This window comes from Balaenoptera musculus, chromosome 14, assembly GCF_009873245.2.
Source record: "Balaenoptera musculus isolate JJ_BM4_2016_0621 chromosome 14, mBalMus1.pri.v3, whole genome shotgun sequence".
Taxonomy (NCBI): Eukaryota; Metazoa; Chordata; class Mammalia; order Artiodactyla; family Balaenopteridae; genus Balaenoptera; species Balaenoptera musculus.
Window position 1 is genome coordinate 87,428,977 of NC_045798.1, and position 144,179 is coordinate 87,573,155.

A 144,179-nucleotide genomic window follows, 5' to 3' on the forward strand; every position below is an offset into this window, starting at 1 on the left:
AAGAACTGCTTCCCTAAATGAAAAGCTTTCAGCCTACTGAGCGGGTCCAGATGCACTCTTCTTTCTATGACCCCAGCAAGGATTGGCCATCCTGCTTGCAGGGTGTTGCCTCAGAGCCTGTGGCAATATCAGGCCTTCTTCAGGGAGGAGCTGGGACCTAGGTTAGCCTTGAAAATGGGAAAATTGTGTAGAGAGGAGAGGAAAAGTCGTCCAGGTCAGAAAATCTAACATCTTTTAGGCATGTTCAAAAATAAGGGCATAGATACTCTGGCTACAGTAGAGGGTGCATGAGAGCAAAAATTAGCTAGGTTATGTAATCCGTGCATCCCAGACTCCTGCACGTCCGGGATTTATATTTCCTTTTACGTTATAAATAACAATGATTAAATCACCATACCTGATACCAAGGTAAGGCAGACTTTCTAGGCTTGTTCTTCTGGTGCCTCTGGGAACCCACTGCAGTGTTTCTGTATTCTGTGAATCGTGCTCACGGGCTACACTGTCCATCCCCCTAGACCTCTGAGATTCTTCTGGACTTTGGAAGAACTGGTGCAGCCTCTAGGATAAGAACCAGCAGAAACACAACTCCATCCGTCATAAAAACAGCATAATACAATATCATATCAAGCAGTATAATTCCTTGAGTTTTTTCAAACTCCTTTACTTAAAAAGCAGAAACTTTATGTAACCAAAAGACTCCCTAAAATATTTTCACCAAAACAAAGATGTAGAAACAGAAATGCTATCAGCAGTATTTACTTAGCCAGCTTTTTTTTTTTAACTATTAGACATCAGGGCTTAAAAAATATTAGAGCTCACTGTCAATTCAGGTAATATTGGGCTGAAGTCAGTATAAGTCAGGGCAAAACGTAACCCTTGAATTCTAAGCAAAGAGCTTTGAACGTTATCTCACAAGCAAGAGAGAACCTTTGAAAACTTAATAAGGGCATGATACGATGAAGGCATTAAATGAAGATTAATCTGGCCACGGTATGTAGAATGCACTGAGAATCTGTAACTATGGGCCTGATTGCAGATAGTGGTGGTGGATTTAATGTTTGAGACACTGATAAAGAAGAATTAGTGTGAATTGAAGTTATTTACCTGTTGGGAGAAAGAGAGAAGGGGATGCTAAGATTAATTCAAGGTGTTGAACAAGGGCGATGGGTAAAGAAGGATGTATCCAACACACTTGAGGTCTGGGCAAGTCGTAAGGCCCGGCCACGAGGAAGGAAGAAACAAGGAGTCAGCCTTTCCATGGGTTGAATTTTTGGGTGACTCAGATCACTGTGAAAATGTCCGATGCGTAGTTATAGGGGGTGGTCAACACATGGGCTTCCATATAATTCGGGATGTGGTGACACACTCCAAGCCTTGCTTGCCATAGGCGCTCAATACATGTTTTGGGGTGAAAGACTGAGATGAATTATCTCTGGTGGAAAGACATGAAGATAAATACATTAAACATCACACGTGGCGAGGCAATGTCCACTGTTCTTCAAACGGCCTCATATCCACTCAGTCCGTAATGCACCCCCAAAAAGCTCAAGAGCTCTGCTCAAGAACATCAGTGGTACACAAACTGGGAAAGAGGAAATAATGACCCTCCTTCCTTTGGTACACAGTTAGAAATGTGTCATCAAAGGGCACAAATAAACAAAGATTCAGGGGAAAAAATGTCCTGGTAAAAGGACTTAAAATAGGAAAGCTAAATTCAGACAAGTCCCCGCAAGATTGATTCTCGATAGTCGCTTATGTGATAGTCTGAAGGCTTAAATATCTGTGTTCTCAATTTCTCTTCTGATCCCACCGGCTGGGCTGGAAGCATTTTTAAATACTACATGAGTAGAAACATCCTTGAGTAAGAATTAATTTAGACTTGAATTAATAGGTAGGTGAAGATTCAAAATAATGTTGATCTGTGGGCAGAATCTCAAGATGTTAAAATGTATTAAACGCTCACGTGGTCATTTGAAATCAACCTTCAGTCACACAAAGGGCTCCAGAAAACCTTCTCACGCAGGCTTTTATCCCAGCCAGCACTCTTATTTTTCTCATACAAGTATTTATTCATCCATCTCTTCTTTCACGCAATCAGTAAGCAATTCTTAAACAACTATGTTAGGAAAAGTCCTGAGATGCCAACAGGGAAAGAAAAAGACGGCCTGGCGTGCAGTCTCAGTGGACCACCTAGAAGACCTAGCACAGTCCTACATGGCTAAGTCCACTCCCTTTCTTCATGGAAACAGAAGCAGATGATAATCTCCTAAAATTATTTCATCAAAATGCAGTTTCTAACAGAGTTGGATTAAACTGTTGGGAAATGTTCTATCGAAGTACAGTCCAAACTTCTTGTGCCATAAATTGACGCAAAGGATGTTTAATTATCTATTTATTATACTCAGCTCCCGAAAGTTAGAGAGAGAATGAAAGTGAGGGAGTGTCTTAAGAGAAACATATACAGATCAACCAACAATATTCTAGAGGTGATGTGTTTAAAGAGCTGTTAGGTCTGTATTTTAAAAAAAAGAAAGAAAAATAAATCCATCCCTGCAACAACTCCAGGCTGCCCAGTTTCTATACCAGAAGGGCCCTCACGTGCTCCTCAAGCTGTGTGCTGGGGAAACGGGCAGAAGCTGAGTTGCCCTGAGGCCAATGGCTCCTTGGAGAGCAAATTCTGTCCATTTCATCTGGTCACTTTGGATGTCAGTGAGTTGTGATGATATATACATAACCACGTGCTGTCCTTAACCAGGTATCATTCTACCCCTATTGCTCAAATAAATCTAAATGGTGCCTTAAAGGCAGGGCGACACGGCTGCCGTAACACTGACCGAGGACCCGGCTATTAAGCTGTCCAAGACTCTAGAATCTGTGAAAAGTTTGACAGCACAGGGACAAACACGTATTAGCAACCCTACTTAATCCACGTTTCAAGGGAAGAATTTGAAACCACACTTTCACAACAGGCAGGCTGGGTTCACTGGAAGGATACTGTCGTACAGAACCACCAAGCCATACCCCGAGGTGTGCCCCTGCCCTTTGTCGGTTCACAAAGCTCCCTCAGGCAAAGCGTATCTTGTAAGACAGAAGGTACACAGCTCTGAGATGAAGAAAAGAAAAAGTAACAAAAATAATAAAGCACTTTTTCAAAGGAGTGATCAGATTAAGCCCCTTGGTCTTCATTCCTGGTGAAGCTCCATTTCCTGGGAAAACTCGTTGATCTCAGACTATGGAAATGTCTGCTTATGCCTGAAGGTCCAAGGCAGTCAGTAGGCAGGGTCTGCACCCCGGCACGTCTGTGACCTATGCACACACGCTCTCGCCTCTGTTCACACACAGGCTGTGCTGCTCCTGCACCAAAAGTACAAAGAAAGAAAGATGCAAGATGTAGTCTTTGTGCAGCCTAAACTCCAAGGACATGATGAGTCTTCGTAAAGATGTAAAGCGTCAAGTCATCAATAGCGTATGATATCTTCCTTTAACTTACTTCTTTTTGCCTCCAAGCCAACATTTTACAGCCCTGGCTTTTTTCAAGTTTCTCTTTGGCACAAAGTTTGGCATAACCTATTCCTAATGGGCGTTTCCAAAAGGACGGGCAGGGTCTCTCCAGTTGGTAACACAGACTATATTTCTCCGTTTCCTGGATGCAGTTCTGCCCCCAGATTTGGGCAAACCATCTTGAAGGTGATGCTTCAGTGGAGTTTTTCAATGTTTCCATGTAGGACGAGAGCAGAGGAAACCCAGCCCAATGAGCTGCTCTCTTGGGAGACCGGGTACCGCCACACAGATCTGTATTTCTGTTTCAGTACATCAATTAGAAATTTCACTTTCTCATCCCCTAATCTTTTGGCAAACAGGCAGACTGACACATTGGTAATGAACTGTTGTTCAAAGTCAGAGTTCAAAGGGGTATTGAGAAGATTCTGTCTGCAGAGCGAGATGGGAAATGTTGACAAGCGTCTTAACACGTGGATGTCAGGCTAAGGAACTGGAGCTTTGACAGAGTCATGTATCGGGGATGAGATCTGGTCTGCAACGTATCTGCATATTTGCTTAGGGTTTAAATATTCCCCCATACCTGCAATTTCAGTTCACTTTGGTTCCAAAATCATCCACTGAGCACCTCCTAGATACCGGGCATGGAAGCCCTGAACCAGAGGACATAGAAAGAGGAGGGAGACACAGCTGCTTCCCAGGCAGAGGGGTGGCAGACACAGGCAAGGGTTTGTGAGGTGGTAAGAGATCCAGATGACCTGCCAAGAGAACTCGCTGGTTGAGTCCAACATCTCGACTCACAGCCACGTGAGATGTGGCGGAGGCAGGGGTCCCGTTCACCCTGAAGGTCCAGCCTCCAGCAGCTGGAGATGTGGAAGAGGAAGGAGGGTGTCCCCAGCTCTTCCTTGTCATCCCGCTGCTGTTAGAGTGATGCCTGCAGGGAAAACCTTTCACGAAATTTGTCCCCAGAGCGTGTGGTTCTGGGTCTTTAGGCACACAAAATTTCCTTGGTCAAAATGACTTAGCAGCATTAGAAAAGTGAGAATCTAATAATAAATTAAAAACGTGTGTTTTCTTTTTCTTCCTCCCCTCCCCACCTTCTTCCCTTCTCCCTCCTCCTTCTCTCCCTCCCCCATCCATCACCCCCCAGCCTGCTGCTGATCTACAGGTGGGCTGAGAATTTCGCAGGGAAACCAGTGGGCGCCCATCTTGGCTCTGGGTGCCGCCAGCCATCCTAAGTTGCCCGGCTGCCAAGCGCACCCGCGTCCCTCTAGCCCCTGGCACCTGGGACCGAGCAGCTCTGAGAGCCTGGTTCCCAGCAGCGGGCTGCCCGTGGCTGATAGTGGTGAGCGATGATGGCAGAGCATCCGAGCCGGCTGCAGCCAAGGCCAGCGGCCGGGCCAGGCCATGATGCTGCCATGCAAGAAACCGCGCTGACAGGTGACTGATGGCTTCTGATCCTGCAGCCAGCAGCTGGACCCCGGCGGCAAGATGCAGGATGCAGGACGGGCCTCTCCATCCTGCCTGCTCTGCTGACAGCTGGCAAGGCTTCCCCTGGCAGCCAGCACCGTGGCAGAAACAGCGAGAGAAGATGAGGAGGAGGACTCCTACAGCATCCCGGGCTGCGGTAGGGAGAGGCCTGCACGAGCGGACCTGGGGCGGGTCTCATAAAGCTCTTTCCCCTCCCCGTAACTCGGTCATCTTCAGCAAGATTCAGTGAAGAAGCTATTGATCTGTGAGACGTAACCTGCTTTCACAAGGAAAGCTCTCCGGATGCCGTATCCACTTGGGGGTCCCACAGCAAACTTCGGTCAGCATCGCCGCTGCTTTTCCAGCACCTCGGCCATCTCCACAACACTCCCAGAGTCTAGGGGTAGATGTGCTCCCCCAGGAACAGAGAAAGGACACAAAGGGACAAGGGACACAGGCCTGGGAACCATGGGGTCTTTGGGAGGCGTCATCAAGGAGCAGTCGCAGCTGCCCCGTGGAGCCCCCCATCAACATCATCCTTTCCCTCGGCTGTGTTTGAAGCTCTTTAGGGGGTCCTTGGAGCAATGGCGTCAGCCCTGGAGGAGGGCTCAGCACGTGCATCTCATGCCACTTTCACAGTTGTTTCACTGGTCTTGTCGCGCGCACACTGGCCGCCACACCTTTGCCTCTGGACTAACCACACTCCTCTCTTCGTGACCAAGGTAAGGCGTGGCCGAGGAGCAGCAACAGCAAATGAGGCCTCACCAAAGGTCACCGAGAAGAGCAGGGGAATTGCAGGTACCTGGGGGGGCGCCGAGCGGTCACCCACCTGCTGGTGAGGGCCCGGGTCTCCCGTGCAGGTTGCACAACATGGAATAAAAGGTGTTAGAACACTGGGGACAGAAGTGACTCCTGAACGTTGCCGTGATTTCTGACACATATTAAGGAGGAAAGGCTGCCCTTGGCCCTAGCTTCCTCCCCCGCTATTTGCAGGTACACTTGAGAGAAACTCTCGCAGAAACTCTTACCTTTGGGAAGGTAAGACCAAGTCTGCTCGGAAGCCAAGAGATGAAGAAAATGACCTCTACAGGTCCTTCCGGTGTATGTTTCTAGGAAACGAACAGAATTTGTTGTTTAGTATTTGTTAAAGATTGCAGACAAGTATCACTTGAGATACAATTCAATTAATACAAACTAAGCTGACTGCACTTCATTTCCAAAGATCCTTGATTTCATAAAGATCGTTTAAACCCTAGAAATTGAAAGGCTCTATTCAGGAGGCCCCTATCTTGATCTCAAGAAGCTAAGACCTAGAAAGACCCTGTATCAATAATCAAAATGTCACCATTTCTTAAAAAGGTGACCAGTGGCTCCTCTGACCTGGGATTAGCACTGAAATCTCTGTACGTGAGCAGGACGTTTTCATGACTCTGCATAGACTCATCGGTGCTTTGTAGCTCTTAGGTGTGCCTAAACGGATCTTTTATTTCTTATCTAGATTCAAAATAAGGAATTGCTTAAACAAACAAAAAACTCAAACAAAAACAAGGAATCGGCGTGTTTTGTTAGAGATGGTTAAAAAAAAAAGTTCCCTGAACTTTGTGGGAGCCTTTGAACACACACAGAACAGAGCCAGGAAGGGAACTCGAGTTGGCCTATGCAGGTCTCTGCTGGCATCAGGTCTAGAGTCTGCGGTCAGCCTGTTAACGAACATCTGTTTTTCCAGCGGACTGGACAAGATTTTCTCCAGCACATTCCTCTCCATAGAATATCATGGTGGGCCCCATTTTTGTCATGCAGGTGAAGCACATATACTATTTCTAGAAATTGCAAATTAAGTAAAATCATATTTCCATCATAACTCTGCTAACTCCATTACTGATGAACAGGTTACAAATGTTTTATCATCAACTCAGTAATTCTTGTCAAGAGCAATAGTATCCTTTGGTCAGCTCACAGCTAGCCTATAGTCAAGTGCTTGGCTCACTGGAAGAATCATGCATCCAGCCATCATTTACGTTACTATTTTTCCTATCAGTACTCTGTTGAGCTTGGCTTGCTAATAAGCCACCCAAGAAGTAGGAGGGAAGAGAGGAAACTGGGGTTAAGGGGTGTTGAATAAGAAAGGAGTCATATTATTCTTTCCTCCATGGGTTTAATTATGTTAACTAACACAGAAAACCTGGTGAATCCACAGAGGCTTTATTTTCCTTCACGGCAAGACTGTCAATATTTCCATGAGGTCTTAACTCTACAGTTTTCACCATTTTTCATAACCCAACCATCAATATACTTGTAACTGAGAAAACAAAATCCAGTCTTACACTGGCTTCCGTTGGTCCAAATGACATCTCAAGTTTATCTAACTCTCTGCATCTCTGTGACTGCAGCCCTGATGGCCTCTGAGCTGGAATCTTCCTCTCCTGTTCCCTCCAATCCATCCTACACACAAGCTGAAACAGCCTAACGCAAGTTACAGACATCAGTTTCAGGCGGGCATGAAATATTAGATATTAATTTTGTTTCTATCTCAGTTCAGTTTCTTTTCTTCCATAAGACCCCATCATCTTGGTCACCCCACTCTATTGTAATTCTCTGAATAATACTGATTCATTGTCTGTGTTCCCAAACTGAATAAATTAAGAAGTTTTCTACTGAACACCTCACAAGTTAGTGAAGGATGAAGATACATAAATAAAAGTTCAGCCAAGGTAGACTATGATAAGTGATACTATGGAAGGAAAAACTAAATCCTATGAAATATATTCAAGAAGGAGAGAACAACTTGGACAGGAATTTGTCATCTAATTTGTCATCACTATTTAACTTCCGACTCTGGGTCAACCTGAAAAGTTAATAAATATGAATTCATGTCTCATTCAGGTCAGTGGCAAAACACTGAGAGGACAGAGAGAGAAGCAAACATGTTCACGAGAAGAACTCATTAATCAACCCTCTTTAAGTAAAATAATTTAATTATTTATGTTTTTTTTAAATATTAGAAAGTGCTAATGATAGTTTAGGGCAATATCAAGGAGTTTTATGTGGGTTTTCTCAAGTATCCTGACAACAACCCTATGAGTTAGGTGCAATCAGACTTCATTTTTTTTTTTTTTTAATAAATTTATTTATTTTATTTATTTATTTTTGGCTGTGTTGGGTCTTCGTTGCTGTGTGCGGGCTTTCTCTAGTTGCGGCGAGCGGGGGCTACTCTTCATTGCGGTGCGCAGGCTTCTCATTGTGGTGGCTTCTCTTGTTGTGGAGCACGGGCTCTAGGCACATGGGCTTCAGTAGTTGTGGCACTTGGGCTCAGTAGTTGTGGCTCACGGGCTCTAGAGCGCAGGCTCAGTAGCTGTGGCGCACGAGCTTAGTTGCTCTGCGGCATGTGGGATCTTCCCGGACCAGGGCTCGAACCCGTGTACCCTGCATTGGCAGGCGGATTCTTAACCACTGCGCCACCAGGGAAGCCCCAGACTTCATTTACATGCAAAGAAGCAGGCTCAAGTAGTTAAATACCATATAAGTGTTGGTGTCAGAATGTGAACTTGAGAATTCTAACTCTAGTGCTCACATCTTCAACCAATGTGCTCTGGAAGTTTACTGTGAGATTTAAATTGGGAAGGATGCAGAAGCATGGAAATCCAAGGTATATGATATGAGAATATAAAACCACCCATTCACTTAACAAGATGCCCCCCCATACTTTATGAGATTTTCCCCACCTCGATCCCAAAGATCTAAAACCCGAGGCTTTGCTAATTTAAGTAAAAAGCCATACCTACATCATAACTAGAAGACAGATAATGCACAAATGTCAAACTACACAAAGGTAGAAAAATACCCCCGCCCAGTGCACTATCTCACACTCCACTGCATGTTTTTGTGGCAAACAAAGGAAGTACAAGAAAAACGTCATGGGAGAGAAAAGAGGGCAGCTAGCTGCGGGCCAGAGATGGTCCCCAAATACCACAAGACAGAGAAAATCCATGACATGCGCAAGATAAAAGGGGTCCTGAAAGATCAGAAGCTACAAAAAGGGACCAATGAATGCAATCCATTCGAGGCGGTGGTCTTTGGAAGACATTGCTTCTGTGGAAAGAAAGGAATGGGGGGCACTCTGTGAATAGTGGGTGTAAAAGGGAAAGTGAACAAAATGGGTAAATTATGGCCCTGTGACAATACCTCCACTGATGAAAATTCTCCTAAAGAAACAACCACAGTGCAAAAGAAAGCTATAGCACAACACTCCAAACTGACTAATATCCTTGCAAGCATTTGGGGAAATGAAAGACCATCTTGCGTCAGAATATCACCATTTGACAACCATCATAGTAATGATTCTACCACCAGTGATGTGTACCCAATGGATGCTAAAACCTGGGGGTGAAAGTTTAATGAGGAACAGGATAATTACACGGTCACAAAATATCTCCCTATAAGCACTGACTAATTATAAAAGGTACCTTGAAATTAGTTTTGCTGTAGAAAGCAGTGACTTCACGGTGGAGAAACTGCAGAGACCACATTAACCGGATAATCAAATGGCCCTTTCAACATCATAGTCTTCCGATATCACATATTGTGAAAAACACATCATTCTTGTGATAGTGAAAAAAATACAGAGTCAGAATCTAGTGATAAGAACCATCAGACAAATCCAAATCAAGGTTCATTCTATAAATAAATGACTTGTGCACAGTAAAAATATCAAGATCATGAAAGACAAGGAAAAACTAATGGACACTCCAGATTAGAAGACGCTAGGAGCCAAGATAAGGGAATACAACTTTTGGTCCCAGATTTTTTTTCTGATAAAGGACATTATCAGGAAAATTGGTGTTTTGAATAAGAGCTGTAGATTAGCTAATAGTACAATAACATTATTAAATTTCTTAATTTTTATATTTGTACCAAAACAGAATGTCTTTGCTTTTAGTAAGTGACCATTGAAGTATTTAAGGGTAAAAGGGAATAATATCTGTCGTTTACTCTCAAATGGTTTAGAAAAAGAAGTAAATACAGATATAGATAAAGATACAGAGAAAAAAAATGATAAAGCAAATGTGACAAAATGTTAACATTTGAGGAATCTGGGTTGGGGGAAGGTCTACAGGTATTCTTTGAATCATTTGTACAACTTTTCTGCACGTCTAAAATTATGCCAAAATTATAAGTAAAAAACATATAAATTAGAACTTGTCACTTCCATGATAAAATAGTCCAGTCCAGTGACTTCCCATTGATTTTCCATTGAAATAAATTTCCCATTAAAATAAAGTCTGTGAGATTATTTCAAAAGTATGCACAGGGCACACTCTAAAATATATACCATTGTTGTATAAAATCACACATATTAAAAGGTTATTTCATTGCCAGTTTTAGACCAATACCAAAGTTGCTGCTGTTCCATGTTTGTTCTTCCTCTGTATTTCCATTTCTAAAATTTCCTCAATTTCCCTAACAAACAAGTTTGATTTTTGCTGTTGTTTTTTTTTGTTTTTATTATTTTCTATAATCATTTCCAACTACTTTAAAGCCAGCTGAACGCTTACCAGTCTTTATTCAGATCAGTAATATCTCTTAATTAAGTACCATCTGTAAACTTCATGAATTTGTTGTTTTATCTTCTTCTATTGGATCATAAATTAAGAGATAAATTAAAGCGAGTCCAAACAGCAAATCTAGAGGTACACCAGGAACCCGCCTCGCTACTGAATACAAGAAAACTTATGATTGTCCCATGTTTATAGCCTTTCTGAGCTGTTATTCTAATTATTTACGCAAGACCATTTGTGTCAATATGGGATGTGTTTGCATCTTCCATAAAAAGGTGTTTGGTACTTCCCTAAAGTACTGCATGTAGCATCACACCAAATCCCTTAATATCCTTGTTTTACAGTATCATGCAAAAACAAAAAAAAAGAAAGAAAAGAAGACATTTATTGGCACTTCATAATTGGCTTTTATATTAATTAAACTGCTCATCAACTCTCTTTTTCTGGAAATGTGATTACAAGTTCTATCTCTACAACATCCTCTCCAACTATTTTATTCATCACAAAGGTTTGTGAAGTACCTACCATGTTCAAGACATCTTGTTTGGTACAAGAACTGAATGAAAACTGTGTAAGACATCATTCCTGCCCTCATGAAACATTCTTTGGCTCCATATGCTGGATGTACCTCTTTCACTGCATTTATCACATTCCTTTATGAGAGTTTATTTCCATTCCTGACTTTCCCATTTGATGGAAGTGTGCAGATTTTGGTCTTTTATCTCTGTATCAGTCAATGTCTCATTCTAGCATTAGAAATCTTAGTTAAAAATTAAATGAAATAGAGTGAAGTAAGTCAGAAAGAAAAACACAAATACTGTAGATTACCGCATATATATGGAATCTAGAAAAATGGTACTGATGAACCTAGTGGCAGGGCAGAAATAGAGACGCAGACATAGAGAATGGACTTGTGGACACGGGGGGAAAGGGGAGGGTGGGACAAACAGAGAAAATAGCATTGACATATATACACTACCATATGTAAAATAGTAAGCTAGTGGGAAGCTGCTGTATAGCACAGGGAGATCAGCTCGGTGCTCTGTGATGACCTAGATGGGTGGGAAGGAGATCCAACAGGGAGGGGATATATGTATACATATAGCTGATTCACTTTGTTGTATAGCAGAAGCTAACACAACATTGTAAAGCAATTATAATCTAATAAAGATGTAAAATAAATAAATAAAAAGTAAGACTCAAAAAAAATTGAAATGCATGAGGGTTCTTCTTGGCTGGGCAGAAGGTAAGAGATCAAAAGGGCTGATGCAAAGAGTCTGCTTGCATGAAAGTGAAGAGCCTACGAGGGCACGAGTGTTTGTGGAACAGGAGAAGCAGAGACAGCACAATTCCTCTGACGCAGCCCCGTCCGCCCAACCCCTCCAGCAGCAATCAGAGAGGGGCCTCTGCAGGGTGTGTAGGGCAAACACACCTCTGGAGAGGAAGACGTGGTGCCCAAGACACACAACAATTAAGGGTCTGGTCTCAAAAGTTTAGTACCTCTGGTCTGGACTGGTGTGGGGTGAGGAGTGGATGGGGGGGGTGTTGTGTGGGGAGGGGACCAGGCAGCAAAAAGCACAACTTCTCCTTCTTCTTCAGAACCTCCTCCCACCCTCCACCACCACCTCTTAGAATAAAGCTGAAGAGGCAGAGCTCCCCTAACAGAAATGCAAGTCTAAAGAAGATGGATAGAGCCATGTTTTACGTTCTGTTTTAAAGGAATGGTGTAGATAGTGTGTAGGGATGGCTGGTCAGAGAATGAGAAGGTCCCGGACATGGAAAATATTTCTCAAGTGCTTACTTCACTCAGAGTTTCTGGGGAAAAGGACTGAATCCTATATCATCAGCAGTGAAATCTCATCAGGCCACTTGGGTCTCCACTGTGACAAACTGAAATCCAGACTCCTCACTTATATCTGGTAAAAATATAAATAAGTTTCAAAATCAATAGGCCTCCTTTCCCATTAAGACATCCTGGTACATTTGATTTTTTAAATAAGCAAATCACATATGTGATTATATCCCATGTTTCATGGGAAAGTCCTAGAAACTATGGATAAGTATGTCCCAAATCTATAACAAAATTTAAATCTATTAATTGATTTATTTATTCAATGAGTATTTATTAAGTGTTCATTATGTACAAGGCAGTCTGTTTGCAACTAGGAAAACAGAAATGAATAAGAGCATATAATTAAATTTAAACCTCTCCTATTTTCTTATATTTTGAAGGAGAAGAGGAAGGTTATGGAAATGACAATGTATGGGAGACTGGATTAAATAATTCCAGCTATATTCTGCTTATATGAGATATACTTAATATAGGATACTGCAAGTTTGAAAATAAAGGTATTATAAAAACATACCAGGAAAATAGCAAAGTCAGTATAGTTTTATTAATATTAGACAAGATAGATGACAACACACACACAAAAATCACTAGATATTTCAATTTACTGGGTAGATAAAAAATATTTCTAAATTCATATGCCTCTAATAACATTGCTTTAAAATTTTTAAGGCAAAGTTGTTTAACAGCACTACAAGAAGAGATTTACAAATCTACCATCATAATGGCAGTTTTAATATATCTCTCTTAGTATACCATCAGGCAACAATTTCAGCACAGCAAAATTAACAAGTCTAATCTAATGAATATATGTCAAATACCACAGCCATCATCAGAAGACTTGATATTATTTTCAGCGATGCATCAAACATTTAGAAAAATTAACTATGTATTAATTTATAAGACTTGGAATACAAGGGAACTTTATTAACCTTGACAAAGCGTTTATGAAAACCACTACTAAGCACCACTTAAACCATAAAATGTATTAGAAGAATTTCCTTTAAATAAAGAATAAGACAGAGATGCCTGCTAATGCATCTTCTATTAAACATTATTTTGGAGATCCTAGCCTGCCCAATAAGTTCAGAAAGAGAAAGTAAACATATAAGGAAAGAAAACTTATTGTTCTTAGATTATATTATTTCCTCCATAGAATACTACTGAAATCTACAGATTAATTTTTTGAATTGACGGGACGATTTAGTAAAACTGCTGGACAAAAAAAAAAAAAAAGCTTACAAAAATAACTTGCATTTCTACACATGAGCAAAGTTCCAGACATTAGAAAGAGATGTCACCACAATGTCAATAAGAATATAAGAATTCTAGAAACAAATCAAAAAAAAGTATTCAAGATTTGATGGAGAAGATTATTAAAGGTAGGACAATTACCTAAATAAATAGACATACCATATTTATGAGCAGGAAAACTGAACACAGGCCATCCTCACTTTTAATGTTTCTCATACGCACACATTTTTTATGACTACAGTTTAGTTCAAAAGCACCCATCCACCAACCTCACAGTTCAAATGACTGTTTCCACCGTCTATTTTCTGAGAGTAACTGAATAGATACAAACTTTGCTACTAGGTCTTCAGTCCACACATCATGACATAAATAACAGATGCGCATCATGGTTAGTGACCAATCACATAGTTTCTTCCAAAGTCTGTTAGCGATTAGTCACTGCACATCTGTCACTCAGTTCACGCACAGAGAGCAGAGCTCGGGTTTGTCTACTTGGCTCCCAGTAATAAACCCACATGTCATTTTACAAAAATGGATAATTGAAGGAGGAAATTGTCCAACAAAGATAAAAGTGCAGTATATTCATTTCCTGTTGCTGCTGCAACAAATTGCCACAAATTCTGTGGCTTAAAACTACACGAATTTATCCTCTTATGGTTCTGGAGGTCAGAGGTCTGCAATGAATCTTACAGGGCTGACATCAAGAAGGAAGCAGAGCTGGTTCCTTCAGGAAGCTGCAGGGGAGCATCTATTCCTGCCTCTTCCAGCTTCTAGAGGCTGCCTTGCTACCCCCTGGCTCACAGCCACATCGCTTCAACCTCTTCTGTCTTCACATCACCTTCTCTCTCTGATCTCCTGTCTCCTGTGATTCCATCAGGTCCACCTGGATAATGCAGAATAATCTCCCCCCCTCAGGATCCTTAACTTAATCTCATCTGCAGAAGCCCTTTTGCCATAGAAGGTAGTATTCACAAACTCTGGGGATTAGGACATGGGTAGCCAGCCTGCCGTGCAGCAAAGAAACAAACGTGATAACGGGAAACTGGATGTGATTAGAAGACAGCTGACCATGGGAATGTTGACACTGCCACTTTCTGAGAGGTTTTAGATAGGCAGCCAGAGGAACTTAGTGGAGGTAAGATATCAACATAAATGAGGAATATGGTTGTGACACGGTCCCAGGAGAAGTGAAAGACCTCTCAGAAGTGTTCCACAACAATGAGAGTGTGTAGAGCAAAATGTTGGACACCTATCCAGACTTAGAAAGGAGGATGAAAATCCTTCAAGGCATGGATGAGATACTTCCTCCAAATCATAAGTTCTATGATGAGAAGTAAGCATACACAGTTCCAACTATTACGTTTTTTAGGAGAAAAACAAAACAAAACACGTTACTTCTCAATGTTTCTCGTGTTTCTAATTACCATGTACTAAGTAAACATTAATTTTACAATTTTCTGACTTTCTATATATTTACAATTGGCAATAAAAGAAGTTTTAATGTTTTGACAGAAAGTTTTAAAGGTCACAGAACCGTCATGATTATCAAGATGGCTTTGCACGTTTCAGCTGACACCCCCAACATTTTACATCCTCCAAAGCCCTGCAAAGTCAGTCCTGCCCAAAGTGTAAATGCCAACCTGGGGAGAGGCTGGCACCACTCATAATCAATCTTAGTTTAAGGTAAACAAGATGGCATTTTTTTGGCAGACAGATGACTACAGGTCTCGAACAGACCACACAGGTATGGGAGTTGATATTGCATATTTCCTAGGAAAGGAGAAATTACTCCAGATGGAAAAATAACTAGACTTGAAAGGCAAATCTAAAACTTTCAGAAAAAATGTATAAAAGAAATCATTATAACAAAGATAAGAAATGGTTTCTTCATAAAGCCCTAAGGGAAAACATTGATATACTGGACTTAATTAAAATTAAAAATTTCTGTTAATCGAAAATCACAATAAGGAGAGTGAAAAGACAAGCTACAAAATGAATCTATACGCAGCAGAAGCAACTTAAAAAGTCTTATTACCCAGAATATATAAAGAACTTCTATAAAACAGAGAAAGAATATCCACTCAAAAGAAAATTGTACAAAAGGCCCTAACAGACAGTTCACAGAAAAAGAAAACTAAACAGACAATAAACATATGCAATCAAGAATATATGCCTTAATACCACACCATCAAGAGTGGCAAAAATTGTAAGTTCTAACAACAGCTGACAAGGAGCTAAAGCAATGAGAACCCTCACGTACTGCTGATGACAGTGTAAATATATAAAAGAACTTTGGGGAAAATTTGACATTACTTTAAAATTTTATTATCTGCCTACTTCATGATCTAGCAATTACATTCGCGGCCACACACCCTAGAGAATGTCACCCAAAGGTGCACCGGGGGACAAACAGAATAAACAGAGATCCCTGCTGGTATTCAGAAAGAGAGGCAGAAGCAAGTGTCCACGCAGAGGGATGGACAAAATAGACACAGATGCACCCACGCAAAGGGCCAGTGACGGGAAAGGATGGAGTCGTGGCTACAGGTGCCCTTTGGGACAAATAGGGAAACAAAGATGGAAAGGGCAAGACAAAGAGAATACCTATGTGATTCCATTATATAAGGTCCCCAAATAGGCAACACTAAAGTGTATGTTGCTTAAAAACTCATACACACACACACACACACGCACACACAGTAAAACTCAAACAAAAGAAAAACAAACATAAAATTTACTGTGGTGGCCCCTGGATGGACTGTAAGAGTGAAAGAATTCAGAAGAGGTGCACAGTGGGTTCAGAGGTATTGGTGATGTTCTATTTCTTAAGTTTAGTGGTGGGCACATAGAGGTTCTTTTATGTAATAGATATATGTGCATTTTTATATATAGCATAAATATATGCATATATATGGATAGACTATATATATACTTTTTTTAAATTTTTTTTCTTTTTCTCTTTGCCTACCTTTTTTTTTTAATTTATTTATTCATATATTTTTTTGGCTGTGTTGGGTCTTCGTTTCTATGCGAGGGTTTTCTCCAGTTGCGGCAAGCGGGGGCCACTCTTCATCGCGGTGTGCGGGCCTCTCACCATCGTGGCCTCTCTTGTTGTGGAGCACAGGCTCCAGATGCGCAGGCTCAGTAGTTGTGGCTCACGGGTCTAGTTGCTCCGCGGCATGTGGGATCTTCCCAGACCAGGGCTCGAACCTGTGTCCCCTGAATTGGCAGGCAGATTCTCAACCACTGCACCACCAGGGAAGCCCCTATATACTTTTATATATGAACTTTTTCAAACCAAAAAAAAGTTTTAAAATTTTGACTGCTTAATAAATCATTCTGCTTAGAAAGCTCCCTAAATATAATAATAATAATTAATAATAAGCACAGGGTTTTGTGGAGACTAAAACACCGTGTCATTGCAAAGGTTCTTTTCATTTTTTCTAGACTGTCCTAAAGGCCTTTGTAGATTGTTCTGTCATTGGCTAACAGCCAGTAGTTACAGATCTCTTTCATTAGAGAAAAGACAGTTCTAGAGAGACAGTCCCTACAAAAAAATTCTGGGTTGTTGTTTTTGTGTTTGTTTGTTTGTTTGTTTTTGAAGCATAATTATATTAAAAACGATCTTGCTCAGTTCATCGTCATTTGTGGTAAATCTCACCCATTCAAATTATAAAGTCCTAAGGAGCCAACTTGAAGATGCTCCCAAGCCAGATCTGGGACAACTGAGTGACGGGACAAACGACGGCAACGTATTACAACCCACAGGATAAAATGAAGATCCACGCATTCACAGTGACCTAAATAAGTGAGTAACTAAATAAATGGAGGAGAAGGAACAGACCTCCCTTAGAGTAAAATTCCAATTAATTAATAAGAGAGGAACAAGGCAAGTAGAAAATCACCACTAGGCAAACACCACGCGGCAGGCACTCTGGATGCTACAATTACGGGGTGAGAGTATAATGAGAAATAGGGTAGCGGTCTAGTCCCAAAATACCTCCTCATGAGCTATGTATTAATACTAACTTTACAGTGGAGACACCTGGCAAAGATCAGAATTCATGTCATCAGGGTAGGAGGAATCAACTCTCGTGCTCTGGATACCCCAAGAAGGATGCAGCACCTCCCCGACGTCCTCCCCAGAAGAGCCTCAGTCTCGTCTTGAGAAACATCTGGCAAACCCAAATGGGGGACATTCTACCAAAAAAAACAACTGGCCAGTGCCGTGCAAGTGTCAAAGAGTGAGCCAAAGCGGCACTGAGTGTCACTCATGGGGCACAGCAGACAGGGAGATGTGAGGACCAAATAAAAAGGAGGCTCCTGGATTAGATCCTGGACCAGAAAAAGGAAATTGATGGGAAAATGCAAAATTCCCGTAAGGTCTGAAGATAGTATTTCATCAGTGTTAAATCACTGGCTTGAATAATTGTACATTTTCCCCATATAAGATGTTTACATGAAGCAAGCCTGGGTGGAGAATATACCAGAACTCAGTATGTTTACAAATTTCATGTAATTCTAAAATTATTTTAAAATAAAAAAAAAAAAACAACCTCTTAACGTGATACAAAAGATTCCGGAAAAGGCAAAACTACAGTAACAGAAAGAGAGGCTGGATCACGTCTGGCCCTTTAAGCCTTGGGAAGAACTCTGGACTTTACCCTGACGATAAACAGGAAGCACAAGAAACTTACAGTGGTCAGAGGACCACGGACACGCTCGGAGGTCCATTTTGTAAAACTTCTAACTCCAGGGTAGAAATTGGATGGGGGAGTAGGGCCGAGGGAAGGCAGGGAGAGAAGTCCCTTGGAATCCAGGCAGGAAAGGAGGGAGGTGTGATCTCAAGGTCCTCGGGGGTGGAGGGGAAGAGCGGACAGGAGTGACCCTCAGAGGGTAGCAATGCAGGACCAGGTGACCCACTGGACTCAGGCGGAAGATGGGGCAGGAGAAAGTCAGCCAAGTCCAAGAAGACACCGAGTTTCTTACTTGAGCTCCTGGGTAAATGTTATGCAGGAAACCTAAGAGGAGGAGCAAAGATCAGAGAGAAAATTTCAGAACAGAATTTGGGCACGATGGGCGTCCACAGAGACAATGACTTTGCCTGTCGTGCTTTTGCTGATGTCAAAGAAACACACTCCATACTTTGCATAGGAAGTCCAGGTCCTTGAGAATTAAGTTGGCAACAACTGGGTAGAACACTGAGTTGAGCCGGGCCACCAGGAACATCCATCCCTCTGCCATCTCAGGAGATGGTTCTTGCCTGTGACGTTGCCCTCCCGGGTGGGAGCCAACCTGGAGCAGCTCTGCCTTTGGATCCTTTCCCTTCTGGAACAGAGGGTTGTGCTCTCCATAATTTAGAAGGCTCTGATGTTGCATGTTTGGCTGTTTTTGTAGCCCAACAGATGCAGCTATCTCAAACATCCACATTCCCCAGAGTATGTTAATCCACTTAGAAAATGTATAATTGATATTTTGGTGAAATATGCAACAGACCCTGCCTGGTTTCAAACCAAGTGTTGTGCATTCATGATCACACAGGTTGGACCTTAACTAGCCTGATTCTTTCAGTCCAAGTCTCACACTTAGACCACTTAAAGGTGAGTTTGAAGTTCTGTTTTGATCGGCCACTTGGAATGATCATGTCTTGACCATGGAACCACCAGCTGTCCCAGGAGGTCAGGTGAGATGAGACCACATAAAATCATGGCTGGTCCTTTGAGTGAAACTCCCACACATTTCCAGGAGCTACTAAGTAGGTATGTATGCATAGATCTGTTCAAGGCTTTGTGAAAAAAGTATTTTTTGCTGAATGAAATGATTTGACTTCCATGTGGAAATTTTACTCAAAACACAGATGCTGAGTCTGGAATCCATTTGAGTGAACACTGTGGATGAAGCCCCTTGAAGATGGCATTGGCCTCCTCCTTTATGTCAAACCATTTCTCTGCTACCTTTTAAAACTTAGCAACTACAGTGGGCACCATCTCCTAGCTCTCAACTCTACTGCCTCTACCATGGTAACTGGACACTGCATGGCACAATCTTATACGTATACTATTGTTCCTAAGAGCCCCCATATTTGTGAGACTGTCTCCCCGATAGGACTGAAAATCGTGGAATGTAAATCAAGCTAAAGGATAGTGGCTCCCAGTAAAAGAACTTTTACGATTAAAATGCACATGCCCTTCTGAACGCCCTGCACTATAAAGCGTGTGGAATCTCTGAATTAATCCGCATGACCTAATTCACAGAGGTGGAGTGGGTGAGGGGTGATAAACTCAGCCCCACTGAACAAACTCTCCTGCAGCACAGTCAAGGCTTAAGACCACAGGTCGGAGAGTCAGTGACCTCAGCCACTCAGACTGGCTTGTCATTTTTACTTCTCTACCCAAGTCGTTTCATTTTCCTCCACCTACGTTTCCTCATCTCTAGAGTGGAGATGATCAGGCCTATGTCACAACATCAAGTGAAATATTTATGTGTGCATGCATGTGTTCATACGTGTGTGTACATGTGTTTGCATGTGTGTGTGTGCACGTGCATGTGTGTGTGCATGTATGTGTGCACAGTTGTGTGTGTGTTAGGGGTGGCTGTTGTTGCTTTCTGTTGTTACCTACTCTGCTCCTTTGAACTTCATGCAGATGCCAAAGCAATCTGAAAATTCATGTTTGGGACAAAGCCTCTGGATAAATGCTTTTATTTAATATATTCTTGACTGTTTCTCAGAGCCTAGCACAATGTTTGACAGACAAGAGTCCCTCGATGAATGTGTTTGAAAGGATGTCTTTACATGTATAGAAAACACACACAGACACACAAAGTTCCATCATTCCAGAGATTCGATAAATAAAAGATGTTATTCAAGAAAGTGGCAGAATGAATTGCATGGAACAATTAAATTCCCCATCAACAGACCTGGAAATGCTACTGACACACTCTTTCACACCCTTGTTGACATATACGGATTTCCATAGCATTTTGTATTTCAAAATTATGACACCTGGGGGGACCTTTAAGATGGCGGAGGAGTAAGATGTGGAGATCACCTTCCTCCCCACAAATACATCAGAAATACATCTACGTATGGAACAACTCCTACAGAACACCTACTGAATGTTGGCAGAAGACCTCAGACTTCCCAAAAAGCAAGAAACCCCCCACGTACCTGGGTAGGGCAAAAGAAAAAGGGAAAAACAGAGACAAAAGAATAGGGACGGGACCTGCACCAGTGGGAGGGAGCTGTGAAGGAGGAAAAGTTTCCACACACTAGGAAGCCCATTCACTGGCGGAGATGGGGGGGTGGCAGGGGGGGAAGCTTCAGAGCCATGGAGGAGAGCAAAGCAACAGGGGTGCAGAGGGCAAAGCGGAGAGATTCCCGCAAGGGGATCCGTGCCGACCAGAACCCACCAGGCTGAGAGGCTTGTCTGCTCACGCGCCAGGGTGGGCAGGGGCTGGGAGCTGAGGCTCAGGCTTCGGAGGTCAGACCCCAGGGAGAGGACTGGGGTTGGCTGCGTGAACACAGCCTGAAGGGGGCTAGTGCGCCACAGCTAGCCAGGGGGAGTACGGGAAAATGTCTGGACCTGCCAAAGAGGCAAAAGACCATTGTTTCCGGGTGCACAAGGAGAGGGGATTCAGAGCACCACCTAAACGAGCTCCAGAGCCGGGCGCGAGCCACAGCTATCAGTGCAGACACCAGAGATGGGCATGAGATGCTAAGGCTGCTGCTGCCGCCACCAAGAAGCCTGTGTGCAAGCACAGGTCACTCTCCACACCGCCCCTCCCGGGAGCCTGTGCAGCCCGCCACGGCCAGGCTCCTGTGATCCGGGGACAACTTCCCCGGGAGAACACACAGCCCACCTCAGGCTGGTGCAACGTCATGCCGGCCTCAGCTGCCGCAGGGTCGCCCCACATTCCGTACCCCTCCCTCCCCCCGGCCTGAGTGAGCCAGAGCCACCTAATCAACCACTACTTTAACCCCGTCCTGTCTGGGGGAAGAACAGATGCCCTCAGGGGACCTACACGCAGAGGTGGGGCCAATCCAAAGCTGAACCCCAGGAGCTGTGCGAACAAAGGAGAGAAAGGGAACTCTCTCCCAGCAGCCTCAGGGGCAGCGGATTAAATCTCCACAATCAATCTGATGTATCCTGCATTTGTGGAATACCTGAATAGACAACGAATCATCCCAAAATTGAGGCAGTGGAATTTGGGAACAACTGTAGATTTGGGGTTTGCTTTCTAAATCTAATTTCTTTCTGGTTTTATGTTTATCTTAGTTTAGTATTTAGAGCTTATTATCATTGGTAGATTTATTGATTTGGTTGCTCTCTTCCTATTTTTTTTAATATATATGTATTTTTTCCTTTATTGAGTGTGTATGTGTATGCTTCTTTGTGTGATTTTTGTCTGTATAGCTTTGCTTTTACCATTTGTCCTGGTTTCTGTCTGTCTTTTTTTTTTTTTTGTATAGTTTTTAGAGCTTGTTATCATTGGTGGATGTGTTTTTTGGTTTGGTTGCTCTCTTCTTTCTTTCTTTTTTTTAATTACTTTTTTATTTTTAATAGTATTTTCTTATTTTTTATTTTCATAATTTTATTTATTTTATTTTTTCTTTCTTTCTTTCTTTCTTTCTTTTTCTCCCTTTTCTTCTGAGCCGTGTGGCTGACAGGGTCTTGCTGCTCCAGCCGGGTGCCAGAACTGAGCCTCTGAGGTGGGAGAGCCGAGTTCAGGACATTGGTCCACCAGAGACCTCCCGGCCCAACGTAATATCAAACAGCGAAAATCTCCCAGAGATCTCCATCTCAACGCTAAGACCCAACTCCACTCAACAACCAGCATGCTACAGTGCTGGACACCCTATGCCAAACAACTAGCAAGACAGTAATGCAACCCCACCCATTAGCAGAGAGGCTGCGTAAAATCGTATTAAGTTCACAGACACGCCAAAAGACACCACCAGACTCAGTCCTGCCACCTGAAAGACAAGATCCAGCCTCATCCATCAGAACACAGGCACCAGTCCCCTCCACCAGGAAGCCTACACAACCCACTGAACCAACCTTACCAACTGAGGGCAGGCACCAAAAACAACGGGAACTACGAACCTGCAGCCTGTGAAAAGAAGACCCTACACAGTAAGTTAAGCAAAATGAGAAGACAGACAACTACACAACAGATGAAGGAGGAAGGTAAAAACCCACCACACGAAAAAAATGACAAGGAAATAGGCAGTCTACCTGGAAAAGAATTCAGAGAAATGATAGTAAAGATGATCCAAAATCTTGGAAATAGAATGGAGAAAATACAAGAAACGTTTAACAAGGAACTAGAAGAACTAAAGAGCAAACAAACAATGATGAACAACACAATAAGTGAAATTTAAAATTCTCTAGAAGGAATCAATAGCACAATAACTGAGGCAGAAGAACAGATAAATGACCTGGAAGATAAAATAGTGGAAATAACTACCGCAGAGCTGAATAAAGAAAAAAGAATGAAAAGAATTGAAGACAGTCTCAGAGACCTCTAGGACAACATTAAATGCACCAACATTCGAATTATAGGGGTCCCAGAAGAAGAAGACAAAAAGAAAGCGACTGAGAAAATATTTGATGAGATTATAGTTGAAAATTTCCCTAATATGGGAAAGGAAATAGTCAAGTCCAGGAAGCGCAGAGAGTCCCATACAGGATAAATCCAAGGAGAAACAGGCCAAGACACACATTAATCAAACTATCAAAAATTAAATACAAAGAAAAAATGTTAAAAGCAGCAAGGGCAAAGCAACAAATAACATACAAGGGAAAACCCATAAGGTTAACAGCTGATCTTTCAGCAGAAACTCTGCAAGCCAGAAGGGAGTGGCAGGACATATTTAAAGTAATGAAAGGGAAAAACCTACAACCAGGATTACTCTACCCAGCAAGGATCTCATTCGGATTCGACAGAGAAATTAAAACCTTTACAGACAAGCAAAAACTAAGAGAATTCAGCACCACCAAACAAGTTTTACAACAAATGCTAAAGGAACTTCTCTAGGCAGGAAACACAAGAGAAGGAAAAGACCTACAATAACAAACCCAAAACAGTAAAGAAAATGGTAACAGGAGCATACATATTGATAACTACATTAAATGTAAATGGATTAAATGCTCCAACCAAAAGACACAGACTGGCTGAATGGATACAAAAACAAGACCCGTAGATATGTTGTCTACAAGAGACCCACTTCAGACCTAGGGACATACAGACTGAAATTGAGGCGATGAAAAAAGATATTCCATGCAAATGGAAATCAAAAGAAATCTGGAGTAGCAACTCTCATATCAGACAAAATAGACTTTAAAATAAAGACTATTAAAAGAGACAAAGAAGGACACTACATAATGATCAAGGGATCAACCCAAGAAGAAGATATGACAATTGTAAATATTTATGCACCCAACATAAGAGCACCTCAATACATAAGGCAAATGCTAACAGCCATAAAAGGGGAAATCGACAGTAACACTATCATAGTAGGGGCCTTTAACACCCCACTTTAACCAATGGACAGATCATCCAAAGTGAAAATAAATAAGGAAACACAAGCTTTAAATGATACATTAAACAAGATGGACTTAATTGATATTTATAGGACATTCCATCCAAAAACAACAGAATACACTTTCTTCTCAAGTGCTCATGCAACATTCTCCAGGATAGATCATATCTTGGGTCACAAATCAATCCTTGGTAAATTTAAGAAAATTGAAATCGTATCAAGTATATTTTCAAACCACAATGCTATGAGACTAGATATCAATTACAGGAAAAAGTCTGTAAAAAATACAAACACATGGAGGATAAACAATACACTACTAAATAACCAACAAATCACTGAAGAAATCAAAGAAGAAATCAAAAAATACCTAGAAATAAATGACAATGAAAACACGACGACCGAAAACCTATGGGATGCAGCAAAAGCAGTTCTAAGAGGGAAGTTTATAGCAATACAATCCTACCTCAAGAAACAAGAAACATCTCAAATAAACAACCTAACCTTACACCTAAAGCAACTGGAGAAAGAAGAACAAAAAAAACCCCAAAGTTAGTTGAAGGAAAGAAATCATAAAGATCATATCAGAGATAAATGAAAAAGAAATGAAGGAAACTGTAGCAACGATCAATAAAACTAAAAGCTGGTTCTTTGAGAAGATAAAAAAAATTGATAAACCATTAGCCAGACTCATCAAGAAAAAAAGAAGATTCAAATCAACAGAATTAGAAATGAAAAAGGAGAAGTAACAACTGACACTGCAGAAATACAAAGGATCATGAGAGATTACTACAAGCAACTCTATGCCAATAAAATGGACAACCTGGAAGATATGGACACATTCTTAGAAAAGCACAACCTTCCGAGACTGAACCAGGAAGAAATAGAAAATATAAGCAGACCAATAACAAGCACTGAAATTGAAACTGTGATTAAAAATCTTCCAACAAACAAAAGCCCAGGACCAGATGGCTTCACAGGTGAATTCTATCAAACATTTAGAGAAGAACTAACACCTATCCTTCTCAAACTCTTCCAAAATATAGCAGAGGGAGGAACACTCCCAAATTCATTCTATGAGGCCACCATCACCCTGATACCAAAACCAGACAAAAATGTCACCAAAAAAGAAAACTACAGGCCAAAATCACTGATGAACATAGATGCAAAAATCCTCAACATAATACTAGCAAACAGAATGCAACAGCACATTAAAAGGATCATACACCTTGATCACGTGGGATTTATCCCAGGAATGCAAGTATTCTTCAATATATGCAAATCAATCAATGTGATAAATCATATTAACAAATTGAAGGAGAAAAACCATATGATAATCTCAATAGATGCAGAAAAAGTTTAGACAAAATTCAACACCCATTTATAATAAAAACACTCCAGAAAGTAGGCACAGAGGGAACTTACCTCAACATAATAAAGGCCACATATGACAAACCCACAGCCAACATCATCCTCAATGGTGAAAAACTGAAACCATTTCCACTAAGATCCGGAAGAAGACAAGGTTGTCCACTCTCACCACTATTATTCAACATAGTTTTGGAAGTTTTAGCCACAGCAATCAGAGAAGAAAAAGAAATAAAAGGAATCCGAATTGGAAAAGAAGAAGTAAAGCTGTCACTGTTTGCAGATGACATGATACTATACATAGAGAATCCTAAAGATGTTACCAGAAAACTACTAGATCTAATCAATGAACTTGGTAAAGTAGCAGGATACAAAATTAATGCACGGAAATCTCTTGCATTCCTATACACTAATGATGAAAAAGCTGAAAGAGAAATTAAGGAAACACTCCCATTTACCACTGCAACAAAAAGAATAAAATACTTAGGAATAAACCTACCCAAGGAGACAAAAGACCTGTATGCAGAAAACTATAAGACACTGATAAAAGAAGCAATCTACAGATTCAACGCAATCCCTATCAAACTACCAAGGCATGTTTCACAGAAGTGGAACAAAAAATTTCACAATTTGTATGGAAACACAAAAGATCCTGAATAGCCAAAGCAATCATGAGAAAGAAAAACGGAGCTGGAGGAATCAGGCTCCTGGACTTCAGACTATACTACAAAGCTACAGTAATCAAGACAGTATGGTACTGGCACAGAAACAGAACTATAGATCAGTGGAACAGGATAGAAAGCCCAGAGATAAACCCACACACATATGGTCACCTTATCTTTCACAGAGGAGGCAAGAATATACAATAGAGAAAAGACAGCCTCTTCAATAAGTAGTGCTGGGAAAACTGGACAGCTTCATGTAAAAGAATGAAATTAGAACAATCCCTAAACACCATACACAAAAATAAACTCAAAATGGATTAAAGACCCAAATGTAAGGCCAGACACTATAAAACTCTTAGAGGAAAACATAGGCAGAACACTCTATAACATAAATGAAGATCCTTTTTGACCCACCTCCTAGAGAAATGGAAATAAAAACAAAAATAAACAAATGGGACCTAATGAAACTTAAAAGCTTTTGTACAGCAAAGGAAACCATAAACAAGACAAAAAGAAAACCCTCAGAATAGGAGAAAATATTTGCAAATGAATCAATGGACAAAGGATTAATCTCCAAAATATACAAGCAGCTCGTGCAGCTCAATATCAAAAAAACAAAGAACCCAATCCAAAAATGGGCAGTAGACCTAAATAGACATTTCTCCACAGAAGATATACAGATTTCCAACTAACACATGAAAGGATGCTCAACATCACTAATCATTAGAGAAATGCAAATCAAAATTACAATGAGGTATCACCTCACACTGGTCAGAATGGCCATCATCAAAAAATCTACAACCAATAAATGCTGGAGAGGGTGTGGAGAAAGGGGAACCCTCTTGCACTGCTGGTGGGAATGTAAATTGATACAGCCACTATGGAGAACAGTATGGAGGTTCCTTAAGAAACTAAAAATAGAACTACCATACGACCCAGCAATCCCACTACTGGGCATATACCCTGAGAAAGCCATAATTCAAAAAGAGTCATGTACCACAATGTTCACTGCAGCACTATTTACAATAGCCAGGACATGGAAGCAACCTAAGTGTCCATCATCGGATGAATGGATAAAGAAGACGTGGCACATATATGCAATGGAATATTACTCAGCCATAAAAAGAAACAAAATTGAGTTATTTGTAGTGAGGTGGATGGACCTAGAGACTGTCATACAGAGTGAAGTAAGTCAGAAAGAGAAAAACAAATACCGTATGCTAACACATATATATGGAATCTAAAAAAAAAAGGTTCTGAAGAACCTAGGGGCAGGACAGGAATAAAGCCACATATGTAGAGAATGGATTTGAGGACACGGGGAGTGGGAAGGGTAAGCTGGGACGAAGTGAGAGCGTGGCATGGACATATATACACTACTAAATGTAAAATAGATAGCTAGTGGGAAGCAGCCACATAGCACAGGGAGATCAGCTCGGAGCTTTGTGACCACCTAGAGGAGTGGGATAGGGAGGGTGGGAGGGAGACGCAAGAGGGAGTGGATATGGGGATATAGGTATACATAGAGCTGATTCACTTTGTTATACAGCAGCAACTAACACAACAATGTAAAGCAACTGTACTCCAATAAAGATGTTAAAAAAAAATTATGACACCAATCAGAAAAAAATAATCGGTTCTTGGTTCTGAGCATCACGAGTTTTCTTCTACTGTTCAGGAGATATTCTATGCCTTACCTTTTCATTTTCCCAATCTGTCTCATGTATCAAATATTTGTTTGGGTTGGCAAGCACATAGAGCACCCTCTTCTTCTTGGTTTCCTTCCCTCCCTTACACCTTTATGCTGCTTTTTAATTAAAAGAAAAGTTTAAGATGTACTTCAATGTGTCAGAAAAAGAAAAAAGGAGAAAAGATCCGTGAGATGGAAAAAGAAAATCTCATATTTGCAGATTTCTAATGAAGAGGTTTTTAAAATATTTTCTTACACACACAAAGTTAATGCTTCGGTAGGTGAGTTGTAAATGCTTCTTTTCGTTCCATAATTATAAGTGAAATGTTCTTTAATGTGCAATAATAATGTTCAAGCTGTGCTATTTTGCAGCTAATAATTATACACAACAGCGTGGGGTATTATGGTGAACAGAAAGTTTTCCTTCTCAGTGTAATGCCCTCATCTCTGCTCTCCCTGGTCCTGCCTTATTTGCAGTGACTACGCTTTTTAATCCACTCTTTATTCTAGGAATAGAAGCACTAGTTAGTTACTTTCTTAAGGAAAGAATGTGAGGCAAGACTGCTGACGGGGGAAAATCGCTCCCATACAAAGTGAAGTCTATAATAGGCTTGCTTTAAAGAAAAGGAAGAAAGAAAGAAATACACAGTCAAACTCCAGCTAAGCTTAAAATGTGCGTGCTTGAATCCTCAGTATTAAAAGGTCAGAAGTTTGCTGTATGGTTTAACACAGTGTTACTGAAACAAGACTTGAAGTTGGCAGTGGAAGCCGAGGTCATCAAGCCCTGGCCCAGATATCAATTTCTTCGCAGATGGAGAAATAAATTTATCACTGCACACCCACATTTGTTCTTGTGGACATGCACCATTTCCGAGATATCTTGAGGTTAGCCAGCTGTGTATCCCAGTCAGCTTCTCCATTAGCTTCTCAACCACGTTTCCTTGAAATTGCTGAATATATTATGTAATTTTCTTTGAAAAAAATGAAAGAAAGAAGATGCCACATGTATGAAGAAGCGCCATACCAGATAAAGTGAGATTTGGTGGGAGACATTTGAGGACACCAACTTACCTCAAATTGAGTGTTCTAAAGAGCTTAGATGAATTAATTTCTGCATAAATTTGAAGAACCATAAAAGGAATGTAACCCGGATATAGGAATTGATTCGGCGGAAGTAGGCATTCCTGACTTTCAGTATAACCAGTGCTCATTTGGACAGCTGCCTGGACTTCTTCAGCTAACATTTAGCTCATTTCCAGCTGCTCTAAACATACCTCCTTCTTAATGGTTCACAATAAACTGACCATATGGGTTAATACTGAGTCCATGCTTTATTTTCCCTTGGTCTTATGAACTATGAAAGAGGATTCTTTGGCATAAACTGGTGGATATGATCAGCCATAATCCGAACAGATTATTGGAAAACGTATAAATTTTACTCAGTATTTCTGGGCAATTAGGAACGCAGGTGAGAAGGCCATACAGAATCTAGAAATTACCCCTGTTTCTTATTGGTAGATATAGCCTGGGTTTTCCAGAAGCTTCCACAGGTTTAGAGCACAGTTGAACTACTTCACAACTAGTTCAACTGTGCTATACTAGAATAATATAACGTTATAATAATATAATATAAAGTTATTTATATTACTCAACTGTGAAATACTAGAATAATATAAAGTTAAAACTTGATGGGAGGGCTTCCCTGGTGGCGCGGTGGTTGAGAATCTGCCTGCCAATGCAGGGGACACGGGTTCGAGCCCTGGTCTGGGAAGATCCCACATGCCGCGGAGCAACTAAGCCCGTGAGCCACAATTACTGAGCCTGTGTGTCTGGAGCCTGTGCTCCGCAACAAGAGAGGCCGCGACAGTGAGAGGCCCGCGCACCGCGATGAAGAGTGGCCCCCGCTTGCCGCAACTGGAGAAAGCCCTCGCACAGAAACGAAGACCCAACACAGCCATAAATAAATAAATAAAATTTAAAAAAAAAAAAAAAAAAAAAAAAAAACTTGATGGGAACTTAGATATCAGGACTCTCTCCCCTCATTTCAAAGATGAAGAACACTATGCTTCAGAGGATATTTTGCCCAAGGCTGATACAAGGTTGATTTGATTGTGACATTTGTCACCCCAAGAATCACTAAAATAAACTCCAATGGCTAGACAAAGTCTCGATTATTCTCAATTATTTCTCTATGTGCGTGCTTAGCTTGGTGAGTGCTTTGCTGAAGGGCAAGAGTTGGATTCCCCTTCAAGTGGATTATCTGGATCAACCCGCACACAACAGAACACAAAATGGTAGACAATTTGTATAAGCATCAAAGAGTTGACAAAGCAAGGAAGACGGACACCTTGGAGGTAACAGGAATACGGGTCTATTTTTGCTTTGGGAGCGCATGCTAAACCTGAAGGCACATGTGAGGGTCTGAGCTGAGTTTCTGGTGCCTACGTAGCCCTCCGGGAACAAATCTTAGAGTCTGGGGCACACCATGGGTAAGGACCTTGATATACTTACCCCCGCCTTGGTCTAGAACTCAAAAAAACTGCTCCCTGAGAGTCAGAATATACCAGAAGTAAACCATCCCATTCATTCACAGACTGCAGAGCAGATTTAAACCATCTGGATGGCCCAAAGTACTTAAAGTAATCCCAGATAGTTAAAAGTTGCCGGAAGTAAAAAAAAAAAAAAAAAGTGTCCAGAGGAAGATAATGTTATCCTATGCCTCATATTATTTCTATCAATAATTTCTAAACAAATGTGTAGCCTAAACTCAGAGATAACTCAGCACATGGGGAGATAAGCCATCATGAGAAAGAGCTGTTGGAAACCATGGGCAACAGAGACAGACCTCTGAGGGCTGCAGATACTGGAATCATCAAAGACTCTGAAATCACCGTGCGTACTCTGTTCAAGAAGATAAGATCTAAATTGAAAATTTGGAATACAAAACTGGAAACTATAAAAAATAACATCAGAGTTTTAAATGAACTGGCTATAAATTTTAGAAATGAAATATAAAATAATTGAAATTAAGAAACTAGACGAATTTAACTGCAGATGAGAGAGAGCTGAAAAATGTTTGAAGATAAAATGTCTGTGATAACAACGGAATAGAAAAACTAGAAAAAGAGAAGCCTCAACCAAGAAAACAGAAATCACTCAAGTATTTTTTTTTAAGGAATTTTATGTAGGGAATTGGTTACACAGTGAGGAAAAGCTGAGAGTCCAAGCAGGAAATGTGAGATAACTCAGAGATTAGCAATAGAGAAAATCCAGTAATCTTCCCCCAAGCCAGACGATCAAAGGAAAGATGTGGGTTGCTGGACCCCGACCCTGGGTGGAAGAACAGCACGCCTTCCCAGCAGGAGCCAGAGTCAAAGAGCAAGTGCAGTCGTGGCCAGAGACATGCCCGAAGGAAGGTGGGAATGACCTACATGCATCATCCCCATGCTTTCACACTCGTTTGCCAAAACCAGCCCAACTTACCCAGAAGTTAACTGTCCCGGGAATCTGGGATCTGAACCTCACAGTGGTCAGTGACTTCATGAGATAGAACAGAGCAAGGAAAGACCAAGGAATGAATCCAAAGGGTCCAAGAACTGGTGGAGGAAAAATGAGTCACAGAAGATTGGAATGGGGGGGTGGGGTAGGCAGGTCTAATCTATTTAACTGGCCAACAGAAGAAGAGAGAAAATGTGGTAGAGGCAATATATTAAGGATAAGGACTGACAGTCAAAATCTGATGCAAAACTCAATCCACAAATTCAACAAATGCAACTAAAATCTTGAAGGAGAAAAAAGGACATTACTTTTAGTGATGTGACAGCTCGCTAACATGTGACATCCCTCTAATCAAAATAAAGTATAGGACTTTCCAAGACTCTTTAGCCTTTATGTGTATTAGTGTCCCACTCTGGTCAATGCAGTGCTGGGTTTCGAGAGCTGTGATTCTCAGCCTTGGCTACATGTTAGCATCTACTGAGAAGCTTTTAAAAAAAAAAAATCAAGCCCATACACATGCCAGTTACAACAGGATCTCTGGGAAAAGGCCCATGCGTTAGTTTTTGTGATATTTATGGCTGTTTTAAATCTCTGCAGCTGATTACAATGTGAAAATTAAGCCTGAGAAGCACTGTTATAGAGGCATTCTGATGTAGATCTAGGAAAGAGTGAGGCCCAGTATAAATGAAGACATTGATGTAAAGGAATTAAGAGCACCATAGATTCTCCATTTATTTCTGCATCAAATTCTTTTGTGTTGGCTACACTGATTTACAACAGTGTAGAGCCATGGTGCTCATTATCTCCTGAGTGGGCCCCATCCAATCAACAGAAGGCCTAAGAACAAAACTGAGGTTTCCCTAAGAAGAAGAAATTCCAATTGTGGACTGAAGTGTCAGCTCCTGCCTGAGAGTCTTCCATCTGCTGGCCTGCTCTAGAGATTTCAGACTTGCATAGCCAGCCCCTATAATTGTGTAAGCCAGTTTCAGGAGATAAATCTCCCTCTCTCTCTGTCTGTCTGTCCCTGTCTGTCTATCTATCTATCTATCTCTATCCTACTGGTTCTGGTAGACCACTGACTACTGAAGTAGCCTCATCAGTAGAATCATCTCTTTGCATAGGACAGCAAAGGCAGACAGAGATTTTAGGATTACACTGTTAAAATGCTTACAGATAATCTGTAATGTAAGTAACATCTTTAGGAAATCTTGACTGCTCCAAAAAGGATTTGGGTATTAGATAATTAAGATGTAACCTATTTAGGAGGAGATGGGTTACAGATAGAAATATTTTGGTAGGAAGTGCAGTTGGTCAGCACAGGAACAAGCTATAGAAAATACAATAGGAAATGGAATATGAAAGGCAGATGCAAACAGAAATACCCCAAGGTGGACCTGAGCTACAGCAGGCACTGAGGTCTAAATCCTACACCATGGGGTACCAAGGAGTACCAAGAGATATGCCTTAGGAAAATGGGGGATAGAGGCAAATTCAAATCTGGACCACTTTGGTACATAGCATTTGTTCATAATCTCTCATCCTTCCCCACTCCTGACAGGTCTTCCCTATCCCATTAACTTTGGATTTGGTGATATGACATGCTTTGAACTATGGGGTGTGAGCAAATATGTTCCAAGGCTGAGCAGAAGCTTTAAACTTGATTGCATTTTATGACTATGACTCTCTTGTTCCTACACTCTATCATGAGAAGACAAGATATAAGAGTTGCAGGATCTCATTCCATCTGCTTCTTAGTATAAAAGCCAACCCATAATAACCCATAGCCTGGAACAGAGCTACAGAAGCACAGACCACAGACTAAGAATTAGCTGCCATCAGATACGTAACCTGGGCAACAAACAAACCTTATTGTTATAAGGCGTTAAGATTTGGGGGAGGGGTGTGTTTCTTATGCAGCATTACCACAGCAAAAACTTACTGATACATCTTCTTCACTATTTGTCTTAGGATTCTCCGTTCCCAATTTTACTCCTCATAAGTGTTCGAATAAAGTCATCTTGAAAGTTGTATGTGTTTCCACAAATGTAGTATTAACATTTTTATGATCTTTTAGCCTTAAGAGAGTCTTAAGTTTGAAGAAACAAGACAGTTCCTCATTTCAGAACAGCTGTGTTAAATATATTGTCCAAATTCTACTCAAGGAATAATGATAAATGTAGCATTAATATTTCAAATTGGTCCCGCTGAAAGGTTAGTCTTCTAACACCCTTCCAGCTTCCCAATATCCTGCAGGGAAATTAAAGGAAGGTTGGACTAAGCAGGACTTGGATGGAACGAAATATCTTTAAAATACTTTTTAAAAGATGTGACAGACAACATGCAGCTGAGCAGTTAAAGCAATACTGCAGCCATAAAACAATAAAGGGCTGGAAAGCGAAACTCTTACAAAAAAGGTTTCGTGGCAAGGACTTTATGATTAAAGAAGTCATTTAATCCTCTCCTCATGGTTTTGAATAGCCCCAGTTTGATTTTTGAAACTAAAAGCTCAAATTCAACCCCATTTGTACTGTCGAGATGAGTAAGTGAAAGAGCAGGTGTGTCTGGGAGGCAGTGAACGTGCGTGCTCATCGCTGACCTGGTGGAAAGAACGAGAAGGCTCACGCAGAAAGAAATGCTTAAGGATGTTGAAATAACAATAAGGGAGTTGAATAGTTTTATTAAGTTTCAGCTGTATTTTGATATAATTTCAAATTCACAGAATAGTTTCGGGAATAATAAAAGGAACTCCTACATATTCTTTAGCCTGAAACAATTGATTTACCATCCTCTCTCTCCCTCTCTCTCTCTCTCTCTGCCTCATATATATATATATATTTTCCTGTACCAACTAAGAGTAAATTTGAGACATGTTGCTTCTTTACCTTTAAATATTTCAGCCTGTATTTTCTAAGAACAAAGACTTTTTTACATAAACACAGTAAAATTATTGAAAGGATGAAATTTAATCTTAATAGAATACTATCATCTAATGCACAATCCATATTGAAATTTTGATAATCACCCCAATTGCATCTTTTATAGCAATTATTTTTCCAGTACAGGACCATGCAGTGCATTTTGTTGTCATATCTCTTTAGTCCCCTTCAAACTGGAACAGTTTCTCAGCCTTTATTTATCTTTCTTGACCTTGATATTTTTGAAGATGACAGGCTGGTTATTTTGTACAAGTCCTTCAATCTAAACTGGATATTTCCTCATGATGAAATTCAGAGTATGCACTCTTAGCAGGAACAGTACAGAAGGAAGGTTGTGTCCCTCTAAGTGTATCACGTCAGACATCATGATCTTGCTTTGTCTCAGTATAAATGACGTCAGTTTGGTCACTTGCTTTCTGCCGGGTTTTAGCACTATAACGTTGGTTTTCTTCCCTTTGTACTTTGTAAGTAATTTGTGGAGAGTTTCACTGTTATTGTGTGCATATTCTGTTTCTCATCAAACTTTCACCCACTAGTATTAGCATCCACTGATAACTGCCTAAACTCCCTTATTCCTTCTACATTTTCTTAGATTGTATTCCACTAGAAGGAAGAGATTTGCCTTCTCTTCTATTTATGTACATACATACATATATATGTACGACAGCATGTATGTATCACAGTATATATGCATGTGTGTGTGTATATATATATATGTGTATGTATATCAGTGTAGTCTTACAGAGCATTAAGAAACAAAATTAGACTGTTTTCATAAATGAAAATGACCAAAAAGTTATGGAATAATATTGAGATGTGTCACAGGAACCAGCCAGTTGGAACCATCGATTCAAGATGCCTCTCTGAGTAGCAGGCATTGAAAATAAATAAATAAAAGGGTATCATAGCTTTACCTCTCTGGTTGGGACTGCCCCTAAACCGGCTAGAATTACAAATATCCTAACAGAAAATTCTCCCTGAAAACCAGAAGCCCTATCATGCTTCCATAATCATCTTACCATGAGCAAAAGATGTGATGGAAATAGCCCAGCCAAGCCAATGACTTAATGAAGACTCAGAAATCCGTCATCTCAAAATACTGCAGGTGCCACTTGGACCAAGTGTTCCAGTCAACTCGACATTCATAAACACTGTCTGGTCTCACCGTGTTTCCCCCCGAGTTGCTCTGGCGATGTGAAATCCACCGCAATGTCAAGGGAGACTTAGGTCTTGGTCAGTGGTTGAAGTGTGGAGAAATTTTGCTTCCAACATCCAGTGGACTTTTACTCTCCTGTACCCTTAGTCGCTCGAACTCACTATCAGTGAGTGAACTTGAAGGCTGCTGCTGCTTCAAGTTCAAGGAGCAAAATGACATGTCTTTAAAGAAGGATGTTTGCTTCCTTTAAATACCAACGACTCTTGAATACGTTCTTTAAATATTTGAATAGAGTTGTGTTTTGTGACATCTTAATGTGTTTCTGCATAGTGAATAATCTCTCCCATTCCATTCCTAACTCATCAACTTGGAAGGCACAGGACAAGAGTCAGACCCCCGTATGATTTGATGTCCTGAAGTTTCAGCTCTGCAAGCTGAGAATAAAATGTAAAAGATGCTGAAGAGTAAAATCACTGTTGACAACACATTTTACCTGGCCGTCCAACACTGTTTATCAGCATAATAAAATGTGCCAATACTTATCACCACTCTAAAATATGCACTAATAATAAACAGAGATAGAGGGCATAATATGGTCGATGATGAGATATGAATTTATGGCTCCTGGGGAAAGAAAATGATGGGCTACCTCACAAAGGGCAGAGTTGGCTCTGGATAAAACTGAGGACTTTTCTCCTTTCACAAGCATCAGATGAAAATAGCATTCATTTTCTTTCTTTTTTTTTTTTTTTTTTGCTGTTGTTATAAAATAATTTTGTAAGACCAAGAAACAAAAAATATCCAGGATATGCTTTTTGGCTCTGTATCTCCCACCTTCATTTTTTGCACATCGTGTTGATGGTTAAAAACAAATGGTTTTATCTGGAGGACAGAGCCACGTGTTGTACATGCTGATCATTAATCTGACAAGTCATCAACTACAACGCTGTCTTTCCTCCATTCTTTAAGGCAAAGGGAAAGAAAAACATCCAAAGTCACTTCTCCACTGTGGTTTTCTGTAATACCTGGATTCTCTGCATTTTCCGCAACTAAACATTCACTCTTATCTGAAAAGACCACGATTTAAAGGTTGCTCATCAGCTATTGAGGACAAGGCCACAGTCCCAATTTCCCTTTCCATGTACAATGGCAGGTTGGAGCCGCTACGTGAAAATAAATAGATGACCTGACCACTCTGACTTGTGTGTAAGCGCTTCAGTGTGATATTAAGCTTTTTTCACAGCCTCAGTTGGAACTCAATACTTAAATATTACTGTTCCATCTTCCTTTCCTCTTAACAACCTTTTAACTCAATTTTGAACTTTTGGAATACTGTGGCCTCTAGCTCTTTCTCTAAACCACATAAGCAGCATGATCATTTCACATTTGATATTTTGTCTGTTTTCCTGTTACAGGTGAGTCAACTGGCACCTGTATCCGCTGAACTTTATCATGTTAAGTTTTTAGTTGGTCTTCCCTGTAAATGTCATTTTGGAATTCATTATTTTTTATGTCCCCTGATCCTAATACGGTACATATGTTAGACAGGTAGATACATTTATTAGCCCATCTGCCATCTTTGTACCTCGGGTAGTTTCCGCACCTAAACGTACAAGCATTGGTAAAGAGGTAAAATTGTTCCAAAACCACCAACAACCAGGATAGAACTAACTAATGCAACTATATTCATCGCCTTATCTTTATTCCTCCCAGAACTAAAATGATGCCTTTTACCATGACAAGTCATAGCAAACAAGAGTAATAGCTAGTTTGGGCTGCGCTCTGAGTCTGCATCAGGTACCCTGCTAAGCCCTGGATGCGTTCTCCTCTTTAATTCTCACAGTCAACCTAGGCAATAAACACTCAACACATTCTTGCTCAATTAGATTGTGCGGTGACAACCTGTCGGTCCCAAAGATGCTCGCAGGACACCAAGGTGCAGGCTTTTCTAATTAAATGACGATCCTACTCTCAGAAGGATGCTGCGGTGGGTCCTCAAAGACAAAGCCTCAAATATTGACGGAGAGAGGTCCCCCAAAGCGTTTAAGAACAGGAGAACAGAGAGGGGCCAGAAAACCGCCCTAAAGACCCGCCCAAAGAGCACGCGTGAACGCCCTTGAAGGGTTCGGAGGGGCTCTCTCTGACCCTAGGTGATCCTCTTGTCACAGAGCTCCCATTCAGAGAGATGTGACAGGCTCCCCTGGAAGGAATAAAGGTGGTCTCCCCTCCCTAGAACGGGCCATATTTTCTGTAGAAAAGGCGTGAACTCAGGTACTGTGTTTGAGAAGTTCGCTAGCAAAGCAAATGGCTGACCCCTGGCGATGGGTCTGGGGGGTAAGGGGGCTCCACCGTGCGGCCTCTCCTCTCCTCGTTGGCTTGGGCCTGGCAGTGTCCTGGAGTATGGCTGTGAGTGACAACAAAGATGCTGGGCCCCGGGGTTGGCAACGCGGGGGCCCGGGCACGGGGCTGAGCGGAGCTCTGAGGACAGTCCTCCGGGGTCAAAGGTGAGAGGCATTTTTGCAGCTGGCACGAGCCTCAGCTCGCAGTGGGAGGGCTGCCAACCACCAGGGGTACTTTGGGGCAGGAAAAAGAACCCAGGGTCCTAGTTCTCTCTCTGTGCAGGTATTGAGGGCAGGGTCGCCACCTTTGGACTAGTTCCCTGAGGATTTGGAATATGATGGCTCTCCCCGCTAACATGCATGTGAGGTCCTTGGGCGACCATTTGGAATAAGAGCAGTTGACTCTGTTCGCACTCCGGGTGTGTGCAAGGGTTTACACAAGCTTCACTTAGTATCACAAAAGCCTGCGGAATCTCACCCCATGACTAAGAAAGCTGGCGGACGAGAATCAAAGAAGTCTTCTTTGGATTGGGTTGTTTGTTTATTTGATATGGAGCTGCATGAGCTGTTTGTATATTTGGAGATTAATCCTTTGTCAGTTGCTTTGTTTGCAAATATTTTCTCTTACTCTGAGGGTTGTCTTTGTATTTGTAGTGAGGTGGATGGACCTAGAGTCTGTCATACAGAGTGAAGTAAGTCAGAAAGAGAAAAACAAATACTGTATGCTAACACATATACATGGAATCTAAAAATGCGGTACTGATGAACCTAGTGGCGGGGCAAGAATAAAGATGCAGACATAGAGAATGGACTTGAGGACACGGCGAGGGGGAAGGGTAAGCTGGAACGAAGTGAGAGAGTGGCATGGACATATATACACTACCAAGTGTAAAATAGATAGCTAGTGGGAAGCAGCCGCATAGCACAGGGAGATCAGCTCGATGCTTTGTGACCACCTAGAGGGGTGGGATTGGGAGGGTGAGAGGGAGACGCAAGAGGGAGGGGATATGGGGATATATGTATACATATAGCTGATTCAAATTGTTGTACAGCAGAACAAACAATGTAAAACAATTATACTCCAATAAAGATGTGAAAAAAAAGAAGTCTTCTTCAGGGGAACAAACACTAAGAGTGAGGCTCGTGCCCCGGTACCAGAACTAGAGAGGCGCGTAGACATCAGTGCACCCACTCGTCTTTCGTGAAGGCCCCGTGAGAGGCAACAGGACTCAGTCAAGGTGACAACACACAAACCAGGACGATAACTCAGGTGTTTTGACTTCCCCACTCCGTAAGCAAGATGGGCTCATTCTAAACCATTAAGAAGACATAAGCTATCCTATTAATAGCATCTAACCCTAGGATAAGTATTGCTTCTTCTGAAAGCGCTAATCCCTTGCTCCAGTGTTGGAAAATTCCCATAGTCCGATTGTATTTAAACTTCAAAAAAGATGTGCACTTTGTTCAACAGAGTCCGAGGCCTTCGGGAGGAATCCTGAAGGAAACCTTGGGCAACATGACTTTCCTCAGGACGATCCCCATTCAAAACAACAGAGCAGCGGATTGGAGGGTCTCTGTCACTTATTTTATCCCAAGAGAATTGTCACCATAGGAAAGAGTCACACCACAAATAAGGGGCCCTTTTCCAAGGGCCCGTGGACTCCAGAAAGCCCCCAGCCCCACTAAATTAAATGCCAAATTCTAGGTGTCTGTGAATGTGCCCTCTGTGAGGATCAGATCTGCAGCTCTCATCAGATATTTTAGAGGAGCTTGTAACCAAAAGAAAAAAATAGTTTTCAGTCACCACCCAAATTTATACACTCACCATGCTTGCTTCTATTTATTTATTAAAGTGTCTCACTTTTCAATCCCCACTGTTTATTCTATTATATCAAGTTTTTTTTTAACATCTTTACTGGAGTATAATTGCTTTACAATGGTGTGTTAGTTTCTGCTTTATAACAAAGTGGATCAGCTACACATATACATATATCCCCATATCTCCTCCCTCTTGCGTCTCCCTCCTACCCTCCCTATCCCACCCCTCTAGGTGGTCACAAAGCACCGAGCTGATCTCCCTGTGCTATGCGGCTGCTTCCCACTAGCTACCTATTTTACATTTGGTAGTATATAAAGTCCATGTCGCTCTCTCACTTCATCCCAGCTTACCCTTCCCCCTCCCCGTGTCCTCAAGTCCATTCTCTACGTCTGCGTCTTTATTCCTGTCCTGCCCCTAGGTTCATCAGAACCATTTTTCTTTTTTTTTTAAGATTCCATATATATGTGTTAGCATACGGTATTTGTTTTTCTCTTTCTGACTTACTTCACTCTGTATGACAGATTCTAGGTCCATCCACCTCACTACAAATAACTCAATTTCATTTCTTTTTATGGCTCAGTAATATTCCATTGTATATACGTGCCACATCTTCTTTATCCATTCATCTGTTGATGGACACTTAGGTTGCTTCCATGTCCTGGCTATTGTAAATAGAGCTGCAATGAACATTGTGGTACATGACTCTTTTTGAATTATGGTTTTCTCAGGGTATATGCCCAGTAGTGGGATTGCTGGGTCATATGGCAGTTCTATTTTTAGTTTTTTAAGGAACCTCCATACTGTTCTCCATAGTGGCTGCATCGATTTACATTCCCACCAGCAGTGCAGGAGGGTTCCCTTTTCTCCACACCCTCTCCAGCACTTATTGTTTGTAGATTTTTTGACGATGGCCATTCTGACCGGTGTGAGGTGATACCTCATTGTAATTGATTTGCATTTCTCTAATGATTAGTGATGTTGAGCATCCTTTCATGTGTTTGTTGGCAATCTGTATATCTTCTGTGGAGAAATGTCTATTTAGGTCTTCTGCCCATTTTTGGATTGGGTTGTTTGGTTTTTTTTTTTTTTGATATTGAGCTGCATGAGCTGCTTGTATATTTTGGAGATTAATCCTTTGTCAGTCGCTTCATTTGCAAATATTTTCTCCCATTCTGAGGGTTGTCTTTTTGTCTTGTTTATGGTTTCCTTTGCTGTGCAAAAGCTTTTAAGTTTCATTAGGTCCCATTTGTTTGTTTTTGTTTTTATTTCCATTTCTCTAAGAGGTGGGTCAAAAAGGATCTTGTTGTGATGTATGTCATAGAGTGTTCTGCCTGTGTTTTCCTCTAAGAGTTTTATAGTGTCTGGCCTTACATTTAGGTCTTTACTCCATTTTGACTTTATTTTTGTGTATGGTGTTAGGGAGTGTTCTAATTTCATTCTTTTACATGTAGCTGTGCAGTTTTCCCAGCACCACTTATTGAAGAGGCTGTCTTTTCTCCATTGTATAATCTTGCCTCCTTTATCAAAGATAAAGGAGGCAAAAATGTATGTTAAGTTTTTAAAGATCAATTACAACTAAAGGTTTGGAAAAGACAATTTTTATTATAAAACTTAAGGCTATTCCTAAGGCTATGAGAAGGTGCCAGTTTAAAAAACAAAAGATTAGGAAATCATAACTAAAGATGTATACGTTATCACTTCAGGTAAAAATACCATAAAGAATAGAATCGTTGTCTCTGGTTATTGGATGTGAAAGAGGTAAGTGTCCCCAGCCTGGTGCGACCGAGGGCCAGTAACACTTTCCCACTGACTGAATACAGACTCAAACATGAGTTAAGAGTCATCGGGTCATCTAAGCGGAGGATTATTCCCCACGCAGGCCCCCAGGTCAGTGTAAATTATTAAAGTTATCTCAGGGGCCCCCGGAGCCCAGCTGTCGTTGTGTTTGCTCTTTAACTTGCAGTCTTGTTCGCATGAGCTCAGCAAAAGGTCAGAGACGACAGGGGAAAAAAACAACGAGGATCTGAAAGTCCTACCTGGGCGTTTAGGGTTAGTGACTGAGTCATAAGGAATCCGCCTAGACTGTGTCGAGGGCAATTTCCTGCTGAACAGCTTTACTGATGCTTTTTTATTTTTATTTTGACAGTGACACACTGAGGTAACTATTGGTGCCCACGGGCCGTTGGTCCACAGGCAAGGAGGAGAGGTGAGGCATGGTTCTTCGTGGGAGGCTTCCCACATCCAAGGAGGTCGGCGCCACCCTGTTTCAGGGTCTGATGGGTCTGCACTATTCTGCTTTCCTGTGTCCCTTGACTGGACGCTTTCCAACTTAAATTCCTGTGCACGAGTGAAGCCACGCTCCCTGGACAAACAGCCTCCCACAGTCCAGAGAGCTCTGACCCAGCCCAGAGCTGTACAGGACCAAGCCTGGGACAGACATACCACCCGTCCTAACCTAACCCACAACAGGCTTTTATTTCTGACACACCAGGTGGCTAGTGGCAGAATCAGGGGTCCTGTAGCCTCTCAGAATCCCAGGGAAGTTGAGAGAGAAAAAAACCTTAAGAAACTGTACTGACTTCATGGCATTCAGGAAAGTACAGGGAAATACCAGGCCCTGTCATTATTCTCCTTGAAGAAGAAAATGTTCTTAAAGATTCTGGAAATCCTAAGACTATGCTGTTCTTTCTCTCCCCCAAGGAAACTCACCCACTCCTGTGGATGTAAGCGTCATCTCTACAGCACCTCTGCCAAAATTCTGTCTTCAGCCCAAACCTCTCAGATCTGCAGATCCCACGGCACACTCGACACTCCATCTCGAAGCCGCCCCGTGTCCCTGACTAACCAGACTGACACAGTCTCTTCAACTCTCACCCCAGGTCTGCTCCAGGACCTTGGTTCCATGCATCACAACCCCACCATCTGCACAAAGGCCCCGAAGTCATCCTGGAAGGTTCCCTCACCCTCTGTAGTGGGTTGAATAGTGTCCCCCCAAATTCACATCCACCCAGAACCTCAGAATGCGGTTTTATTTGGAAACAGGGTTTTTCCAGATGTGGTTTGTTCAGGATGGAGATGAGGTCCCACTGGATTAGGATGAGCCCTGTATCCAGTGACTCATGTCCTTATAAGAAGAGGAAACACCTGGTAGGAGGCCGTGGGGAGATGAAGGCAGAGGCTGGAGTGATGCTGCCACAAACCAAGCGACACCAGGAGCCACGAGAAGCCAGGAGACAGATAAGGAAGAGTCCTCCCCTAGAGCTGGCACAAGGATCCAACACTGGTTTTGGACTTCCAACCTCCTGAATAATGGGATTCAATTTCTGTTGGGTTTTTTTTTTTTTATTTATTATATTTTTGGCTGTGTTGGGTCTTCGCTGCTGCACGCGGGCTTTCTCTAGTTGCAACAAGCGGGGGCTACTCTTCGTTGTGGAGCGCAGGCTTCTTATTGCAGTGGCTTCTCTTGTTGCAGAGCACAGGCTCCAGGCGCATGGGCTTCAGTAGTTGTGGTGCGCAGGCTTCAGCAGTCGTGGCTCATGGGCTCTAGAGCGCAGGCTCAGTAGTTGTGGCGCACGGGCTTAGTTGCTCCGCAGCACGTGGGATCTTCCCGGACCAGGGCTCGAACCCGTGTCCCCTGCATTGGCAGGTGGATTCTTAACCACGACGCCATCAGGGAAGCCCTCTGTTGTTTTTAGAAAGTTCATGGTACCAGTCTGTGGCATTTTCATATGGCAGGACCCTAGTACACTCTCACACTCACATCAAATCCATATGCAAGTTCTATCCTTTCTACCCTAAAGTGTATTTTAGATACATGTTTTAGAACTGGTGCCTCTCCGTTGCCATGGCCACTGTGACCAGCAAGCCTTGGGCAATTCCTCCCAGCAGGTCCTCCTGCCGCTGCCCAGGGATCCCACATCCACCCTTGACTCTACCCCATCTGATTTCTGCAGACCAGATGTGTGATAGTGGGAACCACAGATTGGACTGTGTCGATTTCCTGTTTGAATCACTTGGCAGCGTTGTGTTGCTCTAACAATAAAATTCAAGATTCTTAGCACAGTTTCAAGGCTCCAAATGTTGCGGGCCTTCCTCCCCATCCTCATTACCCTCCCTTCATGAAGCTACAACCCCAGTCACCTTCTTCCCATTTCTGATCCGACCAGGAAGTCTTTGTCTCCACTCTTGCCTCTGATGGAGACGCCTGCCCCGTTCCTCATCTGATCAATTTCTACATCCTTAAGTCTCAGGATAACTACTGGCCTTACTTACCTCTCCACGCAGACAAACATGATATCCCTGTTACACTTTCTTAGTCCTCTGTAGTTCTTCTTTTCATACTTTTTCAGAATTATGGTCATACATTTATCTCGACAGTGACTTGGTTGGTATCTCCACCCTCTACCAGGCTACAGGCTCCAGGATGGCAGGGACCTCATGCTGTGTGTCCAGTCCGTAGCACAGTGCCAGGAATGCATGTAGTGTTTGCTCCGTAGACTTTGTTGAATGGATGTTCATTGAAAACTTAAGTCCTCCCTCAATTCCATCCATTTTCCACCATATAACCCACCTCTATCAAAAGCAGCAGAAAGGGAAATGTTTGCTACCATCTTTCTCAACTCCTACTTTCTTTCTAATATCTGAAGTCTGCAGCATCAGTGGGGACTTCCGCCTACAGCTCCACGGTTGTGCACACCCCCCGGACTCCTGTAGCTTATACTCCAGGCACAGACAAGGTGGTCCGACCACCACTGACGTCCTGGGCCCCAACCATGCTAGACATCTGGTGCTCCTCTGCTTAATTCATGTAGGACATGTCTTTTGAAAATCTCAAGTTACCTAAATCAAATCTGGGAGACCATGAATCTCAAGTGCCAGAGGAGACAAATCTGTATATGTAGAACTGATATTCTAAGCAATTAACTAGAATCAAAGAACTGCCATTGTGTAAATGCCAGGCACCTTAGCCTATCCTACTCTGAAAATATAATATTGTATCTTTGATTTGAAGGTTTCAAAAGTGTCAAAGGAGAGACATTTTATCATTTTCTGGCACCGAGCACTAATGAGGGCAAGGTGGTGACTACAAGGTCTCCATAATCAACATTCCTAATAAAACTACACACTTAATAAAATTGTATAATTGTATAATTAAACAATTCTAAGCTATATTCACTCATTCACAAATATAACTTGTTTTGTTTCTTAATTTGGGGAGTATTTTTCTGTCTTTAATTTACAAATATTTCTTGAATACCACTATGAACCAGGCATGTAACTGGCATCTGGATATGTAAAAGAGAAGGAGTGAAAGAAATGATGAACTATTGACTAAATTTGGTAGTGCCAAGCGTGCTATTTTGTAAAGGATATTCACGGCAGTCATGTCGGAAAAGGTGATGATTGATCTGAGACCTGAAGCAAGAGCAAGAACTACCAGCAAGACCATCTGGTGATGTGATCTCAGACAGAGGGAAGAGCCAGGCCCTGGGGCAGAAGCAGATTTGTCGCCAGGAAGAACAGGAGGCCCGTGTGCCCAAGAAACAGGAAGGAAGGAGCAGAGTCACGGGAGTGAGATAGGAGGAGCCTCTGGGAACGTATCACTAGGGCTCCTTGAGCTGTGATGAGAGCCTTGGATTATTAACATGAGTGGGGACAAGCAACAGGAAGGAATGATAGACACGACTTAGTTTTTAAAGGATCTCTGAGTTGCTGCACGGGACAGGCTACAGGGAGCAGCTAGTCAGGAAGCTAGTGCAATAGCCCAGGTCAAACGATGCACTTGGGTAGCAGCAGCAGATTATGAGAAGTGATTTGATTTTCATTCTTTCAGTGTATTTGTAATTCTGATTTAAAGTCTTTGTCTAATAAGTCCAACATCTGGGCCCCCTCGGGGCACTTTTCTATGGTTGCTTTTTTTTTTTCCCTGTGTACGAGCCATGCTTTTCTGTTTCCCTGTGTCTCATCAAATTTTGGTGAAGACTAGACATGTTAGATAATAGAATGCAGCAACTCCAGAAATCTGATTGTGTCCCCTCCCCAGGGCTTGTTGGTACAGCTGTTTGTTTGTTTAACTATAATATCTGAATTTCCTGACATGGATGACTACTGAAGTCTCGGCTTGGTTAGCTCAGTAGTAAGATAAAAATTGGTCAGAGATTTCCTGAAATGCCTGAGCCAGTGAGTCTTCCAGGAGCCATTTAGTATCCTGTGTGTGTCGGGAACACCTTCAATGCTCAGGCCATTTACAAGTCTTCCTTAGCCTCCACTGCCTGCTTCTGCAGCATCAAAGTCAACCAGGGGTGGGTCACTGGGGACCTCTTCAGGTCTTTCCCTAGTGTGTGCACAGCCCACACATATATGGCTTCCTAAACCCCCAGGAACATGCCAGAGCTTTCCAAAACCCGCTATGGACATCTCATTCCCCAGATATTTCTTTTAAATTTTGTTTAAATTTTTGTTTTCCCCAACCGGTATTGTAACTTTAGGCAGGTATGATGTTAAAAAATTTGCAGCTAATTATTTCTGACAAATGCCCTGGAGAGAGGATTTCTCCCATGGAGTTCGGAGTCGGGTCAATAGGACAACGCCTTGTGAGTGGGGCTTTTCCGGGGACCTCTGAGACGGATGGATTAGTGACAAATGCTTTGTGGTCGGACCATTCTGAGGAGCTCAAACCTACTCTGCTCCCTCCAGCTACAGTTTTTCATGGATGCTCTGATGGGAAGGATGCTGGTTTTCAAGGCTACTGTGAACTGAAGAGAGGGAGTGCTTGGGGGCCAAGTTAAAACACCACAACCCAGCTGTTCCTACCAAAGGTCAGTAGTTTTTCTTGAATAAATGCTCTTCAGGCTGTTGTAAGCCTTCCACTAATTTCTAGAGTTCTGAAAAAGGATGCTGTTGAAAATTTTACCAGTATTGTCTTTACTTTCATGGAGGAGGGGATTTATGGAAGTCCTCATGCCGCCATTTTGAAAGCTCCACCTCTGAGAAGAGACTAGATTTTAAAGGTGTACTTGAAACTGAGTCAGAAGGATTTCCCATAGATTTGGATGTGGGGTATGAGAGAAAGAAAGGAGTTAGTTAGGATAATTTCAAGGTTTATGTCCTAAGAAACTAGAAAAATGGAGTTGCTACCTACTATGATGGATAAAAATGGGACGAAAGCCGATTGTTTGAGGGAGATCAAGAGTTCAGTTTTGGACATATTCAATTTTAAGTGCAAATTAGTCATTCAAATAGAGAGGTCAAGTGGGCTTTTGGGTATACAACTCTGGAACAGAGATAGTAGCGTGGAAGAGATCACCATAAATGATGTTTACAGCAATGGAATGGAATGTTAACCTAAACAAGATAGTTTCTACGCAGACGTCCTACATCCAGGAGTCAGGAAAACAAGGAGCATCCAGCAGAGAGAAGTCAGGAGCGAAGCAGAAAGAGAACCAAGAGGGAGTGATGCCAGAACAGTTTCAGTGGAGCCGAGGGAACAGATCTCCAGATGGATTCAAGGGAGACTTGGAGGGGGAGGAAATGGAGGCAGCTTTTCAAGGGATTATTCTGCCCAGGGTGGGGCGGGCAGAGAGGTGGGTGGCGTCCATACGGCGTTGCTCTTTGAGACGGCTGAAGCGGACCCTGGGCCACCGTGGCCAACACAGGGCAGAATGGTTTCACTCAGGGAGCCTCACGGATTCTGTGGGGCTTGATCCGCACTTAAACTCCCAGCAGAAAGCAACTCTTCCTACATACGGGGGTAGAATATAATGCCCATGCCACCCATCTTGACAGCAAGCATCTGTGCAGGGTGAAGGTCTTCAGTAAGAAAGAGGGACAGGCAAACAGAGCAATAATCGAGGCTGTGGACAGTACTCTGCTGTAGGGAAGGATACAAGCTCCACAGAAACCAATCGCTAGAGCGGAAACCCAGAGTGATCTTTGGGTGAACGTGGAGCAATGCAAAACTAGTAACCAGGCTCCAACGGAAGAATATTTCACTATCAGGGCAGGAGACCCAGGACAGGTCTGGTAAGAGGGGCAGAACGGGGGCAGCGGTAAATGAGGTTTGGAAACGGACTCAGGCTGAACCAGAAGAGAAAGAGCCTTCAACAAACCTTTCCAATCTCCCATGAAGGTTTCTGAGGGGGTTTTGGTGGATCCTGTTTGTTGTCTAATTTTACACATTTATGGATTCTATACTCATTTATTTGGCGGGGGGGGGGTCCAGTTCCTTAGTGAAAAGGAACTGAAATTTATATCAGAGCCCATGGCTCCTTCTTCAGCATGGCATGCGTTTGTGGTTAAGTTCGTAAATAATGATCTAAAGATAATCAGCATTAGAGAGGTGTGCACGGTCCCTCCTGCCAAATACTGAGGTCACGCCAAAAAAAACTCTGAACTTCAAACATCCTCCCGCTGCACCAGGCACGCTGAGTATGAACACCAGGACAGGTCCACCCTACAATTACAGTCAAATGCTCGCTCCTAAATCATGCAAACCAGGAGAACGGTCAGCCCTCGGGTCACTGTCTTCGCCCTCTTCCCTCTGGACATCCACACCTTACAAGCCCCTCCCCCAGGCAATCTCCCTGAAAGTACATTGTAAGTGTTTGCAATGTACATCCCCCCAAATGTGTTTGATATAATGAACTTTAAGATTTTTTAAACCGCAAATATTCTTACGGATATTTTTACTTCTCTCATCTCGGAAGCTGCCTCTCTAATCTCGCTGCCCAAGTTTCAGGTCGCCTTTCCTCTGCTGTAGACAGAACCAAAGCTTGTAAGCACGGGTGCCGCATTCCAGGTTTCTAATCCCCAAACACACCTCATTTACTGCCCAGTCAAACCCAGTGGTTACGGCAGTTACCTAGGCAGGCCCAACCCTGGAGTTTAAAATTCCCCTTCTACAATATATATAGTTAGTCTTAATATATAAATGACTTGGACCATGCATTATATATCACTCAAATCCACGAGGACACAAATTATGTATAATACATCGGCTGTGTAATTTATTTATTAAGCAAAACGTGAATTTTCCATGCTTGTGTTTGGAGGCACAGTTTGTCACACACAGCTAAATGATGTATTCTTATTAGTCCCACTCAATTACCAAGTCATCCCTCTGTGTGCGGTGTATTTGTTAATGATAGTGCCACAACGCTGCGTCTACAATACCTGTGATTTTAGTGATTCATAACCGCTCACTAAAACTGTGAAAATGATAAATTGACTGCTGTTGATTAAATGCCGCCAACAGTATGTTTCATATGTGTTTGTCGCAGTTAGGAGTTAAAGAAACAGCATTGCTCAAAATCATTTAAATATCTAATTAAGCCCAAGCCCTCAGTCGATATAAAGAACTCATCAGAATACAAGAATGAAAAATAAAAGAAAGCTCGCCAGGGGACAGGGGAGGAAATACAACCCTCACCATCACAGCCTCATTGATTATAAGGAAATTGTCATCATCACAATTGGAAAGGGACAATAGCCACATCCAAAAAGGCCTGGATGTTAGTCTCTCTGCTCAGTGGCGCGGCTGTCTGATGCCCTTGTCTTGTCTTTGGGATTCATCTTGGACAGAAGTGGATTTCAATCAGATATAAGGAAGCTCTGGGTGATGGCCTTTGAAATGGGAACAAATTCATAGATGTTGGGAGAAGGGGGTTTAGGGGTAGAGAAGGGGAGGGGGATTCTCAGGCAGTTTCAAACAGCATCGCTTTGGCTTTCACTGCAGTGAAGGGGCTTTTTAATGCTTCCGCATGACAAATGGCAGCAGAAAGGAAAATATCATTTCAAACAAAGATTAATTATCTTTATGGCTTCAGCTAACTTTTTCTCCCCTTAGATGAATCCATTTAGAGGTCTTACAGCTAATATTCAAGGCAGGGTAGAAGGAGCCCAAGCACAGGGGACGTTCCCGTGCCAAGGCTCAGCTCCTGATTCAGGTTGCCAAAGCGAGTAGACAGGATCATAAAAACAGATACCCGGTGAAGCTTGGTAATCTTATTAAGACCAGCCAGGAGGTGTTTACTTTCTTCTTTTGCAATTTTGAAAACAACTGAGAAATGTAAACGGAAAGCACATGATTTCTCTTGGAAATCAATCTTCCTAAATTAGACCATGTCTCCTGAATGTTTGAAGCAGAGAGTCAAACAAAAGGAAAAAATTAAGTGGACGATTTTGAATTTCAGAATTTGCGTGTCTTGCATTTGTGCTGAAGACCCTTCTTTGTTGTCTTTTTTTTTTTTAATAATTTTATTGGCGTATAGTTGATTTACAAGGCTGTGTTAGTTTCAGATGTACAGCAAAGTGAATCAGTTATACATATACCTGTATCTATTCTTTTTTAGATTCTTTTCCCATATAGGCCATTACAGAGTATTGAGTACAGTTCCCTGTGCTATGCAGTAGGTCCTTGTTGTTTATCTGTTTTATATATAGCAGTGTGTATATGTCAGTCCCAATCTCCCAATTTATCCCTCCCCCGCCCTGCTAACCATAAGTTTGTTTTCTACATCTGTGACTCTATTTCTGTTTTGTAAATAAGTTCATTTATAAAAATAAAACTCTGGGCAATGTCCCGGTGGTAACTTTGCCTTAAAGTGTTATTTTAAAATTAAGGTGGAACATTGATCATTAGCCACAGAATCTATAATGGACCATGAAGAAAGCACCATGTTTTCTATTGCCTTTGCAAAAGCCAATTTCACTCTTAAAACCTGAAACTCATCAGAGGGTGAGATGCTGAAATCTTAGAACTTTGAAGGGCTCACGATGACGTTCATGGTGTAAACTTTTATAGGCATAGCCGAGGTCACTTGCAAATTCTAGACCAGAACCCAGAGCCTAACACATATGTATCAATTTAAACACACTTCATCTAGGAAGTTGGGATGATTTCCTTGATGTCAAAAATCCCTAGGGTACTTTTAATGGCATTTAAAAATTTTATTCCCACATCTGAAAGCCATTCCACGGTGTCCTGGCAACCAGGATCTCAAGAATCTGTGTGCACCCGCACTAGTTCCTCGATCCTTGGATGGAATATGTAAGTCAGCCACTCACCTGTTTATAGGGTTGTGTTTGGTTGTGTTTTGTTTGCTCGATTTTTACTTGCACTCAACCACAAAGTAAGATTATGAATTTGTTATCTGAGAAAAGAAACGCATGGGCACGCAAGTTCACAGGATGGTAGGAGGGCACCCAGGTGTAGAAGAGCTTCTCCAAAGGGACATTCCCTCTAAGTTTCTCTGCAGCGAGACGTGGAGAAACCAATGTCCTCACATGTCTTCCTAACTAGCTGCATGGCTTTGGGTACCAGTATGAGATTTCAAAAATGACAAAATCGGGCTTGGAGACAGTCCTGGTTTCCATCCTTATCTAACCTTTAGGGTCCAGACCACTACGCTGCCTTATAGCAGCACCAAGACCCCCAGTGGGCCCATCAGCATCCTTGGAGCAGCTCCCCGTGCCACAGCCACCCCCAGTTCTCATGTGTCAGTGTGGGGAGGGGGGCAACTTAGGTGGCATCTCAAGCTAGGAATCATTCCAGACGCTCCTGACCCAATGAAACTGATTCCCCGCCCAGTGGAACACGTGCACAGTTTACAGAGCTCGGGGGCCCAGGCTCCCTTTCCTCCTGTGGTCCTGCCTCACCTGCTCTGCAGGAGAAGAAGCCTGCTCCCTCCCCACACCTCTGCAGCAGGTGGTCTTTGAACTGTTCCTCTTTGTCAGTGTGATTTCTTTAACCTCTAATATTTACAGGGATGTTCTCATGACCGAGAAGAAGACAGACAAGGCACAGTGAAGACGACACAGGGAAGGACTACAGAAACACAAAGCCTCCTGTCATTCTTTCTGCCCCCATTGGATGACAATGTAGCCATGTAGGCATTTTCTGGAAACTTCTCCTTCATCAGCAATGCCATGGACCAATCCTTCTCAGGTCTTCTGCTTTCTTTACCAAACTTGTAGAAGAACTTTTAAATATAAAGTCGAGTAAGGGGGAAAAAACCCTGAATTCTATTAAACGAAAATCCCCAAAGCATGAAGTAATGTCATACAAGAGTGCTGTCACGTTCCACAAATAAAGTTGTTCACTAGACCTCGTGTGAGACAGTTTCTACAGTGAAATGGAAATGGAAAATTTCTCAAAAAAGTGTTCCGTGGTAAAGAGTAAATCTGTGGGGAAAAAATCCCTTTTTACCGCTCACGATAGCTATAGAATTAGAAGGTGTCTGTTTTACCTACCAGCTGTGCAGAGAAGCAAATAAAATTTATGGAGCTCCTAGCATTACAAGTTGATTTTATAAGAATAATAATATTTTTAAAAAGTCCTTTGGAGCAATCATTTTGTTAGTCCTGCAATAAAGTTCTCAGGCATCATTTTTGAGATAAGTTTTTGCTGGAGATCTCGGGTTTCAAATTGAAGGGCAGGGAGCTGGAATGTTTCATTACTTCATAATGACCTAGAGTTGCAATGGAGAGGTGGGACTTCCCTCCTGAGGGTCCCAGGAAGCTGTCTGAAGGGGCTTTGGGGCCATCTCCCAAGTCTCACAGGTGTGGCGGAGACAAAGGCTCGAGGTCCGGAAGATACATCACAGGCGCTGCCTGAGGTGACCTTGGGCCCACACTGGGTTCAGCTACCCCATCAGCCGGGGTGGGACAGAGCCCACCTGTAGAGCAGAGTTACCCCAGAAAAGCAATCGTTTTTATTATTTCTTTAATACTGGGTAAAGTAACACAATATTATGCATCACAGACGCAAGAAAGAAAAGAACAATAGCACAGATTAAGAGGAAGTGGGTCTAAGCATCGGAACCCTTTAGAGTAAGCACCAGCCAACACAGTAACATGTTTTTTTCTTACTTCTTTGTGAGTTAATATTAGAAGATATGGTGTTTCTGGGGCCCTTGGAGGTCAACCATGGTGATGGTAATAATACTTTCCAGATGAAGCGATACAGACCAGCATGGACGAGGGAATCAGCAAGATTGAAAATTAAAGGGAGATTGTGTAAGAAGATCTGAGTTATGTAATGACGGCAAGTATCGTATAACTTGCACATTTTCTTCTTATGAGCACTTATAATACCACATCTAACTGGCTGAGTGAAGGATAACAAAAATATGAAGGTTATGATAAAGAGAAACAATATGAGAATTTAAAAATGCAAAAAGGAAGGAGAAAGAAAAGGAAAGGGAAGAGAAGGAGAATAAAAGAGAAGCAATTTTAAAAGGTTATTCTTGCTGCCATCAGTGGGGCAAAATGCCTATTGTTTGGGGGTGTGGAAAAGGGGCAGAAACCAAGAGCAAGTCATGAAATTCTGATGACAGGGATGAGAAGAAAACTTTGGCCTTGAAACCTGCCAGGAAGGAAGGTCTGAAAATTCAGCAGAAATGCCTGAAAAGTCCTTGGCAGAGAACCATTTCGGGACAACTGCACATCGATGCTTTGCTTCCAAGGCCCAACGACATCTGTTCAGTGTGGAAACAATACTGCTGGTGGTAAAATAAGCAAGAAGCACAAAGTCGCTAATTTGGGAAGGCGGGTGGGGGGAATCGCTTTTAAAGTGTCTTTAAACATGTCAAGCCAGGACTCATTTTTAGATTTAGAGTAAAGATGTAGAGCCCAAACCACTGGTCTCCTGGGCCCAAGGAGAAGGCGTTTCCACCCCAGCGCTGGCGATTGGAGCCTAACATCCGCGAGATAGTGTCTTAAGGAAGAGTGTCCTCCAGGGCAGTGGATGCCAAGACGAGATCAGAGGATTAAACCCCAATTCATGGATCAAAGGGTAGGAAGCAAGGATCCAGAAAGAAGACTAAGGATTTTCTATCTCCACCGAGAATAGAAAGGTGATAATGGCGTGAAGCTGGCGAGGGAGACGGCAAATCGTTGAATGAAAAGAGAATTGTCAGGGCAATATTTTTGTTAGGAGAGAAGATGATGAAAGGAGACCCATGGGATGGGAAGGAGCTGGAATTCAGACGCTGCTTCCATCAGCTTCCGACAGATATCTTCCATGGAGACCGAGGGTCACCGAGAAGGCAAGGTTGGAAATTTGGGGGGCATTAAATAAGAATGCAGAACAGACAGGAAGTAAAACATGGCAAGGCGGCTTCTCCTAATAAGTCAACGTAGCCCACAAGCTTGATCAGCAACACGAATGAAGATTCGGGAGTTTATTCCTCACGGCTTTTCTGCAAGGATGACTTCTCATTTGTCCTGAACAGCCACTTGAGGGTCAGGTCCATCCCCAACTCAGAGAGAACACTGATCCTTCCAATGTCACTCCTGAAGGGGCGATGCCAGGATTGACAAGTTCTCTCCTGGAGTTTCGGGACCTCTGCCCTGAGTGTGGCCACCGTCACCCTCCCATCTGTAGACGTGGGAAGGAGAAAGGAAATGACGCATTTTATAAGACATAAGACAAGAGAAACACAAAACGGTAAGTGCTCTGGTTCCTCCTGGTTTGTGGCTCGAGCTCCTGTTCTGTAAATGTGTAACAGCCGGGAAATGTGCTCACTGCTGAAGGTGGCAGCAAAGCCTACAGTCTCCCGGGGACCATCAGGAAAAGAGCGCCATGTCTGGGTTCCAACCTCCCATCTAGACTGTAACTGACTCACCTCTAACAATACTTGAGCTCCAGGTGGATTATTTAAAGCTCTTTCATCCCAGTACCCTCACACAGCACGAATAGGACCTGTAATCTTACGAAAGGGGAATAAGGCAGCACCACTCTTCCTGGGTGAGTGGGAGAAGATGAAGGAGGAAGGAAGAGGGCCCTGGTGGTGCTGGCGGTGGCCAGGGGTGCCTGGGTGACCACCGGGACCAGTCAGTGCATGGATAGCAGGGCTTTGGCAGCTGTGGTCTGAAGCATGTTGTGACGGAAGAGAATCAAAAAGCTCAGTAAAAGAATAAACTGCTGGGGCTTCCCTGGTGGTGCAGTGGTTAACAATCTGCCTGCTAATGCAGGGGCCACGGGTTTGAGCCCTGGTCCAGGAAGATCCCACTTGCTGAGGAGCAACTAAGCCCGTGCGCCACAACTACTGAGCCTGTGCTCTAGAGCCCGTGAGCCCGCGAGCCACAACTACTGAAGCCCATGCGCCTCCAGCCCATGCTCTGCAACAAGAGAAGCCACTGCCATGAGAAGCCCACCCACTGCAACAAAGAGTAGCCCCCGCTCGCTGCAACTAGAGAAAGCCTGTGCGCAGCAACGAAGACCCAATGCAGCCAAAAATAAATAAATAAATTTATTTTTTTTAAAAAGTAGCAGAAAGTGTCACCCCAACTTAAAAAAAAAAAAAAGAATAAACTGCCGTAGGAAATGCTAAGGCTCCCCTCAGAACTTTGCGGGAATAATCAGCCAGGAGGCAAAGGTGTTTCCCTTCTCACAGTGTCAGTGCGGGGGTCAGATGAAGAGGTAGATGGACAAACACCTGGACACAAGGGAGAGCCCACAGCCAGGATGGAGGGCCACAGGACACCGTGACCACCCCCAGAGGAGCCACGCAGAGACTGCCATGCACCCTGAACAGTTGTCTAAGGCGCACACTGAAAAAGTCCGCCTCTGAGCCCCTCCACGGGGATCCTCACGCCCACCTCTCGGGGGCCACAGTTCTTCCAGGGCTTTCCTTGATTTCAGTATTTGTCAGACTGAAATACTATTACAAAAGAATCAGCATCAACGGCCCAAGGGGCTGGAGAGCGTGGTACACAGGCCAGCAGGAAACATCAGCCGGGTGGTGTCAGACCAAGTGCCAAGTGCACGTCAGGTGCAGGCAGCCAAGGGCGGGGGCCAGACGTCACAGCACCCTAGGAGAGCCATTTCGTGGGGGCTTCTGAAGAGGAATGAAGCTCTAACGAGTCTGTCAAACCCCCCGGGAATCTGACTTGCTCTAACCCACTGCAACGTCAGGCAGCAGAGCCATGATCACACCGTATGCGATTACACTCTGCACAGCTACGCGAAACCCTCCGACGGTGTAGAAAGCATCACCATCCAAGACTGATGGTCCAAATATCAGCACGTCAAGAATGAGACGGGTGAAGCCTGCCACAGAAGACACAGAGATTTAACGAATTAGGCAAATATGTCTTTGGTGGGTTTTGTATCGTATCATCCTGGCTGGAGAAAATGAACAACAATGTCAATGTAACGTGGAGCGTTGGCAACACTTAGTGAGCTAAATCCTGTGCGTGCACGTCTACTTTCACCCTCGAGTGAGCCTGCAACTAGGTACAATCGTTACTACAAGTGGAGAAACCGAGGTTTGCCGATGTTTGTGAAACTGTGCCTGCGGTCACACGGCAGGCAAGGGCACAGCCTCGATGTTTACTCTAGCTCCCGAGTTTTCAATCACTGTTTTATACGGACTTGTATTATTTGAACCTTTGTATTAAAACCAAGCGTGTGCCAAGCTGTCTGTGAACGCCTGGTCTTGTCCAGAATAACGTACAGATCATGTCCTTTTATCTTCTCCCCTGTCCAGAGTGGGTGACAGTCCTAGTGAAGCCGAATCGGGGTGAGGTGCAGACAAGGTAAGACCAGAAAGCATGGCATCAGCCTCTGAGTCAGGCAGAAACAGACCTGTGGTCCAAGCCAAGGCCTCTGCAGGCCCTCCTCCTCAGACGCTGGGGAAGGACCCAGTGATGCTCCCCCAGCTCGAAATCCACCATCGGTGATGGAGGTACGGCTTTGAGGAGGGACAGGTGTCGGAGGGGACCAAAAACCTTCCTATTTAAGGTACTGTTCTAAACATCGGGCACCTACAGTGCAATCCTGAGTCAGGTTTTTACTCATTTAAACATTTTTTAATGTTCTTTTCTTCTCTGCATTGGATAATTGGCCTCTCCCAGACACGACCTTGGGTCTTTGAGTGATAACAGAGCTGGAGCAGCTGGGACAATAAATGGCCCATAAGCATCACCAGAAACGTGTTCTGACCAGGTGGGAGCCCCGTCACCTCCCCAGGTGCACCTGTCACCCCAGGAAGGGGAGTTCCCGTTTCTCCTCCAATCACCAGTTGCCATCCTGGGAGAAACACAAACCTTCGAGAACTATTTACACGAGTACCATTGACTGTCCCATGTTTTTGGTAAAACTGTGCAGCAGAAACCAAGTGCCCTGCAGCCGCTGAGTATTGAGAAAGAGGAGCCCTAACTCTGGGCCCGGGGGACCAGGGACAAGAGCAGCGCGGGGGGGTCCAGACCCCTCTGAGCAAGACGCGGGAGACCTGGGCCACCCTGACCCACCCCAGCCCCTTCGTGTGAGGTCGTGTTGCCAACAGAGCTAAAGGTCTTGCCTTCCTTGTTTCCCCTTCTCACACTCTTTTCTACCTTCTAAGAAGAGACTAAAAGGAAAGGAAGAAAGCGTGGCGGCAGCAGTGGCCGCTCTCCCCTGCGCCCTGGGCGTCCGCGGGGCCTGTCCTCCCAGTGTCCTTCCCCGGGCCCCGAGTCAGGCATCACTCATCTTGTCACATTGAACTCCAGATGCTCCTACCCTAGAGAATGCTCTGACTCCGGCCATTTTTCTTCATTCTCGCTAACAATTTGGTAATGAAATATTGATTTTTAGTTAGATTCATATTGATGCTATTAGGTTTGCATTGATAAATCATGCTGGGCTCCTGTCTGGGCCGCTAGAAAGTGCCACACTGAGCCCTGGAGATTACAATCAACTCATTGATGTGTTAATTTGATGGATTTTTCCGTTCTCTTAGAAGGAGTGGGAGGGTAAAGGGAGATTTTTCAGTGCGGCCATGGTAAAGTTTTCACAGTGAAATCAGGGACAGTAATTGCAGGCTTCACAGGGTAAGTTCGCCTCCAAAGAGTCCTCAGGCTTATTTGGCCAGAACCTGAAAAGCGGGAAAGGCGGTGGGGCTGCAGGGCCGGCGTGGGAGGGGTGGGTGAGGGGTGGAAAGGACGTGACACACCTTGTAAACACTGGCCTGGAGCCCCACAGGGCGAGGGGAAATCGTATCGGTGAAATGCTAATTAAACCATTAGAGGCCGTCACGAAAGAGCATTTCCCATCTCCAGGAGGCTGTGTGTCTGCAGTCTGCGCCCCCCCGGGAAGCGGAGGTGGGCCGTGGGTGCCCGTGGACCACCTGCAGGCCGGCTCGGCCCCTCCCTCCCCGGGGGCTGGCTGGCGCCCCGGTGGTTCCAGGGACATTTCTCGGGTTCCTTCCCTTGCAAAGTGCCACTTGGCCAGCAATGTCCTCAGCATCTGCAGCCTATTTAAAACAGCCTCTCGGTTTGATTTATGGTCCTGTGCAGACGTGATGCCTGTCGTTAAGGGGCAGGGCTTGGCTGCACCAAAGGATCATCTTGTGATTTCCTTCGAAGACCCAGGGCTTAGCGGCTCCGGAAAGAAAGGGCTCTGAAAATGCTTAGGTAGAAACTCATTACGTTTTGTTTCATTTGTTTCGTTTTTCCAGCAAAACTATTTTACATTCAAGCCAGATGTGCTTTACCTCTGCAAGCTTTCCAGCCCCTTCCCTCTGATGGGCACCAAAGAGCAATTCACATCGACCAAGTTCATTCAGTTACATTCATGTGTGTGCAAACGTGTGTGCCTGTGTGCAAAGCAAATGTAAGGCCGGCTTTCTGAAATAGATACACACACACACACACTCACACACACACACGGAAAGGAAGAGAACGCTCCAGAGCCCTGCTGTGTTCAGTGCGGGAGCCTCTGGCCTGGCCGAGGCGGACGGGAAGGAGGCAGGGGAATTTGTCAGCTTCTCTCTTCTTAGCATCTTAAAGAGCTTGAATAACTAGCCGCGCCCACTGTCTTAACCCACAAGCTGCTTGAGAAACAGCCCAGCCCAAGGAGCCTGCCAGCCCGTCCTGGTCAGGAGAGCATGTGGAGGAAGCCTGCGGTTGCAGCAGGTGCGTGGGGTCAGTGTGGCCCTTTTCCAGGTTAAACGTGCGTGTCTGCCTGTGCAGAGCGACGAGGGGTGAGAGAGAGGCGGCTGGACTTCACACCTCCTCGTCACCCAAGGGTATTTTTGGTGGCAGTCAGTAAGGCTTAGGACAGCAAGAACTTATAAACCACACCTCCTTTCGAGATCACAGTCATAAATCACCACTTTACGTTTCCAACTATTGTCATCCACTCCTAAGCTCACCGGGGTTCACAGGTTTAATTCTCTCCTTCCTTTTGAAGGTGGGTCACGTGTCACTCTGAAAGGAACCAGCTCCAGTCACTGGGACAAATCCCCATCGCCCCAGGCTCCAAACTTGACTCCAGGCCCAGGTCCTGAGCACAAAGACAGGAGAGGAAATCCTATCTGGGAAAGCATTTAGTCAGTAATAAAACACTGGCAAAGTCAGAAGCCATGGCCTCATCAGGCAAACCCAAGATGCTGGGGAGATGGAACCCTTTCGGAAGCACCACTGCTGCCAGGATGTACAGTTTTCCATTCTAGGCCACCAGACGCCACGTGAGAGCCAGGCCACAGAGTAGTAAGCAGGTCACATCTCAGGTCGATCGGTAGCCGGGAAGAATGGGGCTCACGTACTCCAAGGGGGACCCTGAGAAACCCCGCAGGACTGTCCTGGGCCATCAGTCTCGGTAATTTCCCGTCAAGGTCTCAGCCCTTCCCCTTCTCAACATGTCTTTCTCTTGAATCTGCAGGTGACTCTGGTTATACCTCATCCTCACCGTCACAAATGCCACCAATGCCTGACCCAGCGCCTCGCCCAGCCCCGCCCCAAAGAACACAGGGGTCCCCCAGGAGGTCACTCAGCTCTGCTCACCTTGGGACGCTGCAAGCCCAGAAGGAAAGAAACTACAACACCGTAGACAAGCAACTACATTCAGCTCCATCTCCGTGAATCACATAGTCGAAGAGAACTGTCTACTCAGCACTGTAAAAACCACCTTCATCCCATATTTTCTGTCAGCCTTAACAATTATGCTAAATACGTACGTGCACTAAATGTACAGTCTCTTGGGTGGATCCACCTTCTACAGTAACAACTCTAATTTCAAGAAAGATCAGACCTACACTCAGTTTGGCTGTAAGTCCCAAAGAGGGAGCACACGTCCACACCCACCTCCCTCCCCTCCCTCCACCTGCTCTCCTTGCGGGACGCCAGCTCACCCACCGATGCAGACCACCTGGGTCTATCCTTCCCATGGCCTTCTCCCTTTCCATCCCCATCCCACGTCCCCAAAGTCCCACTGTCCACATTACGGTAATTTCCTCCTCACTGAATCTCCAAAACCTCAGCCCTTCCCCTTCCCCATCGTGTTCATACTGTCGGCACAACATCAGTCTTCCTTAAACCTAAGTCTCAGGTCTGTCTCCTCAAAAATGCACGGTGGTTCCCCTCGCCTATAATTTCACACCCAAACCCCTCCACCTGGCTTTAGCGTCCTCCGGGAGTCGCTTCCAACTCCGACCAGCCTTTTCCTCAGCATCCCTCAACCATCAGATCAGGCGCCTTTCTGTAAAGTGAATGTCCTCCATCACCCTCATCCCCAGTGTACAGATCTTTTTTTTTTTTAATATTTATTTATTTTTATTGATTTATTTGGTTGCGCTGGGTCTTAGTTGCGGCAGGCGGGCTTCTCAGTTGCGGCATGCATGCGGGATCTAGTTCCCTGACCAGGGATCGAACCCGGGCCCCCTGCATTGGGAGCGTGGAGTCTTATCCACTGTGCCACCAGGGAAGTCCCCAGTGTACGAATCTTGACTTTGTTCTTTATTCCACTACGGGGCCTTGCACATATTCCTTAAGGAAACTAAGATTCAAAGAATCTATCCGCAAAATGTGCATCCCTCCTTGTGTTGTTGAGAGCACTGACACGAGATTCCACAGGTAAAACACCTGCAGAGGTACCCGATGGACTGTAGGCACTGATGCACCCCCGGCCCCTTCTCTGACTCAGTCACCCCTGGCAGAAACACCCTTTTCATCTCAAGTTAGACAAGCCTCTCCAATCCCGTCCCTCCAAGAAGTCTTCTCTTCCCAGGGCACTCAAGCTCACTAGGACCTCGGGCTTCTCCAAGCTCTTGTTTTACTGAGTAGAGGTAGGGGAGCCTCCCGGGAGACCAGCTGGGAGTACAGGTGAGCCCAGGGTCCACAAGGCACATGCGATGCTAAAACTGGCACTGGTGATGCATCTCCTGTAAAGGGATTCTAATGGTAGGACCAAGGTGGCCACCTGGGGCTCCCGGACTCCACATGGTCCTCAGTGCTTTGTTTCATATTTGAATTTGGATTTTTAGATGATTTCCAAAATGTGGTCAGTTTCTCATGAATATTCATACCTGACTTCCCTTTAAAAGCCTGGAGGAGGGTAAGGCTTAGAAACACATGCTCTGGAGCCAGACCGCCTGGGTTCAAATCCCAGTGTTATCCTGTCCTTGCTGTGCAATTTCAGGTGATCTCCTTAGCTTCTCTGTGTTTACCTTATGAACAGCATGAAGATTCTAAAAATGCATACCTAACAGAGTTGCTATGAGCATTAAATGAGTTAATATACATGAAGTACGTTGAACAGTGCCTAGAACACAACGGTCACTATCATCTATGTGTTAAATTTTTTCTGGCGAGTTGGACCCTCATTCTTGCTCAGGGGGAAACTTGGGGGCAGCAGAGACGGCCTCCTTTAGGCTGATCATGCCCACTCCTGCCATATCTGGTCAGGGTCCCTGGGGCATTACTCATCTGGCCATTGTAGACAGCGGCGTGTGCTGCCCTGGACATCAGAAATGCGTCTCCGGATGGCGCTGTCAGATGTAGCTCTGGTCGGGAACGTCACACCAGGTGCTGGTCCGCAGTCAAAGGGGCCAAGGAAGGAGGGGAGCTGATGGGGGTTTGAGATCCGGAGAACGAGGCCGCGGTGCTGTGAGTCAGCCAGTGCAAAGACAGGCTGATGAGAAGACAGCCCTACAGAGGAACAGGCAACCAGGGAGCAAAGGCCTGGGGAGCAAGACGGCCTCAGCTTTGTGCTTTCACAGAGGGGAAGGCGAACAGCAGAACTGCGAGCAGGGGAGCCAACTGAGAGATCTGGGGAGCGGGATGGAAGAGGAGGCATCCAGAGAAAGAAAGCCAGCACACCGCCAAGCCCGGCACAAGGGAACCAGCTAACAGGCCCGCAGCTCAGCCCAAAGACACCTGTGAGGTACATCACGGGAGAAGGTCAGCCTAGTGTTTTGACCGCTGATCACAGAGCAGGGGCGACCTGCCATCACCCCTGGTTTTATGATCCCCGCTCCCAGGATAAGCTGTCCGGGAGCACGGGCCAGAGGAGGCCACCACTCCAGATATGGGCCACACGCTGGGGTCGCAGCATCAGGACCAGAGCTTACAGAGACTTAAAAAAGTTTGCATCCATGGTAGACATCACACAGATTAGCCCAGGCATCTAAGCAATTTCTTAATCAACCACAAACAATCCCCCAGGTCTGGAAATACCAGCTCCTTCTGTAACATAGAAACAATTCCAGCCAAAGTGTTTTCTAAACTCTAACTAAGAGCCTCAAAGAAAATACAAGTTGCTATTTAAGTCTTAGGGCTAAATAGTAGTTTCCAAGATCACTGACCCTACCTAACAGAACATGAAATTCTAAGCTCCAGAAAGTTATACAAATTGCAGATTATTTTCCTTTCAGGGCGAGGCAGGTTTCATAGTCCCACTTACTTTGAGTTTTACCCAAACGGTGAAGTTTTCAACTAGGAGAAGGAGGGCAAAGTATATCCAATAAAACTTTTTAATTGAAAATCACGACCAAACGGCTTTCTTCTAAGACAAGCAGGCTTCGGAGCTAGAATCTCTTGTCATTCTCCAATTGTGACTTTTTGTAGCATTTCCTGGCAAGGGCAGGTCAAGGCGACTGACAATGGTGGGTCTGACTTCAAGGCCAGCTGACAATTCCTTACCTGACAAAAATAACTTCTTTCACAGGGAATTTGAGAATCTAAAAATTGGCGCGCGAGCCCGCTCCATGGGAGACAAGCACAAAGCAAGGGCTCCGTCTGAGGAGGGGCCGTAACACTGAAGAAACCCCTTGGATGTGCCTGGCCCTACCTCGGGGCCCTTCTGCAGGCAATCACAATCAAGGGCTTTGTCACCGAGAACAAGGCATCTCCGTGACAGAGCCTGTCCTGTAGTTAGCCTGGCACGCACCTGTCAGGCTGTTGACACTGTTTCCAGTGAGGTTTTTTTCCTAATGCTTCCTCCCCTGGAGGGGACCCTCTCCTTGACATCTGTGACAGCCCCATGGGGGATGATTCTGTGAAACGGCCTTCAGCGTGAGGTTTGCTCTCTGATCCGACCTCCCCTAACTGTCCGTGTCTTCCACGTCCTGGTTGTGTTGGGGCCACAGTGGCACACGCAGCACCCCGCATGCACCCCAGGGAGGCAGGTGATTCACCAGCCTGTACTTTCACCCCGTTCCTTTGCCTCTGGGAACTAAGTTCAGGATGTCGGCGAGCAATTCCAAAGCCCTGTGCAGCTCGGGTCCCAGCGGCCTCAGCAGTGAGCTCTTCACCTCCTTAATTTAATGGCAATGATGCATCCATCCTCTAGAAAATTCCAAGAGGGGAAATGTGGGAGTCGACGTCGGAGCTCTGTGCGGTGAGGGCTCCAGGGGCAGAAAAGACACTGAGGCACAAACGTCAAGGTCCTCTGCAGAGGACGCAATGCTCAATATTCCTCCCCGGCTCCCACCCTCCCCCCACCGCCCGAAACAGACAGCCCAGGTCCCCACGTAGGCTGTCTGCCCCACGCAGCACGCCCCTTTCTCCCTGTCTGCCTACCTAGGATCCCGCGACCTGTCCTTGAGGGCTGGGACCAAAGGCCCCCTTTAGCAGCGGGCATTCACCGGGGCAGGGCGGAGGCGGGTTTCTAACCTGAGCATTGACGGCATCGCCTCTACGTGCCATCTCCACTTCTTCTTCTCCCATCCTCTCTTTCCATCGCTCCAATCAAGCTTGTGTCTCACCAACCAGCAAAAGGGCTGCGAGGACCACTGCAGCCTGAGGAAGCCCATGGTCTGACTCAGCCCTCATGCCTCCTGACCGGTGAGCAGGGGTGGGCGGCCCGGCCTCTCAATCCTCATTAGTTGGCCTTCTCCACTCGGCATCTGCTTCCCAAAGCTGCTGGATTTCCCTCTTCTCGTCGGCCCTCCTCTGCTGGCTCCTCGGCCGATTCCCCCTTGTCTCCTGGAATTCCTAATATTGAAATTCGCTGGATCCCTGAGCTTGGTCCCCTCACGTCCACACTACACCCTGGGCCATCGGTCCTCATCTCACAGCTTGAAATGCCATTGAAACGCCCACGACTCCCAAATCTATATCTCTAGCCTGACCTCTCCCCTTAATTTTAGACTGATTTACCCCATTACCTACTCGCCATAGCATCTGACCATCTGATCGATTATCCACACAGACCCCTCCTATCAAAGTTGAAAGAAATTCAATTATTGGAGTTGCTCGGGAAATCTGGGGCCTCATCTTGGACTCCTCTTTTTCCCACCCTTCCCCCAATACATCAGCAAATCCGGTTCACTCTGTCTTCAAAGGCTCTCCAGCCACTTCTGACGAACTCCACAAGCAACACCCAGGACACCCCAGCCATCACTTTGAAACAGGAGGGAAGGGGGCAGGGAACAACCTTTAAAAGAATGACGTAGTCATAGCACATGACGAAAACTAGTGAGAACCAACTGGGTCCAAGATGGCAGAAGATTCAACTTCCAGTAGACACTGAGCCTCATTATACACTCATTGTGATACATCAGCATCTAAATGATGCACCCACCAGCGCCATGACAGTTCTGAGGCCAACCATAAAAGGCCAAAAAGGGGGCGGTGGCCCAATTCCTAGAAATCCCCACCCCTTCCCCAAAATAGTTGGAATAATCCTCCCACTCATTAGCCTATGACATTACCCAGCCCATAAAAATTAACCACCCCATACTTCGAGGCCCCTTGCCTCTTGCCTTCCGAGGTGGCCCGCACTCTGTCTGTGGGGCATGTTTCTCTCTAAATAAATCAGATTCTTACGTATCACTTCATCTCGCAATTCTTTCGCGACGAAGAAAGAACCTTAAATTCACCAGCAACAACTTCTCTCCTGCATTAATGCAGTTGCCTTCTCCCTGGTCTCTCTCTTGCTCCCTTGCCCCCCTGCGAATCTGAACACAGCATAGTAGGTAAAGGGACATTAAATACTTAAGTCACACCTTACCTCTGCTCTGCTCTGATCTGACTCAGGAAAAACACCAAAACCCTTCCATGGCCAACAAGACCCTACGTGATATGGACTCACGATGTCCTCTGGCCCCTCTTCCGTTGTGCTCGCCTCACTGCCTGAGCCCCCTCCACACGGGGCTCTTCAGGGTCTTTGAACACACCAGCTACACGCCCTTAGCGCCTTGGCACTGGCTGTTCCTGCTGCCTGGGATGCCCTCCCCAGCCCTTCTCTGTCCCCAGCCCGGTGTTCACATGGGCACCGCCTTCCTCTCTTCCTTCCTTTATGACTCAGAGACCTCCGTGCCCACCCCATTAGCAATGCCGGGTCCGCCATCCAGCACACCTCACCCTGCTCTACCTCTTTCCTCCAAAGGCTTAACACTTTCTGACACACCCCGTATACTTAATTCTTGCATCTACTATCCACCAATTGTGTCCCTTCCCTAGAATCAAGGTGCCCTTGTGCCACAGGAGTCTTTATCCTTTTCATTCATGGATACATCGCAAGCACCAGCCAGAGGCTTGACACACAGTCGGTGGGTAACGGATCCTCGCCGAACGAGCGAATACCCTTCATTCTTTACCTGTTAACATCTTGCATCTTAGTCATCAGCCCACTGGACGGAGAGCGGGTCTTGTCTTGTGCTGTGTCCCTTGCCTTCAGCACGGTGCCTGGCTTGGAGCAGGCAGGCAGCCAGTGCTTGAGAAACAAACACATGAACAAACAAGCAAGGAAGCCAGCGCGCACACACTCCATCCTGCACTGACCTTGTGCTTCTCCTCTCCTCTCAGACAAGGAAACCGCCCTGACTCTCTTTCTCTTATTGAAAATGAACACCGGAATTCATACCCTTTTTCCTAGGGAATGGAACATTTTTAATAGGTTTGGGATACAAACATCCAATTCCTTTTTAGTACTGTGGAGGGGAACAGCAGGAAATAAAATCGTCCACGACACTGGAGTTCTACTACAGGTCTTACTTTCTGATGGTTTGCGATGTCTTATGGGCTGAATTTTGTCCCCCCCAAAACACATATGTTGAAGTTCTAACCCCCAGGACCTCAGAATATGACCTTATTTGGAAATAGGCTCTTCAAAGAGGTAATTAAGTTAAAATAAGGTCACGAGGGTGGGCCCTAATCCAATATAACTGGTCGCCTTATAATAAGGGGGGATTAGGACAGACATACATACAGAGCGAAGACCACCTGAGGACCCAGGGAGAAGCCGGCTGTCTGCAAGCCAGGGAGAGAGAATCAGGAGAAACCAACCCTGCCAGCACCTCAACCTCCGCCTTCTAGCCTCCAGGACTGTGAGAAAATAAATATTTGTTGTTTGAGCTCCCCAGTTGGTTGTACTTTGTTACGGCAGCCCAAACAAACTCATCCACGATGATAATCATATTAACCATCAGAGCATGAGATTTCAAAATTAAACCACCGATATTTAGAGTCCAGAATCAGAGGGGCTCTTTTTCTCCTTCACAAGGAAATTGTCATGAAGGAGAAAATTCATGCCAATAAAGGACCTCTGTTCATTCTACACCCAAATGCAAATACCAACCACAGCTGCTATTCTCATCCTATAGCAGATCATCTGCTTCAGTAAAAGCAAATTTTCTACCACAAAATGGTTTTATCATAAATGGCAATTTCTCATCATATTTAATTAATCATTAGACAACATTTTGCCCTGTATTGACTATTGGAATTTGATTATTCATTTTTTATCCTTTCCTTCGCTACTTATTTACTTCCCTAGAGAAGACAGGACATTTCTTGAGTTAAAGTTCCTGATCTTTATACGACCCTTGCCAACTATTCAAACACAAAAAGCCATAAAAAAATTATTATGGGTCAATTTAACAGAAATCCAAAATTCTCTCTCTCTTTTTTTTCCTAGCTACTGAAGAAATATCAGAAATGACATAGAGAAACTGGAAATCATTTCCCGCTTGCCAGCATATCTTAAATTGACGTGGCCAAGAATATTCCTTGTAATTGTTAAATGAATTTAGATACTCTTGATGTATTGTTCTTTGCGTGAAAATCACTCATCATTCTTCTTTGGCTATCTGCCTTTTTTTCCAAGAATAGAGAAAGTTGCATAGGACACACCAAAAAAAAGTATCTCCTGCACACAGGACATTGACTAAGGACCACTTTTAACCTCACAACTCAGGGGTGCTTTTATTACAAAGGTCACATCACACCCAAAGCACAACATTGAGATCTGCTCCTGGAATCTTAAAGTACAGGAGGGAGGTTGAATTTTCCTTAAAGGAAAATAGAGATAAGTAATTATGCCTTTTGGAGGAAAGGCCTCCTACGAAACCTCCTTAAAAAGTCTCAACATCTGCAGTCTCCCTGGCTAGCAAGCAATATTAACTAAATGTCAAGACAACCTACAAATATTTTAAAAACCTAATAAATCATCTCCTGATTAGTTTTACCTACGAGTGTAGAATCATATTGGGCTTGGCTTAAATGTTATAAGAAAACTAGAATAATTCAAAAGAAATCCAGCTCTACAGATTTTCCCCCATTTAAAAATTACATTCTGAATGATGCAGTTTTCTTGCTGCTCTGTACCTCAGTGAATGCTGAGTGAGTTCAAGTGATCTGTTGCCCTACTCTGTGTCGTAAGGATTAAAATAGGGAAGGTAAATTTTTATAACTCTGTGTTCTCTTAAGCTTATCTAAAGAACATCTATTGTTTGTTAAAATAGAAAGTGGGTTTACATTTTTAAGCAATTTGATTTGGACATTTTTATTTTTTGAACAAAATGGAGTTTCTATTAAATGCTTCATGCAAACCATAAATAAACTTTGTTTCCTCTTTTGTATTCTAAAGCACCTTTGCAGGACTGTTGATATCCCAGTGGTGCATCATGATGGGGGATATTTGAACCTTAAGCCCCGTGGGACCACACCAGCAGTTTACAAGTCATTCAAGACGCCTACCGTCCAGTCTCTACCAGGCTGACTACCAGGTGTTTAGAATCTCACCCCATATGTGCATATGGGCCCCATAGGATACCAATGCTCTCCCTTATAAGAAACTTACTTCATTACATGGCAGTAGCATTGTCTCCTTCAACTAGCATCTCTGTATCTGCTGGGTTCGTGTCCTCACAGGACCAGACCTGTCCTTGGTGGTCTAGCAGCCAGCATGCCATGTTGGGATGCTGGCCACGCACCATCTCCAGGTTCGGGGTCTTGGGACTAGGGCAGAGGCCCTATTCACACACTAGGCACTGAGATAGGACCATGCCACTGATGTAGGGTGGCAAATGTTCTCTCGCGAATGAAGAACCCCTCCATAAGGGCAGAATCACCGAGTAAGCCAAGGAAGTGCAGTATTTTTATCTGAAACCAGATGCATTTTGACAGAGAAGCCTTGAAAACAAAGTGTCAAAGCTCCACTATGGAATAAAGATGAACAGGAGTGATTTACCCAATAGGAGTTACCAAATCCTGGGAAAGCCTCTGCAAGTTTAGGAACTGGGTGAGGAATGGGCCCCTGATCTCAGCATCTAATTACTCGGGGCGTCAGGACAAACTGTTAAACCCACACTGCGTGCCTCTAAGGAAAAGGAGTTAATTTACCGTGAATCATGACTGTATGGTTTCCTGCAGAAGAATCCTCATGGGTCCAACTAGCTAAATGTCCATGCTTACTTTAAAAATTAAATAATGCTACCCACTTCCTTTTCATGGATTTTTTTACTATCTTCTCTCTTCACAACATATTATAAATATATATATTTATACAATATCTAAGTGGTATAAATATATATTTAATAAATATATAATACAAATACATATATATATACAGTCCCCTACTTAGGATGGTTCAACTTATGATGTTTTGACTTTACGATGGTGTGAACGCAACACTCATTCAGTAGAAACCATACTTGTAACTTTGACTTTGGATCTTTTCCTGGGCTCGTGCTCTGTGGTCAGATCCCCTCTCGTGACGCTGAGCAGGGCAGTGAGTGACAGCTCCCCGGCGGCCCCGCGACCACGAGGATGAACAGCCAGCACACTGACCGCTGTTCTGTGCCCACACCACCGTTCTGTTTTTATAATTGTTTTTTTTTTTAATTATTTATTTGTTTATTTATTTATTTATGGCTGTGCTGGGTCCTCGCCCCTGTGCCAGGGCTCTCTCCAGTTGCGGCAAGCGGGGGCCACTCTTCATCGCGGTGCACAGGCCCCCCACCATCGCGGCCTCTCCTGCTGCGGAGCACAGGCTCCAGACGCGCAGGCTCAGTAATTGTGGCACACGGGCTTTGTCGCTCCGCGGCATGTGGGATCCTCCCAGACCAGGGCTCGAACCCGTGTCCCCTGCACCGGCAGGCAGACTCCCAACCACTGCGCCACCAGGGAAGCCCGCGTTCTGTTTTTGACTTTCAGCACAGTATTCAATAAATGACATGAGAGAGTCAATGCTTCATTATAAAACAGGCTTTGCGTTAGATGATTTTGCCCAACAGTAGGCTAATAAGTGTTCTGAGCACATTTAAAGTAGACTGGGCTAAGCTGTGATGTTTGGAAGGTTAGGTACATTAAGTGCACGTTTGATTTATGACATTTTCAACTTATGGGGGATTTATTGGGATGTAACCCCATTGTAAGTTGAGGAAGATCTGTATTTATAAATATTATATACATGACATTTACTCATAAATACTTATGTATGTGTGTGTGTGCATATATATATATATATTTATATTTATATATATTTACTCATGGTCCAAGAAGAATTGTAAACCCTTTTCATGTCCAAGTGTGCTGGTGTCCATATGTGCTGGGTTTCCAGGTGTGCTGGTGTCCAGGTGTGCTGGGGATGGACGTCAGTGAGCTCCATATTCAACAGCCTCACAGCCAAACACAAGCTCCAGGGCAGGACAATTCGAGCTACGCCCTCGCCAGGCCCTCCCCTGGCTCACCTGTGCACAGGTGAGAGTCTGCACGCAGCACTCACCTGCACGCACACGTATACTATATGGTACATGAGCTCTCTGCTGGCGGGTACCTGAGGAGTTTTTCAAGTCACAGTCTTTACCTCCATCCCTTACCCATACGTCCGACTGCACCTGGGCTGCCTCTATTACCTCTGTTTCTGTAAATCTGCCTCTAAAAAAGGTACAACTCCCTAAAACACAGCATCTTCACTGGAAGAAGAGCTCCTATCTTTCCAACGTACATTTGCACCGGCTGAATTAATGGGGTTCACAGCGAGACCAGAGGGGGGAGGCTGTGTCTGGAGCGCCATCAAAGGGGAAACCACCGCGGATTTGGCTTCTTTCACGACGGGGGAGCGGCTGGGGGTGCACGGGGATGGGAGTTGCATTTTCTCTTTCTTTTCTTAGATTTATATGGTGCTTCCACTTCAAAGAGCTCCCCTCAAGGGCCCACATACTAAACATCTTTTAAAACAGAACAGACACGACTGAACAGAGGTGTAACCCTGAGAAGAGGAAAGAAAATGATCGAAATCTGTCCAGCTAGTTGGCCTCGGTCTGTGTGTCTGCTTCAAAGAAAGCGTCAGCAGTTGCAGGAGAGGAATCTTGGAGGGTATTTATTTGATTTCCTTCATCCCGTTTACGTGGGGAGTGGAAAGGGAGGTCATTTTTGAGGTCGGGGGAGGATGGCAGCTCGGACCTCAGGAGCCAACGGACATCAGAGAGCGGGTTAAAATGCCAGCTCACCCCAAAGTGCTACGGAGCTGAGCGACCGTCCCAGGGGCCTCCCTCGCTCCTCTCTGCCCTGTGACTTTGGTGACAAGTACAAATAGCAATTTATTCAGCAAAGCCTGGTCAAGGGCCGAATATGGCCCAGAAACAGGAAGAAGGAACACACAGATGGAAAGCACACAGGTAAAAGATGCAGACCCTGCTTCAAGACGCTGCCCACCATCAAGCGGGTGAACTCACAGGACAATTAAGCAGTCCAGAGCCCTCACCCCACGTGTTTCCGTGGAGCGCAGATAAAGCACCTCAGGGCAAACTCCCATTTGAAACAATGAACTATCGTAATGTGAGAATCCATCACAGCAAATCTTGAGTCTTAAAAAATAAACATACCTTCATCCATTTAATGAACATTCATTAGCTGTCACCTTCTACGTAGACTGGAGATAAAAGGACCCCCTTCCCTAAAAAAAAAAGAAAGAAAGAAAAAGAAAAACACACACTGTCAACAAGCACAAACACCCAAAGACCAGCAACAACAAACCATCCCTGCCTGGGTCGCGGGGAGGTAGAGCCCACGGAGACCGACGGGGCGCCGATGTCTGCACAGGCCACTGCGGGACATCACGGAAGGGCAGCCCACCCTTCCCACGGGTGACCTGCAGGCAAACGCAGGAGGTAGGCAGGGGCCCGTCCATCAAAGAGTCAGACCACGGGGATGCCTATAAAACAAGGGATGTGTAGGAGGGCCAAGAGCTCGGGCCATCGTGCGAGCTGCTGCCGGGCCCAGAGTCCCAGGAGAGAACAAGCAGGCCGAGCTCCCAGCGGTCGAGCAGTCGGAGGAGATACAGGGGGAGCCCCTCGGGGTTGAGGAACCGCGGGCCCGGTTGCTGCCGCCGGAGCGCGATGGGCCAGCTGGTCGCACCGGCGGCTGCCGCCCTTCCACCCCCAAACACTGGGGACCACGAGTGCCTCCTGTGGTCCCCACTCACCTGGAACCAGGCACCAAAGGGAACGCTGGGAACATCAATCTCGCTCAGCTGAGGTGACCCAGCACAGAGCCACTGCACCTCGCGAGAGGGTGCCGGGACGCGTGGGCCGCATCCGGCCTCTTGCAGCAGGGGTGCCTGTGCGCAGGTGAACGGATGCCCTAGCCCGTTCACACACGGAGCCCAGGCCCAGCACCGCCTCGGGCGGGGAGCACGGGCAGGACACAACCTCCCGGGTAGCCAGGCGAAGAACAAAGCTGTTAAGACTTCGTACAGTAAGTGTTTCTACGTTGTGCATGCATGCATTACATGGAAAGGACTTTTAAATGTTTATGTAACTTGGTTTCGTTTACTTCTGCCAAGTTTTATCTACCCAAGTGCCCTAAAACCAATGGCATAAACACTCCTACAGATATCTACTGAGCTATTTATATGAATGGAAATAATCTACATTAAAAAATAACCATTTCTGGGCTTCCCTGGTGGCACAGTGGTGAAGAATCCGCCTGCCAATGCAAGGGACATGGGTTCGAGCCCTGGTCCGGGAAGATCCCACATGCCGCAGAGCAACTAAGCCCGTGCGCCACAGCTAATGAGCCTACGCTCTAGAGCCCAGGAGCCACAACTACTGAGCCCATGTGCCACAACTACTGAGCCTGCACTCTAGAGCCCACGAGCCACAACTACTGAGCCTGCGCTCTAGAGCCCGCGAGCCACACTACTGAGCCCACGTGCCACAACGACTGAAGCCCCCACGCCTAGAGCCCATGATCCACAACAAGAGAAGCCACGGCAATGAGAAGCCCATGCACCACAACAAAGAGTAGCCCCTGCTCGCCGCAACTAGAGAAAGCCCGTGCGCAGCAACGAAGATCCAACTCAGCCAAAAATAATAAATAAATTAAATAAATAAATTTATCTTAAAATGACCATTTCTGTTTTCAAAAAATAAAACTGGATAGTTTTCAAATAAAGGGCATTAAAATGATAAGCTTCTTAAAGCCAGGACCCTGGGATTCTCAACCTCCGCTGCACATTAGAATCGTCTGAGAAGACTCACGAAAACAGAGCGTCTGAGTCAGGGAGCGGCCTCTGCATTTTTTAAAGCCCTCCAGGTGACTCCAGCGTGCCGCCACATTTGAGCACTAGTGTCTGCAGGTCTCTCATTTTGCTTGAACTGGACGGAGGCGTCCAAACATCTTGGATAAACTGATGATGGCAACTCCACACTCACTTTCTTCAACAGTTTTGTTGTCCTGTCCCAGCTGTGAGCCCACAGTTACTGGCACGTGCATCTGCCCATTGAAGATGCAAGCCACACAGATTTCACTGACAAAAGGATAATAAGAGAAAGGTAAATTGGATTAAGCCACATTTAAAGGCACACGCACTCAGTGTGGCAAAACAATCAGAAGTGTGTGGCCTGTTCCCTCTTCTCTGTGCCCTATAACCTTGTTACTTAAAAACATGGCTTCCTGAAAAGGTTACCAAGGGCCGTAATGGACATAATGGATGTCGAGGAAAACTCATACGAGAGCAACACGGCTGCTGTTTCCATCATCCTTCCCTGCGAACCCCTCCCTTTTAAAACCAGCCAAGTGAGGAGGCCAACTTCACTCTGAGTCAAGAACAAGAGCTGTGAATGTCAAGCCTTCGCTGCTCCAGTAACTTCACTCAGCCAACAAGCAACACATAAGACTGATTCCTAATAAAGCAATGAATAAACACTACTTATTAGCTTTGGTGAACAGACAGAGGTGGAGAAATTAGGGTCTAATAAGATGACTGTGCGGCCCTTCCCCTCCACGCTTCCGGCTGCGGAGAACCACACCTGGTTTAGAACCTGGTTTACAGCATCGATCAGCCGGAGCTCACGCAGCCATGGACCTCCACCACCGTTCCCACAGCCTGGGTTCCCTTCAGACGCGCGGGGACAGCACCACTGTTTACTAGCTCTGTGGTCTTGCACCGGGCATTTCACCCAGGATTCAATTTTCCATCTGTAAGATGGGATTAATGCTCGTAGCTTCAACACAGGATTGCGAGGCTTAAACGAGGACGACCCATGTCAGATGCTGACACTCGGCATTAAAACGGCAGCTGAAAGGCCCCCCTTACCCTGTTGTCCATGCGTTTTATATCCCACCAACACGTTCCCTGAGGGTGCATACTCTTTCACACCTTTTTCCCTTTTTTGGCATCCTCCCTGCATCTACCAAGGAGGCACTCAATAAATCTTCATTGCACTGAATTGGCGCTGAATTTTTAAAGAAGTCTGGAGATTATTGTTTTAAATAATGTATCATCTTTTCCCAAGAGACTCAAACATTCTCCTTTCAAATAGCTTCGTCAGGTGCCCTAATAGTTTTGTACGCTTTAATGTAAAAAATGTATTAATGATAGAGTACGAAAAGGATTCTTTCACATCATCTCCATGGCTTAATATTCAGTTGAAACATTTTGGTATAATAAATAGTGAGAATAATAAAGAAAGCCTGAAGGATTGCAGGTGCTCTTCTCTAAAGACGTTGCAACTGTTGCGTTCTCAACGCCCATTTCTGGAAGAAAATAGAAAAGTTCCTGAAATCAGGATGTTAAGAAAAAGTCAATCGGGAAGAGTAAAGAGAAAGGAGAAAGAGGCTTCTACTGCTTACGGAAACAAACAATGCCTAAAAAATAAATTAAAGCTGGTTGTCAACAGTCCCTTCTCCCCAGGGATGGATATGTGTGTAATAAAGATCTCCAGAAGCATCCACCCATATGGTTTGGTAAGGGTGCTCTGAATAGGCTGCCTTAAATTCTACCAGGAAGAGACTAAAGTGATTTAAAGTTTACATTCCTGTTGTAAATGGGCATTTCATTTTCTGTGTAAGGTCATATGATTTCCCTAGATTTACAGCTGCAACAAAAGACAACAGTTCAAACTTATTAGGTTTCTGGGGGTGAAGTTTAAAATGTTAGGAATGTTAAAAATGCTCAAGTGTCAGGCTCACGCCTTTGAATATAGTCCTTGCTCTTATAGCATGAGCTGCCATCACGCAAGTTAGGTATAACTGATCTGATAATTAGAGAACACAATTTGCATTATTGCAGACCTTTATGGATTATGAAAGACCCCTATCTAGTGCCCAGCAGAGGATAAAGAGGCTGCAATCCCACACGGAGCTCTCCTGGAGTGGCTGGTGCCTTGTTAAAAAGTGAAGAGAAGCCATGAAAAACACTGGGTTAATGAGAGTGAGGAAAAGCCTTAGGTCTTGAGTTAGGAGTTAGAATGAGAGTTAGGGTAAGAGCTGAAAAGACATTTGTTACGAAGAGTTAGGAAAAATAAGCGTGCTCATTTCGTGTGATGATTTTACTTGGAATCTATTCTAAATATTCAGTGATATTTATATCTTGCAGCTTTACACTATGGAAAAAAAAAGTATTTTTAATTGAAATTCCTACAGAATAAACCATTTTGTTGTCTGGGGCTTGAAATGCCAACTCCTTTTCCAATAGAAATAAATGTCGTTATGTAGGGATTTGTGTAGGGTTTTCTAAGGAAGGCAACTAATCAACTACAGAAGTAAAAATTTAAATATAGCAGATCTGACCACTTATTGAAGTGAACAGCTGTCCTCATCGTAGTCAATGAAGCAAACATTTCCCACAAAAATCTATGTTCTTTCAGGGCTCTTGGCCACGGGGTCTATCTCCTCTCCCTGGCCTTGTGTCAATCAGAATTTTTAATCTGCAGAGTTGCATGCCCCCCCTAAAATAACCAGCCACTTTGTCTAATAATAAGCAACCCAAAGGCAGAATCCATATGAGTTTAAATATCAAGATAAGTGAGACCCAGACATGGAGCTCAGACTTGTGGTTGCCAAGGGGGAGGGGGTTTGGGGGGGATGGAGTGGGAGCTTGGGGATAGCAGATGTAAGCTATTGTATATGGAATGGATAAAAAACAAGGTCCTACTGTACAGCACAGGGAACTATATTCAGTATCCTATGATAAACCATAATGGAAAAGAATATTAAAAAAAAAAAAGTACGGCCGACTTAAAAATTGCTTCAAAATTTAAAAGGTTAGATCTCACGTTAAGTGTTCTTACCATAATAAAATTTTAAAAATTTAAAGTATAATGTTGGTATTTAGCATACATTAAGGGCTTAATAAATATTAGTTCCTTGTCACACACAAAAAATGTATATGTATGTATAACTGAATCACTTTGCTGTACAGCAGAAATTCACACAACATTGTAAATCAACTATGCTTCAATTTTTTTTTAATTTAAACAAATAAATAAAAAGATAAATGAGACCAAGGCACAAATATCCATTGGTGCACTTGAGAGTTTCTCACTTTCAAGGGCATCTCTAGGAACTGGTCCCAAATATCCAATCTGCATGTCAGAAAAGAATGAATAATTACAGGAAGGGCCCTGGCAGAAGATAAGATACATTTTCCAAAGGCGAGAAACTGCTACTAGCTCTCTTGCTTTTCAGCCCCTGGAGATGGTGTGATCTGTTCTCTGACTTGTCGTTTTGGAAATCACACCCACCTTTCTCCTACCACCAATGGCTCCTGCAGGTATTGTGTCCCAGCAGCTTCCCACTCCCCACAAACTCCAGCACCCCTTCCAAGACTTCAGGCCACCCTCAACTCTGGAAGGCTTGTCACAGCAAAGTCCCCACAGAACTGTCTGGTAACATGAGCAGCTGAAAAGCACATCCTCCTGTTTTATTTCCAGGTAAGGAATGAATTCTAGAGAAATTTTAACCAAGAAAAAAGCAAAATGTATCTTTAGTCGGCCGATGACCATAAATTAATACCAAACATCATATTTGATAACCTTCAATGGAAATGACACAACACCACCGTTTTGGCAAACAGGAGAAGTAAGTGTAATCCAGAGAAGTTACAAATGCTCAATAACTTATCCCTATTGCCTGAAATTGGCTACTTTCTGTAATTGCAAGAGGTCTGTGTAAACTATTCAAAATACAATAATTATTGGGTTGGCCAAAAAGTTCGTTCAGGTTCATATGTATGGAAAAACCCGATTGAACTTTTTGGCCAACCCAATATTTTGGAATTCACTGTGTATTTACCCAGATTTCGTTTGAGGAAACCCATTGGCCCTCACTTCCAAGTCCCTGTAGTATATAACAAACTAAAATGAATGATTAAGAGCCCAGGCTCTAAATCACACAGAGCCAAGCCTGTTCTATCATGTGTTTTTCCTTCAATAACGATTACCGAATTATCGACTAATGATGGAATAGGCCACCCATCCCAGTTCTGCCACTTATTTGCTCTTTGATTTGGGGAAAGCCATTTCACTTCTTTTGAACCTCTCTTTTCTCGACTGTAGAACAGAAAATAATATCATCTCCCCCGGCTGCACTAAGACTGCCATGAGATCATGAATGTAAGCGTTTGGCATAGAGCAGGGCTCAGTAAATGCACCCATTGTCTGAGCTGCTCCCAGTGAGGATTCAGTAAGGAACAGATTCTGCTCCCACACTGGCCGGAGTGCGACTTCCTAGGCAATGTTGTAAGTACTTCACAGCCACTCTCCTTTATGAGCCCTGCATTCTAGAGGCTTTAAATAAATCAATCATACATCTGGACTGAGTTGACAGGTAGCCTTTACGTTCAAGGCAAAGAATTAAGAGCACAGTTTTATGAAACTATTCCTCTGTGGTCTTGGGGTCAGTATTAGAAACCCTTGCAAAGCTATGTCTCGGCCAAACAGACAAACGAAGGGGTGTCTGTAGTAGCTCAAGTCATTAGTTCTGTAGAGGAACCAGTGCAGATAAGGGGGAGGCAGCAGACGAACAATGGGAAATCCAGACGCAGAGAACATACTTTCATCCCACACATCAACTTATCAGATTACTGAGGGGAAAAGAAGCAAAAAAAAAAAAAAGAAAAAAATGGGGGAAAATAATTTAATATTTTCCCTCTTATCCTGTCATGCATATAGAAAGAGGCCATGTGAGCTCAGTCAACTGGGTAAAGTGTTTCTGAAATTGCTGACATAAAACTGGACATTTCTGAAAGCCAAGGACTGCTTTTCCTTCAGTCTGTGTTAATCCGGGCAGAGATACACTCACAATCATAAACTCACTGGTGAGTAAAATAGCACGAATGTAATAAAGTATTTCATAGTCTGGTACGTGTAAAGCTGGGAAGGGCCATACCTGCCACCAGCCCATTACATTCCCATTCATTCTCACCTCAACTATTCTATGGGACTTGCTTCACAATAGAATAACAATTATTACCACTGCTAATAATTGTATTAGTGTTTATCGAACACTACAGGATGCCAGGAATTGTTCTAAGTACTTTTCATGGATGAATTCATGTATTCTTCCCCAAATCTTATAAGATAGCTGCTCTTATCCCCATTTTACAGATGCGTAAACTGAAGCAAAAGGGCTTAATGTACCCAGGGATGCAGGTTCTGCCTGGCAGCACTGGGTCTTGGACCAGGACGTCAGTCTCTAGAACCTGTGCTGTAGCCACCACGTGATGCTCCGTAAAGGAATCAGCCCGGGAGTTATTGGATCACCTTCAAAACGCATAGCTCATGCTAAGGCAGATGCTCCTCAGTGTCCAACAAATGGATACCCTCTGTGCTTTATCCTCTGGTCACTTCTTCTCCAAGTCTAGCCCCAGTTCCATCCTTGGGTCCTGCTATTAACGATCCCCTGGTCCCCTCTCCCAAGCTCATTTGTGAGCTGACTGCGTCATTGTGAGGTTCCTCATCTAAAGAACTACCTTTTCATGTTGGTGTATAATGGGGGATGGAGTGTGGTGGGATTCAAGGTGGGTCAGAGGCAGGTACCATTTCTCTGTGGCCGGTCATCTGGGAGAGATACAGGAGGTTCCGTAGGAAAGGATGAAGGTATTGAAACTGAGGAAGAAACTGAAGTGAAAACAGATTTTGAGAAGGACTCTGAAGTGAAAACAGATTGAAAATATAAATTGTCTACAGATGACGTGTTAATAGGGCTGAGAGAAAAGGGCTATGATCTCGGGGGAGGATATGCATGTGAGCTGAGCAGGACCAAGGAGACGGTTCAACACAGGCTGGACATCGGCTCCTGGTGGGTTAGATACAAGAGCAGCATGAGAATTCTTAATAAGCAGTGATCCATGGATTTCTAACATCTCTTGGTGCGGAAAGTCGTTTTGTGGGATGGAAAACCTGGGCCTGGAAGTGCACAGACCTCACTCCCTGTCACAGCTCTTCACACCACATGGTCACTGGCAGAGAGAGACCTGGCCTTTCCCAGCAGACAGCTTGCCAGCTGGAAGGGACCATCCCGAGGGGCCCAGATTCAGAGCCGGTGCCTGGAATCCCCTGGGTCACTGAGAAGGGCAAGTTCACATAGAAGCAAGGTAGGGGTGGGGGAAGGTTTCCAACAGAGGGGCTGTACGAAGGTGTCGGGCTGGAAGGGGCCGCACAGGTTCACACATGCCTCCATGCAGGTATATGACCCCCGGACCAAGCCAAACGCCCAAATACTAAACTATGTGTTCAAGATAAGAGCAGAATCCACCTTGAGCCTAGACATGACACCGAGGCCCTCAGCCAAGGCCCTAGTCTCCTCTGAACTCCTTCTAGAACGGGAAGAAGGATGCTAGAGCCGGGGACGGGCAGAGGGCCAAGCAGGTGCTCAGGGCAGAGTCCAAGTTGCTGGTCAGTGGTGAGGGGCGGGCACTAAAACTTGTTAAAGTACGCCCCCAACACTCGACCTGAGGAAACAGAAAGCGCTTTAACTCCCATCTGAAAGGATTTTAAAGGTATTTTCTAGGCTTAAAATGTATGTGGAAGTTGTGTCTCTCTACAGGTCCCGAAGCACTAGTATGGATATTATGAACCCCACTGTTAGCTCCCATGTAGTTTCAGACTTCGTATCACAAACACATGGAGACTGGGAAAGAGTTAACAGCCCAGCAGGCAGTTCTGCGCTTCCCTCTTCCCTCTTCTAAAACGTGCTTCATTCACAGCATCTGGTCGCCCTCCTGAAATGGTTGTAAACTGAGCAGTGCCCTGATCTACGGCACTTCGCCAGCATTGCTGACACCACCTGCTATGAAGTGCGGCTCAGAGCACTGCCATGCGGCCTGTCCTGTCTGTTCTTTGAATCCTGTCTCTACAGCCCACAGTGCTGTTGTTATAAGTGAAAGAACAGGAAATGAGAATTAGATTTTGTATCATATGTAATCAGGATGCTGTTCAGTTGCCCTCTCGGAGTGCATGATGCTGTGCTAAGCTTCTCCACTTGCAGACCTACTGTGTGTAGGTGTCCTCTCTCTCATATGTGTGTGTATGTGTGTGTATCTATGTATTTATGTATAAGTTTATATGTGCATAAGTGTGTATGGATATATATGTGTGTGTATTTTTGTGTATACGTGTGATGTATGTCTAGATGTACATGTATGTATGTGTGCATGTATGTATATATGTATCATGTGTATGTGTGTGTATGTGTGTATACTCATGTAAGTCTATGTGTATATCTGTGTGTATATATATGTGTGTATGTATATGTGTGATATATGCGTGTATATATTGTGTATGTGTGCGTTTATATGTATGTGTATATACGAGAATCTGTGTGTATGTGAATGTGTGTATGTATGTGTACTGTGTGTATGTATGCACACCTAATTGTATACATATAGATATCCTGACATCAGTCCTGTGAGATCAGCATTTTTCATCACTCTTGTGACCTTGAGGAGTCAGGCGAATATCCCTCGCTAAGTGACAAGACCATTGGCACCCAAGCCTGTCTGATGCCAAAACCCACTTGTTCTATTTCCAAAGAACAGTTGGGACTAACGTGCATCTGAATGGGGTCAAATGGAGAGTGTAGACCAGGGATCCACAGTCAAGATAACAATAAAAACAGTAAGCTTCGGAAAGCCTTAACAGCCGCCCGTGGATAAGGAATCCCCGACATCCTGGAGAGACAGGAAAGGCGGTTACCCGAGACCCAGAATGTGGCTCTGTCTCTCCAGCACTTCACGGATCCCTGTAGATCCACACCCGTGATGGTCAACAACCCAAACATAATGTGCTCCTCTGTACGGACCCAGCTCTTTCAAACTAATGCTCCCATTCTTTAAGTAAGTCTGAAAATAAGATAACCCCTTTAGGGAAGAAAGAAGTATCTCTGTATGTGTGTGCACACACAAAGGCAACACGCGTGGCCAACCGAGAGAATATTCTTAATATTTAAAACTGTTACAGACTAATAACAAAAAGATGAATACAAAACGCAATAGAGAACGATGTTCACAGACAATTCTCACACATACACGCAAAACGAACATCTAGTCAACTTACGAAAAAAATGAGCTCACCATCAGAGAAGGAAAAAAATAGTGAAATACCGCTTTTCCATTAACAAGCTGGGGTATGATGACTTTCATTGCTCTGTCGTACGTTCTGTGTATTTCAAAGTTGTGACCGTGTTATTGTGACTACCCTCAGAAAAGACGTGCTGTTGCTTTACGAATGTGTCGAGGAGAGGGAGCACTTCGGGTCCTACGAGAGAGACTTACTACCCTGTAGAGGGACAAAGCTTCCTCCTTGACGCTCTGTGTCCCAGTGAGTCACATTCGTGCAAGTACCTTCCTTGGCGGGTCCGCCTTGACAATCTCTTTGAAATTGCCGGAATTCAAGTCAAAATAGCTTCTACGTCTGAGTACTGAGAGTTCTACCCCGCCTTCAATGTAGTCAGCCTAGCAATCTCCCACCATCTTGCCCCAAGGGGTTTAAAGTACAATTTCCTAAAGCAGCCAAGATCAGAGGCAAGGTTACAAAACCCAAGAAGTGTTCTATCCCGGCTCTCAGGAGCTGTTCTTCCTGGCACGGTGCCCTGAGCAGAGGCCGAGGCTCACGCAGGATTTCCTGCCGTCCCCCTGAATTGCCAGGCTTTTTTGAGTTGAATTCAGATGCGGCAGCTTTTTACTTAAAAAATAATTTGACACAACTGAATGGATTCAGCAGCCTACTTACTTTCAAGGAAAAAAATGGAGAGAGAGACAGAGACAGAGAGAGCCCTCCTTCAGCAGCTGGGCTCAGCCCGAATGCTTTACCTACCCGTCATCCCCAAATAGCATAACCACTTCGCTACCTTTTTCAGATGCAGCTTCCCTGTGCCCATGTCAGCGCTTTGCATGTTCTCTGCAGAACTCAACCTTCTAGATGGTTGTTGTGTCTTAAAGCAGATAACTTGGCAAAGCTGTGGGATCCTTCTCATCTCAGGAAAATTATAATAGCTTGCACATTTCCCCGGGTGTGTGCTCACTAGACCTGGCAAATCCTTAGTTCCTGAAACATTCAGCCAAGTGAGTCTAAGGGACTTTTTGTGTTGTTAAGACAGTGGCTTCACCAGGATTAAACACTCCTTAATGCAAATCCCCAGAAGTGTAAAACTATGCCCAGTATTGTATCCAGAGCTCTTAAGATAGGGCCTCATTAATTTATGACCACTGGTTCACATCTGCATCCTTCTCAAAATCAAGACGTGTTGTTAAATGTTTATTCTACCCCTCTCCACTCCTCATTTTAAACCATTAAAAGGAGGAATGGAGAGGGGAAAGGATGAGAGGGAAAGAGAAAGGAGGAGGGATTGAGGGGCTCCCCAGTGTGAGGTGCTGTGAACTTCCCAACACAACTCCGCCACCCCCGTGTCAAGACCACGTGCCTTGACAACCTGCCCTCTGGTCCTCCTACACCTCCATTCCTCCTGTGTCTCTGGTCCTCCTGTGTTCAGTAAGATCGTGAGAGAGACTCAGACAGACTCATGAGGAGCACAGCATTTCTACTGAATTCAAGATCTTCTCCACAGAAACCTATGGACAGAGTTTCCCATCGATCAAGTAAGTTACCAGTAATTTTTTCTAAAATAATCTCTGAATCATGCCTCAGAATAAGCTCTTAGAAGTATTATTATGGGAACGAGATATATGAAGATTTTTAGGACTATCATTTTGTATCAGTACATTTCTCTCCAGAAACGTCTTGTATTTCACCTTTACCTTTACTGATATTAACAGAATTTTAATTTTGAGGCCTTAGGTCATTATATTTAGTGGCAATATTTATGTTTTTTAAAGAAAGTCATTACTTTCTTTCAATATTCAAATTGTATGTGACTTAATTTAATTCAAAGGAACTTCCAGGAGAATTCATGTTATGATTACCAATGTTATGATGGGTACCAATGTCAGAACAGGGTTCACTAAAATGAACTATGCTCTGGAAAGGATTGGCTATAAGCTCAGTGCAAGGAGGTCAAACCTAAAAGAGATCTGTGCAGCCTCATGTATTCCACGTTCATGGTTAGAATGTGTGGTTGTTGTCATAAAGCTTGTACAAGAGACAATACAAAACCCTGGCATTGTTCAAAATAATCTACCACATATTTACTTACACAAAAATTACATGTAATCCTGACCATATCTGAATATTTTACATGAAGTACATAATTACATGTAATCGTGAACAAACCTGAATGTTTTACATTTTCCTGTATTCCAATAACATTCACTCCCCTAACTCAGTAGGGCAACCACAGTCAAACATGTGTGTTGTTGATGATTTTATGCTGTTGTTTGGTTCATGTGTCTCTTCTGCTTTGTTTTACCCACAACATGAATGGCTCCAAATTCAGTCTTGAGTCCTCAACCTCTCTACCCCTGACGCTACGTCTACACCAACACTGCCTTTGTCTCCCCAAACCTGAGGTAGCAACTTAGAGTTCTTAACTTCAAGAGATTCAAAAATATGTTCTAAAGATCCTTAAATTTAATATGCCCAGTGCTGGACTGACCATTTTACATCTGACTCCCAACCATGTACTATCGGCACTGACCATCCTAGTTAATGGAACCCTGGCAGTTCACCTAACTTCCTCTCTCTTTGTCTCTTGGTTTTTGCTCATCCATCTGGCTTCCAACCCACATTCTCCATCATGACCACGTTGTCTTTGTTCATTTCCTTATCTCATTTTTTTATGACATGTGCTCTCATTCACCTCAAACCCCTCTCCCCCAAGAGGCACGGGGCAGCATGAGTAAGGGGACTTCCATCATAAAGTGCCCAGGTATAGGAAACCTCTTTATCCCTGCAGGTCAGAGACTCTCCTCCCCTACCTCGATACACCAGGTGGCCCAGCCTGGGGAATCTCCTGGTACCCTCCCAGGCAGCACCAATAGAAACCAATCTGAACACCAGCAGCACAAGATAAGCCAAGCAGACCAAAATGGCACCACAAACGGTCTGAAAATTTTGATTATTTTTGGAACCACAGCCTATAAAGCTAGACTAGGATCTACAGGCAAAACTTAAACAGAGTGACTGCCTTCTAAAATAAAATACTTAAAAGGTCCCAGAGACTCCTAACATAATACTCAAAATGTCCAGGATACAATTTTAAAAATCTCCCATAATACCAAGAATCAGAAAATCACAAGCTGAATGAGAAAAGTCCATCAACTGATGTTAACACTAAGATGAATCAGATGTTAGAATTATTTGACGAGAATTTTAAAGCATCCATCATAAAAATGCTTCAGCAAACAATTATGCTACATCTTGAAACAAATGAAAAAGCAGAGAAATACCAGCAAAGAAATAGAGGTCATAAAAAAGAACCAAACGGAAATAATAGAACTGAAAAATACAATATTAGAAATTTTTTAAATAGTAGAGTGTCCAACAGTGTAATGGAGAAGACAGAAGATGGAATCGAGGAACAGAAGGACAGATCAATAAAACGTACCCAGACTGAACAACAGAGAGCTACCAAAAAAATGAACCAAGGCTCAGAGACATGCGGTCAACAACAAAAGACCAAACATTCATATCAGATCCTCTCAGAAGGTAAGGAGAAAAACTGTGGAGCTAAAGAGTATCTGAGGGAATAATGGATGAAAACTTCTCAAATTTGGTGAACACCTTAAACCTATAGATTCAGCAAATTGAATAAAACTCAAATACAATAACCCCCAAGAAATTTATGGTAAGTCATATCATAATTAAACTGCTGAAAACTAAAGACAGAAAAACTCTTGAAGGCATTTAGAGAAAAATGATACATTACCTTTAGGGGAACATGAATTCAAGTGACAACAGATCCCTCAGTAGAAATCACGGAGGGCAGAAGGAAGTGGCAAAACAGTTTTCAAGTGCTGAAAGAGGAGAATTGTCAACCAGTAAAGCTATCCTTCAGGGATGATGGAGAAATAAAAACACTCTTAGATGAAAGGAAAAAAGAAAAGAATTTCTGACTAGCAGACCAGCTCTTAAAGCATGCTTAAAATTAGTCCTTCGAATGTAAAGAAAATGAAAAAATGAAGAAATTTTGTGGCATTAGAAAAGAAAAAAGAGCAAAGGAAAGAGTAGAAGTATGAGAGTATGTAATCAATTATCCTTTTCCTTGTGAATTTTCTAAATAATATATGATGGTTGAAAGAAAGAGATAACACACTCAATAAAGTCATATTTAAGTGTAGAGCAGGTAAAGGGACCTAAGTGGAAGCGAGGTGTACACACTTCACTCAAAGTGGTAAAATGTTGCTACCAGTAGACCATGATAAGTCACATGTGTAACTGTAACACCAGAGCAAACACCAAGAAAACTACACAAAGAGATACACTCCAAAATACAATAAACAAATCAAGGCGAAATCCTAAAACATGTTCAAGTAACCCACAGGAAGGCAAGAAAATAGGAGTGGAGAAACAAAAAGCAAAGGAAACATACAGAAAACAAACAATAAAACGGCAGACCTAAGTCTCATCATATCAATAACCACTTTAGGTGTAAATGGTGTAAATACATAGAGTAAAAAGCAGAGACTGATGCAATACATGAAAAGAACAGGACCCACTATATGCTGCTTAAAAGAAATTCATTTCAAATTCAAACACATAGATAGACTGAAAGTAAAAGGATGGAAAATGATATATCATGCAAACGTTTATTCACAAAAAGCTGGAGTAGCAATATCAATATCAGATAAAGTAGACTTCAGAGCAAAGAAAATTACTAGAGACAAAAAAGGGACATTATTACCAAGAAAAAAAGACCATATGTTGATATTCTGGACCATAAAACAAACCTTTAAAAATTGAAATAATGCAGAGTATGTTCTCTGTCCGTATGGAATCCATTCATAATTTTTTAAAAAACTGTCAGAAAACTAAGAATACAAGGATACTTCCTCAACTTAATAAAGAACTTCTCCAAAAAACCTACATCTAACACTATACTTAATGATGAAACACTCAGTGTTATTCTCCTAAGATCAGGAACAAGGCAAGAATATCCATTCTCTCTTATTCAGCATCTTCCTGGAAGTTCCAGGAACTGCAATAAGGCAAGAAAACAATAAATAAAAATAAAATAGATTGGAAAGGAGGAAATCACACTATCCTTATTTGCAGATAAAATCCCAAAGAATCTGCAAGAAAACTCTCAGAACTAGAAGGTGAGTTCAGCAAGTTTGCAGAAACAAGATTAACACACAAAAGGCAATTCCATTTCGATATATTAACCATGAACTAAGGAAATCAAAATTTAAAATAGTATTATTTGCAATCACTCCAAAGAAAATGAAATTCTTACTTATATACTTAACAAAACATATTCAGGATCCGTATATTGAAAATTTTAAAACACAGATGAAAGTCATAGAAGACCTAAGCAAACGGACCCTCATGTGTTAGAAGACTCAGCGCAGCTCTCCCTCCACATCGTAAACCGCTGCCATGACATACGGTCATCACCACCATCACAGCCACGTGAGAATATACTAGAAATTCTTGCTTTCTTGTCGGAATCCAGCCGCTAAACAACACACTGCCTGCGGGCAGAGACTGAACTTTTCACTATTGTTTTTCCAGGGCCTGGCCCAGCACCTGGCACAGAGACCTTCAGCAAACACTGCTTAGACCAATGAGTCAAGCAAAGAAGGAGTAAGTTGGTCCAGAAGGGAATGTCCTACAGGCAACTAGGGGATGTAGTTCTGGGTTTCAGATGAGCATTCAGGGTTAGAGGTTTAGATTTAGGAGGCTTCAGCCTTAATAAGGCTGACTGCAAAGAAACTTCTGGGGAATAGAGAAAGAAAGAGGGGGTGGAAAGAGAGGTCCGAGGGAGGGAGGGGGGAGGGGGAGGGAGGGAGGAAAAGGTAAAGCCATGTAGAACAGCAACATATGAAAAACAGAGGTGGGGGAAAAGGTCTAATGAGTGAGAAGAAACAGACAGGGAGTAGGAAAAATCCAGGATACGGCTCACAAGGAAGCCAAGCTGGTCAAGCGCAGCAAACCTGCAGAGGTCTAGTGGGTAACGAATACAGGGGCTGGTCAGGACAAAGTCACCATCCCTGCCTTGTGGGGTGGGGGGCTGGGGACGGATAGGCAGTGAGTTGGGGGTCTCGGTGGCTGTAAAGACCAGAGAAATGGGGCAGAGACAAGGCGCTAAGGGAGGGTTTGACAGGAGGAGAACAATCTGAGGAACGTACATGCTGAGAGGACAGAGCCGATGGAGGATGAGAAATCGAAAACCACAGAAAGAAGAGTAGGAGACATTACTGCTGGAGCAGGAGCCCCCAGGGGATGGCGGGAAGACCGGAGCACAGACCAGAGGGAAGGGAGGTCACCGTGAGAGGTCAGGGGACCTCAGATGCTCCGAGGTGAGCAGACTGGGGTGCACACGTCAGGGCATCAAACTATTCTCTCTAATCAGTTATGTGCTGGAAAGATCTGGTCCAGGGAAGGTGATCCTTAATGGATTGACAAGGTTTTAAAGTTACAAGGTGAGTAAAGGAACTGGGGAGGAAAAAAAGTTGCCAGGAGTCACTGGAAGTTGACCTGAAGTGACCATGTGTACTTCCCAGCCAGACCTTGACCTTCCCTCGGCCAGAGGTCAGCGGTCCAGACAGGGAAGGAGAAGATAGGAGGGGGGCTTCAGAGTCTGCAGGACGGATCCCGGGGCCTTCTCCATCTTCCCTTCTGTGTTTTGTACTTCTGGGCTCTTGGATGTCGGCCAAAGTCTAGCCAGACCCCATTTTGCTGTATATCTGAGGCTACACAATCCCTGTGTCCCCCAACGTTTCTACCGTCTACTAACAAAGCTTATTCATTGTCCTAGCAGCAGAAAAGATTCCAAAATTCATCTTCTCCATAATTCAGACCCAAGTCAGCAGGATGGCAGGCTCGGGTAATCTGGCCAACTCGCCGGCCACGATACCTCACGTTGTAATCCATCACCATTGTGAGCTGCGTTCACAACATTTCTTTCTTTGGCATAAAGTGTGAAATGCAAAGGACTGTTAGGACAGAGAGAGATGAACCAATGAGATATTGAGACCCAAATACGTGCTTTGTTAGAAACGAAAATGGAAATGTGATTCCAGGAGAAAAAGGATTTTGTGGCAACATGGTCACAAACTCCTTTCAAAACATGAAAAATAAATTCACTCTCAAGAAAAAGAAGAAAAATGGATCTGACAGATTCATTCTCTCCTATCTGGAGGTTCCTCCTCTGAGCCTGTACGTCGAGAATCAGCCTGAACCAGCAAGGCTGGGCCGTCAGGACGATAGCCTGATTCCCATTGTCACCCAGCCCCCGTCCTCTCCTCACTGGTCGCTGCTTTTTAACCCAAATGTGATTAAGTGGCTTGTCCCAGAAATGAAAAAAAAGTCAGCTTCCAGCCCAAACGCAAATCGATTACGCACTCACGAGTACCGTTACCACTCCCAACATCCGCTACTAATTTGAGTGTTCAGACCTTTGATTGTATTTCTAATCCAAAAAGGAAAGAAAAAAATCCTTCAGTGGCTCATTAATTACAGATTTCTCCTTGTAGTCTTTGAATGTAGGGCAGAATGATGCGTGTTGGACAGAACAGAATTATAAACTGTGGTCCGAGGCTCTGACGATTATCAATGCCACTGCCTGATATTGTAGATGGGCTGCCTACAGACCAGGAAAGGAAGGCCCCACGGGTAGCTTTTCCAGACCCGGGCAGTTTTGACCACATCCTGCCACCCATCAGCTGTAACACACAGAAATGCAGGCAACCGGATTTAACTGGCATATGCCCATCTTTGTTTACATCAGGGAGATTTTCTGCCTACCTAAACCTAGATGTGGCTGGAATGTGCCCAGGACACAGTAGATTCTCAATACGTATTTATTCAGTGCTTCCTGAAATCAATGCAAATGAGAACCCACTTGATCTCCTTGAAGTCCCAACCATAAGTGATTCTCGGACACAAGGGGAATCCTGACAAATTCCCTGCTGAGGATGATACAGTTTGTCAAATTATTATAGAATCATCGTGACCATTTCTGAACCAAATCTTGGAATACTAAGTCTAACGATGGACTTCTTCTGAGTTATGAACTAATTTATATAAATATTCATCATTTCATTATACGGTTAGTGAATCGCTTTAGTGGATAAATTTTAAATTGCTTGTATTCAGAACTGTCTCCGAAAATCCAAAATAACTGTAAGGCAAGATCTAAGGGTCCCATCGCAAATCAGAGCTAAACAACTTGAACGCTGTGATGCTCATTTTGAGAAGTTCTCACCTGCAAAGGGACATGATCTGATAAATTGCTCAGTCCCCAAAATTACGTAACACCCCATGCATGAACCACTTTAGAGAGAGAGATCAGTGATGTAATATTACGATGATACGCCTACTAAAATCTGCCATCATCTTTCTCTTACACGTGGGGGAAATAAGTTTATTCACAACATAGTAACATTGCTTCATCTCTTCTTCTTAATAGTTTGTAGCCTATGGATCCATTTCTGAGTGTTTATCTTGCCATGTGCCTGGAGGATGGTAAGATGGGGAGGTTTTTCTGATGGATGTGTCTGCCCCCTTCTTACCTACTAAAATCAAGTGTCATGTTCAGCTACTAATCCTGAGATGGAACAGGTAATGGTCAGATAACCCTTAACAATTTTAGATAGATTCCCAAGTCAAGACCTTATAAAGGTCATATAAAAATGTTCAAAATGTCTAAAGACATAATGAAATCACAGCATTCTCCTTACTTTTGAAGTACGCAAATCAGCCACTTATTACTATGTCAAACTAGCTGCCCAGTAACGGTATATGTCAAAATTTTAAAAAAACAGTTATCATTTGTGTGAAAGTTTGAGGAAAAAAATGACTAATTGGGAAGGGGGGGGGAAAGACCATTTCGAGTCTATTTTCCAAAAGAAAATCAAGGAGGAAGCGTTAGAAGAATTTGGTTTCATCCAGCTTTGCTACTAACTTGTTATTAACTAGCTGCGTAAGTCAGACAACCTCACACGGTTTCTCATGAAGTAGGGTGATAATCCCAAAAGCAAAATGAAATTATTTGAACTTCCAGCTCCAATAGTCTCTGACTGGCTACATTTCGAATGTAATGTGAACGTGAAAACACTTTTTTTTTCTCTTTCCAAATCTCTGAGCCTCCTGGCGCACGAAGTGAAAACACACAACATCCGCTCCTGAGCTGCCAAGAAAACCGTCCTCACCACACTGAGCAGCGATCTGAAAACACTTTTTAAAACAGATTTTGGTAACGGCAGAACAATGGCAAGATAGGCTCTTGATAACATCGAAGGAAGGTCGAGGGTAGCTCCAATGGGGACCCCAGCGCACAACGGGGACCCCAGCTGTCACGGGCGCACAGCTGCTCAAGAGCTGCTGTACCATCTTCTTTTCCGCACTCAGAGAAGACGCGGGGTATCTTTTTTATCTGGGCTAAACTGACATGACATACGTGAGCATTAACATATGTTTTCAATCTTTATTAGCAACGCTATTAGCCTCAAACACCGCTGGGACTTTCTGCAGGACCGACATCTCTGTGTTGAGCTACATACTTGCTCTGTTTTGAAGTTTCTCTCCCTCCTTTCTGCCCCCACTTCCCCTTTTTTTAATTTAACTAGAGAAAATGACATGTTAATTTCAGCTCCACCTCTGCTGGGTCATCCTGGGGTCAGCAGATCAGAGACATCAGCAGAAGAAGGAAGACAGCGCCTCCGACTGCGACTGCGGGGCAGGGTGACCCAGCCATCAGTCACGCTGACGCACGTTTGAACGATGACAGTCATCTGTCAGGAAGCGGGAGGCGGCGCCTCATTAACACAGGGCTCACCTGCCGGGAGCTACACCTCACTCATAACAATATCCATCACTCACCTCCAAAGTGTTGCTTTTTTCTGCTTTGATGAAATAACAGGCCCTCTATTTCCTCCCTTGTTTCCCCTCCGAGTTCACAGGGCCAAGTCACTGGGGAGGGAAGGAAGAAGTGGTGAGTTGGGGTCAGGGCAGGACCAAACAGCCCTGGGAGGGGAAGGGTGCCGTCAGAAGCCGAAAGAAGGCATCTCGCTTCACGGACCGGGAGAGGTCAGTGGATGGGGCCACTGAGAGGTGAGCTCCCCACACCCCAGCCAGGGCTGCGAGAGCCGGATCAAGATTCCCACGCATCCCCCGCACCGCTGCCCTCAGTGAAGGCGTCTCCTGGACAGAAATATTCCAAGACCTCAAATTCGTTTTTCACTTTGTTTCTTGTAAATACAGATAACTTGCAAACAACCACAAAACTTTCGTTTTCTGAGCGTCGGAATCTACCACCACAAATCTCTACTAAATACCTGCACTTTTTCTTTCTGTGTCAGCCTCTAGCGTACAACATTTAATTAATTTAGTCTAAGGAAACCTTGAAACGCTGCCCACAAAGAAAATTCTTCTAGAGAAAATTTTGTTGTGAAACTATATTTAATTATGTTCCCCAAAGGAGGCTGTCACACATTCGTTGTGATTCAGCCTTCATGGCCTGTACAATCCCAGGTTCTGGGTGGTGTGTGTGTTTCTTTGATGGGCCATAAATAGACTCTGTTACAAAGTTTTAACGGGAAGCCCAGTTTAAACTTGGGATACCATCCAGATCGGCTCATAAGTTACAAAAATGTGTTACTCTCCCACTGTAGGGGAGTTACACACACACACACACACACACAAACACACACAGAGATTTGGCCTTTCTCAATTCTTGAAAAAAGAAAATAATAACATACCTTTTTTTTTTCCAGGTTGGAAAAGTAACCAAAGGCCACTAAAGCTCAAAGGGAGCTTATGGACGATAAGATCGAGGCCAGGAGTGATGGAGTGACCTTTCTGAGGCCGTGCAAACGAGAGGCAACACAGCCAGAGCTCGAGGGGCTGCCTGGCTCACAGAGGAAATGGAGGTCCACGTGGAAACCTCACTGTAGGGGCAGGAGTCGTAACAGTCGACGGCCAGTGTGACACGCACCCTGGGTGCCTAAGGGACCTCGGGGTGGTGGTCACTTGCACGCAAGAGGCGGACGGGCCTTCGAGACCAGGAAGAGAGAGAAGCTGGCACTGAAGCACCCCATGCCAGGGCCGGCCAAAGGCAGGTTTCCCCGCCCCGGGGCAGCTGGAGGCCTTTAACTTTAAGTAGCGAGAGAAGCAGCTGACGGCCAGTGGATGCAGGGACCACGGAGCACCGTCCTTCGGGGTGTCCCCAGCTGGCAGCCAAGCTCCACCTTCCGCTAGCGTCCTAGCCGCTGACGGAGGTCACGTGATTGCGCAGGTGCTGCGGGGACAACGCCACCTGCCGGCCTCTGAAGGGCCTGGCCGGGTGCAGCACTTCCGTGTGAGGCCGCATCTCCTTAGTGACGGCAGAGTGGGCTTTCGTATTAAAAAGAGTGCAGATGTGCGGTCCCTGATCTGCAATTACAAAATCCCGAAAGACTGGAAAACCGAAAATATTTTCGAAGCTCCTTTCACGACAAAATCTGATCTAAGCTTAACTGACGTGAGACTCTTTACAGTTTCTGTTTAAGCCACGGAGGGCGAACAGACCTCGTTCGGCGGCATCTACATCCGTGTGTCTGACTGCGGAGCCACCTCCAACTCCCCCCGGGTGCTCTTTCGTACACGCCGTGCACCGTTCCGCCCTCTGCAGCCTTAGGATCCTGAATTCCAAACTCATCCGGCTCGGTGATGAGATCAGGTGTTACGGAATTTACTCTCCTCTCCGCCTCAGATATGAGAAGCGTTCGGCAAATTTCCATCTAGGCATCAGCTGACGTCCCTGAGGTTGACAAAACCACCACCAAAAAAAAAATACATAGTTCATTTTGTTGTTTCTGGGAACCCCCATGTTGAAATTGCCCATCGATTATTGTTTTCCCTTCTTTTCTAGGTAACAAGTGAAGGTCATGGTTAATAATAGTTCTGCCAAGAATGCTGTGTTAATATCAACTCAGATGGAAAACAGCTCCCTGTGCCCAGGACGTAGCTCCTCGCAGCGCGGCCACGGGTGACTTACTTCCCTGGAAGCTACGGGCCAGCTTGCAGGACACGATGGGGACAGCACCCCCAGAGAAAAGGCCAGAAATCGGATGGACCTCCGAGTCCCCAAATCTTCATGCTTCCTTCTCTGATTTGCAAAAGTCATTATCATTGTTGCTCTAAGGGGGGAAAATAAAATATAGGCCTACCCGATTCTAATTCCCAAGAACTTAATCTATATCACACAGGATTAAAATATTGATTTTCCAGGAGGCCACCGGAAGATAAGAGGTGGATTTTGATGCAAGCGTCTTACGTGTAACAGAAACCAAATTTCACTCCTCGTGATGACCGTCTTATTTACCATGACAGTACTCTTTCCTGACACTTGCCCTATCTCCTTTTGTTTCACAGAAATTATTTTTAAAGCTTGATATTTTTCCATCTATCACCTGGCTGGCTGAGTAAGATGTTTCCCGATCACAGGGCAATGATCTTTTCAAAAATACAATCCAGGTTCCTTATGCAGCTCTTTAGGTTCCCTTTATTTATTAAAGACTTTGAAAACGCACACACGACACACACCTTAATTTTTTTAACAAATCTCTTCCTCTCTCTCTCTTTCTCTCTCCCTCTCTCTACCTTCCTCCATCTCTCCCTCTCTTCCTCTCCCCCCTTCTCTCTCTTTCTCCCCCTACCCTCCCTAATTGTCCAGCCTTTACAAACCCATGCCTGTGAAAGAAACACCCGTCTATTGCCCTGTCAAATGTGCCTGCCTGGGATAGCGATTGGGTTTATAGAAGAGACAAACATTTCAGGCATGCCATTCTGGGGTAATGAAGCATGGCAACAAAATATACCTGTGCAACATTTGATAAAGATGAGCTGACACGCCAGTCCAAATAGGTCCTTTTGTGTGTCTGCACGTGTCTACCATCATGGCTTTCATCTGAACACAGGAAGAAGCAGTGGCAGCGGCAGCTGGCAGGGCCCAGGAGGAGAGCTGCTCACACAATTACACGACGTTTACCTCTGGCCTTGATTTCACTCCCACTACCCTTAATTTATGATATGTTTTCTCCCTTCCTATGCAAAGAAAAAAGCGACTCGATTTTTCTTTCTTTCTCCTGCTATCTAATTCCTGTTCCAGGGGCATCGGAGAAGCCAGTGAGCTGAGTCCCCGGGTGTTTAGCATGGGGTCTTAAGTTAAAATGCTTCTTAGTGTGGTTTTTATGGCTCTTATTGTTGTTTGATTAATGCAGAGCAACATTAAATCCTACAGTTACACATGGGTACATCAGCCAGGGAGCAGGCCGATTGTACTTCCTACTTTGGTTTACAGAAAACTTCTTTTGTGGCTTAATCTTCAGACAGAGAAGGTAGGGGGTGGAGGGGACAGAGGGAAAGGGAGAGGCCGTAGACCAGATAAAAAGTGAGCCTGGAAGACGTAGGAAATCTAGTGACCCGAATATGGGCTAGGCAATCGTTCTGATCACTCATCTGCATTGGGTTTTTCGAGTTTCCATTTATTTCCTGGCCTGGGGACAGCCACGGTGGCTGGCCCAGGTGTCTCTGAACAGGTGCCTGCGGCTAAGATGACGCCCAGACAGCGGGAGGGACGCTGTCGCGCTCCCTGCCGCTCTCTCTAAGCCCGACTTCACAAAGGCCTCTACGGTATATTGCCTTTATGCTATTTATAGAGAAGCACATCCTATTTATAAAAGCAATGCAGTGAAACTGAAAGGGGTATAATAGCCACTCTGTATTATAAAGCTCTTCTGTTGAGAGAGCTGGACAAAGTGCCTTGGGTGATTTGATTTCTTTCTTCCTCTCCTGATGACGGTCACAGCGTTTGGCGCTCCACACGATGACAACAATGAACACTTCGTGGTGTGATGACCTCCCCAGGAACCAGACGCTCACAGGTTTTACTTTTGTTCACTCGTTTAATTACCAACCCTTCATTATACCTGCACTCAGACGTAGAAACTTCAGTTAACCTGTACGTTCAAATGGGACAGATCTTCAATTTGCCTACCTCAGAGGAAGACTCCTCTGAATTGTAATTTCTGCACAAAGTCATCTGGGATAAGGATCATTCTTTATTCCCCTGAGAGCTTGGGCAATAATACAACGCAAACTTTGACTAGAGAGAATAAGGGGCAAGCATGTGGGGTTTGGTATGAAAGGACCCGGGTTCGAGGGTCTGCCCAGCCTCTTGTGAACTGGGAGAAGTCTTAACTCCTGTTTCCTCTGCTTTAAAATTAGAATAGGAAGATGCTGGGCCTACCATAGGAGGGGCTGGAGAAAATCCAATAGACCATGTATATAAAACGCTCTGTGAACTGCAGAATGCTATACACAGGTTCTCTCTTTTAAAAAATTTTTAAGTAGTTTATCTAGATAAAAGCAAATTCCAGAAATAATAACAGAATAAAGTTGTGTTAAATCTCAAAAACTTAGTGAGAAGGGGAAAAAAGCCAATAAACCTTAAAATTGTAATGCTTCTGGCCTTACAGAATCTAAGTTTTATAAAATCCCCAGTTATGTAAGGCTTCTGTCTTGTCAAAGCTATTTCATTTACGTCATTCTTTCAATTTGCAAACGAATGGTGAAAATATCCCTTGAGATTTACAGCAGTGAGAACTGGATAACGGAAGTCACGTGGTGAGTTGACTATTGTTTTGTTGGTAATAGGAAACATACTGCTGACAGAGATGTATTTCGGGAGAAATTGCATAAACTTATAAAATCAGCCCATTTCTTTTTTTTTAATTGAAATACGGTAGATTTACAATGTTGCATTAATGTCTGCTGTACAGCAAAGTGATTCAGTCATACAGGTACATACACTCCTTTTTATATTCTTTTCCATTATGGTTTATCACAGGATATTGAATATAATTCCATATGCTATACATTAGGACCTTGTTGCTTATCCATTCTGTATACACTAGTTTGCATTTGCTGACCCCAAATTCCCACTCCCTCCCTCCACCCTCCTCCCCCTTGGCAACCACAAGTCTGTTCTCTATGTCTATGAGTCTGTTTCTGTTTCGTAGGTAAGTTCATTGGTGTCATATTTTAGATTCCACATGTAAGTGATATCATATGGTATTTTGTCTCTCTCTGTCTGACTTCCTTCACTTTAGTACGATAATCTCTAAGTCCATCCATGTTGCTACAAATGGCATTATTGCATTCTTTTTTATGGCTGAATAGTCTTCCACTGCATTTATATAACACATCTTCTTTATCCATTCATCTGCCGATGGACATTTAGGTTGTTTCTATGTCTTGGCTGTTGTGACTAGTGCTGCTATGAACATAAGGGTGCATGTATCTTTTCGAATTAGAGTTTTGTCTGGAAAATGAGCCCATTTCTTAAACACACAAAAATCGTGGCGCTAATAAAATTCCTAAGGTCAATTAAAAGGTCCCATTATTTCCTTGTGTGTCTGGTTTCAAGTCAGATTTATTGAGGTATCATTTCACCATTATCAAGTGTGATAGACACATGCAGTCATGGACCTCCCACCAGAGTCAAAGTATAGAGCATGTCCATCACCCTTAATGCCCTCTGTAGCCAGTCTTCCCCCGCCCTGATGACTTCGACCACCACCACCCCAATCCCTAGCAACCACTGCCTCACTTCACGTCTCCATGGTCCTGCCTTTTCCAAAGTTTCATATAAACGGAATCAGAGTATGTACACTTTGAGTCTGGCCTCTTTCACTCCGAATGATCCACTGGGAGCCTTCCATGTGTCATGTGAATCAGTAGCTCGATTTTTTTTTTTACCTTTGAGTAGTATCGCTCAGGTATCCCACGGTCTGTTTATTTACCAGTTGACGGATGTTTGGATTGTTTCTAGATTTTGTCAATTATGAATAAAGCAGCACACCTTCGTCTTAGCCCTACACATCTGCAGCTCCAGAGTATTTTGTCCCCTCAAACTCAACACAGGCAGGCTTTTCTATGAATGTACATTTTCATTTCTCCTAGATAAAAACCTGGGCGTCAGATGGTGGGTAATATATAGTGGATATCTCCTTTCGGAAGAATCTGTTAAATTGTTTTCCAAAGTAGCCATACCGCTTTGTATCCCCCCCAGCAATGTATGAGACTCGGAGTTACTCTGCATCCTTGACAGCACCTGATGTGCTTTTGTAGCCATTGTAGTGGGTGTGCACTAGTATCTCATCATGGTTTTGATTTGTATTTCTCTAGTGACTGATGATGTTGAACATCTTTTCATGTGCTAATTTGCCATCTGTATATCTTATGCGATGAAGGCTTTTTCAAATCTCCTGCCCATGTGTTTTATTGAGATGTTTCTCATATTATTGAGCCTTGAGAAGCTTGTCATGTTATTAAGCCTTGAGAAGCTTTTATCTAGTCTAGATCCCAACACTTTATCAGATACGTGTGTTAAGGATATTCTCTTCTAGCGTGTGCCTTGTCTTCTTTTTTCTAACAGTGTCTTCTGAAGATGTTTTTAACTTTGATAGAGTCCAGTTTATCAATTTGTATGTTATGACTCATTCTTGTTGAGAGATTTTTCGGATGCAAATTACTTAGAAAGACTCATTCACCAGTTAGGGGATCCTCCTCAAACAAACAAACAAAATTGATCACGAGAACACCTCAATACAACATCTTCCATTCTTTTTAATGAACTTGTGAAATTCAAAGACCCACATGAGGAATGTGGCCTGATTGGGCTCCAGTAGGGTAACTGGTGGTTTAGGGCCTAAGATTCATAGGCTGATGAGGCTAATCCTTACCTAATTATTAAGTGTTTGGAATTTGGTGAATTTAACAGTAAAACGACTGTAGGCAACTTGGTTTTTCTGCTTTTTCAGTTCCGAAGGTTCCTTAATGCATCGGTCCCCAATCTTTTTGGCACCAGGGACAGGTTTCATGGAACACAATTTCTCCACGGACCCGGGGTCGGGGAGGTGTGTGGTTTCGGGACGATTCAAGCGCATTACATTTATTGTGCACTTTATTTCTATTATTATTGCATTGTAATATATAATGAAATAATTATACAACTCACCATAATGCTGACAGGAAGTGGAGCTCAGGTGGTAATGCGAGCGATGCGGAGCGGCTGTAAATACAGATGAAGCTTCACTGGTTTGTCCACCACTCACCTCCTGCTGTGCGGCCCGGTTCCTAACAGGCCACGGACCGGACCGCTATCGGTCTGTGGCCCAGGGGTTGGGGACCCCTGCCTTAATGGACTCTGAAAAAAAAGCAATTGATTATAAAGAAATTTTAAGCTCTGTGAATGACTAATAGACATTTAATGAACAATTAGCTTATGTGCATATACAACTCCTTAATATATAGAACAAATATCTCTTTTTATTTGTTTAACTGCTCTTTTTTTTTCACTTTGGAGGGGGCAGGTTGTAAGATTCTTCTTAATTAACATGTCGAAATCATCTTTGAAACACAGACGGGCAGATCCCTGTCTCAGTGTGAGATGTTGTCTTTGGCATCTTCTATTTCTTGGGCTTCCCCTGCCCTCACTGGCTTGATCACCACCTGTATTGCTGGAATTTTCTAGAACTGTGTTGGTTTGAAAGTTCTTGGCCTTTTGGCTTCAGATCTCTGTTTCCATTCCTGCCATTGTTCCCATGCCGTTGCTTGTAGCATTTCCCTTCCGTATCTTTATGCTTTTCATGACACCTGTAAGTAGACACTTTCCTCTGACCACTCAGAAGATAAATGGAGTTTTTCATTGAATCCATTAGCGATTCTGCCTTTTCAGCACCCACACAAATCCTAGCTCAGCTCCGGTTTCTCAAGCCACAGCGCCCACTGGGCTCCGGGCCTGTGGTATTTTCTCCAGTTTCTCCCAGCCAGCCTTCTCACCAAGGACTGAGCGACGTGTATCTGCTGTGTGTTCTCCAGGCCTGGGCATAACCACGTCTCTGGCCTCTCCTCTGCCTCGTGACTCAGGAACTCATCTGCTCTCTGCATCTCCAGCAGATGCCACAGAGGGCAAACCCAAGAAACCCCTGATGTCTCTGGCCTACGATCTAAACCCCTATTGTCCTTTCATCCCAACACTGAAGGCTGTTCAGTGGGGGACCCCTGACCCCATTCCTCGGACAGATGTGCGCTTCTCAGTGGACACCTGTGGTTCCAGAGAAAAGCCCACCGGACTCCCTGATCCACTGTGAGTGGCATGAAACCAGCTCCTCAGGATTCAAGCCTCTGGTACAGGAAAGGGGATGGAGGTTGCCGCGAGCCAGGTGGGCTCACGTGCAGGGCCAGGCTGGACCAGCCTGAGTGGCTGTGGAGGATTCATCAGATGGACTCGGTCATCTCACGCTCAGCAAGACTCAGCCCCAGCTCCTCTAGTGGAAGGGGATCGGGGAGAACTGGAAATGTTCAGAATGATTGACCAAAATGGTTTCTCAATTTCTAGACCAAGGGCCATTAATCTGAAAACAGTTCTGAGTCTATTTGATTTCAATAGAAAGAAAAGACTCCTCTCGAAATAGACAGCGACAGCCAAGTTCAGAGGTAACAGACTGGCAATGACAAGGCTGTACTTCTTAAAACAAACAGCAGAAAACCTTTCCTAGCTGGTTTGGAGAGCGTCGCTCAGTTGGTTTTTCAGGCCATCATGAGAGGGGCTCGTGTGCCCCTCCCCAGTGGCTTCCCTGCCCTCTGAACTCACCCTCCTGGGGAAGCGAGGCCAGGCTGATGCAACAGGGCAGAGGGGTGTGGGGCCTGGAGGGCAGGAAGACGGGGGGATCAACACAACAGGACCAGACAGGTGTCCCCCTTGCCAGTCTCCCTCCACACCCTCCACGTGCAACAGAAAGAAAACATTGCATGAAAAAGGGCGATGCAACACAAAGCGAGGAAGGATGGTGAAATAAAATGATACATTGACCCTAAGGAGAAGTGTGTGTCTGTGTGTGTGTGTGTGTGTGTGCACACACCTGTGTTTTAGCACCAACGTTTGGACGATCGCTAGAAGGACAATGGGACAAGGTCATGGGAAAACGCTCCTTTGAATCACTCTTAAGCAGGCCAAGGAATTAGGACTGATTTATGAATGTATTTCCACAATTTACTTGAAAATTTGTAACGTCTGTGCAGCCTGGCAAGGAAAGAAAGGGGCGGCTACTGTGAAGGAACGCTTCTGTTCCACTTTATTGTAAAATTATCCCATTCCACCTGCTCTAATCCCCTGAAAACAAATTAAATCCTCACTAAGCTGACTTTAAATCAATAGTTTCATTTAAGAATAGTGTGACTTAATAAAAATAAAAAACTAACTGGTCCAGCCAATTTAAGAGGGAAATAAATCATTGCCCAAGGAGAAATAGCAGATTTGACTTGTATATGGCCCAGGCTCTGTTTAGTGGGGAGAGCCTGCGTCTAATTTAACTCTGGCCACAGATGAAACTCATCGACCCCATTCAGAAACCTGCTTCACTATAGGCACCCCAAGAGCCGGGATGCCTGCTACCCCCAAAAGGAGAAGCAGTATTGCAGTCTGTAGTCTGAAGAAAATAATCACTGAAAAAATACAAGATGACACTCCATGGAATCCCTCTTCAGCAAACCTGTGTTAACAGTCCGGGGACGCCATGTGTGAACTAAGAAATACATTCTTGATTCCGGCAGAGACAGAAAGGTTCCTGGTGAAGATGTGTTGGTTAAGTTGATACTTTCCTCAACCATCCAGGACAAATGTAATAGGGGTGGACCATTAACATGGTTAATTGTAACAGATGAGCAATCTATTTGCAAATCTTCTTTTAAAAAATCTAAGGGTTAAGTAGACTTTTTTGGGTGCAGTATACAAGAGGTATGTTGCCATTTTATGAAAAAAGGAAGTCATCCAGAAATAAAGACTAAAAATTTACTCAAGAGGTCTTCACAAGTGATTACAGAGAAAACTCTGCAATATGGTAATTCTGAACTAGTATTTTATCCATGTAATGGAGTACTGGTTTACTAATCATATAAATGAGAAAAATGCCGGGGACTCAATGCTTGCCTACTTAATTTATTATTATGTATTGAGGACACATAAACATTAAAGTGAGTGCTTTCAGACCATGACACATCAATATTATCAGTGCCACTATTACCACATGAACATTTTTAAATTTTCATAATTATAAAATGTCAATGCCAGTTACTTACTGATGTTCATTGCCGATAGGGTGCTTTTATTTATCACGTTGACACTGACAAATAAGAAAGCATATTCTTTCCAATGTAAGATTTAAACCCAAAACGCCCGGCAAGACCACTTGTTCCTCCCCATAGTCCCACTCTTGGGGACTAAATTTAATTTGTTGACTAGAAAAACACTTGGCCAAATACCTAAAGAAATCAGTTTCTTAAGGCAGCATAATTTGCAGAGAAACAGCACTTGGGCTCAGATCAGGCTTACGTTATGCTCCCATGTCTATAATTCTAGGTCATCTATCTAGTTATTTGACATTCCGGCCTCAGTTTTATCATCTGTAAAATGGAAGTGATAATACCTGCACAGTTTATAGAGTTATTAAGAGGCCCTGACTAGGCAATGATACTTAAAAGTAAGGAATGACTGGGCCTCCTCTCTCTCCAAAGAAGAGCGTAGAGATTCATTCCAACACAGAAAATATTGGCTTTCCTGTGGCATTTAAGTACATCTATCCAATGTGTGGGAAAATCCCATAATCACCCTGTGGCTGCGGGTTCTAGGATGGAAATACAGCAACTAACTGAAGAGCTTGTGATCCCAGGGCTAACTACGGAGTCCTCACAACTGTGTCCTTTTTAAGCCAAGGCCACGGTTCAGAGTGGAGAGCCCTGGCCTCAGGAGACCTGGAAGGGATTTCTCCAAACTTGTTCAAATTTGAACAGTGGGCGAGATGAATCAGCGTCTGTTTCATGGCCCCGGGCTTGGCCCCCTGCAAGCAAGTGACCTGACAGCTACAAACGAACAATGTATTTGTTTCTATTTGTCCTAAATTAGGAGCGGTTTCCTTTCCGGGAAGGTCAATCCTTTGTTTTCAATACCCACTCAAGTGAAAACTTCACTATTATGAAGCAATTCTACAGCAGGCTCTCCTTGAAAAGTGCTTTAAAATCATTCTGTGAATGACTCCTCTCCATTACCCTGGGAGGCAGGTGGGCGTTTTACAAATGGACAAACATCGAGTGAGCAGGAAGACCTGCCAGACCGCAGGCAAACGACAGCATGGCCCAAAGAAGGGTTCATTATGCCTTTTTGCGATTCGCGAACACCCAGCCTGTGGTCCGAAGTCTCTGCAGTGTAGACCCAGCACCCGTCAGCCCAGAGCAACGTCACCACTACGAGAGCCATCCTGGGAGTATGTTACCTGGTCTTCAGGTAAAATTCTGTTACACTGATGGGCTGAACAATGGTTCCAGAGCAGCCCAATCTCATGGTCCCCATTTGCCCTTTAAGAAGCCATCGCCTGTTCTGAGCCTATGATCGTGGCCGAGTGACTCAGAAAATGCCTTCTGAGACAGAGAGTCGCCCATCTTTTCCTGCCAATCAAGCTGAGCCGACATCTGCGGCTGTACCAGGTCTGGAGGACCCACATCCTCACATCCTAAGTGGAGCTCCATAAGTTCTGGGCCCTCAGCCAGAACATCTGAACCCCAGCTTGGCAATTTCAAAGGCAGAGGCCGTTAGAGAAGGGCCCGGGCTCTCCCCACCCTGCCTGGGAATCCAGGGACGCGGGTCAAGTCCTGGAAGCTGAAGCTTGCCTCGGGTTTCTCAAACTTCCTGGTGACAAGGATTCCAGGGCCTCTGGTAAGCACCCAGACCCTCAGGTGCCTGCCCTGGAGATTCTGTTGTTGCCCTGGGATGAGGCGCAGGGCTCTGCAGTGGGCACGGGCACCCAGACCATTCTATTCACCAGAAAAGTTTGGGAAATAATAACCAATAAACCTGATTGGAAGCCAATGTTACAACCTGGGCAGGAAGTGAGTAAGTCATCAGACCTCTTGCAGCAAGATTTGCATACGTGCTGAGCCCCTTCCTTGCCCCAGGGACTGGGCCACAAACACTCTCAAAATACCTGTACTACCACCCAGCATACCAGGGAGCTCCACAGGGCTGTCAAAGACTCCTAGGGCAAAATGTTTCAAGATAGAACAATTGCAACTAAAGGAAAAGGTTTGCCTACGAGGAAACGGAGACCTAGTGTTAGTGCATACTTGGTATAGCTTAGGCTCAGCCAGACAGCCCGAGTGTGGTACCCACATCAGCAGGCGTGTGTCAGCGCCCCGCTCAGGGGAGAGGGTGGTAAAAGGTTGATGAGGAAGTGCATCTGTTTCTTGAACAAAGACGGCCTCACATCCTACAATCTGGTGACCCCTAGTTTCTGGAGCTTGTTAAACTTCTGAACGAAGCTTCCCACCCAAACTGTACACACATTTGTTTTGATAAGTGACAAGAATCACAAGAACACAAGCTTATCTTCATGGATAATTCTGAAATAATGCTAATGTGTCCTTATTATGCATAGTTTGCCTACTTCCAAAAATATTCTCAGGGAGCTTACAACTGAAATATATATATATATATATATATACTCGTGAAAATTTTTGAAAAAAAGTATTTAAGATGGAAGTCAGGTAAAAATGTAAAAGTTAAGTTTAAAAAATGTAAAGTGAGTAAATAATTATACAAGCAGCCAGGGGTTTGATATTTACCCTAACTGAGTTCTGAACTTGGCTCTGAGCTTCCTGGCAGTCAAGGCAAAAAGTGAAACCTGCTATATTCTAAGGATATTAGAGTTGTCAAGAAAGACAAATATTTTTCCAATTGTAAAGTTCTACACTTAATTTACGAAGCAGACACTTAACATAAAAGACACTGAATAGGACTTCCCTGGTGGTGCAGTGGTTAAGAATCCGCCTGCCAATGCAGGGCACACGGGTTCGAGCCCTGGTCCAGGAAGATCCCACATGCCTCAGAGCAACTAAGCCTGTGCGCCACAACTACTGAGCCTGCACTCTATAGCCTGTGAGCCACAACTACTGAGCCCACATGCCACAACTACTGAAACCCTCACACCTAGAGCCCGAATTCCACAACAAGAGAAGCCACCACAATGAGAAGCCTGCACACCGCAACGAAGAGTAGTCCCCGCTCGCCGCAACTAGAGAAAGCCCGCGCGTAGCAATGAAGACCCAACGCAGCCAAACATTTTTTTTAATTTTAAAATAAATTAAATTAAAAAAAAAAAAGTCTGAGTGGATATAGAAAGCTGCAGGAGGTTGGCAGAAAGGGAATCCAAAAAGGAACGCAAACGCACCTTAGGATTTTGCCAAATCTGGCTTGGTTTTGATGGGTTTACACCTAAGGTTCTCAAAAAGAGCTGTGGTTCCTAAAGAATCAGTTATTATAGTGATGCAAACCTAGGGTTTGTTTTCCTCTCTGTGAAAATGACAAAGTCCCTTAAAAATACATGTATGTAATTAACCCTATTTACAATCCTGACCAAACATTCAGCTCTCCTTCCACATTTGCAAATTAGTGCAGACCCAGAGCGAGACAGATACACAACTAAGCCTAAAGATTTCAGATAACCAAACATTTTAGTAAAAACATAAAGTAAAATCTGGACCTTCCTATTGGTATTGCTTTGGGACTATATTCCAGGTCCAGGTTAAAACAAATTTGCATTTGGTACACTTTCTAAAACCATTTCTTTTAGGATCAAGCCAAGCAGCACAATGCATCACTTTCCTGCTGACAAAAGTTTAAAGATCTTGACTTTTCAAGTTGCCAAAAAACCTTCATACATCTTCCACTCACTCGTACATCATGTGCCCAAATTTCATATTTTGCAATGGCAGGATACTATTATTTGAAATATTTTGCTATTTATTTTTTCTGGTAATTCATTGCTTTCCTTTGTGTTTACCCTATTCAAGCACCTATGCTGTTCTGTGTTTATTGCCTCAGGGGAAGAATTCCACAAAGGAAGTAGAAAAGAATCTGTGAATGTCTTCTGGCTCACTTGCTCCGAAAATGTAGTCCCTCAGAGGAACAAATAAGCAAGCCAAGACACACAGAAGATTTGGAAAAGAGGTGGGAGGTAGGCGTCTCTCCCCAGTCGTCCACTGCAGCACACCCTTAGACTGGATAAAATTTTACTAGCTTGTAGGGAAAGAGAAGAAAGATGGACAAGAAAAGATGAGAGTACAGTTGCAGGTAGGTTCCTGGGAGGCTGTAAAGCCTGAAAGAAGTTTGTAAGATGCAGAGTTTCCAGACACCTAAGGTAGGTCGTCAGGACAAGACTCCAGAGAGAGCGTATGCAAAGCAAGTCCGGGTCAGCAGGTCCATGGTGCCCCACAGAGATTCCTGTCCTCTGGTACGTGGCAAAAACAAGGAAGAAAGATTCCTGTGCTCTAAAGTGCCATGGGAGTCACAGCAGAGAGAGACCATCAAGGGGAGCCCCAGATGGGACCACGGCCAGCACAGCTGCTCCCAAGCGGGCGGGTGGCTCCAGACAGAGGACGGAGAGGACCACAGGCTTTCCTCAACATCTGGGCGATGCTGTGAAGGACGGTGGGGTGGGTTCAAGGGGCCAAGTGACTCTTACTAAGTTTCTGCCGCTACCAGAGAAAGGGCAGTTGACTTGGAAACTTAATCGGTTACTAACAACTAAAGACTTTTCTATTTCTTGGCCAAGATTTTGGGAACCAAGAGTTGTACCTCCTACAAGTAACAGTCAACAGCATCGAACCTGCTGGAGGCAACTCATCGTGACCAGTGAGTTTCAGTTTCATTTCTGGGCAGAACAATCCACAAATTCAAGTGTCCCTTAGCTGACAAGGCCAATGCTCTCAGACCAGAACGTCCCGTTCCTCATACTTGAACCGCCAGACCCACATCCACTTACTTGCTTTCTGTGTATTTTGTGGTCTGGTGCCTAGAGCAAGAAGTGCAGACACGGAGAGCAGGGGTCACACCTGCATCCAAACACCAGCTCCCCTCGGAGCCCTGTTTTAATCCTCTTCAGCGTTCATTTTCCCTTCGCAATGGTTTTATTAATAGTTACCTCTAGGACTTAACTGGACATTAAACAATGTCATGGAGAGATCTCTGGGGAGGGATAGCTTCCGGAAGATCTCCTTCCTAAGCCAAGAATTCTTGGAGCGGGAAAGGGCAGCTCTTTCTCTCTTACAAACCCACTGTTCCCTTCCAGCTGGGAAGCAGCGTCTTCTTCAGGATGTGCTTCTCGGGGTGATGGATGGCCGGCCACCTCCGAGGTAGGGATTGAGAGTTCTAAGCAAATGTGATCTCTTAATCCACGTACTGAAAACCTCCTGCTTCCCCTTTGGAAATGGCACACGAGGTGTCCCAAGAGCACTGGGGAGACGGAAGAGAGGATGAAAATTTCCAGGAGAATCACAACCAAAAACCAGCTTGGAGGTGCTGGTCCTCACCGGTGCTTTCTTCAGAAAATTATTTGGGTAAATCACGAAGTCAGACACGTGGATTGATTTTGTTGGTTGTCGTACTTTTCTTTCCATGCTCATTAGTATCCTTCAAGTCATCACTGCCTGATCATTTCCTCTTACAATAGTCATCGTCCACATTGAATTGGTAGGAAGTGAAGATTTGTTTCCTTCTGGTCACAGCCCGTCAGTGCCGGTCTTCTTGCCTGTTCACGCATCCTACCCCCTCCTTCTACTCCCAGCGCCTCCCGACTAATCATCTCAAACCTGGATCCAGTAACAACTCACCTGCCTCCCTCCAGCCCCCTCTGCATCCAGTCCGCTCTGCTTTCAACTCCGAGGTCACTCTCCTCGAATCACTGCCTGATCTCACCACTCGTGATTGCCTGCCATAAGTAAATCAAGATTTTAGGCCAAGAGACCTCTCATGTCCCTTTATGAATGCTCTGCTCCAACCGGACTAGTCAACGTGCTAGTTGACTAGCACCTGGAGACTCTCATCTCCCTCTCTCCCCCAGGGTCACAGAGCAAACACTGGGGAGGCTAACGAGAGTCTCCAGGTGGCTCCCCCAGGACACCGCATGGCTTGAGGCAAGTGGCAGATCCTCCATGGGTGTTCTCTAAGACCCGTTGCCATTGCAAAGCTGTAAGTCCCCCTGCCATGCCTCTGCTCATGCAAATTTCCCATCTGAATGTGCCCCTGCCTCAGTTTCCTCATCTACAGAATGGGTATCATAACAGCACCACCTTGAAAATTGACCAGACTTAAAGAAAACTATTCATATCAAGCATTTAGAACAGTGCCTGGGTCATAGTAGGATCTCAGCAAATGATAGCTTTATTATTGTTATTATTATTATTATCTCACTATTACTTCCTTCAAACACCAGACCACCTCCACCACTTCCGGGAAGTCTCCCACGACAACTGTCATCAATGGTAATCTCTGCTTCTCAGGAACCAAGAGCATCAGTTGCATCTTCCTTTCACTTGACAGGCAATCGTGCACACTCTTCAAAGACTATTCTGGTACCCGGCTGCTATCTAACTTGTGATGTAATCCCTCTAACCAGATCCTGGAGGGCGCCCCGGGCCGGACTGCTCTGTAAGCACCGAAGTACCTTCCACGACGCTCCATCCATTGCTGCACAGCTGGAGTTACACATACTGGAAACTCTCAAGGGAATGTCAAGTGTCCCGCTGTGCCCAGAAATGGGCACCTCAGGTGAGCTGTGAGCTGAAAACCAAGAAATTGACTTCAGAGAAGGTAAAATGGTCACTGACACACCCACTTCCTGGGGGCTGTTCTGTGAGCAGAGGGTCCCCTTGGCTGCTTGATCCACTTATGGGGGGAATAAAGCCTGGAGACTTGGGGGAACTTCAGGTTTGGGGGCCTTCTTTAAATTCTGCATGCTATTCATGGTTTCCTTTCTCTAACCAGTGAATTCTGTATCATCTGTCAGTAGCGACCCATCTCAACATATAATGTGCTTGAAAGAAAAAAGGAGGGAGAGAAAGAGACCAGGGTGCGAGGGTGGTGGTCATTCCTGGAGTTTAATGCGACTCAAACACTCGGTGCTCAGTGTGTCCTCAGGGAAACATCAGTCTTAAAAGAATTACAGGGACTTCCCTGGTGGCGCAGTGGTCAGGACTCCACGCTCCCAATGCAGGGGTCCCGGTTCGATCCGTGGTCAGGGAAGTAGATCCCACATGCCGCAACTAAGAGTTCGCATGCCACAACGAAGGAGCCCACCTGCCACAACTAAGACCCGGTGCAACCAAATAAATTAATTAAATTAAATTAAAAGAATTACATCAGTCTCAGAAGACACCACTGCCAGGAAGAAGCACACCATAGCAGCCAGCCAGCAGGCTGGTTCTACTTACCTGAGAAGATCAAACACACAGAAACACGTGAATCATCCACCCAGATCTTCTACTGAGTAGAGACTTGTGGGAAGATTGACACGTCTGGACCCCAAAGTTCTTTGTCCATAAAAGTTGAATAAGAACAGGCAGCTTCTGCTTCTCTTGACCTCAATTCTGCTTTAGCAGAAACAGCTTAAAGAAAAACACCTGACACTAATATTTTCCATAAGCAGCCAGAAATCCTTTGTAAAACCTGCTGCAAAAAAAAGAAGGAGCCGTTTACCTCCTGGGACATCCATGGCGTAAACACCTTTCAGACAATACATGTCAGAGCCCACAGGTAAGCACCAGATTATCCCAGGAGAAAGCCCCCTTTCTCAGGGTCTTCCTTTTGGTCGATTTTCTGGCAGATCTTTCCAGATGATCATGTCTTTACTCTATAGTGATCTTAGGAAGTTGGAAGCCTTAGTGCTTTAAAACGGAAAGAAATGATCATCCCAGCAACAATATACTGTCACAATAGGTGGTCCGTTGTAGTAATAACCCATTGAACTTGGGATAAAAAGAGGACTCTGCTTTTCCACTATGGTGATGGATTTTCTGAAGCCCTGTTGGGGAAAACAGTACAAAGTTTTGCTGTAGCTTTCTGGGGGAAAGCCTTTGGCCATAACAAAAGTAAAAACAACAAAAACAAAAACAAAACACAACCCATGTGAGATCTCCTTACCCAGCAGAGCTAACCAAGGACCTTTCAGAAGAGCCAACATAGATATTCTGAAGACAGAATGTTCTCAGTGGTCCTGGAAGATTAAGTCCTTGACAGTGAGATCAATGGCTTGCAAAGGAGCCCCTCAGTCAGGATTCCTCAGTCTCGGCCCTCTTGACACATTGAGCTGGATGATTCCTTGTGTGAGGGCTGTCCTGTGCGTTGTAGGGGGTTAATCAGCATCCCGGGCTTCGACCCACCAAATAGAGTAGCGCCTCCTAGTGGTGACAACCAAAAGTGTCCACAGCGCTTGCCAAATGTCCTCCGAGGGGCAAAATGGGCCACCTGTTGGGAACCACTGCCTTAAATTAACAGGAAGATCTCCTTCCTTTGTGACACCAGATTTCAGCCAATGCCTGTCACCTGACTAAATGAAGCAGCACTTTTTACCACTATCACACTTTGGCTTTGGGTAAAGGAGATGGAAAGACTACCCCCTTATGTTCTTCCCAGAGACTTTCCAACAGAACTTCCTAATAAACCGGTGATCCCACGGGTTCCAGGCCTCCTCATGTTTCATGCATGGGACGTGGCCCAATGGCACTCGATCCCGCCTTGTGAATAACTCTTTCATCCTCCCCAGGGGACAAACCCTCTGGCTTTCGAAGGACACCCAGACAGGTTGCTTAATGATCATTGGGACATCGTGGCCCAGATTTTTTAAATGAAACACACATAAATATCCTGAATCTGGGGGTTATTTCTCTCTAGTCCTGGTGGCCTCTCTCATCTTAAAATAATTTACAGGAATTCTGCAACGATAGTAGGGCCGGGGTTGTTTTTCCTCTCACCACTTTACAGAGATACTTATCAAAAGCCCAAACAAGGAGCCACAAATCGCTGGCTTCCCTGGTCAGCGCACAGCGTTCTGAGTCCCATGTGGTCCATCAAAGGGTCACTTGGTGAGAGGCCAAGCTGCCAGATATCCCCCCTCATCCCTTTTTTAATTTCCTCTCTTCCTTCCTTTATTCTCAGAGATGCTACGTCTTTAAATAAAAGGCCATGCACGACTTTACAGGGGATTTCATTTTAAATAAAATATTCCTGAATTTAAAGAGGAAGAAAAAGAAGGAAAGGGCGGGGGTGTGGGGGGGAGGAGGAGGAAAAGCAAAGCCTTTTCCTGATACCTTGCCTGGATTCTCGGCTCGGGCGCTGGCCGGGTTCCCACTCCGTTAGTCTGCACAATCGGTGACTTCAGACACCTCGTCAGTGGCACCAACGCCAAACAGAAGGGGACGGGCTCACTGGCTGTTTCCTGGAGGCCTTGCTGTTTCCAGGAGACGCGTTGCTTCTGCCTTTCGAGGGCTCTCCTCGTTTGATGGCTGGCATCTTCCAGGAGAACCACTCTCCCTCTGGAGCCGCCTCCACGTGAGGGGCACAGGTGGCCGAGGACACATCCCCGAGGCGTCCCCCTCGCCCTCCAGAAGCTCTCTCTCCTCCAGCTACTTCACAATCTATTGTGTCCAAGGCCGAGGACGGCCCAGGCCCCTGAGGATAACTCCTTCACCTTGAACACCTGAAGCCCCGTCGGTAGGAATCAAAACCTTCTGCCTGACAGATGACCTGGTTGAAATTTCATCTCCTTTTTTGGATTTATGAAGAATCAGGCATCTCATGGCTTCCTATGAAAGCAACCTGATATGGAAGATGTCTTTCCTTCTTTAGACACACATTGCTGGACCAGGAACTCTTGGTCTTCTCACTTCTACCATCTGTGATGTTGCGACCTGGTGGGTAGATGAACCCGTAAATGACTGCTATGGAAATTCTGAGCGAGAACATTTTATTTTAAGACACCAAGTGATCCCACGTGTGTGCTGGGGTTCTGTTTTCAACAGAGTGCAGTTTCCCTGAGGACAAGGACTTACATGGAGTTCTTTATCCTTTTTTACGGTGTTATTGGTGCACTATGTCTATATTTTTTTCCCTTAAATTGGGATGTGGGTGATAAGTTTCCACTCCTAGTCTGAATCAGGTTCACAATGTACAGTAGTCCCTACGGGGTGGTCCTTCAGTCCGTGGCTTCAACCATGTCTGTAGGAATGCCTCTCACACGGGCAGAGGACAATCTGTCCCCAGTCCATGGTCATGACGGGATATGACTGAAGTGAGGAAGGAATTATGTCCAAAACTAATATGGACTCCTCCCCTGTTTGTTAAAACACTGTCAATAGTGTACAGAATTTTGGCAGAGAGAATATAATGATGTAAGCTTTTTCTTTTAATAAATTTTTTTTGCCCTTTTTCCCCTTTATTTATTTATTTTTTAATTGAAGTACAGTTTTTTGGTTTTGTTTTTGTTTCTTTTTGCCACACCACATGGCTTGCAGGATCTTAGTTCTCCGACCAGGGATTGAACCCAGGCTCCCACAATGAAAGCACCAAGCCCTAATGACTGGACCAGCAGAGAATTCCCAGTACTGATGTAAGCCTGAATTAAAACCCAAGAAAGTAATTATGAAGTGACTGGAAAATTCAAGGAATGAAAAGATGGGCCATAAATCTGGGTGAAAGGAGAGAAATCGGAGGGCACCTTATTAAAATCCTACTTGTCTGATCTTACTTATTGTTACCAGCAATAAACTCAGTACTACAGTCACCTCCTATTGCATTCAGCTAATCTTATCCCTGGGACAAAACAAGTATGAATTCTACATCTAAAAGTAGCTCATTTCTCGTAGGAAGGAAGACATGAGACAGAGGTGGGTTATCTCTGCTTTACTGAAGGGTGATGTGAATGAGGTGATGACAAAAGCAAATGCTGAACATGAAAGCTGCTGGGATTGTCAACACAAAAATAGAGTCAAAAGCAATCAATCATCCTCAAAAACAACAGCAAAAGGTTTCTTGATTTAGAAAGTGATCATTTCATCAAAACTTGTCTCTCTTTTTTTATTTAAGGCTCTTCAGCCTCACGCTAAGAAAGTATAGGGTAGATCCAGATTCTTCCAAACCAGATGAAATCACTGGGATACGAACTTTTCACAGGATTTAGGAAAACGCAAACATTTTAACTCCGAAAAAAAATTTTAAACAATTTTATTAGTATCTGCTGTTATTACCTGTTATTAAATTCTTTTTGAAAAACAGAAAAACAAAAGAAGCAGGAGGAATTAAGGAAACTGAGGGACAATGGGGAAGAAGTAAGGAAGGGACGGAGGACAGAAGAAAACAAGGGAAGAAGGGAGGGAGGGAAGGAAGGAAGGAAGGAAGGAAGGAAGGGAGGGAGGGACGAAATCACCTTCTAAGCTGCTTACAAGGACGGGATTCTGTTGATCTGGAAACATGACACAAGGAACATATAATGTAATAACATGTTCAACCCTTTTAAAAATTACTCTAGACACTTACATTTCCAGAAAGATGGAGTAGACATAATTTTTACTGTTCCTCCTGCTAACGACACCTAAAATCCCTGCACATTATCCCTAGAACAAACATAAGAAGACTCTAAAAGTTAGAGAGGAGAAAGCAGACCAGCGGGACCTGGGAACCCAAAGAAACACACAGTGGTATCATTTTTTAATTTTGTGTGTGTGTCTGTCTTGAATATACTAAACTGAGTATTAGACTAGAGAAGCCAGGAACCCAGAAATACCCATAAGCACAGACGAAAAAAGGGACCAAAAGAAGCCTGTTCTCACTAGACAAAGGGGCAGTTTAGTAAAAGTGAACACTTTTAACAAAACTCATTCTACTGCAGCCAAACACCTCAGTAAATAACTGTACTCACCCTCACCACTGCCAGCAAATGGGGAGTGTAGATTCCCACCATCACTAGGCTATCACAAGGCATCCCAGCCTCCCCTGCAGTGTTGTCAAAGGCCCTGTGGTGAGGCCTAGACTTCCAGCTCACCCCAGCCACCCCTCCCCACCAGGGTGTATCAGAGGTGAACAGTATAAACAAGGTCACCATGCCATGACGTCAGTGAAGGCCATGTAGGGAGAGTGACAAGGCACCCTGCCCCTTGGTACCAGCAGAGGCCAAGTGGGGTGTCTGAGCTCCCCACTCCATTCTGCAGTGATGAGGGGCCCCCACCTCCCTGTCTTCCTATATCAACAGAGACTGAGTCGGGGGCAGAGACTTCCACCCAAGCTGGTATAACAAATGGCATCCCTACCTCTGTTACTCTGCCAGAGCAGCATTAGATGAGGCTTGCCAAATAGAAGGCTTGAATATGATCCGGAGACTCATAACATCATACAAAACATGCCCACGTCTCAATCAATAATCATTCATCATAGAAAGAAACAGAAAAAATCTCAACTTCAATGAGAAAATACAATCAATAGACAGCAACATTGAGATGATAAAGATGCTAGAAGTATCTAGCAAGGATTTTAAAGCAGTCGTCGTAAAAATACTTCAATGAGAAGTTACAAACATGCTTGAAAAAGATAAGAATAGAAAGTCTCAGCAAAGCAATAGAACATATAAAAAAGAACCAAGTGAAAATTTTAGGACTAAAACAAACATAGTAACTGAAATTAAAAACTGAATAGATAGGGTCAACCGAAGAATGGAGGGGACAGAGGAAAGAGTCAGTGCAGTTGAAGATAGAACATTAGAAATTATCCAATCTAAACAATAGAGAGAAGTAGATTGAAAAAAAAAAATCAGCAACAACAAACAGAGCCTTTTGGCTGTGACAAAATATCTGACATTCTTCGCAAAGCCTGAGAAGGAGAGAAGTTAAGATTGAAAAACTATTCAAAGGTTAATGACTGAAAATATCCCAAATTTAGACAAAGGCATAAACCTACAGAATCATGAAGCAGAGAAAACCCCAGACAAGATAAACCCAAAGAAATCCTTGACTAGATACATCATAGTCAAATCCTGAAACTTAAAGAAAAAAAAAATATCTTGAAGCAGCAAGAGTGAAATGACATCTCACCTAAAGGAGAAAAACAATTAAAATGAAAGCAGATTTCTGATAAGAAACCCTGGAGGCCAGAAGAACTGCCGTGATGTTTTTCAAGTTCTGAAAGAACAGAACTGTCAACCCATAATTCTATATCCAGGAATGAAGGAGAAACCAAATATTTTCACATAAAGGAGATCGGCTTGGTGCTTTGTGACCACCTAGAGGGGTGGGGTAGGGAGGGTGGGAGGAAGACGCAAGAGGGAGGAGATATGGGGATATATGTGTATGTAGAGCTGATTCACTTTGTTATAAAGCAGAAATAACACACACATAATTGTAAAGCAATTATACTCCAGTAAAGATGTTTAAAAAAAAAAGTAAAGTGATAGACTTGCAACCTAACACACCAAGGATTATATTAGATGCAAATGGTCTAAGTATCCCAACTAAGACTGAGATTTCCAAGATGGATTAAAATACATGACTCAACTACATGATATCAACAACAAATTCACATCAACTCTAAGAATATAGGCAGGTTGAAAGTAAAAGAATGATAAAAGATATGCCCTGCAAAACTTGATCAAAAGAAAGCAGGAGTGTCTATTAACACCACACAAAGTAGCCTTCAGGAACATTATATAATGATAAAGTACTGACCAACCAAAAAAAGATAACAATCCTAAATGTGTATGTACCAAATAACAGAGCTGCAAAATATGTGAAGCAAAAACTAATAAAATTGAAAGCAGGCATAGACAAATTCAAGATTATAATTGGAGACTTCACTAGTCCACTCTCAAAAGTTGATAGAAAAACTAGAGAGAAAATCAGCAAGAATATAGATGAACTTTGCAACATCATCAACCAATAGGATCTAATTTATATTTCTAGAACACTCCACCCAACAACAACAAAATACACATTCTTACCAAGATGGAGCATATCCTGAGCCATAAAAGAAATCTTGCCGAATTTAAAAGAATTTAAATCTTAAGGCATATGTTTTCCAATCACACTCAAACTATAAACTAGAATCAAATTAGAAATCAATAACAGAACAATAACAAGAAAGACTCCAAACATTTGGAAACTAATCAAAAAACTTCTAAATAATCTATAGGTCAAAAATAAAGTCTCAAGGGAAAACTTTAAATACATAGAACTAAATGAAGATGGAAATATATCAAAATTGGTGAGATGCAGCTAAAGCAGTACAATACAGTAAATGTATAGCACTAAATGCTTACATTAGAGAAGAGAAAAATTCTAAAACTCATAAACTAAGGGGCCATGTCAAGAATCCAGAAAACCAAAGAGCAAAATAACCCAGATCAAGCAGAAGGAAGGAAATAATAAAGACAAGATCAAAAATTAATGAGATTAAGAAAAACAATAGAGAAACTCAATAAAACAAAGAGGTAGTTCTTTGAAAAGATCAACAAAAAATGACAAACTATTCCTATTACATTACTAATATTATTAATGGAACAGGGCCTTTCACTGTAGACCCTGCAGACGTAAAAATAATAAGGGAATACCACAAACATCGCTACAACATAAATTTGACAACTCATGAAATGACCAATTCCTTAAAAAGTACAAACATCATATTTAGTGATGAAATATTGAATGCATTCTCCCCTAAGATTGGGAGTAAAGCAAGGACGTCTGCTCTCCCCACTACTGTTCAACCCTGTGCTGGAGTTCTGGCCAGCTCAGGAAGTCAAGAAAAGAAAATAACAGGCATGCAGGCTGAAAAAGAAAAAATAAATTATCCCTATTTACAGATTTTCTATGTAGAAATCCCATGGTATCTACGAAAAGAACTCCTATAACTAGTAAGTCTTGGTTTTCCCCCTAAACTTACCCTGTAGCACCTGAAATCCTCCCACTCATTAAAAGCCTTCCACCAAATTACTCAAGAAAAACAGGGCTGCGTCCCCCAAATATTTCTCACATGTGCCCTCTTCTCTCCATCTCCATTCCTTCCACCTCAACAAAAACTGCACAAGTCCTTAAACGCTAATAAACCCTGCCACCTACCTCAATCCATTCTCTACCCAGCTGTGAAAGTTACCTCTTTTAAAACACAAACTCGTCAATGGGATCGAATCACTTCTTGTTCAAAGTCCTTCGATGATTCTTCTTTGTGCTTCCTTCCTCAAGTTCCCCAGCCTTCCTCTCACCCACTGTGTTCTTCTCCTGTGGCTGCCATGACAAAAAAAAATGACAAACAAGGTGGCCTGAAACAGCAGAAACGTATTCTCTCACGGTCCTGGTTGTTAGAAGTTCAAAGTAAAAGGGCGGGCAGAGCCATGCTCCCTCCGAAGGCTCTAGGGGAGAATCCTCTTGCCTCTTCCAGCTTCTGGGGGTTCCCAGCAGCCTTGGCTTTCCTCGGCTTGCAGCTGTGTCACTCCAGTCTCTGCCTCTGCCATCACATGGCCTTTTCCCTGTGTCTCCTGTCTGTGTTCAGGTTTCCTTCTTTTAAGGACACCAGTCACTGGATTAGATCCCCCCGACTCCAGTGGGACCTCATCTTAGTTTGATGACATGTGCAAAGATCCTACTTCTAGATAAAGGCCACATTCATAGGTACCAGGGGTTGACTTGAGCATATCTTTTAGAGGGGGCACAATTCTACGCACTACATGTGTCTCCCCAACTTCTCCATACAGGCATCTCCTCCTCACCCACTGGCTTTCCCTAAAAGCGTCCAGCTCTGTCCTACTGATGGCCCTTTGGGCATCTTCCCTCCTTGCCCTGGAATGTTTTCCCCACCTCCCAGTCTCCATGTGGCTAGTTCCAACTCCTCTTTTGGGTCTCAGCTCACACACCCTGAGTAAGTAAGCCCGCTCTGATACGTTCTGTCTCAGCCTCCTGTTAGTTTTTGTTATGGAAATTATTACATCTTGAATTAACATTTCACTTGGGGATTGATTGGTTTGCTATGTAATGAGAAAGGGAAATGCCTTTTAAGAAACTCCATACCCCAGTACAGGTGCTCAGAGCTGTGGCCCAAAGTAGGTGCTGATGGACAGATGTTCACACTGGAACCCTCACCTCAGTGACAGCCTGAAACAGTGCATTTCAGAGTTGAAATAAAAGCCAACCATCGAGCCTGCCTTGCTGGCCAAGTGAGTCACTCGATCCTATGTTCCAGTTTCTTTCTTCCTGCCAAGGAGATTCTCACACAGTGGCCCATAACCACATGGTCCTAAAGCCCAGGAGGAAACCCCAAATTAAGCAGCGGGTGCGGGAGGATAAATCATACCTTGTGGACCAACACCGAGGTCCCTGTGCCCGGACCCCCAGGGCACTCCAGCACGAGGGGCAGAGCTCTAGGCTGGAGGGCGGACTTCTCACCGCACGCCTGATGCCTTTCCCACCTTACCCACTGAACTCCAAATTATTGTATTTTTCACTGGAGTTTAATAAGGTTTCCTACTGTTGTGACACCTGACAGGCACTGCCTATGTTGGTGGGGGATCCAGATGTGAGCAATTCATTGTTGATGGTAACAAATCCCTGTCAATTTCAGACTGACAATTTCTACTTATGTTAAATGGCAGGAAAAAAAGATATAACGCCCTCCCCTATGATGTTATGAAAAGAAATAAGGAAATATTTGATATGTGCTTTTACAGTTTTGAACAAAACCTCAAGCTTTAGCTTTCATACATTCTGAAAACAAAAAAAGAAGAAAAATGACTACAACAGAACTGACATTATATCAGACTGACGGTTGCCTCACAAGGTTTTCTCTTCACACAGATACACATAGGTCCACATGTTACATATGAATTGAGATTCCATCACATCGAAATGAAAAAAAACTAGACCTCTTTACCAATAAAGTGAATTAAGAAAATGTTTCTGGCTCCAAAAGTCTCTGCTTCTTAAAATGAACGTAATTATAAGGGCTATAAACTTCTAAATCATTTCCTTGAACGTGTACAAGTGCATACCTGGTGAATCTCTTCCACAGGAAACACTAGCCCTCTTCCTAATGGTACATTTTCTTAATGGCTTTGCTGTTCCTGAGTTCATTTCATTGCACTGCTACTTGTTATATCTGACATGAGTTAATATTGCACTTAAATATATGGAAATGCATTTCTCCACCACATCAGCTCTCTCCACCTGCAGGGGAAGAAGGAGAGGATAAGACCAATAGGAAGGAGACCCATTGGATCCAAATTTCCTGGGAGGACATTTAAAAACTTGAATTGGAAGAAAGGGATGAGATACAGCAGGCTGCTAGAATAAATATCTCTCAACACATGAATGAGAAATATCTCTCCCCTGCAAAAAATATGCTGTAAATGTAAATAGGGAAATAAGATACCCACAGTGCTGGACAGAAAGATTAATGCTAGGGGGCCCTACCTGTGCAGCCCCTGCAGCCCCTCCAATAGTGCCTGAAAAGCGAAAGCCAGGGAGTCACTTTGTAACCATCTCTCCCAAGACAGAAGCCCAAAAGAGGAGTTGGAGAGGTGCGTTTTGCAACTATCCTGACGACCACAAGCCAACTCCACAAATTCCTTTTTTTGCATTAATGACCTTTTTTGCATTAATAATCTGGCTCTGTTGCCTCTGACAGATTCACTAATTATATATCCATTCACTTAAATGTTACCAAGTGGATGCCTGACCTTATAAAAGGTGCCAGAAAACGGAGAAATACTATGGGATGCATCCCTGGGGGTCGTCTAGACCTACACCCTAGTCTACCCCAGATCTAGAGATGAAAAAGCCAAGGTCGGAGCTGTGCCTTCTTAAGGTCACACCATCAGTCCCTGTGAAACCCTAAACCAGTTCCTAAAGCCAAGGCCTCCTAACCCAATCGGATCATTGTCCCATGACAGTGTATGGTAACTCTCATCTGATGGAAAACAGAAATATTTAGAAGGTCCTTGGAGGGTCTTATTTCTTGAATGGAAAGTGAAGACTTGACGTTCTTTAAGACTGCCGGCCCACTCCGGACAAGCCGTATTAAATCATGAAGTGGGAACAGGGCCTGTGAAAAAAAATCTACTGGTAGGAAAAAAAAAAAAAAAAACTTTTTTTCAAACAAATTGTGTAGATTTCAAAGCACTTAGAATTACTATTTTCCTTTGATATCCTTGACTCCTTCCTGGATTCTGGGTCCTGTTCAAATGTTAGTTTTACTGGAGTGTTTCACTGAGGCCAAAATAACATCCAAACTGGAATTAATGCTCACCTTGGTTCTGCCGACTCAAGACTCCCAGATGTCATTCAGGTGTGAACACATTTTAACATTCAAGAATATTTCACACCAGAAAAACGCATCGATTTACCAAGAGGCAGGAGCCTCAAACTTTTAAACCCTAACCCATCTTGGCTGCTAGGCAGGGGTTCCCCCCACCCGCCCTGCTTTCTCCCTGCTTGGGTGTTTCTTGTGTTTTGTGTTATCCTGAGCACGAGGGACAGGAGGACCAGGGTCTTTCCTACAACACTGTAATCCCTCAAACACTGCTACCTTCTTTATGTTCAGCTCCCTGGCAGAAAGAGGGAGATAAATCTTGTTCCCTGCGGGTTGTCACGTCGACGGGCGAGCTGGGGCTTCCACTGGCGGCCTCTGGGCATCTGAGTGCCAAGGCTCACCAGGGCTGAGTCCAGGGATCCCTTCCGTCCTGGCAGAGACAGGGACTTCCCTCTGATAAATCAACATCGTTTCACCTCATTTTGACACCTTAATGTCTTTTCCATACACCTGCTCTGACATTCTCAGGAAATCACTGCATCCCAATCAGCTGAGTAGGGAATTAGCTTTGTGACACCACCAAGCATTCTGAAAAAAGTGGGTTATTTTTTGTATCTAAATATCTAGCCCTCATTTGCCTCTTTGGAGAGATAAATTCAAGATGGAACACCCTGCAAATTTAAAAGCTTGAAATACACCTATTTGATTTTACAATCTATGTACAACATGTACCATGCATAGCTGGATTCACACCTGGGCAAATGGCTAAATGTATAAAATAAATCAAATCGAGGACTTTCATAGAAAAGAAATGTTCCCATGTTTCAGCATTTTAAAAGTAAGAAATACTTCTCAATTGCCGTTCCTGAAATTTCATATTAGAATAATTATTGTTGTTGTCATTAATCTAATGATAATATTCCTTGTTTTTGAAATGCTTTCACACACCTCCTACCGTGCATAGCACAAAAACTCCAGCATGATTTGTTTATTACTGGCTTAAATTTACAGGCAGAAAACTGACGCGAAGAGATGGTGTATGTAGTGTTGAAGACCCCAAATCTAATTAATGGTGGCGGGTGAGGAAGGATAAAATTTCAGTCTTTTGACTTCCAAACCATCATACCACAAAGAACATTGTGGGAACACCGTTTTTAGTGCATGCAGCGCTCTGCATACTGCTATTTCTAATCGTTTCTAAAATGAATTTCTAAATCCTTGAGTTTTTGCTTTATTTTTTTAATCAGTGTCATTTTGTGATCCAAGAAATAGCTAACCTAAATCATCCACGTGTGGGCTATGTGTAGTTAATTGAATGTTTAGAAAGGCCCACGCTGGATAATTTTTTTGTGTGTCAAATAATGTTGCTACAGAATTGGATGGTGTGGAAAGACTTTTTAAGTGAAGTCTCAAACTGTAGTGCCCCCTGTGTGTATCGGCCAGGAAACGTCTACAGTTTACCGATAAAGAAAAATGTAAAGCAAACATAATGGAAATTGTTTTCCTCAGTGTAATATGGCAGAGGTAGTTCCTTAGTTTGCCAGCGCAAAAACGCAATTTTAACGTAGTTGAAAGTAGCGTTTCTCTGCCTAAAATGCCTCATTACTTTCCACTGTCTCCTCATCCACCTCGAATACTTCTACTCATCCTACAAGAACTTAGCCAAACCCCTTTTTTTCTACTGAGTCTTCCAAATGAAACTAATAATTATTAACCTTTCATGCATCCATTTTCACCAAACACATTAACTATTACACTTAATTCAGTTTATTGATTTCTGTATTCATGTCAATTTCCCATCCTCTTCACTCCCAAAATTTTGCCTGTAAAATCCTCCACGGCAGGAATCATATGTTATGATTTTCAAATCTCCAGTGGTCAGCACGTGGAAAACCTTGTTAAATTTTACAGCAGCCTTCCAAAACTAAACATCACCTTCCCCGCTTCTGAATGATCTCCCAAGCTATATATTATGCAGGCAAAAAAAAAGTAAGAAATCAATATGTATCTAAATAAATTCAACAAATATTGATTTCTGCATCTTGTTTAGTGATGCAATGTGACGCACAGAGCTCCATTTACCACCACCCTTTGCTAGTGGTGTGATCGTGTTTAAGCAATTAAAATATTTTAAGATATTTACCTATTTTGAAAACAAGTTCCTATGGGTGCATCTGCAGTTTAAATATAAGAAATTCCACATAGAATCCAGGAGCAGGAGGTGAATTCATTCTCCAAAGATCATTCCAACCTTAGTTTCTTCTCCAAGCCCAATTAGTGGCATTTTCTGGAGTTTAAGGAGAACTCACAAGGAGAATACACACAGGGAATTTTACTTCATTTTGCTTCTAACCCCTTTCAGGGCTATTTGCTCTACTGAGCTGTTAATTCGTCATACCTCTGGTAGTTCTAATGGGTGTAAACTTGATAGAATAAGTGATATTTCTGTGGTGATTGTACATGGTTTAGCCTTCTCAAAGTTTGCCATAAATAGTAAAGGGCTGAAGGAAGGATGATTTTTTTTTTCTTTAGGTGCTACACTTTTTTAACTGTGGACATTGAAAACAAAGTGTTTAAGCCACAGAGATCATGGACCATTCTACCTAATTCCAGGGAGGTTATTTGTGTGGGCAATGGGTTGGGGGTGTCAGGAAGCACCCACAGACCCGTATAACCTGCATTTTCCTGGACGAGTGATGAGAAGGTTGATGCGTAGCTGATTTTCCAGGTGACGTCAGGTGTCACCTTGTCCATAAATATCCCAGTCTGGCCCAGTCCTCCCAGGGCCCCGGTGTGGGTGGGACTCCCCCAGTCTCAGGCTCCACCTGCTCTAGGTTCTGATGCCACAGGAGGGAAAATGGGGTCCCTGACAAGCACCCAACAAAGCAAAATGCCCTACACGGCAAGCTCCTCTCAGCTGCAACCATCAGCCAGGCCTCTTTTCAGGCTTGATCCCCTTTTGTTAGAAGCCAGAGGGTCAGTTTCCCCAGAAGTCAGCCCACCAGAGAGTCAAAGCTCCAGCCTCATCTCCACCCACCCCACCACATGCTTCGAGTGGGCCGTGACATCTAGGCAGGATCCTAACCCCAGTAGAAGTAACGGAGCCAGTTTCCGAGGCATTAGAGCAGCAGTAGATGAACAACAGGCCACAGACAACAGATGAAACCTCACCGGAGTTCCAATTCCCCTGCAGAGCGATGGCCGTTAGGCTTCTCGCCTCGACTGGGGTTTCCATTTTCATGTGTCTGAGCGATAATCTAGGCTTTTAAATTCCAAAGAGTTGGCAGGGGATGACGTTTGGCTTTTCAGCGACGTGAGCTTCTCCGCATGCGTGCTCGTAAAACATCAAATGAGAAACACACGTGTAGAGAATGACGAAGTGAGAAAACTGAAAACAGAACAACTTCAAACGCGAATGCTCCCAGAGCGTTTCTAAGTGGCTTCATTCGGGAGCCTCAGGTCTTCCTCCCTCACGAGGTGCCCCCCACCCCGGGCCATGTGCAAACCCAGCACTCCATCCAGGGCAAGGGCTGGGTTTCATCGTCAGTATCTAATGAACAAAACAATAAAAGTGAGATGAATTGTGGCCGGTCCTCACCCTGTTATCCCCCCTGGATATAGCAGGACGCGTGTCTCGGGGGTTCCCATCTGGCTCAGCTGGGGACCACTTCCTTCCTGGCGTTCCGGAGAGAATACACGTTCCTCCTCTGAGGCTGCTGTTTATCCCAAATCTCATCAGTCTATTCATTGGAAATTCCAAGCATCAAATCGGTCCAGTGACAGATAAATATCGGCTTGGTGTCAGTTTGTTTGAGCCGAATTCTTTATAAGTGGAGGTGTCGTTGGTTTCTTTGGCGCCCTCCCAGCCACGGCTTCCTCACAGGTATCTGACGGTGAGACCAGAAAGGGGCACAGCTGCCATCCCCCTCTGTTCTGGCTGCTTCGTGAGCCCAAAGCCGGGGGGCGATCAGGGCCTCCTGAAGACCATGAATGAGGAGCTGCGTAGAACAATTCTGTCCACAGTTTCAGCTCTTTCATCTTGAAGGCTGACAATGCAAGGTCGCTGCCCCGGGATAAGTCCTCTGATAACTGGCATTTGTTCATTATTCAGACCCTTTGCTGGTTGGTCATTGTCCAGCCAAGAGGCTAGCTGTGTAAGGAACGTGAGAGAGAGAGAGAGGGACAGAGAGAGGCCAGCTTTGGAAACCATTTCACACCCTAGACGTGAACAGATTTGCAGGGGGATATCTTGGAACCATATGAGGTAAACAAGCTCTAAATTCCCTGCTTTGGGAAGATAAGTGCTCGGGGTTCTGTAAGCTAAATGCACACTGCTGAAATTTGATTGAAAACTTTGTGATGTGAAGACTGAAAAATCCCAAGAAGGAGGCTGGCAGCATTTAATCTTGTGTTGGATGACAATTCAAGATAGACTGATGGAGATCCTTCCCTCCTGATACCCTAGTCAATACTGTAGATTATAGATATTCCAGGAAACAGACAGCTCGGAAAGGGCCGGGGGCGGGGTAGGGACCAGGGCATTCCTAGGTCGTCATCCAGCTCTCAGCTCCTTGCTAAGAAAGGTGAGACCTGTAACTTACTGTATTATGCTATCATACACCAGACCCCAAAACATCTAAATCCTTCCAGATAGAACATTCTTTTTTTAAAATTTAATTTTCATTTTATATTGGAGAGTAGTTGATTTACAATGTTGTGTTAATTTCTGCTGTACAGCGAAGTGGTTCAGTTATACATATACATGTATCCACTGTAGAACATTCTAACCTTGTACATATATACTCTTCAGCCATGATGTTTGTCCATTATGGACGATACATGTTAATCTATCCTAAATGGAGCAGAGAGTGGTCTTTGAAAGAAATCTCCCTACCTCAAGGAAAGCCAAATTTTCAGGCAGGAAATTTTCTAGTTAGTCTGTGCTTAAAATTCTTATTTTTTTTTAATGCTCAGGCAGGAACATACACACAAACACTCACAAAAGAATCAGAGAAATGGCTGTTTTAGCCAAAGGACTAGAATATACACATCTGCAGTGAATAAAACAAGATAAGGGTGCGTCTAGAGTTTTCTACTGTGTGTCAGGTGTGGGCAAGCGTGCTCCTGCACGCTTACATATATGTGCCAGCTGCTGGTGGTACATTTATTGCTGCACTTATCTGAAGGAAATTTGAGAAGATATCTTTCAACATGGTTTTCTTAATGGATTTTATTTATTAAATAATTCACCAGGCTCCTCTTCCAGAAAAAAATTTCCAACTGAAACAGAAAGACAGCCAAGAGAGAAGAAGGTTTCTAGCAAGGAAGGGCTCTGCAATATATTTGCTCTGGATTCTTTATTAGGTAAAACTATGTCACACCGCCATTCCTGTTGGAAACTATTCATTTAATTTCCCTCTTTTGTAGCTATTTTGTTTTCCCTGAAATGTCAGGGCTTGCTGGGAGAAAAAATATATTTTACGTTGTTTCTTTTTGAGCTTCTTGCTGTTTGCCCCCATCTGCTGGAAAGAAGCAGGCATTTTTGTTAAGTGCAGCTAAAGAGGTGGATATTCAGGAATGTCTATTTTCATATAGACATTATAAACACAGACAACAGATGTTCACCTGTAAACATCCCATGTAAATTAAATATTATGCATCAACCTACCACAAAATTGCACAATCGAGGTATTTTACTAAGTGTAGTTTGGATTGAAAATAACTTCATTTTAGGGAAAAGAGACTTTATGTTGATGCAAGTAATCCAGAGTAGTTATTGAAATGTAGTCAAAGGTGAAACATACATCGTGGCATCAAACTTCTGAATGTTAACAAATTCTTTCCATTTCCCAAGTGGCAGTGTATCATTTTTATCAGCAATTAAAAAAGAAGCTGGGGACTTCCCTGGTGGCGCAGTGGTTAAGAATCCGCCTGCCAATGCGGGGGACCTGGGTTCGAGCCCTGGTCCGGGAAGATTCCACATGCCGCGGAGCAACTAAGCCCATGTGCCACAACTACTGAGCCTGTGCTCTAGAGCTTGCGAGCCACAACTACTGAGGCCCGCACACCTAGAGCCCGTGCTCCGCAACAAGAGAAGCCACCGCAGTGAGAAGCCCGCGCACTGCAAGAAAGAGTAGCCCCCGCTCGCCGCAAGTAGAGAAAACCCACGCACAGCAACAGAAAGACCTAACGCAGCCAAAAATAAAAATAAATAAATAAATTTACTTTTTAAAAAACATGCTGCACAGGGGTCTACACGGAATGTCTGTTTTACACAATAGTACATTCTGATAGGTACCCATGCTCTGTGGCATGTGTATAAATTCAAAGAATTCATATAATTTACCTGATAGATCAGGAGACATTACAGTCGGCTGTGTAAATTCAAATTTTAGCACTCTTTAAAAAGTGGATTATTATTGACCCAATAGACCATAACAGTTCCAAAGAAGCCATTACTGTCTGTTGTGTAAATCCTTCAGGGCGTGTGTTTTATTGACCCTTTGGAGCCATCAGGGCCTGGTCTGTCAGTCCAGCTGCCAAGTACGTGTACCAAACGCATGTGCTAAAGACGCCTCGGAAATTGAAGCCGTAGGTAAATTACCCTTGCTCATATCCAACAAGCCACAGTGTAAAACTGGGTATTTCTACTGCATCTTTCTCTGCCTCCAGAATTTTATTTCCCTGCATTTATAAAGAGGTTGGAAATTCGAAATGTGGATAAGTGGTCATTTGATTTCAAAATTTAAAAAAGAAAAGGAAAGAAGGCACGGAAAACACGGAAGACAATTTTTGCTTTGCGTGAAAAAACATCTCAAAGGCTGCATGCATTTGCCAGCTGCGTTGGGAGCTTGGCAAAGACAGTGAGATTTCTCTACTTGGAGCTTTTTGGAACCCACATGAGATCTTCATTTTATTGTCTCCACGCTTATTTTGTGTTTCTCCACCTGCCTGTCCTCCTCTTACATTAAAGAAAAATGCACACAGGAATATTTTGCCAGGAAAAGCTCTTAGCTATTTGTACCTTCAGGAAAAATAAAATGAGATACTGCAGGGTAGGGCCTTGCTGCGCTCCTGGGCCGCTGACAGGCCTGAACTAAGCTATCCTCATGCCCTCAGAGTGCAGACCAGCGCCTTTGAGGTGAGGATTAAGCTGTGTGTTATTCCTCTTCACCGAAATTGCCAGAAATATGCAAATCAGCATGGATTCCCCATCTTCAGAGATAGGAAATATTCTAGAAATCAAGCTATGAACAACTGTACCGGCTGATACTACCCCCAGGAGATTGAGGCTTGACGTCTTTAGATATACATCCTTCCCTTCTGGCCTGAAGCAAATGGGTTGGGACGTTTTTGAAGGTAGACAATGTTTATGGAATGACGGTTTCAAAACATATGATCAGCAAACAGATTTGCTAAAGAGACCAATATTCCTTCGCATTATAGAAGAGAAAAAAGAATAGAAAGGTGAAATTAAGTGCTGGGAAACTTTATTCTTTGCCCTAAGAAAGAGTGAACATGCACGTTTTTACACTGTGTTGTTTCCACCTGTCACTGTTATCACTGATAGCTTAAAATCCTGAAGTTCAACGGTAAGGTGACAAAAGGAGGACAGAGAGAGTGACCTGGGTGGGCTGGATCTTGAGTCAGAGGAACGGGCAGAGCGTCAAGACCCGCAGATTCATGAGGCATCTCTGGTGGGATCCTCTTGGGAACATCCCATTTACTTTCATGTTGCAAATATGTGCTAAGCACTGCGTTGCATCGCGTACGTGCCCAAGAAGAAAGCGCAAAGCCCCTGTCCCTGCGGCTGTGGAGAAAGCATGAGAAGCTCTTCCCGGAGCCCAGGCACAGCCACGGTGAGTCCCTGATGGCCACCCAGCTTCCTCTGGGAGGATATCCGTTTGGACTCGTCCTGGGAGCTGGCTCTACCCCTGGAGGTCCCCAAGGGCTAAGATGGGGAGGCAGCCCCATCACATGAGCAGCGACACAGGGCGGCAACCACCACAAAGAAGCTGGAGCTGTACCACTGTGGCCCTCGTGAGGGAATCCCAGCGCTTCCTGGCGTCCACTGGGGCCTGTCCAGCCGGCAGCTTGGGCAGGAGAGGGTTAACGCGGGGCTGCGGCCTGGCAGGGACCAGCTGAGACAGATCAGCTTCTGCGTGAATGCATTAACCCTCCAAAACCATCCCGAGACCCTGCACAGAGGACGGCCAGCCCTACTGCGTCTCCGATTCACTTATTCAGGACACACACACACACACACACACACACACACACACACACACACACACGCCTCCTTCTGCCCTGTGATCCCTTCACCTCTTGCCCTGATTTGAATAGGAAGTTCTACTTCCCAACGCAGTGTTTTCTTTTTAACAGGACTATTTTTGTAATACGGCGTGCCAAGTTGCTGCCTTTTTTATAAAAAAAAATTTGCACACACACACCAGCGTGGTGACCTCATGTGATGGTGATCCTACGTCTTGCCAAGGGAATCCCTGGGTAAACATCGCCCTGGGAGAGAAAATACCCTCTGGTTTTGCAGGTCTGGCCAGCCTGGCCGCAGCAGGGCTGAGGTCACGGATGACCCAGCAGGACAAGGTTCTCAGCTCAGCTGCCAGCAGGGCGCCCACCCCCGTATAAACACGGCTCTCCGAGCTCACAAGGGTAAATATTTACTCACCTGTTTACCAACAGAAAGTAAAATTCCACTGCTCTGTCACTTCGAAAGAAGAGGGTGGAAACCAGAAATTAATTATTTGAAATAAAACGTAATTGCAGGAGAATTAACATTTTTTCAGATCCCCTTTCTTCCCCTGTTTTTTGTTTGAATTCGAGTCTGGCTCGCACACAAGGAAACTGGCACTCTTGGTCCCCAACAAGCACTGGGGTGTTTGTTTGGCAAAGTTAGGATTTGGGTTCCTTCCCCGACAGCTGAATAAAAGAGTTACAGACCAGAAGTAAAGCAAGACATCCTAAAGGCAGTCACATCACACACACTTCCAAGGGTTTCTGTGCCTGGGGTGTTTCCTGCAGGGCACACCCTCCCTCTGTGCAAACGTGCTGGCACAATCAATAAATCATATTTCTAACACTGCACTAATTACAGGGGCAACATGCATGTAATAAAAAGTTGACGCCCGTCGCTGCTCCGGGAACGGCGGGGCGCATTCCCGGTCTCTGGTTGTGAAGACGGCCGTCCAAAACGCACCTTCGCTTTAACGTCAGACACGAAGCACGTCTTCAGAAACCAGAGAGGCAGCATCTTTTCAGAGCACTTCGGGTCAGATCCGACTTTCTCCTCTCAGTTTTATTAGTCACTGTATTTCAGGCCCAAAGGTTGAGATTGATAGAAGCTGGAACTTGGCTGGAGAAGAGCACTGGAGGAGACCCCCCGCCCCGTGCAGGAGAGGAAAGGGCCCGCGGTGATGTTTCTCACCAAGAACCTGTGATTCGGGCCGCATAGAAACGGGCCCGCGTGCGCACTGCCACTCGGTCGCTGCCAACTCCGCCACCCCCCCCCCCCACGAGGGAGAGGATCCCTTAACACCTCGAACGAGGAGGGCGCCCCGGGACCCCCGCTCCACACTTGCGCGCCGGAAGCCAAGGCGGGCACTGCCCTCCTCTCTCAGGCCTGCCTTTTCAGGTTTATGTTCAGAAGGTGTCTTGTGAATGATGGATGTGGACAGCAGAGACTTCTTGTTCAAAAGGAATTTTAAAAGAGGGGAAACACTTGGGATCTTAGAATAAGAATCTTGATTTTTCTCGTCTCGGTATCTGTAAGTGTGTGAAGGGTGTCCAAGCATGCGGCGCGTCCACCGTGTCCAGAGCGGAGAGAAACAAGCAAGGGTCTTCTGCATGGCCCTGTTCTGCCTGTTTGAGACGAAGCTGGTCTCTCCTGGGATGGGGGAAAGGGGGAGGAGTCGTCTCAGTGGGGTGGGGGCCTCCGCGCGGCTCAGACAGACACTCAGGGCCCCAGGAGCGCACGTCGCTGGTCAGACAGCAAGGAAACCAGCCCCGTTTCTGGAATTCTCTGTGCATTTTGTCGAGGCCAGCTGAAGCAAAGGGAGAGAGGGAAGCAGAGCCAGCCACGCGTTGCCCAACACACCCATACCTGCTGCTGCTGGGACCCAGGAAACCCTAGAGGTCTGTCAACCTTGACCCCAAGGTCAAGAGCAGAATGCAACAACGAACTGGTCTCCCAGGGCTGGGCCCTTACTTGGCAAGTGGGAGCGGATGAGGGACCCTGTTCACGGCCAGAGCCATGAGGGGCTAGTCCATGTCTCAGGCATCCGTATTTTAAGTTCCTGTATTGCCTTGCTGAGATAAAAAGGGCTCCCGGGGAGACCCGTCAAAAAGCCTGCCCTGCGCAAGACAAAGGGTCTCGACACTTTCTGAGGCCGATGGAATTTTTAAGGGCTCCAGAAGTGGAGATACTCGACCCCAGCTCTCCGTGGAGGTGAGGGTCTTGGGTGTGGCCCCTCCCCCAGGCACCCAGGAAGTTGCCTGTAAGCAAGCACCCGAGCGAGGTTGACTTCCTGTTTCTCCACAACAGGGGGCATCATTTATGACCCATTGTGTGATGACACAGGCCTTACAAACTGAAAAAAAAGTCTTCTACGATGTTGTCCGTAAACATTTCCGGAGAACAAACAGGGGCCCAGGAAGGGCTGGGAGAGGGAATATTACTCTGGTTCTGAGTTCCTCTCTTTTCTCAAGGTATTAACAGTAGGCCCTGACTCTAAGGAAGAGAGAAGGGTGGAAACAGGCAGAAAAGGGAAGGGGAGGTTGTGGGAGAAGGCAGATACTCCCCCCGAAGCCAGTCCTCTGGCCGGGACAGAAGTCACTGACTTTGGCGGCAGACCTTTCCTCCACAGTTCATCTCAAACCTTCCAAACAGGTTAATTATCTACCTTACGGCTTTCCTTAAATGAAGATTCCAATCCCTTCTCCTTACACCATGCGCTTCTGAATGAAGCCAGCAGACAAACAGTACGATTTATAACGTCTCTGCTCAAATTCCCTGTGACCTCTCCTGCTTTTAGCCTGAATCTCTAACCTATTTTCAACGTGCCATTCCCGTCCCCAGCCCCCCACATTAGGAGGAGGGGTCCTTTTTTCTCCTTCTGTCTCCTTCCCCTCAGTAGATGAACTTTCCTTGCAATCCTGTGCTCATCCTGGCTGACCCCCTGCCAGGAGTCATTGTCTCGAGGAGAATAGGGAATCCAAGAGCCTTTGTGCAAGGGAACAGAGAAGACAGACATTATTATGATTTCGTATTGGAAGCTCTCGTCTTTTCTTTCTTTCCTTTTATTTTTTTCCCCTGGATCTAACAGCTGTTTCCCATCACAACTGGTGTTTGAAAGACATTGCAAAAATGAGTGTATCAGTATCACAATTAGTTTCACAGGCGGCTAATAACTTACTTGCCATCCATGCTTGATTTCATCAGGATGGCCCTGATTTATGGTTGTTTGTCCCCGTGGCCGCCAGTGCTACGGGGAGGGGCCTGCTGGCCCGCGGTGCCCTTGGGGTGCAGGGGTGGGACGCCCGCCAGTGGCTGGAGCTCCCCACGCCCGGCCTCCATGGACACCACGCCAGCACCTGCCCCCTCCTCCCACCGGCTCCCTCCTTCCAGCTCATGGCCAGATATACTTCCAGGCTTCACATTAGTCCGGACATGAAAGCACCGCGCTTCGGTGGGGAGGCAGCTGTCATTGGTGCCAAATTATGCGTGTCTAGTTTTGGTGATGTGATCTACTACCATTCATTAGGGACCGGGCTGAGACCATCGACGCATTTTTCTTGGGCCACTCCGGCCCCGAGCAGGTCTGCAGGGAGTCCCAGCGCCGAGAGGCCGCCCCATCCTTTGCTCACTCAGCAATTTGGCTCTTTGGATTTTTTTTTTTTTTTAATGAAAAATTTTCATGCAAAAGAGCGGAACCAGGCCTTTAACACAGAGTGAAAGGCTCCCATCTTGCCCAGATGGAGGGCGGGGATCTGGTGGAAGCAGTGAGGACTCAGAAACACTTACAAGTCTGTACTGGCGGGTCAGGGGGCCTCCAGGCGCCCCAGCTGGGCCTTAATGACACTCATAAAAAACAAGGCCAGGGACATAGCACACTTTGGGACTTTGGAATTCGCACTGAATTGTACGGAGCACCTCACGAAGGCCGTGCAGACCCAACAAACAGGTCAGGGCCTCCTCTCTTCGGTAAACGTGGGAGATTTGGGCTGAGAGTTAGGAAAGTTGCAAGCACCTGGCTAAAAATAAGCCTTCCCGTTTCTCGGTGACCAAGAATGGACAAAGGAGACTCAAGGAAACCAGTGAAAAATGCCAATGGAGCAATAACTAGGGGGTGGGGAGGCTGACCCCCGACTCCGGGCCCTCCAGCTGCCACATCCCACCTTACAGCTCCCGGGGGCAGAGAGGTGACGTCATCAGGGCAGAGGAGGACACGCGGGGAGGACCGGAGGGGGCTGGCCTGGGCCCTGTGAATCAACCGGGGCTCTCTAAGCCCCCATCTCCCCTCCCTTTCCCCACAGGGAGCCCCCTCCTCAGCCTTCCAATTCTGGGGAGCAAACGTCCTGGCCCAGGATCTAGAGAGTGAAGTTCCCAGGCCTCCAGGCAGGCCGGGACCAGAACACGCAGGGCCCCCGGAGGCCCTGGGGAGCAGGCACCGCCATCACCTTCCAGAAAGCCTTTTGATTCCAGCACAGCCACACACACCGCGCGTCCCCGGCTCCAGATGAGGCCCCTCTGGAACAAAGGTGGAAACCAACAGGGGTCCTCACGCCCCAGACGAGCCCCCAACAGCCACTTCACCTCCACCGAGCGAGGAAGGTGCCGGCTGTTTTACAGATTAAAAGAAAACCATAAAACCCCCGAAAACATGCCCTCAGGTGGTGACGGTGTAGACAGCTGCTGTTCCCCCAACTAGCACACAGTGACTTTCATGTGCACAAGCTCGGCAGGCACAAACGCAAAGTAGCAAAAACCTGAGTCGCCAGCATAATCAAAATCTGTTTGCAATTACCGAAAAAAGGAAAAAAAAAAAGATCTGAAAGATCTGTCCTCACAGTGTTCAACAGTGCTCTGCAGTTTTATATCTGTGCTGCTGATTATCCCAGATTTGGGGAGAAACTATAACAGAAACCGGCAAAGACTTCAACTTCCATTTGCTTTGTGTTTTTGTTATGTGTCACTTTTGCGGCGCAATTCCGGTGACTGGGACGTCAGTCGCTGTCTTGTTTGTTGGGAGGGGAGCCGAGCAGAAGCAGGTTTCACAAATGACGTAAAGAGAGAAAAGCCAGAACGCCATCAAATGCCGAAGGAAATGCAACTTTGAGGTGGCCTCACGGGACATTAGGTCTCCATTTTTCCGCGCACATTTTTTCTGCGTGTGCAAGGGAAAGGCTGAGTTTGGCCAAGTCAGGGAAGCCCTGCGTCCTTGGTTACTGCAGTTGAAGAGGAGAAGATGAGAGAGAAAAGTGACAGCCCATCCATCTCACTCGGCATGTTTACATGTTCTATTACCCCCCCAAAAAAAAAACTGTTTACAAAATGGAGTGTCAGGAACATTGTGTAAAAGAACACTTATCTGGGAGACTTTGATCTTTGTCTGAAGCACCATTAGGACACTGAAAGGATGATGGCTCTGTAGTGGGGGGTTGGGGGGAGGGAGGGAGTTTTCCCAGAAAAAAAAGCTTATTGTCCTGCCTCCTGCTTGCATTTAAGACAAAAATCCTGCGAGATCCCATGGGACCAGCTGGAGGCGGGCCAACGCGGGTAGTGCCACCGCCCAGGCGCACAGCACATGGGGAGCAGGCCGGCACCCCAGGCTGCGGGCAGCCCCGCTCACGGGGCTAATGGACCTGTCAGTGCCATGGAGGGAACCGGCCCTGGTGCCGGGGAATTAGAGCCAGAGGGCACGCCAGCCCTCCACCCCAGCAGTGAGGACACTGGCCACTAGGCTCCTCACAAGGGGGTCGGGAAATCAGAGCCTTGTGAATTTCCGGGGATTGTCTATTTCATCTCCATCCGATAAAACAGGCACAAAAAGAAAGAAGGCAAAAAAAGGGAGGAAGGGAGGGAGGAGGGGGCCAAGGAGTAGGGGGAAGAGGGGAGGTCGGATCTCATGATTAGGGTTTCCATACCCACTTTGTTTTGTTTTGTTTTGTTTTGGCTGTGTTGGGTCTTCGTCGCTGCACACGGGCTTTCTCTAGTTGCAGCGAGCGGGGGCTACTCTTGGTTGCAGTGCGTGGGCTTCTCATTGTGGTGGCTTCACTTGCTGCGGAGCACGGGCTCTAGGCGCGCGGGCTTCAGTAGTGGTGGCTCGCGGGCTCTAGAGTACAGGCTCAGTAGTTATGCACATGGGCTTAGTTGCTCCGCGGCATATGGGGTCTTCCCGGGCCAGGGCACGAACCCGTGTCCCCTGCATTGGCAGGTGGATTCTTAACCACTGCGCCACCAGGGAAGCCCTCCATACCCACTTTTTTTTTTTTTTAAATGAAAGCTTCTTTCTTTATTTTATTTATTTATTTTTGGCTGTGTTGGGTCTTCATTTCTGTGCGAGGGTTTTCTCTAGTTGCAGCAAGCGGGGGCCACTTTTCATCGCGGTGCGCGGACCTCTCACTGTCGCGGCCTCTCTTGTTGCGGAGCACAAGCTCCAGATGCGCAGGCTCAGTAGTTGTGGCTCACGGGCCTAGTTGCTCCGCGGCATGTGGGATCCTCCCAGACCAGGGCTCGAACCCGTGTCCCCTGCATTGGCAGGCAGATTCTCAACCACTGCGCCACCAGGGAAACCCTATATCACACGTTTATTCTTTATCTTTTTATTGGAGTATAGTTGATTTACAGTGTTATGTTAGTTTTAGGTGTACAGCAAAGTGATTCGGGGATAGATGGATAGATATAGATATTGATATATACACATAAATATATATATACATACATATATCCTTTTTCAGATTATTTTCCATTACAGTTTTTTACAAGATATTAAATATAGTTCCCTGTGTTATACAGTAGGACCTCGTTTATCTAGTTTATATGTAGTAGTTTGTATCTGCTAATCCCATATTCCCAATTTATCCCTCCCCACCCCCCTTTCCCCTTTGGTAATGGTAAGTTTGCTTTCTATGTCTGTGAGTCTGTTTCTGTCTTGCAAATAAGTTCATTTGTATCATTTTTTAGATTCCACATGTAAGTGATATCATATGATATTTGTCTTTCTCTGTCTGACTGACTTCACTTGGTATGATCATCTCTAGATCCATCCATGTTGGTGCAACACTTTTATTCTTTATTTTTTACCTGTAAAGAGACAAACAAAAGTGAACCCAGAAAGGAAATTTTAGTTTGTACTATGAATGTTCCAGCTGGAAAAATTCAAGTAAGAGTAATTCCGTGGCCAGAGAGAATAATTCATGAGAAGGGTTTGGGCCAGTTCAGATGGCCTCGCAGCTCACAGAGAACTTTGGAGCTTCCCAGTGAGTTTCTTCTTCATAAAATGATGCAAGTGACACTCATTTGCATGACTAGTATCACTCCTAAAAGTGACGTGGAGGATTAGGACGCCCTTGGATCTGAGTTCTTCAAATGTTACTGATTATGTCGCCGCCCAGTAAGACAATCTTGATTATGACCTTGGGGAAAGTGGTTCTGTCATGAACCATCTTCCATCAGGTCCTTGCCCGTCAACCTGCATCAATTCCTCATGAAACCTCCACCCACCTGGAGAAGGCCCAACACACTGGGCAAGATCAGAGGTTCAGTATGAGCTCCCTGACTTCACGGAAAAGGGTTTACTAAGCACCTACAACTATGGGTCAAAGGGGGTTAACCACAGAGACCCATGGAAATATAGGGCATAGTCCCTGCCCCCAAAACAAAGCAAAGAACATTCTAGATAGAGGTCCAAACAACCCTCATGAACCAGGAAGAAATAATCCCATACAATAAACTGCAAACAATGTGGCCCATACAATTAAAACTGGGAGCCGATGGTGCCAGTTGGAAGCAAAATAAAAGAATCATGAAGGGGTGCCTTGGATGATGAGAAAGTCCAGATCCAGCGGGCAGCCCTGCCCTGGGCTCCCCGTGGACCTCTGGCCACACACACATCTAAGACCTGGGGTGCACTAATGGAGGAAAATAAGGGCCCACTGAGGAAATAAACTCAGAAAGCCACCCGGCACAGCTGAAGGGTACACACCCTGACCTGGTAGGAGAGTGGGGGAAATGGGTGCGTTCCTCTGAGCTTCTGTTGTCGACTGTGATGGGAATTCTAGCATCTTCCCCACTTACCTCAAAGGTGTGGTGTAAACACAAAGTGACAACCGGTGGCTATTCTGGTTAGCGCCTCTTTGAGCTCTGCTGGAAGGCAGGCCGCCACCTGCCTGAGCAACTCCAGGCAGCCCAGCGTGGTCAATATTTTCAGCACAAGCCACAGAGAGCTAACTACGTTGCCCGAGGTCCACCAGCTACGGGGAACCAAGGACTTGAATGTGTTGTGTCCAAATTCTACGTTCCTTTTACTACATTCTTCCATCAGTGATTCTTATGTCCTTTTATATCTTTTTCTAAATTTTATTGAAGTATAGTTGATTTACTATGTTAATTTCTACTGTACAGCAAAGTGATTCAGTTATACACATATATATTCTTTTTCATATTCTTTTCCATTCTGGTTTCTCACAGGATATTGAGTATAGTTCCCTGTGTTGTACAGTAGGACCTTGTTGTTTATCCATTCTATATATGAAAGCTTCTATCTGCTAATCCCAAACTCCCAATCTGTCCCTCCCCCACTCTCCCCCCTCGGCAAGGAAGTCTGTTCTCTCTGTCTGTGGGTCTGTTTCTGTTTTGTAGATAGGTTCAGTTGTATCAACAATTCTTAGACTTGAACAAGAGTTCAAACAAGTAACGTCCTAAGATGTTACTTTTGAAAAACAGTCAGAGCATCTAATAGATTTCACCCCATTTCATCCTGGTGGCAAGTGGATGAGGGGGGCAGTGCTAGCTGCTCTCACAAAGGATGAAATTAAGGTGCAGACTCTTCAGCAAATCACCCAAAACTGCACATCCAGAAAAGAGCCAGAGTTCAAAGCCAGGTCTATCAGCCCCCAGAGCCCAACACTCATCCTGCTGTCACGACCCTGAGGACGTGGAGCTTTGCCCGTAGGGAGCAGGAAACCCACAGCTGCCCCGGCACGCACGAGCTGCGTCGTGGTCATGGGCAAGGCATTCAGAATCCCTGATTCCTCATCTATGAAATGGGGACACGAATACTACCTACCTAAAGCTGCATGTGAATTAAATTAAAATGTTGAAATTTAACTTTTTAATAAAAATTAAATTAATTAAAGCTTAATTTAGTTAATTAAATTAATTTAGATTAAATTACATTAAAATCAAATTAAGCTGATATGAAAATACAGCTCACCTAAGCTATATGTGAATTAAATGAAATAATACAAGTACAGGTCTTAGAACAGTTTAAGCAGTTCAAGGCCCGTTCATGTCATTCATGACGCTTGTAGGTACCAATGGTGTCGTGACCACCATCATCGCTATCATCGTTTTCATCATAATTTTGCTTGTGGCCAGGAGACTTCACTCAGGTTCACACTTTTGGTCTGAAGAATATTCTGTGTAGCTCGTATACAGCGGTCAACATGAACAGGATTTTGAAATCATTTCTTTCAATGTCCTATGAATTTGACGTACATTTTCTATGTGTGAGTATTTAGCAAAATGATCAAAGTTTATCATCTGCCCTCAGAACCGCTCATAGTTGTTCCAAATCCATCAACTCAACCCATTTCCGAGGTCATCATGTCTTGTTTGCACACTCATCTGTGGCTTTTGCCCTGAACACCCCTTCTTTTAAAATCTGACCATGTCCAGGGCCTGATAAATTGATTAATCAACTTGAATAAATACACAAGGAACTAGAAAAGGTTGCTTTGGGTTAGAAGGTAAACTGGAAAATGCCGCGCACATGTCCAGAGCATGTCCCTTCCTTCCACGCCTCCCTGACGCCCCTCATTTCTTCACCCACCCAAGTCTTTCCTGTCACTCATGATTCAGCTCGTGCACCAGCCCCTCAGGGATTTTCTAACATTCTGCAGAGCTGAGCTAGGAGTTTCTCTGCTATGGAGAAACCGTGCAAAGTCTATCACTATGTGTTCCAGACTCGGTTGAAATACTGGTTACTTGTTCCCTACTAGACTAGAAGCTTTTCCAGGGTGAGAATTATCTCTTAGTCATATTAGCATAAATGCATCCAAACACTCAACAAATATTCACTGGACATCTGCCATATCCCAGCGCTATGACAGATGGTCCATTCCTAACGCTGCATGGAACTAGCCACGTAGAAGGGAGGACTAACCAGACAGATCAAACTTAACGAGTATTGAAAGAATCTCCGGCATTAGTCATTTCCAAATAGCTTGTCAATCTAGAATTAAACTATTTCAATTTATCAATATTTTGATGCCCTCCTGCATGCGTGTGACATGCTTTAGGGAACGCAAAATAGAAAATGTACATATTCTGCCCTCAAAGACCTTTTAATCTCATAGAGATAAGATACAGGGAAGAGAGAAATATAATCGAATGCAGAACACAAACGCTATGAGGAAAGTTCAGTGTCCTGCGGGAATTTAGAGGAGAGGAATTCTTCAGCATATGTAAGATCAGAGAAGGCTTCACAGAGGAGGATTTTGAGATAGAGCTCAAATGATGAATGGGATTTTGGCAGGAGGGGAGGTGATGGGGCAGAAAGAAGAGGCAGAGGAAGGTTGCCTGGGGGGGGGCAGTGTGGAGCCCGGCCAGGGAACCTGATGGACCTGGGTTTCATGAGAGCGTAATGTATGTATAATGGGGTGTATTCCTTTGCTGGAGCTGCTGGAACAAACTACCAAAAGCCAGGTGACTTAAAAGAGCAGAAACTTATTGTCTCATCCTTCTGGAGACCAGAAGTCCAAAATCAAGGTGTGGGCCTGCTCCCTCCAAAGGCCCGGGTGGAAGATCCTTCCTTGCTTCTTCAGCACCTGGTGGTTTGAGGCCGCCTTCAGGGTACCACTCCGAGGTGTCAGTATCACTCCAGCCTCTGCCTCTGCCTTCCATGGCCACCCTCCCTCTGCGTGTCTCTGCCCAAACTGTCTTTTTCTTAGAAGCATTAGGGCCCACCCTACTCAGTTATGGCCTCAACCGGATTACGTCTGCAAAGACCCTATTTCCAAACAAGGTCACGTTCATAGGGAATCAGAACTTCAACAAATCTTTTTGGCAGGTACAATTCAACCCCCAAGAAGGACCATCAGGAAACAGGGATAGAAAGGAAGTTTGGGGCCCTGCTGTGCAAGGTTGTGAATGACTTGGAGGGACATCACTATTTACATAACATACAAGACTGAGGTCCCCGTCCATCGTGAGAACCTAGAGTCCTTACGGGCTTTATCACGCTGCCCTTGGGAAAAGGGTGGCCCTGAAGAGGGGCCCATGTGGCAATGCATCACCTTCTTCTGGGACACTAACACTTCTGGTTGCACTGTACATACTTCGGGGAAACCTCCAGGCCACAGCTGTACTCTGTAGCTCTGTGAAGCAATGAATCACAGAACGACTCAGCAGTGGCCCGAGGGTCTTGCTGCCCGTGGTGAGGATGGCCGTCCTGACAAGACAAGGCCCACCATGACCTTGACAGATACTCGCGGGGTATTTGATCACCCAAATCCATAGAGGCCAAGAAAAATCCCGTGTGCTATTACAGACAGACCTCAGAGATGTCGTGGGTTCAGTTCCAGACCATGCAATAAAGCAAGTATCACAATAAAGCCAGTCACACAAGTTTTGGGGGTTCCTAGTGCAAATAAAAGTTACGTTTATAATGTCTATTAAAATGTGAAATAGCATTATGTCTAAAGAAAAAGGGCATACTTTAATTTAAAAATACTTTACTGCTAAAAAATGCTAACCATCATCTGAGCCTTCAATGAATCATAGTAGTAACAGCAAATATCACTGGTCAGAGATCACCATGACGAGTATAATAATAATGAAAAAGTTTAAAATATCACGAGAATTACTAAAATGTGACACAGAGGCATGAAATGAGCAAATGTTGCTGAAAAAAATGGTGCTGATAGAATGCGGGGCGGCCACAAACCTTCAATTTGGAAAAAAAAATCACAATACCTGTGAAATGCAGTACAGCAGAGCACAATAAAACGAGGTCTGCCTGGATGGTATGTTCAGTATTTTATTGTGCTCTTACTGTATACTCACTAGTCAGGGTTCCTCCATCAAAGTACATGTACATTAGGCCTAAAAATATCCAATAGGGTGTTAAAAAATTGGATAACTGTCATGCAGAACGAACCCCAATCCACTTCCAATCAGGGCTGAACCACTCCTAAGAGGCAATGTGGCGCCAGGTGCACCACTGAACAACTGTCTCTTCAGAATGCATGCAAACCTTCAGAAAAGAAAAAACGTAACTACGCAGAAACTGATTTTGAACCCCTGATAGTTTGGTCAGAGTAAGAATACACTGCTTAAAGATTTAACCCACAAAATATATGTTGTTCTGTAATTTTGTTATATTATTTTCGATGTACACAATTTTAATAGCACCTCCCTCACCGCTCCCCGTTTGGAAGGACACCATTCTGCACCCTGACACCCTGTCTGGTGTCCTACCCTCCTGCCATATAACTGTGTGAGCCCCTACGGCCCCCTTCCCTGGGGAGACAGACAGATAAGCCTGCAGCCATTTTTCTCAAAAGTTTATCTATCCTGTCAAGGTGATCGGTTTAAAAGACGGGCTTGGTTGTAAGTGTGAAAGAAGATCCTGCCGCTCTGGGGAGCGTGATTTACAGCCGAGAGAAGGAAATAACCAGGAGACGGGTCTCTGGCGGCCAAGGCCTCCATCACAAGGGTGGGGCCCCCTGTGCTGAGACCAGGAGGCCACCTGCCGGGACCACAAGTCTCACACTCAAGTCCCCATGAACTGCACAGTTCTGGGGCCGCAAAATCGCCCTTGGGCACTTCCCAGGAAAACTGGGCTTGAACAATTGTCCTCCTTGGGTGAGATGAATAAAATGTCTGTTATTCCCGGAGCCAGACTCCCCTGCTGGGTGGGGAGGAGAAGGAGGAAGAGAGGCCCCAGGAAGAAGGGCAAAGACACGGGGCCCCGGCCTGGGCGGCATGTCTAAAGGAGGGAAGGTTCTGGCACTTAGAAGCATGACTCGGAGCCCCGTTGTGTTGGTTATGTTTGCATTGAGATCCAGTACACGTGCAATGCTGACACCTAATTTGCCACCCTCTGATGGGACAAAACGTCCAGCCCTTGCTAACCCTCTGACCACCTAAACACCCCTAACATTTGAAGGTCACCAGGGAAGACACACTTGCATAGACCTTATTCACCAAAATGTAATAGAAGTTGTCGAATCCTACTCTTAGGACCAAAAGCCTCTCCACACACGTGTACAGTTGACCCTTGAATAACGGTGGGGATGCAGACCCCCTCCCTTCCCTGCCCGGTCCTGCCAGCTCTGCCTCTGAAACAAAGGAATTGATGATAAATGACTCACCCGAGCACAGGAAGCCAAAACAGACCGGACAGAACCAGGACTCAAACCCCAGTTCTTTTGATCCCAACATAGCGTGATCTCTAATCGAACACGATTTCTCCCCACGCGTACTTAATGGAAAGATCTGTAAAATGAAAAGACAGGTGCTGTATTTATTGAACACAAATCCTCCTGTAAAGGGACTGGTGCTGTTCAAACCCGTGTAGTTCAGGATCGGTGTGTGTATTTGCTCCGTTTTGGTGCAGGTCGCTATTTGCTGACACCTATTCATACTGCCCGTCGTTACAGCCCCTGCTGCGTTTCCAGGGTACCATACCGCGGAATTCCTAAATGATGCTGCGATTTACATGGATGTAGACAGGAAGAGTTCTCCCGCCCTCCGCCTGCACCCTGTGCCTCACCTCCAATAAAGATGCCGGAGAGCCGAGCCTTGTACCCAGAAATTAAAGGCACCGCTGATCCCGGGAGCAGGACACGCGGTGACGCCGGTGGACACCGAGCGGTGTAGCGACACCTTGTGGCCGGAGCCGGCGACAGCGCTCCTGACGCCTTCGTGTCATTACTCAGGGGCGAGGGGGCAGCTGGGCTTGGGGGGCAGCCGCCAGGGCCCCCTCCTGCACCCACTGGAACTTTCCCGCTTTCCCACTGGCCGAGCCTCACCATCCCCGGGTCTGCCAGCCCCTCTCCCACCAAAAGCCCTAGAAATGGGGGGATGATTTGTTTGCTGTTCAATCATAGTTGTACACTCATTACTCACATTTTATTAAAATGATTTTGAGATTTTTTTTTTAAAGCAGTGAGTTCTGGCTCCGGATAATTTTTGAGTTATTGACACTCAGAAAAACAAAGCATTATTTAATTAAAGCAAATGGTATAATAATGTGTTTCTTTTAAAGAAACCGCATCTCACGTTCCAAGCCCACTAAGATACTGAATACAAATGAATCCGCTTCACTTCGAGTACATACTCTCTTTTACATCTGATCTACCAAACACACCGCATTGGAGTTCATTATTTCCAAAGATGATTATTTCAGCACTTCATCTTGACTGTACCAGTTTTACCATGCCAGGCGTTTTCATAACTATTGTTTAATTTACCATTCGATTTGCACAGCTGACATCCTGTGGTCTTGACACACAAGCAGTCCAAAATGGTATTGCTGCTTTTTTTTTTTCCATAAACTCAGAGGCCTGGGAGGTTTGCAGGAGCATATCAGGAGTATTGTCAGACGAGCTTTACAGCTTTGACCTGAGTGGCTTTGCATATTTACAACAGACCCTGAAGTTAGTTGGGGGTTTAATTTCTACGACTCCCTGGATATGAATTTACTGATAACCTGGAACCTCTTGCTGGAATGAAGGGCTTTGAGCAGCACGTGGCCTGGTTTCTTCCCAGATAGCCCCCTCCCGGCATCTACTGTGTGTGCAGAGGGGTTCCCAGGCCTTCAACTTGAAGTCTGGGATAACTGCACTGACCAGAATCCCTCCTGGAAACAGAATATTCATTTTTCTAACTAAAAGGATTCAGTTCAAATGTCAGCTGAGTCATCTGCTGATAGATAACTAATCTAATGTTACAAAGAAACCGTTTTCAGTAAATAATTTGAATTTCTCTGTCCTGCTACAGTTCCAGTCAAGATGGCCACTTAAGAAAAATCACGTTTCATTCTCATGCACCCAAATCATCTGTTCTTCTCCATGTGTTGGTATCACTTATTCAGTCCCTGCTCTGGGCAGATGCTGTGCTGGGTGCAAAAATACTGACCAAGATAGAGAGGACACAGTCATGGCTCTTAACAGGCTTAAAATCAAGAGGAAGACAAGAGACACATGAAGATTTCACCTAGGACGGACAGTGCAAAGTGGGCATCAGCGGGATGTGTAGCAACAGAATACATCACCATGACCGAATATGGAAATGCAGCACTTCAGAGACCTGGAGAACTAACCCCGCCTCGCCCCATCTCCCCACCCTGCCCTGCCCACTGAAAGACATGATGCTTCTCCCAGGCTGGTGGGGAAAGAAAGGGGAGCGCACATTTTAGATAAAAGGCAAATCTATTTTCTTCCTTCAAATCAAGGTGAACGTGAAAAGAAATGATTTCTAGAGTTGGATGCTGACCCCCTCCACTCCCCATCTCGGTGTGGCTCCATTTCATAAAGCATCGCTAACCCAATGATAAATGATAAAGTCACTTGGGCAGTAGCCAGTAGCTCTCTCCTTCTGTTCTGAGACCTGCATCCAAATTTGAGCCTGTGAAATGGCTTGGGTGATCTTAATTTGACAGTTGTCAACATTTCAAAATCATTGCCAAGTTCAACCAAATGGAAGTCTTTGATCAAGCCTGGCTCTGTGTGTGTGTGTGTGTGTGTGTGTGTGTGTGTGCGTGCGTGTGTGTGCCTGTGTTGTGTGTATCAGAGGGTTGCCAATCTGAGCCCGTATAATACACCTGTGCACCCTTCCCCAGTCATGTCTCATTAGCATCCTCTCTACATGACGAGTTCTGTGGGAGGGGGAGAGAAAATGGCACTTCACCTTCAGTAAGTCTGGTCCAAGAAGGAGCAAAATTCGTAGATGAAAATTTTGGAGAGTGGATTCAATTAATGAAACATTAAAATCTAAGAAAATTGTTGCACAGAATATAAACTTTTACATAAAAAAGAAGAGGATATAATTGTGGGCAAAAGGGTTCATAGCAAGCATTCCTTTTTCAGTGCATATATTTTTCAGCACAAACATCTCAGTCTAAGCTAGACTTGAGAACAATTTAACTGATTCCATGTCAGCAGAAAAGCAACAGTGAAAGTAATGAAAATAATCAGGAAAATAACGAGACTTTTCTGAGATTTGCCATGTACGAGATACCTTATTTGAAAATGAAACTATTGGCACAGTAAACATGGACTCATCAGAGGCAAGTTATTGAAATAAAAATGCAAAGATATCTAAACCCTCCGTGTAGGGAACCCGGCTCTGAGCTGAGGAATCTTTCCCCTTTATTCTGTAATGTTTACTCGTGCAGAACCTAAAGGTCATTTCTATTAGTGCCAAATATCATGAAAGCATGAACAGAAGAGAAAGAATATGTTTTTGAGACCTTCTTTCCCTTTTTTCTTGTTTCAATATATTGGGATGACTGTTTGCCAAAAATTAAAGGCTTCCATGAAAGTAGATGCAAAAATACAAGGCCTTGCCTGATAATAGTGGGTGAGAATAAGTATCAAATAAATGTTTGTGAAATAAATCAATGGATGGTCAAGGGCCATAAACAAATCCATGTTGTTCCATAAAATGAAATAATATTGTTAAAAGCTGAGGGTTTTTAAATTTCTGGTTAATACTGTATTTCCAAAACCATCACCAGCTAAATTGTGCTGAATCCTTACGTCATATAGATGTGCCAATTACCTTTAATTTCCTGTAATCAGCTCGTTGTAACAGTAACTAAGCAAAAGT

General features: G+C 44.4%; 1 long non-coding RNA gene across 1 annotated transcript; it reads right to left on the reverse strand.

The window, feature by feature from the left end:
* Positions 1 to 5,996: 5,996 nt before the first annotated feature.
* LOC118880371 lies at positions 5,997 to 90,864 on the reverse strand. The gene is made up of 3 exons (XR_005016264.1): positions 90,784 to 90,864; positions 70,948 to 71,018; positions 5,997 to 6,077 (listed from the first exon to the last, which is right to left on the reverse strand). It is a non-coding gene; the product is annotated as an uncharacterized LOC118880371 (long non-coding RNA).
* Positions 90,865 to 144,179: the final 53,315 nt, after the last annotated feature.